At 52.3% G+C, this 138,751-nt stretch overlaps 1 protein-coding gene across 3 annotated transcripts; it reads left to right on the top strand.

Moving 5' to 3' along the window:
* Nucleotides 1-61,144: 61,144 nt before the first annotated feature.
* Nucleotides 61,145-126,344, top strand: TIAM1 (TIAM Rac1 associated GEF 1). 3 transcript variants are annotated; one of them, XM_062511075.1, is made up of 25 exons: nucleotides 61,145-62,119; nucleotides 73,703-74,150; nucleotides 76,051-76,223; nucleotides 79,060-79,284; nucleotides 80,625-80,810; nucleotides 83,100-83,246; nucleotides 85,635-85,709; nucleotides 86,185-86,355; nucleotides 91,223-91,327; nucleotides 93,362-93,443; nucleotides 97,599-97,685; nucleotides 100,110-100,334; nucleotides 107,190-107,293; nucleotides 115,267-115,371; nucleotides 115,742-115,810; nucleotides 116,096-116,221; nucleotides 118,088-118,196; nucleotides 120,125-120,304; nucleotides 120,427-120,545; nucleotides 121,289-121,397; nucleotides 122,073-122,131; nucleotides 122,954-123,056; nucleotides 123,193-123,280; nucleotides 124,101-124,273; nucleotides 125,902-126,344. In XM_062511075.1, exons 1-25 carry the CDS (start codon nucleotides 61,145-61,147, stop codon nucleotides 126,342-126,344), a joined length of 4,686 nt encoding a protein of 1,561 aa, XP_062367059.1. The 3 variants fall into 3 exon arrangements, with proteins under 3 accessions (XP_062367059.1, XP_062367043.1, XP_062367051.1); XM_062511059.1 differs by having other exon boundaries at nucleotides 115,192-115,371; XM_062511067.1 differs by lacking the exon at nucleotides 85,635-85,709 and having other exon boundaries at nucleotides 115,192-115,371.
* Nucleotides 126,345-138,751: the final 12,407 nt, after the last annotated feature.

The raw sequence follows: 138,751 nt of genomic DNA, 5'->3' as shown, positions 1-138,751 counted from the left end.
CAGAAAGGTGGGCTGGGCAATTTCTACCCTCACCTGACGAGTCCTGCCCAGTTCTTTTTAATCAGCAATCTCTGGAAGTGCCTGCCCTCCTGTCGGGGAGGGTGATGACATTCCCATTAGGAGCCTGGGTGGTTTCCCTGGGAGGTGTGGGAAGAGGGGAGGCTTGCAGAGGTCCCAAGGTGTCATCACGGGATGGTTTTTACACCACGGGCACAGGTGTGGGTGAGCCTCCTTCCCTTCAGACAGCATCTGTCCCCAGCAGTCTCAATCCCCACTCTGTTGACTTTTGGCCATTCCTTAACCAGCTTTAAGGAGTATATGGAGCAGGAACGGGTTGCTTAGCAACCGGGGCGGCCGGAGAATGGGTCAGTGATTAACAATTATGTATAATCAAGGTTAAAAATGCAGGGCAGTCTGCACCGTCAGCCGGAATGCTTCAGCACTCCGGCGGCGCTGGGATTGATGGCGGTGGGAAGGAAATTTATACCAGCTGCAGTTTTGACCTCATGAACACGGCAGTTCAAGACTTGAAACCGGACTGAAGTCTCTTTTCTTTACCCATATTTTGCGAAAAACAACAAAAAAGAAGGCAGCATTAAATAACCTTGGGATGAGTAATATAGGCATGGTCTGTGTTTGACGTGTGTTTTTTCCCAAGGCTCAGGGCCTTCCCCTGGCCATGTGATTTTGCAAAGAAACAGAAATAGATCTGCACGGGAGTGTGGAAAATCCGGAGTCTAGATGCAGAGCAGAGATCAGGAAGGACGCTGGGGTTCTGGTTCTGGTCACCTTTGTCGATGCTGATGCGCTGTTCCTGAAGCAGGCAAATGACAAATGTCACAACAGCAGCTCGATGAATACGTTTTCCTGAGTCTTATTTGGCAAAGTGCTTGGTTTCCCAAGTCCCTGGTGGTGCTTTGATTTCTGGATGAAGAGGTCCCTGGTGGCTTTTCCACCTCGCACAGAATAGGAAAGGCGGTGTCTGGGTTGTCATTTCTTTCACCCCAATAAATGTCCCAGCACTCCCCGTTGCTGGAGGAACATCCAGTGAGAATATCAGTTGCCAGAACAGCGGCTGCATCTGTTGGATGTGATACCAGGGTTGTTTTGCCAAGTCATTTACTTTCATTGTCTGATCAATTCCTCAAGTCTCTTGCCTGTTTGCCTCTTTGTTTAATTAACCCCTCTTTTCAGCCTTCACCCCCCCCCCCCCCCCCAAGTCCCTGTCCTGATCTGGAGAGGTGAGGATCAGCTGACAGTGAAGCAGTGCATTCCAGGAGCCCTGGCTGAAGGTGATTTATATTCCTGAGGTCTAGTCCTCCATCACTGTCCAAAGCTGACCATGTCATGGACAGGCAGCTCTCTTCCTTCGCTGCCCTGACCATCTCTCCCCCTGCCCTGCTTCCACTCAACAGACTTATTCCCTTCCAGCTAAAATAATGCGTGTTTTAAAGATCCCTTTCAAACTGGCGTTACTCATCACCTTCCTCACCTCCCACCACTGGTCCAGGAGAAAAATTGTCTTAATGCCCCTTTCCACAAGAGTCAGGTGATGTCTTAATGAATGCTTTCCTTGCTTGGTTTTGGTTATTAAACACACTCTGCCGCTGTTGGCTCTTTATGGCTTCAGCCTAAGTGGTGAAATCCATATGTGAGACTTTGCAGAGGCTTTTAGGTGTCATTAGGGGTCATTAATATGCAGAGCAATGCCAGGCAGCAGAGGCTGCTGGGGCAGGAAATATCCATCATCTGCTGCAGGATAACTTGAGGTCAGCAGGAATCGGCTACAGGGGCTGGATTTGGGCAGCCCTTCCATCCTCCTTCTGCAGTGTTGGTCTGGGGCATCTTTTGGATCCTGTAGCCCTTGCAGTCACTCCAATGACTCCCTCGCTGCAGAGAGGCTATGCCCAGACTTGATGGCTTGGACTGCATTTGTATAAATTGAATTAATACCCGGTTTCAGGCTATCCACTGCCTGCTTCCACAGGCCAAAGGGTTTTTTTCCTCCCTCCTGCCTTCTTGATTAGCATCTTCATTTCTGCCTTACGAGCCTTTCCTTGGTTTTGCTTGTTTGTTTGCCACCAGGGATGGATTTCTACACCCATCACCCAGGCAGGTGCTTGCAGGGCATCTTTGTGGTGGCACTTGGGTGACTTTGGTGCCTTTGTGGGTGTAGCGGGGGGTGCCTGTGATGGTGGTCTCCCTTTTACCTGTGGCTGTAGGATGTCTTCCTGGGATCCAGGGAGAGCTTTCTGTCCTGCTTTCCTTGCTCTGCGTGGCCTGGGAGTATCAGGGGTGTTTCCTGTGGTCTGTTGTGGCTCAGCAAGGAAGGGGGACCAGCTGAGCAAGGATTTGTGTACCTCCTCCTTATTTAAAGAAAGATTTTTTTCCACCTTGGAAAGTTCAAAAGATTATTCTGTCCATGCTGGTTTGTGATACCGGGCAGGCTGGAAATGTGAGTGGGTATGTTAATGTTGCTCGTGGCATTCACTTCTGAAAAACAGAAATGGTTTTAATGTGCTTGGCCTGGGAGTCCTGATTTGAAATGAACGCTGTCAGCCATGTGAAATAGATGATAGATTACACTGAAAAACGTGTCTTGGTTTCCAGCAGCAGCGCCGGGGTTATGCCACAACTGCAGGGGAAGCAGAGCCATTAGAAATGCAGGTGTTTGCCCCTCCTGGCTCCTGCCATGCCGTGCTGCACTGCTGAGGCTCCTGGGCTGCTGGGAGGTGTCCCTGCCCGTGGCAGGGGCTGGAACTGCCTGGACTTCGAGCTATCTTCCGTTCTGGGATTCCAGTCTGTGATTCCATGATTTTCCCGTGGCTGGTTTTGGTTCGAGGTGAAGCTGCCTGTGCAGTGGCTCCTGCTCCTGAGGGGCACCAGCATGGAGGTGGCAGGGGTTGCCACGTCATCCCGTGAGGTCTTTTCCCAGGTGGAATCACGGAATCATTAGAGCTAGAAAAGACCTCCCAGCCCATCCAGTCCAAGCTGTGCCCAATGCCTGCCTTGTCCCCAGCCCAGAGCACCGAATGCCACCTCCAGGAGTTCCTTGGACACCTCCAGGGATGGGGACTCCAAACCTCCCTGGAAGCCCCTGCCAATTCCTGACTCCCTTTCCATGGGGAAATTCCTGCTGGTGTCCAACCTGAGCCTGCCCTGTCCCAGCCCGAGGCCGTTCCCTCTCCTCCTGTCCCTGTTCCCTGGAGCAGATTCCAAATCTCCCCCAGCTGTCCCCTCCTGTCAGGGAGTTGTGCAGAGCCACAAGGTCCCCCCTGGGCCTCCTTTTCTCCAGGCTGAGCCCCTTTCCCAGCTCCCCCAGCCCATCCTGGTGCTCCAGCCCCTTCCCCAGCTCCGTTCCCTGCCCTGGACAGGCTCTGGTGCCTGCAGGTCTCTCTTGGAGTGAGAAGCCCAGAACTGGACGCAGCCCCGAGGTGCCCCAGCAGTTGCCAGCACGGGGGTCGGGGCTGCTGCTCCCCTCTCTGCCGTGGGGTTCCCAGGCACCCACGACACAGTCAGAATTGACATTCTGGATTCAGCTTTGCACTGTGGTGGTGAAAACCCTGCCTCGGGTGGAGGGATACTGGCTGCTCCCCTGGGCTCCTGCTTTCTGGGATGATTTTTCCTGTTGCTGGTTGCTTTATATGCTCATTAAAAGCGATGGGAATTTGTGGGTAAAAGGGAAGATAGCAAATGTAACCCAGTGTAAGCTCTAATGTGTTTGTAGATAAAAACCAACCTGACATGTTTCTGTGCTGGAGATTTATAATCTAATCATCCCTTCACTTGCTCAGCAGGGACTGGAGCAGCATGTAGTTATTTACATATAGGCAACATTAAACAGCCACCTCTTTAAACCATGTGTGAACATAAAACCCTACAACCACTGCTGAGTAATGGGTATCTGTGGAGGATGAGAAGGAAAGTAAAGCAGGAAGGAGCAGGATGAAAAGGTATCGCTGCAAGGAGCAGCTGTGCCAGGGCCATATTCTGTCCCTGTGCCAGAGTGGGAACGTTCCCCCGCGCATCCGTGTCCTCCTGGAGGAGCTCTGTGCGCAGGTTGGCTCTGTGCTGAGCTGCTGGGGGCTTTGCGTCCCTGCGAGGAGCTGGGGGGTGGCACCCCAGCACCCCTCATCGCTGCTTTGGGGCGCTTGTGATCCCTCAGACACTGTAACCCTGTTTTCACCTTCCCTCGGGTGGCTTTTGCCGTGTCCCTTTGTGTCCAGTGCAGGGGCTCACTCAGGTGATGGTGCTGTCTGGCACAGCCACCTCAGCTTTGCCCCGGCTCCTGTGGACACCTGGCAGCTCCCCTGCCTCCTGCAGCTCCAGGCTCTGTGCTTTGGATCTCTGACTTCGGAGGTTGGTGAAGGGATCGGGGAATGTTAGTGGCTCTCCCTTCCTTTGGCATGGGAAAGGCAGGCTCTGGAGAAATCGCTGCTCTCTGTACAAGCCCTCTTGAGTGTCGCACCTCTCTGATGCAGACCCTGAAATACCTCATTTCAACGTGTTGTTTCTCTTGGTAGCTTAGTTTCTTGAAATGGACCGTCCTGCACTTTGCCATTTCTTTTACTGATTATGAACGGGAGCTTAGGAACAATTGCCGAGTATAGGGGAGGCGTCCCCAGGTGGGTGCATGCATCCTGCAGGAGCCAGGTTTGGTGGGGGGTGTCGGCATGCAGGTGAGGGGCAGAGCTGTTAGCTGTGCCTCAGCCATGGGTTTATCCCTTCCTGGTGAATCTCCTCCTTGCTGGGCTCCTCTGGGGCTGTGCTGGTGAAGAGCAAGTTCTGGGGGGGGATTTAGGATAAAAGGGAAAGTCAGTTGCTGTGATACGGGGTGGGGGGGAATAAGACAGTGAGTTTCTATCACAGGAATAAATCTGTTCCCTACTTGTAACAGGAATTTTGACAAAACACTGTTCTCTGTATCTCTCATCTTTTAACCCTCTGCTTTCCAGGGCCCCGAGAGGAACGTGATAAAAAACGTGGAGAAGGGACGGGCTTAAGCGAGGTTTTGTTCTTAAATCCCCCACCATTTTTAAGTAGTATTTTAGAAATCTCTACCGTATTTTAAATTAGCTTGTCAGAGTATAATTACCACGAATGAAGTAAGGAACTCATTTAAACACGGCAACTGTAGTGGAGAATGCAATTTTCAGAAATCAGTGGAAATTGTAATTGGAGTCATTAAGTGCCGGCTTCGGTAATTAAGAGTCGGCTTTTGACATTTTGGGCTCTGTTGCTAATTGTCCACGGAGAGGGTACAAAAATGTTGTGTTTGCTGAGGATTTGGTGGCTCCCTGGGCCCGTGCAGGGGCGGGTAGCCTGGCAGAAGACACTTGACGGGTGCCTCCCTCCTCTTCATTTGTGTCACAGAGAAAAGGATCCCTTTGGGCAGCCCTGAGGAGAAGGAGTTTTCTGAGCAAGAGGCTGATGCCCAGTTCCTCAGCCTGTCATGCTTTCAAACCTGCATCTTGGATTGTAAATCCATCTTGGTGAAGCATCTGGATCTCCCTGTGGAGTGAAAGTGCTGATGAAGTTATTAATGAAAGGAATCCGTGGTGGAAGTGCGTCCTCGTCACTCCTTGTTTGCAGAATTATCTCTGGGAAGTCAGGATGTTCTGCATTTTTAACTCCTGCAGCTCAAGCAAGGCGCTTTTGTTGTAATAATGGAGAAACCATGAAACCCTTGACATGCTGATAGTTATCAACAGCTAGAACAAGCCTTATGTTTACTTCCCTGTTAAGAATTCTAATTTTCCAGAGCAATGGCATTTATATGGCTTTTCTCTTCAACGTTGTTGTTTTCCCAGCTCCCAGGTGATGCTGTCTGGGCTTCTAGCGTGGGAGCTGAGGTGGTGGTTTTGTGATTTTTGAGCTTTTGCACCCACGAACAAATCCATTGGTGGCTGTGGTCTGCTGCTCTGGGTCAGAGTCTGTCGTGACCTCCCGTCTCAGCAGAAGCCGGAGTCCAGCTGGAAAGTTTCCTAAAATGTGTTTTTGGCACTTTGGCCACACTCATTTCTTAGGCATCTCCGACTGAGATGTGGAGAACCACTGGCAGTTAAACACTTGTTTTACCCAGAAATCCCCTTTTTGCCGTGGTGGGGCTTTTCCCAGATTGCACTTTCCTCCTCTTACTGGAGGCTCTGACCTTTAAAGCTTGCCAGGTGCTTTCTCCCGGACTTGTTCATGTTTATGTTTGATGTGAGGCGTCCATGGGATGGGTGTTCTTTGGAGTGGGGCACCTGGTGGGATGGACAGAAGGGAGGGCTCCCAGGAGCAGCCTTGGCCAGCCAGCTGTGCTCAGAAGGAATGATGGCAGACCGTCTGGAATACCTGCAGTCGGGAGGGACTTGTGAGGATCATCATCCCCACGTCCCGTCGCAGCCGTGTGGTTTCTGGGTTTCGTGCGTTTCTCCTCAGAACACCTGGCAGTGGCTGAATGCTGCACGGCAGAAGCCAGGGAAGCAGCTGGAGCGGGCTGGGGTGGCCATTCCAAGCTTTCCTGAGCAGGCTGGTTGGGAAGGGCTGTCTCCTCGAGCCTGGGCTCTGTGCAGCTTCGGGGAGCACTTTCTCCCGGCTGAGCTCCTGCTCGAGCTGCGGGTTGGGGCAGTAAAAAGGATACATACCCTCTTCTTTGGGCAGATCTGTTTTCCCTTCCTTCTCCCTTCCTTTTAAATTGGATTGCTGTGTCGCTCTGCTCACCGTGGGCTCTGCAGGACCAGGACGGGTCCCGGGGGCTCTGCAGCTGATGTGGGCTGGCAGCCTGCTGAGCCTCCGTGGTGCCCTGGGGATCTCCCTCCAAACCCCACAGTGCTGGATGCCTTCCTTCGTTTCGCCTGGCTCTGGCTGCGGGGAGGGGGAACAGATCCAAATGTCTTCGTGTGGAAGCGTGCTGCAGCCTCTGGGTGGGACCGGGCTCTTCTGGGGGAGCACGTGGGGATGGAGAGCCTTGAGTGCAGCTCAGGGGTTTGCCTGAGAGCAGCTCTCCGTGCAGCGTGGGCTCCGTGCCTCAACCAAAGCAGCTCCTCGCAGTCCCCGTGGCGCGCTCTCCTTCCCAAACGAGCCCTGCCCAAGCCGTGTTTGCTCTCTGGGCATCCTCCTGTGTGTCCCCTCCTCTCCAGACCCTTCTGCCACCCGGCAGCCAAGTGTAGCAGTGGTGAGGGTCGAAGTCTCTTGTCAGCGGGACTGCCCAGAGGGGCAACTCGGCCCCTCTGCTCTCCAGAGATCTCTGCAGACAGCAGCATCGAGACTCCATCCCTCTGGAGCTGCTGTGTTCTCCTAGGAGCTGCTAGACCTCTGGGAAACAGAGATCTTGCCAAGGCAGGTACAAATGACGTGTCAGACCATGACTCCATTCTTCTGTTTTATGTTTTGCTTTCTTCAGTGGCTGAGGTGCTTTCAAGAAAGAAAAAAATTAAGGCTTTGCTACTTCTGGGATGAAACTTATGCGCTACCCTTCCTCTTATGTTTTTGTAGTTTAAATGCGTGGGTGTCTGTTGTGGCATCCTGTGTGTCCCACCACACATCCCTCCCTTTCCTCTGCTTTTTTAGTCGTGAGGATTCAAGTCTCACATGCTTAAAATTTGTTGTGTGGACCCAGTGGCAGTCAAAAAAGCCCCAACCCAGTGATAAAAAAAAAAAAAACAACCTCAGAAAACCCCAGGTGTGAAGCAGACCTCACGGTCGGGATGCCTGGAGCTCGGCCACACCATTATTTCCAAAGGTGATTTGCAAGGAGGGGTTTCTCCCGTGTGTCCCTGAGCCCTGGGCTGGTGCTGGGCTTACCCTGCCACGGAGGATTTGGGATTTTCCCGTGGCTGGCCCATTCAGCTGCGTGTCCTTGGGCCCGCTCACGTGCTTTTGTGGGGCAGAGGTGTCTCCTGACAGTGTGGCCCTGTAAAGGCTGCTGGTCCCTACCTGTGGCACCAGGGCTGTGCAGAGGGAGGGTAGAAGCAGGGCTGGAGGTGCTGCAATAGCCCCTGACCCTCCTGTTCAGGAGGGGAGGAGGATGGGTGGCACTGCCCATCCGTGCTGTGGCCGCGATGGTCTCTGCAGTGCTGTGTGACCCCAGGGCTGCCACTGCATCAGTCCCACCCGCAGCCTGTCCTGAGGATGTGGAGGCACCCCCTTCGTTTCTGCTGAAGCCCTACTGGGAAGGGAGCATCCTGAGGATTCATTCTCCTTGCCCTGCTGGCCGTGTCTGAGAGGAGCTTCTTTCTCCTGCCCCCGTTTCCCTGTTGCCTGTTTTTCCCCCGGGGTTTCCCCCACTAGCAAGCTGCCAGTGTAAAACTAAGACATGGAAATTCCATAGTGTAGCCATTAATCAGCCCTCCCTGAGAATTTCCAGCTGCAAATTGCCAGCACTGACAGATGTGGGCTGCTGAATCTGAGCAGTTGATCCTACCAGGAGGGCATGGTGGGTTATGTCTGGGTGCTTACCATGTTCTCTTAGGCTGCAGCACCCTGATTAGTCTAATTCAGAGCTTCCAGTCATCAGTTAAATGCCTTTTTTTTTTTTTTAAACTATTTCCTTCTCCCCCCTCCTGTACGTGAGTGAAACCGGACTAGGGAAGGGGTTCTGCTGTGGTGGGATAGCCAGGGTAGGTTTCCAGGCTTTGGAAAGGCTTTCTAGACACCTGCAGTGTCTGAGGAGGGTCAGTAAATTCCTGCCTGGTTTTGGTGGGCGTAGGATGATTTCTGCTGTGGGGCAAATGGACACACAGATCAGAGAATCAGAGTCACAGAATGTCTTGGGTGGGAAGGGGCCTTAAAGTTCATCCCATCCCGCCCCACCCCTGCCATGGGCAGGGACACTTCCCACTGCCCCAGGCTGCTCCAGTCCCCAGCGTCCAGCCTGGCCTTGGGCACTGCCAGGGATCCAGGGGCAGCCACAGCTGCTCTGGGCACCCTGTGCCAGGGCCTGCCCACCCTGACTGGGAGCAATTCCTGCCCAGTATCCCATCCATCCCTGCCTTCTGGCAGTGGGAATCCATTCCCCCTTCTCCTGTCGCTCCAGGCCCTTTTAAACAGTCTCTCTCCATTTTTCCTGCAGCCCCTTCAGGTCCTGGAGGGCTGCCATTAGGTCACCCCAAAGCCTTCTCTTCTGCAGGCTGAGCAATCCCAGTGCTGCCAGACTTGTAAAGGATGTAGGGGGAAGAAAAAAAAAAAAAGGAAAAGGAAAAAAAAAAGAGGAATTTTCCCTTTAACAATGCCTCGTTGCACAGAAGCAGGATTTCTTGCCCTCTGGCATCCTCGAGTCGTCAGGTCAGGATTTGGGGAGGGGGGATTGGTGCAGGCTGACCCTGTGGTGTGACCCGTGGAGCACTATCCCACAAAGCAGGGCTGTTCCCGGAGGGGAGCAGGCGGCCAAGCCTGACTGAAATGTTCCAGGGAGTGGGGGACGAGGAGGAGAACTGAGTGCATGGGCGAAGGCAGACTGCAAAAAGCACTCGGGGATCTTGTCTGGGGACTTCAGCCGTGCGGGCTGTGCTGTGAAAGCCAGGCTTTGCCCTCAGAAATGGCCGTAAAAGCCAACAAGCCCAGAGAGCCAGATGAATTTAGAAGCTGTGCAGCAGCTCAGGCTGACCTTCCCATCCACTCCAGAGCCCTTCCAGAGCACCTGAGCAGGGTGAGCCAGGCTCCTGGGACAGCTGTGCCTCCGCTTTCCTGGGCCTTCCTCCTCGCTCCCAGATGTGCAGGGCTCCAGGGCTGGCGTTCGGTCGTGCCGTCCCTCTGTCCCCTGTCCCCCTCCCTGGCAGTGGCAGCAGGACGTGTCCCCAGAGCCTTGGGCAGCTCCTGGCAGAGTGGAGCAGGTCCCGTGTGCAGCCTGGAGGAGCTGGGTCCCGGTCAGCTCTGCTGCAGAGGGATCTGTGCTCCTGGTGACCTGGAGCACGATGGAAACAGCCTGTTCGTGTCCAGCCGTGATGCTGAGCGTGGTCCCTTTGCTTGCCTCTTCCATCTCCTCCCTCCTCTGCAGCGCCAAGCTGATACCGGAATTCCTCTTTCCCAGGCTGCTGCAGGCAGCTGATTCTGTGAGCTTTGTTTATATAGGTCTGTGGCAGATTAAAGCACCTTTTAAATTCGGAGGCTTGTCAGGGGGTGGGGGTGAGCCCATGTGTGTATCACCCAAAATATCTCTGACCTCCCGGTCCCTTCCATCCTCCTTCCCTAGCTGTGAGTTCTGTGTCCTCCCCAGGAGCTTCCTGGTGCTCCAGGAAACCTCCAACCACTTCAGCATCCTAGTCATGCTGCAGGCGCCTTCCTTCCCAGTACTGATTACCCTGTATTTCCTCTAATGGGCAGCACAGAAGGGAATCATCACAGGATGGTCAGGGCTTGAAGAGACCTTCAAGGAGCTCTGTCAATAAGGCTGGGTCTCCTGACCGTGGGGGATTTCACTGAGGTTACAGCATGTCTTTCTCTTCAGTCTTTTCTCTGCAGGGGTGTTGTCCTGTGACCAAATCCTGTGCTGAAGTTATTTTAAAAAAAAGCCCTACCTTGTGGTAAGTGGATATGTTCCTGTGCAAGTATCACATGGACACACATACATATATATATATATAGAGTAATGGCATCTTAGCAGCTTAGGAAGTGGTTAGTTTACTGTTGTGCCAGTGTTTTTGCCTGTGTGGAGTGGGAGTTCTTGCTGACACGTGCTGGAGTCCTTCTCCTGCCCTTCAGCTGATGATGGTTTAAATAAAAAGCACTTTCTTTAGGAGTGTGTCAGAGGAGTTCTGTCTTGAAAAGCTGTTTGCTTTCTTTAGTCCACGTGCATGTATGTTTTTCTCCTTACAGTCTCAGGTTTCAGTGGTGTTTAAACCCCATTTTTCAAAACTCAGCTATTTAGAAGCCTAAGCGAGATTATTGAACGAGTCGTCCCTTCACTGCTTGTGGGAAAAAAGGGAACAGAGTTTATACCCCCCAACTTTGTCCTTTCTTTACCACCTTTGCCCTGTTAACCTTCTAAAGATGTTTTTTGAGCTGAAAGCACAAAGTAAGAGATAGAAATGGGTAGAAAACGGTCATGGTCTTGTGTGAACTCCGTAAGATCATCCAGAGGTATAAGAGGCTGGTGTAAACCAAGGCTCCAGTCGTTTTGCAAATGAGAAGATGTCCATGCATACAGCCCCTAGAAACCTGATCCATCAGTTATTTGTGGGGTTTAGAGCATCTGGAGCAATTTCCTAATTCTGCAGGAGGCTCGGTGTGCAGCTGAGGGCTAAGTGCTTCCTTTCTGTCTGCCTTGCTGATTCCCTGGTGCAAAGCACCAGGAGCGGCAGAGCTGTGTGAGCACATCCTGGCTCGGAGCTGGAGTTTGGACGGAGTCAGTCCTGCCTGGGGGGGGGCAGCAGGAGGGCTCCTGCAGCCTTTGGAAATGCCTTTCCAGCTGACCCGGGCTCTGCTGGCTCCGTCCGTCCAGGCTTGTTTCATGTAGGAATTCTGAGCGCCGATGGAAGCCACGACCGGGGTTTTTCTCCCCAGGCTGACATTTTGTTTGGTTTCTCACGTTCCCCTGCTTAGTCATCCCCCCTCTCAGTTCCTTCCCCCTCTCCTGACTGGCACGCCAGACCCTGCCTGGAGGATGCTGCTCATCGCTGGGAGCTTGCCCTAGCAGCAGGAGAGATCTCCAAAACCAGCTCCCGCCAGGCTCGGAGGCTCCGGGGTCTCTCGGAGGCTGCAGGTCCGTCTCTGCTGGTGGGACGGGACACAAGCAGCCAGGGCTGGATGCGCTTGGTGCAGCAGGATGCTGTTGGAGGCAGGGGAGGAATTCCCTCGGAGGGAAAATGCCCTTGCAGCCCGAGCGTTCCTCCCAGTGCGCCCATGTGTGTCTGTGCCTGTCGCCTGAGCCCTCACCTGCCTGAGCACACCTGGCTGTGCCAGGGCTGGAATTCCTGCTGGAGAGGCTCTCCTCTCTGGGAGCACGGGGCGCAGCTCGCTGCCGCTGTTTGTTTTTGGGAGAGTCAGCGCAGGGAATATTTGGAGGTTCTTTTGGAGTGCGGCCTTTTTCTTTTCCCTGGCTCTCCAGTCCTGGAAGATTCCTGTGTTTGGGGTACCCCTGCATTTCCATGGCACTGTGGGATTTGTAGAGAACTGTTCAGCCGTCATCCTCTGCTGTGGCAAAGCTTTTTTTTTTTTTCTTTTTTTTGCCAAGACTGTCTTTCCATTGCTTTTGGAGGGTGTTCTGCAGCTTGATGTGTTGCTCCATCCACCCTTCGTAGCTATCAGCTTCATTTTCCTCCAGACCCTTTCCTCTAGCCATCTCCATTTTTTTTTTTTTTGTTATATTTAAAACTACCCCTGGTAGCTCATATATTTTTAAAAAAATCTTTCCCTGAGTGTTTTTTTGCTCTTGATGCAAATGCACAATGAGGAATTTTAGATGGCTTGATTTCATTCCTACGTTTTGTGCATCACTTGCATCGTTGGCAGTTGCGCTGGAAGTGTGTGTAGATGGTCTCTTATAAAATATGAAATAATCCCAAATGTTCTGAGTGTGCTTTGCTTTCAAATAGCTTTTTTTTGGTGTCAGGAAGAATGATGAGTTTATGCTTGGTTTTGCCTTTGGTGGGATAGGTGTGGATCAGAAGAGCATCTGCAGGAAGGGAGATGTTCCCATGGTACCAAGGCTGCACCGTGTGAGCTTCTTACCCTCCTTGCAGCACTAAAACGTGCCTCTGACACCGTCTCCTTGTTTATCCACCTCCACTCCTCTGTAATAAATCTGTGACCCGGTTGAAAGAGAAATCCAGCCCAAAGCCCAGAAGGGGGTGAGAACAGTGGCAGGTAACTGAGTTTTAACGTGTGATGATGTGCAAGATGCGGGTTCTCAGGGGCCAGAAGTTAGGCAGATTGTTGGTATGAGGAGGCAGAGGACAGCCCAGATTAAGGTGGGGGGCACAGATATTTATTTGTGTGTGGGAGAGAAGAGCCCACCAGCTGTAATATTTACACTCAGTTACCCAGGGAGGGCTCGTAATTACTTGTGTTCTCTGGAGCGTTCTGTATTCCCCAGCATATTCCTGCCATGTGTGTTTGGCTGCCAGAAGTTTATATACATTTTCTGCCTTTCCTTCCAAACAATGTAATGTTTATTGCGAGTTTCACCAGTTGTTGTTTCAAGGAGTGTGAAAGAAAAGCCTGCACAGAGCTGTGCTCTGGCACTGTAGCTCAGCTGTGTGTGCACACAGGAGGGTAAAAAGTGCTGTGCTTGCAGCCCTAGGAATGAGGGGCAGGAAAACTCTGCTGGACACGGGGATGGACCCGTGGAGGGACCTCCGCAGTGCTCTGGCATTGCTTGCCACGCTCACCTCTTTATTTATTTATTTATTTATTTATTTATTTTTCTTCTTTCACTGGAATTACTTATGCTTGGTTGTTGCAATTGATTGCAATTGTGAGAGCTAATTTTAGTGCATAAATTTTTACACTGGAAGCCTGCCAAGTGTTTGTGTGGTGGAGGAGAACGGCTGCACAGGATTTGGTGTGGGGTGTGCTTGTCTTCCTTTCTCCAGCCAAGTACCAGCAAATATCAGTCCATGGGCTGATTTAGATTTATATACAGGGAGTATTTGTACATAGCCAGTTTTCTCCCAGAAGGAAGTTCAGCCTCCTGTGGCTACAGGAGAGCAATTTACAGAGCTGTGATGAGTTCTAGGGCCGAGCTGATTTTATTGCCAGTGATGAGGTGACCATTGCTGTAGTTTTGATAACTAAATAACCAACCTGAGCTCACTTTTGAACTTTGTGTGATGGAACTGAGAGCAAGTAGTGTTGTTCCAACCCTAAGAGACACATCTGGTGTGTTTAGCTGATGAAGCTGAAGAGCAGCACACGGGTGTATAGATCTGGGGCCCTTGGGAAATGTCACAGCCCAGTCCAATTCCCACGGAGTTCCAAGTCTGGACTGGCAAGGAGGGGAGGTTGAGTTGCCCCAGGATGAAAATGGAAGCTTTGTGTCTGAGTGAAATATTAACTCAGGGACAAATTTTTGCTTTCTACATCCACATTTTCATATATCCAGGATTCAGGGTAGAGTGGAGTTGAGCTGCTTTGTATGGTTTTCTTCCTTTCCCACCTGCATTTGGCCAGAGAGGAGCAAGGAATGCGAAGGGATGGAGAGGAGGTGAAGATGGCAGTGGTGGTGCCGAAGGCTTTCTGGGACAATTTTACATGGATTGAGAATTGATGCTAAAAAGGCAAGCTCATCTAATAGATAATTTTTGGTAGTGAAGTGATGGGCTCAGTTGTAAGATTAGATACCAGAACTCCGTGGAACTTGTGTTATCTTTCTCCCACGGGTTTTTGGTGTCTCCTCTCGCTTGGTTTTCTTCCTGTCATTCCAGTTGTGATTTATCTTACATGCTTGTTTCAAAACAAGCTGCACTGTCAAGCTGCCGTTATACAAACATTTGTCCTGGTTATCCTTCCAGAGTTATTCACAGATATATGTTCTGGCAATGTCAGGGACAAGAATGATGATAGGTGGAAGATGGGAAGATCCAACTTCTTGAAATATCAGTTCTTTTTTTTTTTTTTTTTTTTTTTTTTTTGTGTGTGTGTGCATGTGTGTTGTTTTGGGGCTTTTTTAGTTCAGCTTGGTGCCATATGGGTTTTAAGGACATGGTTTTGTCCCTGGAAAAGTGTCTTTAAAAAGGATGGAACAGTTTAAATATGTTCACGAGGATTAATTAAAATGTCTTTCAATGGAAATGGAAGGAGAGCTTTTTCTTCCCAAATTAAAGCTCCAGCCTGGTGAAACATTCTGTCTCGGTTACAAAAGGAGCTGCAGTACATTCCTCTGAAACAAGGGATGAGCCAACTGCATCTGTGAGGTGTGGGAGTGACATTTCAGAGCCCACTGACAGCCTCATTGTCAAATGGAGCATCATCTCTCCCTTGCTGGTGCTGACTGAGAGCTCCTCGCTTTCCAGGGGCAGAATCGCTCCTTGGGAAAATGGACACCTTTGGACTGGGAACAGGCTGCCAAGGGAAACGAAAGATTCAATTGAAATAGCCTGCCTCCAGAAATCAGCCCTCTTTTCCCTGTCAGAAAACACTGGAAAGGGAAAAGCGTGAAGTGTTTTTAGAGCGCTGGGGGACTTTGACTGGTGGTTTCTCTACCCAATTCTTCCAGGTGCTGCAATAATTGCAAGTTACACTGTGGTGATGCTCCTGAGCCTTAAGCAGGTGCAATTATCTCCTTCCTTACAGGAGGATTTCCAGAGGCAGAGCACAAGGAGGAGACCTTCGACGTCCTGTCTGGGTTGTGATTGATTTGAGGAGGCAAATGCCACAGCAGAGGGGACACAGAGCTGCGAGACCTCTGTGCTGTGCTGCCAAGTGAGCAGCCACTTCCAGCTCCAGCCTGGATCATTTTGTTTACAAGGAACTGACAGAATGGTGGGATTGTGTAGGTTAGAGGAGCTCTCTGGTCCCGCCTCCCTCTCAAAAAGCTCTTAGCAGCGTTTGTGTATAAACAGAGATCTGGTGCAGATTGCCACCTTGCTGCTGTGCCGCTGTGCCGTGCCCTGAGCGGGGCTTTGCACAGGGCATGTGCCCGGCCCAGGAACAGCTCCCATCTTGCAGCCCTGCCACAGAGAAAGCCATCACCTGGACTGCAGGGAAGTGTCTTGGGAGCAGCAGAGAGTGAGTCTGAGGGAAGAGGAGAGCGGGGCAGGCACTGATAGATTATTCCTGGTGATGGAGCCGACGGCATCGTCCAACACCAGAGCCGTGGACAGGACCGGGAGGCAAAAGGAGCAGTAATGACAGTGTAGCATTACTTCTCAGTAAGAAGTAATCACATCAGAGAGGCTGATTTGAAGGCAGAGCTGAGGTGACGGCAGAGGGGAGGTTTCCCTCTTTGATCTACTTGATCTGCACCTGCGGCGCTCAGTCTGGGACAGAGGGGCTCTTCCAGAGGGACCTGTGCCAGGTGAGGTGAGGAGTGTGCCCACAGTCAGTGGGGTCTGCAGTCAGGTGTGAGCTCTGCTGGAAGCAAAAACACTCAGCACACACTCAAGGGCTGTTTTGAAGACTTTTCCCGGCGGGAAGTCCGACACGTTCCTAAACTTTGCGGTGTTTGGCTGCCACAGTGGAGTGGGGAGAGGGCACAGGGATCAGAGCTGCCTGGAGGGCAGGACAAAGGCTGGGCTTGTTGGCTGGTGGGAAAGGGCCAGATGGAAAAGGCAGGAGGAGGAGGAGAAACGGATGCTGGAAGTGCTGGGTCAGGGGTGAGGGGCTGCAGCAGCAGCCACACCTCAGGGTCTGACCATGGGGGCAGAGCCAAGCAACACAGCCAGAGAAGTTCAGGGTGTTGCAAGGGTGGGGAGAAGATGCTTTCCAGAGGAAACAGCTGGGATCATTCCCAGGCATGTTGTAGAAAGCGTGGCTTTGTTTCTGGAAAAGGCTTCTTGGGGACTGGATGCTCTGCTCCCGAGGTGAGGTGGGCTGTTCCCCTTGGAAGCCAAAGCAGCAGCTGGCCTTACAGGGGGGAAAGAGGAGAAGCTCTTGTGAGCAGCTTTAGTGGTGCTGGGGCTGCCTGTGACCTGCTCTCTGCTTCCCTTGGCGTGTTTTCCAAGAAAGAAAAGGAGTATCGGGGTGATCTTTTTTTTTTTTTTTTTTTTTTCCCTTTAATTACTTTTCGGTGCTCCAGAACCGAGTTGCTGTGGGTTTGGGCAGTTTGATTTTTACTGACACATCCGCACAGCCATTTGTCTCCATCCTTCCTTTCCTCTCCAGGTCCATCCCAGCTGGTGCTCCTGCTGCAGGATGAGCCCGAAGCCTCTGGAGGTGCCGCTGCTGCCCTGGCAGTGTTTCTCGAGAGCGCTGCCCGCTCCGTGGGCTGTCCCAGAGTTTCTGGGAGCGGGGATCCGGGAAGCTGGGCTGATGTTCTCACGGAGATAGACGCGCCTTGCTGGCCAAGGCAGCTGGGGTTTGGGCTTGCTGACAGTGACTAAAGCATGAGCAGACGAGAATGTGTCGGGGGCGTGATGTGAGGAAAAGCGGGGTGAGGTAAGAGACAGGTGTTGGGCAAGAGCACAGGGGAGGCACCACAGGGAAGAGGGACCTGGCAGGTGGATGGGAGAACAGCCTTGGAACTGGGTGTCGCTGTTAGATGGAGGAGATGGTGATTCAGGAGCTGCACACGTATCTCATGGGCAGAAACCTGTGGGAACAGCGCTCCTGGAATAGATGAGGCAGAAGTGGTTTAGCTCTAATTTTTTTTTTTTTTTTTTTTTTTTTTTTATGCAAGAGGTGGGTGTGTTGCCGAGGCACGGGGATGGCTCGGTTTGCTGACAGGAGCAGAGAGATGGAGCAGGACACAGGAAGGGCCGGGGACACCTGGCCTGTGCGTTTTATCAGAGGCAGGAGAGAGCAGGATGGGATGAGTCCCCCTGCCAGCAGCGAGGCGATTTGGGGTGGATCTGCCCCCCCCACCCCAGCCACAGGCTTTAGGGCAAGCTGCTGAGATGGACAGATGGGCTGGGGTTTTCTATCCATGCCCATGCCGCTTGCTTTCTGATTTTTGTGTTTTGCCATCTCTGCTCTGGATGGGCTCTTTGCCCTGTGGCTGGTCAGAGCTGTCACCTCTGAAGCCACTGCCATCCTTGGGAGTGTGACAGGGCAGCGCCAAAATGTGGCGCGCTGGGGAGAGCGTGTCCCATATCTGGGGAGATGCGGGACTGCCAGCTCTTCCCGTGGCATTCCAGAGGGGCCTGGTGAGCACAGGGAGAGCTGGGCAGTGCGCAGCAGCCACGGGAGCTTTCCTCCCAGGTTTGCAGCAAAAACGGGAGAGGCATTTGGATACGACCCGTTTATAGCCCGAGATAATTCCTGCTCTGGCAAAGCCAGAAAGAGGTAAAACAATGGAGAGCTAAGAGTGCAATCTCTGCTGTAGGAAAGATGGGAGCCTGTGGAATAGGATTGTTGAATGGGAGTTAGATGTTTTCCAGGGTGAGTACTGGCTGATGATTCCGGGCTGCTGTAGCCCTGCTTAAATCAGGAAAAGAACTGGAACTGGGGATTCACAGCAGTTGTTGGGGATGCTGGGGTTTCCCTGCGAGCTTCCAGAACATCAGACTGAAAGTTAAGGCTTTTGTAGATAAGACAGAACAGATTCCCTGGGAAGGCTGGAGCTCGTGGAAGGGGGGAAAACATCAGTGCTCTGACCTGAGGCTAGTCGGGTATCACAGGTTTTTCTCACACTAAATAAAAAACTCTCTGTAGACCTTCTAGCTGAACTTCTGTTAGTTTACATGGGAAAATGGAGGGGTTTTAGCAGCACTCTGATTTGTTTTTCTGCTCTCCTTTCGAGAGATGCATTAAAAGCTCTGCACATCCCGAGCACTGCGTTAAACATGTTATTGAGGTACAGCTTTAAGCTAAGCTTAGGCGCTGTCAGGGCTGGGCTTGTCTGCTTAATCTGGGTTTGGTGTCTCTCCCCGTGAGGGCTCTGATGCAGTGTTAATGACAGGACAGGACAGCTCCTGCCTGGCCCCGCAGCAGGGTTGATTCCTGGCAGTCTGGTGGCGGTGGGCTGCCCTCGCCCTGGTTTTGTTCCAGGAGGGACTCGGGGATGGGGAAGGATGTTTGTTGCTCTCACTTCGGGGAGCCTGGGATCTGGTTCTCCTGGGGATGTACTCATGAGCCCTGTGTCCATCACTTGTGCTTTTCAGCCCCAGCCTGGCAAGGGAGGGAAATGCCTCATGTCCCAGGGAGCTGCCTGGGGGCGCGTGGGAAATAGCAAAGGTAGAAAGCTCTCCAAAAGCTGTGGGAAAGCAAAATCTCAGGATGGAAGAATGCAAGAATGCTGAAGGTGCAAGGACAAGAAACAATGAGGCTGTGAGCTGTGTAGAGACAGGCCTTAGGAAAATGTTAGGCAAGATAGTAGAAATATGTAAGCTTAATAATGAACCTTTATCCGTTGTTTTTAAACTGTTACAAGCAGGCATTGTTCAAAGCAAGATGTATGTGCAGCTTTATTAATTGGCCTGAGCAAACTCTTGTCAGCTTTTAATGTTATGCTATTGGCTAGAAAGTTGTTAAAAGGCTTTATAACAAAGAGAATTTCGGGTGTTGTCACGGTGAGAGCTTTCACCGTCTCCCCATGTCTCACTCTGTAAAATGAGGCTGATGATACTGGTGGAACAAAAGCTCTGAGACTGCCGTGCCAGCAGCCTCGTCCCGTTGTTGCTGTATATGTAATGGATATTATATCATAATGATGACAAGAAAATCCAACGGGGCAGACATCTGTGATGCGGCCGGGGTTGAGAGGAGGGGTTTTTGGGCTGGGAGGAGGAGGAGGAGGAGGAGGAGGATTTTCTGGCTGGGAGGAGGACTTGGGTGCCAGCGGCAGGCGCCGGTGCTGGGTGCGCGCGTCCTGGCAGAGCCCATCTGCGCTGGGCAGGAGGTGCTGGAGGCTCTGTGGAGCTCTGCATCCCGAGGCTCTGGGCCAGCACAGCCTCTTCATGGGGCTCCCCACACCCCTCTGGGGGCGGTGGGATTGGGAGAACGCCGGGTACCAGCGCAGATGTAATCACAGTTCACGTTTGCAGGCTGGGCTCAGTGTCCTTCGCAGGATCAAAGTTCCCAGAGGTGTTGCTGATGTGCTGCTGCCTGTCCCGAGTTCTCTGCGGACACCATCCCTCTTGTGCCAAGCCCTCCTGGCTCCACAAGGCGTGTGGGACACCCTGTGTTCAGCCGAGCCGCTGTTCTGTGTCCTTTCCTGAAAACCCAGCTCTGCTGAGGCAGAGCAGCAGCCAGCAGGAGAAAACAGAATGGGTAGGGTTGGGGAGGACCTTAAATCCCATCTCATTCCAAGCCCCTGCCACAGGCAGGGACGCCTTCCGTGCATTAGCACTGAGCCCTGTCCAACCTGGCTGCTGGGACAATCTCTTGCCCAGCCCACCTGTCTCTGCTTTCATCGTCTCTAGGGCTCCATTGTGTGTTTGAGTTTTTCCAGGAGCTCCTTGTTCGTCCACACGGGTCTCCTGAAGTTCTTACCTACCGTCCTGCTTGGAGGAGGTGATCCTTGAGTATTAACCAGGTTCCGTGGGCCCTTCTTCCATCCAGGGCTTTATCCTGTGGGGCTCCACCAAGAAGATCTCTGAGATAATGACAACATCCAATTGTTGTTACCTTTTTGATGAAAATCCCTTTTTAATTTTTTTTTTCCTCTGGCTGTGCCTCTTGTTCCCTGTGAGATACCAGAGCTGTACTTCACCTTCTGTAAAAACCTGGGAAGTGCTGCAGTTTCTGGGAGAGGGGAGGTGTAGCTGTGCATCTGTGACCCCAAATCCCTGCTGGGGTGTCCATCCAGGGGGGTGGGTGGGGGAGCTCGTGTGGGATTTGGGGGATCCTTGTGAAGCAGCACCAGCTTGGAGGTTTTTGTCTGAGAGCTGCTGCGTGGGGCAGAGCTGTGGGAGTGGGGCTGCTGGCTCCTGGCAGCCCCCCCTCCTCTCTTTCCCAGCTCTCTGGCCGTGGCTGCTGGATTGCCAACGAGCAGAAGACCATTCCCTTGGGATTATGGATGGATGAAACGGCGGCGGGCGTTCAGCCGGGCGGCTGTTCAGAGAGCAGGTGTTTCCTCCTGGGGTTTAAGTTACCAAATTCATCAGGACATTCCAACTTCTTGCATTTTGAATTCCCTGATCCCCAAGAACAAGGCCATTTTCTCAGCTTTGGAGGCTGACATCTGCTTACAAGGATTACGTGTGTTCCTGGAGAAGTGGGCACAGATTTCCTTTGTGGAAAGGGATGCATTGGAGAGAGTATTAAACCCCAGTACAAGTTCCTGCTCTGGAATGGAAATTGCTGTGCAGGTTTGGAGCGAGGCATGTTGGAGCTCGCTTATTTATTTGGCAGATGTCTGATGGTGTTAGATCATCCCCAGCCCTTGGAGCTGCGAGGGCCGTGGAGGGCTCAGTGTCTCGTGGTGGGTTGGCCATGGCATGCTCTCCTTTTCCCACTTGCCCGGTGTAGGAGAACAGCCGTTTTCCACAGGGAGCCGTCAGCGAGCTCTGCCTCCCATGAATCCACGTCCTGAGGCGATGGGAAGCGCTGGTCAGGGAGAGGAGCCATAGGAAATCTCTGCTGGATGGTGCTCCGGGGCTGTCAATCCGCTCGTGTTCCCCGTCTGAGCAGCGTGTGCGGATGATGTTTGCTGGGGATAAGTGACCTTTCGCTGCTTTTGTTGTGCAGGCATTCCAGAGATTGAGTTTTTAAATGCCTTCTGTTTTGCTGCCTGAAACCTCAGCCAGTGCTTCCAGGTTATTGTTCTGTGAGACCCACAGCGTATCCCGAGCATAATTTTGCTGAGAGCATTCAACTGGGAGCCGAGGCTCCTGTAAAACTCTGGATCAGTAGGAGTGGTACCATGAGCTGAACCCAAGGCTTGTGCCAAGGGCTGCTCTGGAGCAAGGAAATGCTGCCTGCAGCCCTCAGTGTCTGGAGCTGACCGACCACAGACCGAAGGAAAGCCTCCTTAATTGGCATTTTTTGGCTTTTGTGGCTCTGGCCGGACACAAACAGCAGGCAACGGTGAGAAGCAGTATTTGGATTTGTGTTATTTCTCCCCCCTGCACTCACAGGTCGAGGTGGTGTTAGCCATAAAAGTCTGGCTGCCAGAGTTTGGCCGAGGTGTGGTTCAGGGCTCAGGCAGCTGAACAGCAGCTCCGTGCATCTGGATTCTTCAAGCTGACCTTGCAATCTTCCTTTTCCATTCCAGGAGCTACGTGGGACAACCAATGATTCCCTCTGGTCCTGTTTGCTGCTGTGACACGCTCATGTGAGTAAGGACCGGGGTGGATCTGGAGAAGGAGGTGTGTGTGTGTGTGTGTGTGCAGCTCCTGCCCACCCTGCTGCTGCTCTGCTCCCCTCCCCTTCCCCTCTCTGTCCTGGGGCCGAGCCCCCCAGCCTGCAGAGCACAACCAGTGGTCTCCTGGCACTAAAAATGCTCGGGCTTGAAATGTTTACGTGAGAGACCATGTCAGCAGCTGCATGTTTTATCCAAGCAGCATGTCCAGGAATGTTTATGGAAACATGGCAGCCCTAAATCAGGACAGTTGGTCGCTAATCTTTGCAAAGACACAAAACTGATTAAACGAAAAGATTCCCTGAGGCAGCCTCTGAGTTGCAACATAAGGGTGACCCAGGCTTTTAGAGGCTCCTCTCTGGCCCCTGTTCCTCCCCACACTTCCTCTGTGTGGTCACTCCAAATTGCTGCCAGCTGGCCCGTTCGTGCTGTGTGGGGTTGTGCTGCTCCTCCGTCTTGACCTTTCAGAGAGACAGACAAAATCTGTGGCTTATGCAAATCTTTGAATTTGCAGCCAGCCTAACAGTGAGAGGGAGGAATACAGGGAGTCTGAACTGCAGCGAGAAGAGATTCTGTTCTTTCAGTACCTCACTATTGACCACAGACCCCACTGTGCCCGTAAATGAGTCGGAGTCTTCTTGCCTGTTGTGTTTGAGGTTTTCTTGCCTCTGTGTTTTGCCTTCTACCCTTGTTTCAGACATCAGGTTATGGTATGTTTCCAGCTAGACAAATATGAGCTGTTTTTTTTTGTTCCAGGGTAAGTTTGTGGGGTTTTTTTTTGTTTTTTTTTTTTTTTTTTTTTTTGCAGCTGAGTGGTTTTGTAGCGTGGTGCCTTCACAGAGACAAAAACAGAACAGAAAAAAACTATTTTAAAAAAAATATGTCGGCATCATAAAGAAAGAGGAATGAAACCAGAGGACTGCTATATCATCAAAGTTAGCGTGCCAGTGTGTGAACATGGGGCAGGGCAGTTAACAGAAAATGATACTGAAATTGGGTGATATTTCCAGTCTCCCCAGGGGGGAAGCGCATGTGGTTTACAATGGATAATGAAATGTTACGGTTTTTATGTCTAATACGTTAATTCTGCCAGGGCAGTAATCCCGAGGTTCCAATCCACATTTAAGTTGGAAAGATATGCACAGGCTTTTTATTGAGGACATAAACTACAGTGCATTTAAGGCAAAATAACAGAAACATGGGAGAGGCTTCCACTTCTCTTCCCTTCTCTCCCACTCTATTATATCCAACAGTGACTCGTGCCAGAGGGGCTGCTGCCCTGAAGCCTGGCCCTTCTTCCTTGGCAAGCGCAGAAGTTCATGCCTTTTTTCTTTCTTTTTTTTTTTGTTTTTTTTTTTTTTTTTTTTTTTTTTTGTTGTTGTTTTTTTCTTTTTTTTTTTTTGTTTTTTTTCCCCCAGTTTTGGGAGGCAGATGCCGTTTGTGATACTTTTTGTGCTCGTGTGGGTTTTGTAAGGGCAAGTCTTGAGCACTTCTAGCTTGAAACAGGGGCCGGTGGTTGTGGATCAGCCCGAGGTACCAATCCAGAGTGTCACCTGTGTGTTGTGCACCTGCTTTGCCCTAATCCAGCCCCCATTCCCTCCTGTGCTTCCCTGTCCAGTGCTGGAGACGTGGCTCTATGCTTTTCATCAGGGCCATGTGTTCCCTGTCCCCTCCGTGCAGCAGCACCAGGGCTTTGCTCAGTGCACGGCGAGAAAGTTCAGTGAGCCAAAATAGCCAGGAAAAATAAAACCGTGGTGTTTTGGGCAGCTGTGTTTAGGTAGCTGGAAGAGGTAGGCAGGATGTGGCAGCCCTGATGTGGTAATTTTTGGAGAGGTCTGAGGAGGAAGGAGGTGTCTTGGAGCCTGTTTGGCTCTCTTGTAGTCCCAGTAGTGTCATGAGAAGGCTTCGCTCCAAAGCCCAGTAATAGGTGGGCACCCTTGGTTTAACCTTTCCTTGCCAGCTGTGGGGTTGTGCTGCTTTGCTGTGGCTTTTAGAGCTCCTCCACTTGTGTCCTGCAAACTGATGTCCCAGGGGACACCTGCTGTAAGGACCAGGGTGGGGAGGGAGGGAGGGAGGGAGGAAGAGGAGGCCCCTGCCTGGAGAGGCTGTGCATCACCCATGCAGTGGGACCCCGTGACGGGGAGCGTGCAGGAGACCTGAGGTTTCCATTCTGCTTTCTCAGGGGTCTCTCCAGGGCTTTGATCCGTGGCTGGTGTAGGAAGCTCTGAGTTTGGTGTGTTACTGAGATGAGAGAGGAGATGGATGCTCACACCCTCTGTGTGGCCTGGCCTCAGCTGGAGGGAGCTCAGGTGGGTTCTGCAGATCCCCGAAATGCAGAACGTGGCTCTTGATGTTTGAGGAGCTCCCTCATCCACCACGAATGTGGCTGCAGCGGGCCACGGTGTACAAGTCACTTCTCCAAGTGACCAAGCCCAGCATTCTTGCAATGCTTCAGCACACGAGATCCCCCACTTCTGCTTTTGGGCAACCAGTGCAGCCCACGAAGCTGAGCTAGTCTGTTACTCTGCAGTGTGTTCTTGTTCTCCCTGCCTATTTATTGCAGCTTTCATACCTCCCCACCACTATCCATCCCGTGCCCCACTTATTGATCACGTCTGTGTGCATGTGTGGGGGAATAGAATAAAGGGAAAACGGCTTTGGCCACACAGACTTATGCAGAGCAGGATCTGCCCTGATATCTCTCCGAGCTTCTTAGAGCTGGAACGGTGACACCAGGCAGCATTGGAGTCCACCTCCCAAATGTTGTGTTTAATCCTAAATCAGGCTTTAGCGTTCAAGTAACGGACAAATACTGAAAAGCCTCATAAGAAGTAGGAGGAGGAGCAAGCGGGACTTAAAAAAAAAAAAGTCCAAATGAGGAAAAGTAATCAGCAGTTCTGGAACTGTTATGATTTTCAGAACATGAGGCTTTCGCCAGTAAAAGGGTCTAGGTCTCTGCCCTTGAGCTGTCTTAAGGAGTTAATCTGTGTGTGAACTCTCGGTCTTAGGGATCTCTCAGAGAAGCTATGGCTCTCAGAGCCTTCAGTCTCACACGTGTGCAAGTGCGAGGGCACGGTCCCCTAGCAGTGGCCCTGGAAGTGGGAGGCTCAGGTGGGACCCTGATGGTGCCTTGCAGAGGTGAAGGTGCTGTAGCTGTCGTCTGTCAGGGTCGCTGCTGCTGTGCAGACATTCAGGGACAGGCTCACAGGAGCAGGGCTGGGGTTGGGGTGCCACAAACCAGGTGTTCTTTGCCTGCTGTGCCCGGAATGGGCCTTGGCCTTCCTCCAAAAAGGAGCTTGCAACAAGGTTTAAGAGGCTCCTTATTTTTGCTTTACATGTGCCAGTACCAAAAGATAGCCAAAGGTTTCTGACTGCAGTCCAGAGAAGATGCTTCCAGTTGCTTCACGCTTTTCTTTTGGACTCGTTCTGCCTCTCCTCTCCTTGTCCTGCTGGCCATGGAAAAGAAGTCAGTGTTTAAAGGTGTTTCTCAGTTCCTGCCGTTCCATGGACTGTGAGGAGGCTTCAAGGCAGTGGCTCATCTCCCCTTGACGTGGAGATCACGTCCTCTCTGCTGGGCATGGGTGGTCCTGGGCATGTGGGAATTGTTCGGACACTTCCCCTGAGCTTGGGGGGGTCACTGTGTCAATCAGGTGGGGTCCTCCCAAAGCAGGTTCAGCTCTGGGACCAAACCAGGCTTGTCAGGGCTTGGAAGCCTCTCCTGAGAACCCGATCTCCCTTCCCTTTTTGCCATGAGCATCTTCATGGTGCGGATGTTGGCGTATCCCAGCTGCTCTGCCAGTGATTCCCTGTGTCCCAAGGAAACCTGGTGCACCTGGGCTTGGCAGGGCACCGCCAGCGTGGACGCCTGGCAGAGAGGCCACAGGTGGATACAAACGGTGCTTTGAAAGGAAAGGTTTGTTCCCCAGGGGCAGCACAGCCCCGGCAAACAGATACGTGGAGAGAGAGTTATATGGGATGTTGCCGCATGGCTTTGAGGAGGGGAGGACAAATAGGCAAAGTTGAAAATCAGCATTTGCTTTCATATAAGGCCGTGTTGCTCTTTCAATTAAATAACTTGATGTGAGTTTTAAAAGGGGGAAAAAGACCCCTGAAGGCAGCTTAGAACAATTAATAGGGAAGGAGGAGCAGGGAGGGCACTGAGAGACAGAGCAGAGACGTGTGGTCGGTCCAGTTGTGCCGGCCCTGTGTGCCAGCTGTGATGCTTATAACCCTGAGTCATCCTGTGACAGTCAGTGCTGCTGGCCCTCTGGGCAGGACCTGGGCTCTCCAGAGCTCTGCTCACCCTGGAGGGCTTTGGGTCAGGCTGTGAGTGGGGTCAGGGCCCCCTGGGAGCAGTCTTAGGAGTGTGGTCCCTGTGCTGTGCTCTGGGATGGGGAGGTTGAAACCAGGTCAGGGCCTTTTCGTTGAGGTGACATTTAGGGGAAATTTGGTTGGTTTTTTTTTTTTTTGTTTGTTTTTTTTTTTTAAACCATCTGGCTGTAATGGCAGAAATAAATTGGAGCCTGTTTTTCTAGAAACGAGAACATGTGCAGTCAACCAGCATCTTTTATTTTTGTGCAGCACATCTAAAATAGACACGAGTCTGCCTCTCCGGGAGCGTGCATCCAGCACGAAGTCACAGCAGTCTTGGTGCTCCTGCCCTCTTCCTTTGTGCTCTCCCTCCCTTCCCTGATCCCCCCGGCTGGCAGTGAGCTGCTGAGGCAGTGGCTTGGGTTGGGATGTGCCAGCCAGCCCCACGGACAGGGGGAAGGTGGCAGTGGCACCAGGAGGGAGCGGGCGGGTGGCCATGGTGCTGCTCTGCTCCCTTCTCCCTTAGGGACCTCTGTGTGGGAGAAGGAAGGAGCAGGGACACGTGTGGCAGCCCTCCTGCTCGGGTAGAAGGTGGGGTTGTATGGACGGGGAAGGTCTGGCAGGGGATGTTCCTGCCACGTCCCTGGAGCTGGCAGAGGCACGGTGATCCCTGCTTGGAGCCGTGGGCTCAGTGTGCTCAGCCTGCAAAGGAGCAGTTGCTCAGAGCTGTGTTTCCTTGGGGTCTGCTGCGAGTGGGGAGCGTCTCCCCTCTCAGCTCCTGCCTCCAGCGCGTGAGGAATCATGGAATCACAGAATCATTTCCGCTGGAAAAGGTCTCTGAGCCCATGGAGTCCCAGCTGTGCCCGATCCCCACCTTGTCCCCAGCCCACGGCGCTGAGTGCCACCTCCGGCAATTCCTTGGACACCTCCAGGGATGGGGACTCCAAACCTCCCTGGGCAGCCCCTGCCAATGTTTAACAACCCCTTTCCATGGGGAAATTCCTCCTGATGTGCAGCCTCTCACAGCCTGAGGCCGTTCCCTCTCCTCCTGTCCCTGTTCCCTGGGAGCAGATCCCAAATTCCCCCGGCTGTCCCCTCCTGTCAGGGAGTTGTGCAGAGCCACAAGGTCCTCCCTGAAGCTCCAGTTCCCCTTTCCTCTTTGATGTCCCTGTGCTGTGTTTGTGCAGCTCTGCAGTTGTCCAGAGCAGGGGAACAATCTGCCCAAAACCTTTTTTTTTTTTTTTTTTTTTTTCCTCCCCCCATCAGGGCCATGCAGGAGATGGGGATAATGCTTGCCTTGCAGGGGCATTGTGAAAGTTAATTTGCTAATTATTTACGAAGCACATCAGGGTGCTGCTTCAGTTATATACAGGGTTATGATAACATCTAATTAGTAATTCCCTCTGACGCTTCATTTTCTTTCTGCCATAAATATTGGCCTAGTGTAGGGACAGCCTTGCCTGTGCTTGTCATCCCAGTGCCTCAGAGGGAATAAAAAAAGCTGGATTTGGTTTGTAAATGGCGCCTCTTTATCCCCCTCCTCCTATTCCACCTGTTCCCACAAAACCACTGACCCCTTTGGCGAGCTGCTGCCTGCCTGATGTCCATCAGTGGGTCACTGCTTGGGGAGGAATCACCCCTTCCATGGAAATCTCATCCCTCTGGCAAAACCCCTTGCTTTTCCGTGCTTTCCCATCCTTCCCAGCCTCACAGCTCTGTGAGGGGCAGGGGCAGGTGAGGGATGACAGGCAGGAAAGAAGGAGCTGCTGTGGGGGAAGAGTCCTTTCCATGGGGTCTGGTCCAAGGGTAGCAGGGTACAAGATTTTCTCTCTAAGCTTTTCCTTTTCTTTCTCCCCGTCTTTGCCCGGGTTTGCATCCCGTGTTGTGCTGTTCTGTTTCATGGTGTGTGTGCAGCATCCTGTCTTTGCTTTGGCCAGCGTGGATATGAGAATTCATCCTGCTGTAGGGTGTTGTTTCTCTCTTCTCCGAATAAGTGAAACGCAGAGACCTTTGCTGTCCATCACGCGTTGCTGGTTTTACTCAGCTGTGAGTGGCTTTGGGTGCTTCTGAGGGTGTCAATATCCTGTGTGTTTAATACTTGAGTGCAGTGAGTCCAGAAGCTTGTGATACCTATTTTTGGTGTTGAAAAGTTTTGACAGCTGAAGTAAACCTACATTATCCATCACTTGACAGCATCGTCACCAGCGTGCAGCTTGTCACTCTCGCTCAGAGCTGAGTTTTCCAATGAAATTAAAACTATTGGCAGGGATGCGGTAGAAGTGTGTCAGAATGCAGCATGAAGATGACAGCAGCTACTGCCTAGCTTAAGAAAAAAAAGTAAAAATAGAGAGGAGTTGTTTGCATTAGAGGTCTTGAATAAAATATTCCTCCTTGAGCCTTCCCATGGAAAAAGGAAGCAGTCCCTGTTTTGTTAAGCCCTGGCTGATCCTTTGCCCGTGAGGCGAGGGGATGGCCTTTGGACGATGCTCCCAGGGATGCACAGGGTGGGATTGCTGGGGTGTCTGGGCAGGACCGGATGGTCCCTGTGAGTTGCTTCCAGCTCAGGAGGTTCTTTGGGTGTGTGCAAGCAGAGTGCCCGCGGTGGTGTCAGCTCAGGCTGCCAGCCACGAGCAGCGCCGTGAAATGCGAACCTTAAATTTTAGCTTGCGCTCCGGCCAGAGGTGGTTCCTGCCTCTTGTCACTCGTCTGGGTTCCACAGGCAAAGGTGCTGGCTTGCTGCCAGCATCCACTCTCTGGAGCTCATTGGGAGCCTTTTCCAGCTCCCCTTGTAGACAAACAACAGGGGTCAGCTTTTCCAGGAGCTGATGTATCTGCTGACCTCTCCAAAGGGAAAATAAAAAAAAAAACTCCTGTAATTCATTACCTGACTTGCGTAGATGCTGAAAGGGAGCGATTTGTGACTGAACAATACTTGCCTTTCACAATCCCAAATAGAAACACGAGGCTGAGAAAATCTTTCTGATAGCAGGGAATGTGGATACATTGAGCCCAGTATAATTTTTCATGGCATTAATGTCGTGTGATTGCCAGGTTTCGGTTTGGTTTGCGGGTTTTTATTGGGCGAAGCGAAGGCAGGCGGCGTCAGACATCAGTTTGAGGGGGTAGGAGCAGTTCTGGTGGTGGTGTGGTGGTTTTCCTTCAGTGCCCTCTTGTGAGGTGCTGCATTGAGGAGTTTGAAAGCTGAGGTTTAGACAAAAAAAAAATAATGCAAGCTAAGTCAGCTTTCTTCTTTGTTTTATGATTGAATAGGAGATGGCTGGAGGCAGTGTCCCCCGCTACACGGAGACAAGCCTTTGCTCCTGCCGGGCGCGTGAGGCTACACAGGTACCAAGAGCTGGATTCCAGGGTGAAAGCCAAGGCGTGGCTTGGCCACATCGTCCACGGGGAACCTTGAGGGCCAGGTTACGTGTGCGGGGCTGCAGGTTTTCCAGGATGCCGTGGAAAAGGGCACTGACGTCCCGGCGAGGCGTGCCCGGTGCCTGTGAGCACCATCTGTGCCTGTGGGACGTTTGGAGAAGCACCAAACCTGGCCCTGGACGTGAGCTCCTTGGCGTTCCCCTGGGGGTGTTCCTGATAGGTGATGGATGGGTGGCTGGCGGGTCGTGTCCTGGACCAGGCTTGGCCAGGGTGGGTGATGATCACCTCAGGAACTCCACCATGACTTGCTCGAGGACCCGAGTGGCTCCGCTTGTCTGGGTGGTGGAGACAGATCGCTCCTCCGAGGCCACCCGTGCGTGCAGGTGGAGAATAAGACAGATACAATCATGAATTTTTGAAGCACCTCGGCTTTGTAAAGTGAGCCTTAGTTAAGGAGATACCGTCTGCAGAGCCCTGTGTGAGCCAGGCAGATGCTGCTGGTATCTCACCTCCTTGCTGTTCTCTGTGCTCGGGGTGAGTCACCCTGCTGAAGTGACTCCCTTCTTTCTGCCCCAAGTGCTAATCCATTGTTAAAATGGTATTAACTCATGTGTGCTAATTAGCAGGTGTGCCAGGGTGTGAGAGGCCCAGGATGTTAATTTGGGTTGATAAACACACCTTCCTGCAGGATACAGACCTGGATTGCGTCTCCCTTCCTTTTGCCACAGGGAAGTGCTGTCTTGTGGGACTTTTCTCCTCTGGGCTCTGTGGTGGGATCTCCACGTCTCGGCTCGATATCTGGGAGAGTGCTGTGGGCTTCCCGGTAGGTTTGTGGAATCACAGAACGTCTTGAGCTGGAGGGGCTGCACAGGGATCATCCAGTCCAGCCCCAGACACAGTCCAGCACAGACACCCCAACGATCCCACCCCGTGCATCTCTGGCAGTGCTTTCCAAACGCTCCTGCAGTTCTGTGGGGCCGTGCCCATTTCCCTGGGGAACCTGAGCAGTGGAAGAACCTTTTCCTGATATCCAGCCTAACCCTCCCCTGACACAGCTCCAGCCATTCCCTGGGGCCTGTCCCCGTCACAGGGAGCAGAGATCAGAGCTGCCCCTCAGGAGAAGCTGCATCCTCCACTGAGGTGTGACCTTGGTCTTCTCCAGACTGGTGGGATCCATCCTGCCAGGAGCATGGAAGGAAAAGAGACTTTTCCCAGTGGTATCACTACTGGGCTGAGGAGGGGAGGCTCGTTTTGTGCCCAGCTGCAGGGCTGAGCTCACGGCTACTTCTCGAAGCTGCTGGAGGTGACGTTCCCTGCAGCCATCCCACCCTGGAGCTGGCCTGGCTATCTCGGTGCCGTTTTTGGGCAGGATGTGCCGGGCTGTCTCCAAACAGGTTCTGGTAGTTCCTCGCTGGCACAGGAGAGCACAGCTGTTTACACAAGCTGGCTCGCGCCCTCAGAGCAAGCCCACATCAAAAGGGTGTGTGCCAGTGGGGCCAGGCCTGGCAGTGCTGCTCTCAGAGCTCTGGGCTGGGGACAAGGGGGGCGCTGGGCGCAGCTGGGACTCCATGGCCTTGGAGGTCTTTCCCAACGAAATGGTTCTGTGATTTAAAACCTGCCGGTGGTTACACCCGTGTCTGATGCTTTCTGCCAGCTGCTCTTACGCCAGCTCATGCTTTCCTGGGAGTTCTAGCCATGCCAAGGGTTTGCTCTGGGTAGCAGGAAGAGATGCTCCACGCTGCTGTAGGAGGGTGTAGGTGGCCCTGGTGCTGGCGGCAGAAGGATGGTGCTGCCTGTTGAAGTCTGAATCTGAAAAATCGCTCCAGACCATCTGAAAAAATCCCAATCATCGCTGCTGATCTCTCACAGTAAGCACCTGTCCCTGCTTCGGAGTGTGGCAACGTGGTTGCTGTGTCTGCAGGAGCTGGCGTGTGCACACCTGTGTGCAGGTACATGCCGCTCCGATGGGAGCGATCCCATCGCAGTGGGAAGGATCCCGACCCCATGAAAGCGATCCCATCCCGGTGGGAGCGATCCCGGCCGGGCGGTGCGGGAGCCCTGAGCTGTCCCCACGGGCTGGAGGTGGCCGTGCCCGAGCGCACCCGAGGGCAGAGGCAGCAGCAGCAGCAGCCCCGGTCGCCCTGTGAGTCACCGGTGGCTCGCCAAACCTGCTGGTCCTCTCGGGCTTTGCAGGTTCCCGGTGCCAAGATCTGCTCTCCCGTTTTTTCGTCCCGCAGATGGGAGCTGTTGGTTGGCTCTTTCGGGGTTTAAATTCACCGTCGTGTTGAGGATTGTTCGGTGCTCCCCGGTGCAAACCTGATGCCATCCCTCCCTGAGCCCTTTGCCGCTGCCAGGGTGGATGGAGCACTCCTGTGTTCCTGGGGTGTGCCTGCGGGCACCGGGGAACTCGTGCCGAGCGTGGGTTGGGATCAGTCGGAAACATCTGAGGCTGCCAGCGCCAAGAGAAGTTAAACCCCAGGTGCTCAAACTCACTGCTCGCTCCTGTTCCTGCTCTCGGGGGCTGTGAGGATGGCTGTGTCAAGTCAGATTGCCTCTCTGATGTCTTGTCCCCGTCCCAAAACAGAGCCGTCTCCTCCCTTGCTCGGCAGCCGGGCGTGTGGAGCTCCACAGCCTCACTCCAGCTCTTAAATCCTTTCAGTCCCGCAGCAGCGTGTCCAGCCCTGGGTCAGAACTGGGTTCCTGCACGTACCTTTTGCTGTTTTATTTGGTTCTTTTCCTCAGGATTCTGTCCTTTTCCCCACTTGTGGTCACTGCTAGGTTGCAGAGGACGGGACTGCAAGGATACGGTTGTTGCTCAACACTCCAATACTCGGGATTTGTGAACTATCACAGAGTTGTAAATGTCAGTTTGTTAGTTAATTTGATCTCTGCTTGTAAATAATATTTACTGTGTTGTCTGCTTCCTTTCCAGAGCAGTTTCATACCTGTTTTTCATGTCTCACGTACGTGGTGCAGAGGCAAGGTGGGAAGAAGCCGGGCGATAAACACAGGCGGGTCGGGTTTTGTGTCGGTGTTTCTTATTTATAGCAAACATTAGCCAGCCCTGGTCTGGAGGACGCTGCTGCTCAAATCTTAATCCAGAGACAGTTACTGGAAGTGGGAATTAAATACAACTAGATTCTGTGCGTAATTCCTAATTCCCTGGAGTTACCCTGCCGCAGCTGGGTGGGAGCAGCTGCCCGGTGTGTTTTTAATGATCCTCCCCAGAAGGGGTACCCAGGAAACCCTCGGGGTCGTGGGGGAGTCCAGGGCAGAGGCAGGAGGCGCGGAGTAGGTCAGAATGTTTTATTTTTGGTGCCTCGCTGCCTGCAAACACGGCGGACCGGCGGTGCGCTTGGAGCGCAGGAGCTTTCCCTGGCTGGGAATCCAGTTCTGAATTCCGCGCTGGGGAGTTCAAGCCAGCCCGGAGGGATGTCCTTAGGAATTCACATTTCAGGAGCCGGCGGGGCTGAGTGGCAGCTCGTCTGAAGCCTGTGACGGGAGGAATTAATCAGGAGAGGGAGGGAGGAAGGGAGGGGAGGGATGGCAAAGCCCGAAACCTTCAAACACACCCAATTGACCCATCTCATCTTAGCGTGAAACTTGGCGAGTTCCACCCACTCCGGAGCAGAAGGGGAATGAAACGCTGGCGCTTCCTGCTTTGTGCTAGCGGCAGCAGTGTCTCGGGAGGCACAGGAGGGAGGCAGAGATGTTCGTGCTGCTGATGATGAGCGGTAAGGAAGGGCTGTGTGCTCTGAGAGAGCTCTGCGAGCCGGGCGGGGGCAGCCGGGGGGACGCCTCTGATTTGATCTGATGCTGGCTGTCCGGGAAGCCTTTCCTCTCCCAGTTCCCGGCTTTGCGCGGAGGTGTTGCTGTCTCCCGGTTGTGTTTAGTTGGGTTGTCAAGCGCTGTTTGGTTTTCCCAGGGTTTGCGCCGCTCACCCGGGCACCGGGGGCTGGAAGTGGTTGAACGGGAGCTGGGGACCTCGTAGCTGAATTCCCTAAGAGAGAAAATGTAGTATCGTGTTACTGACTAGAGATGTTCCCTTCTCCAGCTGTCTGCCTTTATTTTCCATAATTACAGGTTGCCGTGCTCTTTAATTGTTGAAAATGAGCCCCGTGCAAGGTTTCAACTTGACTCCGGCTCTGCGAGGTGGGGAGAGGGGGAAGGCTGTGAAGGGCACTGCTGCCCTGCCAGGGGGGGCAGGCTGGCTTGGGGGGGGCTCCCCCTTCCCAAAGATTTGGGGACACTGCAGAGCCGGGACTGGGGGAACCTCGTCGTTATGGAGCTGCTCCTTTTCTTCCTGGCTCCTTCAGCGATGGCTTATCGAGTTATTTAATGTCCCGGGTGCTATCTCTGAATCTAAATTGCCTAATTCTTGGGTTGGTGACAGGAAATGTGAGCGCAGAGCCCTGGCCCTGCAATTACTGTGACTAAGCATCAGGGCTGAGCACGGAGCTGTCTGCTGGCCCTGGGCTCCGGGGGATGTCCCCATCCTGTCCTGCTGTCCCCCCACGTTGCCTTGGCAGTGCAGGGGATGGCTCCCGCTCCCCGAGGGACACGGGCTCGCCTTCCCACGGGCAGGCTCCAGCCCTGACTCAGAGCTGTGCAACCCAGCAGCCGTGAGTAATCCTCCCGGGCAGAGGCAAAGGATAATGCATACCTTTTTCTGGGAGTTAAGTCACTCTGGAGCTGTTGGAAATGTGCTCTCGTGGTTTTGTTTCCTATGCTGGAGCCCCGTTGCTGAGCTGGCTGTTAGTTCCCTGCATGGTGTTTTAGTGTTGCACGAGGGATTTAGGTTTCCACACGTGATCAGTGCTGTGGAACGAAGCGAGCGGGTTTGGTGGGTGTCACTGGCTCGCCTGTTTCCCTCCCCCCCCCCCCCCCCCCCCCATCCTTTCGGGGTCCAAAGTGATCTGTGCATTATGGAAAGGGTGTGGAAAATTGCTGTGCTAAGCATGGCACGCGGAGCTGAGGGATTAGGTGCCCAAGTGTGGCAGGCCTGGTTTTGCTTCCTGGGGAACTTGCTCTTTAAAGGGTGCCTGTCTGGTTCCTAACTTGTTTTGAGGCAGAAACACTTGGTTTTTTCCAAAATGCCTGGCAGGAAAAAAAAACCTGCCAAACCACGAATTTGCATCGCTGGAGCGTTTGCTTGAGCTTTATGCTTTTTTGCTCTGGGAAATCGGTGGCAGGACTCCTGCTAGAATTGGTGTTCAGAAGGAGCATTGATTTTGCAGTGGCAGTGATTCTACTAGGCATCACTGTTTGGAGCAGGTTCGTTTGCCTCTAATGAAGTTACACACTGTGGTTTGAGTTGTAGGGAATGGTTGTTTGGAAACAAACCCCCGGGAAAACACAGCTAGTTCCCTGCAGGATCAGCGACCCAGACTGGCCCAGGGAATGCCTGGGAATCCTCCTGCCAGCAGCTGGGGCAGGAGGATGACGGGGCAGAAATGGGAGATCCCTGCTCAGGACAGCAGGTTGGCTTGGGTCTAAATTGTGGCCTCACTGTGTGCGTCAAGCAGCGAGACCTCGTTGCTTCCCTTTGGCTCTGGTGAGGTCCCCAGTGCTGGTGTCCTCCCAGTCGTGAGGGTTATCAGCTCAAAAAATTGAAAGGTCTTTGATGGGGGGCAAAAAAAGAGGCCACTAGAATAAAATACCAGCTTCTAAATAATGAGTTGTACAGAAAAATCCAGTGCAAAAGCAGCAGAGGCATCGAATTTTTGCAGGAATTCTTCAAGAGGGAGGATGGGTCTCTGCTGATGTGTTTTCCTGGGTATTATCTCATCAAGCTGGTGACTGTGTGGAGCGTTCCAGGGAGTTTGATGGCCCAGTTGCTGTGTAAGGGGAATGCATTATTTATAGATTGGAGTGTTTTAACATCCTCGCGTGGGGTTGTTTAAGGAGGTCAGGATGCAGAGCAGTGGGAATGGGATTAGCCCAGCTGTGCCACGAGCAGTACAGAAGCAGGGGGCGAAAGGGGAAGTCACCAGCAGACGTTTTATGTTTTTATTGTACCTCACGAGGCATGGGTCACAGAAGAGTTAGGGGTTTCTAGAGCCAGAATGTAGTTTTTATTGGTGGTGACATCTCAGATTCTAAGTGAACTGGAAGCAGACATCCTGGTTCAGCAGACTTGCTCCCAGCAGCGTGTTTGTGTTCCCGGTGGGATGGAGGCTGAGGACTTGAGGAAGGGGGATGTAGTGAGACCTGTCAGCCCCTCCTTCCTTCCTTCCTTCCTTGCAGGGGAGGCTGTTGTGTTGTTCCACGTGTGAAGCCCTCCTGCATGCCCGTGTCCCAGAGGCACAGCCCCGTGAGCCGGTGCTGGGGCTGCCAGACAGGTACTTGATTCACTGCAGAGTGCTTTTAGTGTAATTGCTTTTTGAGGCTTCCAATTAGGCTTTCCGTGAGAGCTGGGATGTGATGTTCTCTCTCAGGCAGCTTGAAAAGCTCTCGTAAAGCTGAGCCAAGGAGTGATCTGGGCAGGGGAAGGGGGTGCCCGTCGGGCAGGACCTGCGGGCTGAGCCCAGGGAGAGCTCTGGTCCTGGGTGGGGGGGCTCAGGAATCTCCGTGGTCTCGCAGCTTCCAGCACCCACAGCAGTTCCCACCCTGCTTTCTGCCCTTAGTCCTCCCAGCACTGGGCTCTGGGCTGGCAGGCTTGGAGATGGGGAACCAGCAGTTTCAGCTCTGGCTCTTTCTGGTGATATCTAGAAGAGATGTCCCATGGTGGGGCTCGATGGGCTTAGAGGTCTTTTCCAGCCATAACCACTGTGCGATTCCGTGGGGTAGTTGGGAGCTCAGACTCCTGGTGCTGTTAACAGAGCTTAACCAGGGCCCAGTTCTCTGGGCTGCGGGAGCTGTGTGCCTGTTGTCAGGAGGAGCATGGAAAATGTGCTGCGGTGCCGCTTCAGCAAGACTGGTATGGGATAAACTGTGTCACCTTGCGTCACCGGAGGTGCCCCTGAGTTCCACGGAATGAGCAGCACCTCTGGAAGCTGATTTGGGGCTGACCACAAATTGCCCTGCATACGTACGTCCTGCTGGAAGTGTCTGCAGGCAGGGACGTTACCCAAAAATGAGCCACGTGGACACAGGAAGGTGGAAGTCACAACGGGCGTGCTCTTCTGCGGGTGTAAGGGAAAGAGGGATGCCACTGGGCAGCCATGGGGTTGGGAGCAAGTTGTGTTCATTTCTGAAGAGGCAGAAACAGTTATGTTCCTCTGAAAGCTGCTCTGGATTTCCATCTCTGTTTTCCCTTCCGAGCAGTTTGGAAGCGATGGGCTCAGTTTCTCCTACGAGGTGCAGACGAATGAATCACTTGTTGAGGAGATGTGATACTGGATAATAAGTGCAGAACCAGCTCTGGAATAGCAGTGTCTCTGTGAAAGAGTTTTTTTTTTCTTTTCCCCTGTGAGCATAGAGAAGTGCCCTTTTCAGCTGATGCTGGAGCTGTTGGGCACCAGGGGTGACCCCTCCAAAGGTGAGGCTAACCTGGAGTTGGGCAGTGTAGGGCAGCAGCAAGGCAGACCTGCAGGAGCTGGGGAAGTCTTGGGGCCAGACCTTTCCTGTAGCATTTTGTCCAGAGCCAGAATGTGGTTTTGGGGTCTCTGGAATAGCAGAAGTTGGGCAGAAAATGGGAAGTGTGTAGGTTTTGCATGAATACCTTCTTCCTGTGTTTGTGGGAGATGCCAGGATGTCCCTCCACACCTCACACTGCCTTCACAGCAGCTTGGCTTCACTTCTCAGAGACTGCTGTAACACTCAGAAACCCTGGGTGTCCTGCTTTCCCAGGTTTCCCCCGACGGGGAGAACAAAGAACCTCCTGCTGTCTGCTTCCCAGCTGGGGATTGCTTTGGTGTTCATTTGCATTAACCTGGGTGGGGAAGGTGTGTTCAGAGTGTGCCCCAGGCCCTCCGACTCCTAAATGGAGACAAAGACTTCCCATTGCGCAAGGCCATCCCTGGGATGGGAGCAGGGATGGGAGCAGGGTGCAGCCACCTCACAGAAGCGCAGAATCTTTTAGACTGGAAAAGATGTTTGGGGTCCACAGGTCCAAGCTGTGGCCGATGCCCAGCTTATCACCAGCCCAGAGCACCGAGTGCCACATCCAGGTGTTTGTTCCCTTGGACACCTCCAGGGAATGGGCACTCCAGTAGTGCAGGAAGGTGGAAGCCCCATCCCAGAGGTTGTGCCTGCTCCTGGCACCTCTCCCCACAGCTCCTGAGCTGTGCACAGGCTGCTCCTTCCCTTTGCCAGTGGTTTCTGTCTTCTCCTGGTGGGGGGATCCCAGGAGAGATGCCCCAGGCAGGAGCTGGAGCCCCGAGTGCCCCAGGTTTGCGGGGGTGTGTGATGGTTCCGTGGTGGCTGCAGGTCTGTGCCGGGAATCGAAGCAGTGGCTGAGAGCCTTTGTCAGGCATCCCCTGCCTTTAGCTGCAGGTGATGTGTAACACGTGCCAAAGGTTGTTTTGGTGAAAAATAACCGTGAAAGGAGCCTTTTCTTTCTTCTTTCTTCGCAACAGTGAAAATCTGCTGGGTTTTTTTTTTTGTTTGTTTGGTTTTTTTTTCCCTCGGAAGTGGGAGGGAAATTGTGTTTTTGTTGACTCTCATGGCCCCCCGTGGTGGGTGCTGCTGTAAGAGGTGTGAGGCACCAGAAGCACACACAGCCAGTGAGACTTGAGGCACAATCCAGAATTCAGTTCCCTTGGAAGTTGCAGGATAAAATTTATGACAATAAAAAGCCGGTGGGAGTCAGTTCCTTGCTGTTTTGTTGTTTTTTGGTTTTTGGTTTTTTTTTTCAAATTAATCTTAATGCTGCAGTAACATCTGGATGATTGCTTGGTAATCTTTTTCTGGGAAGTGCTTTTGTGTGTGTGTGTACTTTGTTGTGGAGTGATAAATCACTGTAATTTACCAGCCTGGTTTTTAAAAATTTGGAAAGTCATACTGTGTGATGTGTTCCTAGGAGCTGTCATTCCTGGAGGCACCTGAATGAATCCATGACATTTCAGCTCCTGTTTACTGCTTCAAACAGGTCTTTATGCTTGACATGGTTACCTGAGTGTACCTTCAAGTTTGGAGTTGATAGAGAGTTGTTTAAAAGGGAAATTAAAAGGAATAAGAGATTTTTGAGGAAGTATAAGATGCAGTCACTTGTTTTAAACACATGGAGCTGGGAAATCTATAAAAATGTCCGGAGGTCCATGAAGATTGAGGACCTATTGGGAATATCCCTGGGAGCCCCTGGTCCCGGGCTGTCCATTCCCACCTGGCTGAGCCAGTGCCTCTCTCCTGAAATGTGCCCTCCCAGCCTTGGTGCAGCGTGGGGCTGAGGTAAGAGGAGGGCAGAGTTGCACATCCGTGTAGGTGCTCCAGCATCTGAGTCTGTATTTCCAGACATCATGAAGCAATGCAGGGAATGGGCAGGGATTGTCTTGGGCCGTGAGAGAATCGCCGTGCCCTTGGTTTGTGCTCCTGGGCAAGTGGAAAGAGAGAAACAAAGGTTTTTTTGGGGAGCACAGCTTTGAGAGGAGATCCATGTGCAGGGCTGGGGCTGCAGGAACTGCATCCTGGATTATTTGGAAATAGAGGCATTGCAGGGAGGGTGTGCTGGCAGCCTCATGGGGCTTCACAGCTAAGGGAGAAACCTCGTGTTTCCCGGTGCCCTACAGCCGTCCTCGCTGGGAGCTCTTTTTGCAGGCAGAGGTTTGGTTAGGGAGCACAGAGAGGCTGGCACTGAGCAGGGTAAAGGTTTGGGCAGGATGGAGGTCAGACAGAGGGCCTGGGGTCAGATTGGATATCAGGGAAAGGTTCTTCTCCCAGAGGATGGTGGGCACTGCCCAGGCTCCCCAGGGATTGGGCACAGCCCCGAGGCTGCCAGAGTTCCAGGAGCATTTGGACACCGCTCCAGGGATGGACAGGGCGGGGTTGTTGGGGGTGTCTGTGCAGGGCCTGGAGCTGGACTGGATGGTCCCTGCGAGTCCCTTCCAGCTCAGGATATTCCACGGTTCTACGATTCCATTAGGTGCTATGGGGAATGGGAGCTGGGGCTGTTGTGCTGCCTGAGGCAGGACAGTGATTCCCTCACCAGCACCAGATAGATGGAAACTAAAAAACTGCCAATCCCATGTCTGTGGTGACAGGAGAAACAGCTCCAGCTCTGTGTGAGCCCCTGGACCCAGGATCACATATCCTCACGTGGCTGTGGAGCTCTGGTTTCAGCCCACGCCAGAGCTCTCGGGTGCAACTGCAGCATAAATCCAGCAGGGCCCCTGAACAGCTCCCGAGGTGCTCGGGGTGGATGGTGTCCCACAAGGAAGACACCTGCAGGCAGCACAGCCGTCGTGTGTGTAAAGCACAGGTGCAGTGACTTGCCAGCCTACAGGAAGCGTGTCAGTGGAGCGTGCTCTTTCTGCATAATTCAGCAGCCCAGAGCACCGTGAGACGCGTCCTGTGGAGTGCTGCAGTCGGTGTTTGTTTGGTGCTGAGGACAAATGTGCAGGGCAAAAAAGGCTGAAGGCTTTGAAGGAACCCGCTAAGACCCACAGCTCCTGCACAGCACGTGGTTAGGCAGGCAAAACTGCACATCAATACGTTAAGAGAAAAAATCACCCCTGCAGACCAAAAGGTGCAGAGCTGTAGGGACAGCACGGGCAGTCTGGGATTCCAGGCTTTTCCTGTGGCTGCTTTTGGCTGGAGGTGAAGCTGGCTCCCTGCTCGTCTGGGCCACCAGCGTGGGAGGGCAGGAGCTGCCTTGTTATCCCATGGGCCCTTTCCTCAGGCTCAGGATCACAGAATCCCAGAATCATTGAGGCTGGGAAACAGCTCAGGGATCGTCAGGGTGAAGGTGTGCCCGATGCCCACCTTGTCACCAACCCAGAGCACTGAGTGCCACGTCCAGGTCATCCTTGGACACCTTCGGGGATGGGAATTCCAGAGCTCCCTGCCAGTTCCTTTCCACGAAGGAATTCCTGCTGATATCCTGCCTGAGCTTCCCCGAAAGCCTGCCCAGTGCATTTTGCCAAGAGCCGTTGTCTACAAGGGGAGCAAGAAGTCTGAGGGATTGCCTTTGGGGTGAGTTTGGGGTCCAGCCAGCCTCATTTCTAGGACGTAGAGACCTGCCATCCCTGTGACCACATTCTCCCTTGCACTGAGGTGTGGTCCCAGTCCGAGCCCCAGGGTTTCCCAGGTGGAGGGGCTCGCCCTGCTGGTCCCCAGAACCTGCTCAGGCTGTGCCATGCTTATCCCGAGGTTTGATCATCCTGTGTTTGAAATGGCTGCCCAGCCCGTGTTCCCTCAGCTCACCTGGCATTCGCACAAGATTGCAGATATTTAGCTCTTTCAGAGCAATCTTGAACCTGCTCATCAGAGTGTGCATCTCACTTGAAGCCACTCCAGCTGTGTAGAGCTATTTTTGTGCAGGAATCCTTTGAAATTTTAATGTACTTTTTGCTCGTTGAACCCCAAAATGAGTCACTTAAGGGAGCAGCAGCAGCAGTTTTTCAGAACCTCTGCCGACCTGTTGCTTCCACTGACTTTTCTGTAACCTGCTTTGGGCCTCGATTACTCACGGAAAAAGTAAAACACATCCAAGAGAGGCCAGGTGTTTCTCAGGAGTGTGATGGGTTTGTTGGGGTGTCCTGTGCAGGGTCAGGAGCGGGACTCGATCCTCGTGGGGCCTTTCCAATTCAGGATACTCTTGTGGACCCGTGGTTCGAGATTTTTGGCAGCGTATAATGCTTCCGAGAGGGAATCAAGGACCAGGACGTTGTCAGCAGGTATATAAAATTACCCTTTCACCAAATTCTCCTTAAGAAATAAAATCTAGTTTTGATTACAGGAAGATAGAGCCCCTTGTAGGGGCTGCAGAGCTCCTGATTCATTGTCTAAATGGCAATGAAATGTCTTGCCTGGCTCAGGCTGCAGAGAGATGTGAGTCACGTCCCCACGCTGCTCAGAGCTGGGCACAGAAGGGACAGACTTGACGCCTCCCTGGCAGCTCCTGCTTTTCACAGCCCCGCTGGCACCGGCCGGCGCCACGACGTGCTGCTGCCGTGAGGTTCAGAGCAGAACTCTCCCGAGGCCCCAGAAATTCAATCCGTTTGTGTGGAAGCCTCTCCAAGCCCTTTCTCAGCTCCCCACTCCGAGTTGGACTCCGAGGGCTTTCAAGCGCCCGGAGCTCTTAGGAATCTGGAAATGAAAATCTTTCTTTTTTTTATTGCTCAAGCTGGACCAAATTTCACATTTAGAGTCTCTGCTAGTGTAATTGACAGAGTAATAAGAGGATTATATTTGTCCAACCTCCCTTTTTAAACCTAGTAGAGGAATGCCAGAGGCCAGGGATTCACATTCACTATGCCCGAACTACAATTTATGACAACACTATCCCAAAGCAATTGAGTGGGTCCCACAAGTGTGCGTAGCAGCCAAATTCTGGAGGTGCGTGTGACTCCTTTCACTCGATTTGAGCCTTTTCCGTGGAGCTGAGTGAGTTTGAGCTTTGTGGTACTCTGAAGTTGCAGCGAGCTGAGCACAGCCCCTGCTGTCCAAGGAGGTATTTGTCACCACCACGTGCCCTGCACGGCCACCTCACCTGGATGAAGGGATGGTCTTGGACGTCCCTTCCAGCCCAAAACCGTTCTGTGATTTATTCTGTGGTTTTATTTACTTATTTCAGTGATACAGGAAAGGCACTTCTCCGTCTGTCCAAGGGGCTTTGGGTCACAGGGAGATTTCAGGTGCTTGCCTGTGAATCCCTGCAATTAGGTTGAAGAATGGAGCCCTTATCTAGCACCTTCTCTCTCAGACACAGCTTTTGCTTAAGCTCCACCACTGAATAACCCACTAAAGCTGTCAGGCAGCGTGCTGGAATTCTCGCCTTGCAATTTGAACAGAATCCTCTAGAATTTAAAAACCTGGGGGGTGGGGGAAAAGAAAAAGAGGCCCTCGGCATTAAATAGCCTTGCCTTTCTCGGATAAACATCCCCCCACGAGTTGATCTGAGGGTTCTCTGGGAACGTTGAATACGTGAAAACGTTCTCCCGTACATGGAGCATAGGAAAACACGGGGGGCACGAGCCCGCCCCATCTGAGCACCGCGGGTTATTCCATCAGAACAATGCCAGAAAATGGGCTTCCCCAGGGACTGCTCTGTGTAAGCCCGGGGTTATTCAGCAGTGCAGAGCAGGATCTAAAATGCCACCTGTTGGCACAGGCTGTTTCACTGGGAATGGGGATGGGAGCGCTGGGGCTTGCTGCTTCCTTCCCGGGCTGAGTGTGATTATCTCAATAGCTGCACTTGAAAGCTGTTATTTAATTTCCATTGTGACGCTGTAATAGTGCTCAGAGGATTACGTGGAAATGGATGTGAGGAGCTTGATCCCTGGGAGCGGGAGGCTTTCAAACTGTGTGCCTGGGCTGGGTTATTGGGAATTCTTTCAGAAATTGAGTGGGGGTTTGGACTAAATGGCCACTTGTGCCCCAGCTTCTCACAGCCTGCTTGCAGAGAACCGTGTTCTGTGCCTCTTCTGGTATCAGCACGTCGCCTGTGCTGCGTTTAGTAAGAGAGCGCTGAAAACATTTTTAAATGTAGCTCCTTTTGTTAGTCCAATGCAAGACCGTTTCGGTTTTACATCAGCAAATATTTCAGCTGGGTCTCCGTAGGGGTATTAGTTTTTAATTATTTCTGGCGTTTTCCATGATTAAGAACTGAATTTATTACTCTTCTAGCTCTAATTTTATTTACTGACTTGGCAGGTAGCATTGCTCCTGGTTTCTTTCGTGAAAGGTACTGTCATCTTGAAAAAACTAGGCGGCTCTTGCGTTGATGGGGTTTTCTTTTCACCTGAATGGATTTGGAAAATGTTAGTAGAATTTTGACATTTTAAGGCTGGTGGAGCTGAGAACTTATTAATTGTTGTTTCTTAAGCATCAGGTTAGCTTCGTGCGGTGTCGGTCAAAACCTGGATGTCAGTGTCTGGTATCCCTTACGCTAAATTAAAATTTCTAGTTAGCTGTCACGATAGTAAATGGGATTTATTTTGCTTTATTCTTCTCTGCGTGTGATTTCCAACCGGTCGTGGCGCATGCAACCCGTTGTGTGTCATCTTTTGCCCAGTGTGTCCCTAAAAATTGTCCCGGCGGAGGCATGCGGGGTCCTTACGAACGATACTCTTTCCGCGGGAATCGACCATCCTGTTACAGCTGGCACAGAGAAGGAACCATCAGAATTGCACGGCGTTTGGGTTTTTAGGTTTTTGCGTTGGTGCTAAGAGCCGCGTTCAGCGCAGTTGTTTATTACTTCTCCTGAAACGCGGGCCGAGTTAGGAAACGTGCACGGTGGGACACGGTGTCGTTCATCTGCTCGCAGCACGTGGCATCCTCCGGAGTATTCCCCCCAAAGTCCTTAATTAATTAATTGGGCAAAGCCACCCCCGACAGATAAATAATTATTTTGTGTTTCCTGTGGATGGATCGTGTGTGAGCAGAGGAAACCTCCAAGCGGCGTTCCCACGGGATTCCCAGTTGCCAGCTGAATTTGGGCTGAAGACACGCTGGCTGGCAGGTTGGACTGGGAGCTGTCCTGTCTCTGTTTATCTCCATCTGGAAGCTCTCTGGCAAAAGCGCAAGCCGGGGGATCTTCACTGGGAGCAGGTGAACCAGCAGCCCTCACTTCACCATGCATCCCTGCTCCAAGCTGGAGCCAGGGGCTCGTTCTGAAGGAATTCTGCAGGATTTGTACTCTCGGTTGCTCGAGAGCCATGAGCGCAACTCCAGGCACGGAAACATCCCCAGAGTCTGCTGGGAGCCAGTGCTCAGCTCTGCCCAGCTCTCACAGGATGGCACTTCTTCATTGTCTCCCTTCTGAGCCTCCAGCAGCACGTTCCTGGGGAAGAAAAGAAGGTGGACTCTGGAAATCCTGTGTAAACAAATGACTCTTGGCAGGCGGGATGCTCTTCCCTGCTCGGTAAGAGTTCCAGTAAAACGGGCTGTCTGATACAGAAATATCCCAGAAGAGAGGCTGGGCTGGGTCAGGAGAAACTGGAGCCAAAGCAGGGGGCTGGACCTTCTCCCTTTGAAGCACCATCCTGCCTGTGTTTGCATTCTCTGCAGTTTTCCTGATGTATTGGCAAAGAAACGTCAGGGTAAGTTTCCTGAAAACAAAGGAGTGAATGAATGAGGTCTTTTTCTCTTATTCCTGAAACTGGTTGTGGGCTTTTTTTTTTTTTTTTCCCCTAAGCCAGTTAGGTCGGGCTTTAAAGAACAAACCTCAAACCCCAAACAATGCAGCAAAGCCAAAAGCTTGGAGCAGGTGTTGCCCACTTGTTCAAACAAGTCTGGGACTTGTTTCCTTTTCAGGAGGCTGTTGGAAGCCAGGCCTTAAGGAGGAAAACTAAAATAGAGCTATTGAGGGTGAGCCCTGTTCCCCAGAATTGTGTATTTATGAGAGGAGAGGTTCCCCCAGAGCCTGGGATGCACTCAGACACCACTTGGGCAGCGTTTGCTGCATCTCCTGCACAAACAAACCCTTGTGCTTCTTCATCTCACCTCCGTGCCCGTGTCCTGTCGGGGCTCGTTTCCTTGTCAGGAGCCCTCAGCTGTTCTGTCAGTGGGGCTGGGAAGTTGTTCCCCTTGTGCAAAATGTTTCACAAGTCACCTTGGGGTGGGAAAAGAACGTGGTGGGGCAGAGCCTGCAAGCTGGAGCAGAGGTGCCCTGCCAGGTGATTATACATTCCTATTCATGGCTTGTTTGGGTTTTTTGTTGTTTTTTTTTTTTTTTTTTTTTTTTTTTTTTTTCTTTTAAGAGGCAGGGAATAAGTTGAGGCATGTTGAAACCTGCATGAGGAGCGATAATGCAGTGCTTCTCTCCTTTCCCACAGCTGGGTGTAGGGAGGACGTGCCAAACCTCGGTGCCTGGTTCCTTGTGCTCACAGCCCTGTCCCGTGGGGGCTGCTGGCACATGGAGAGGGCTGGGGTGGTCGTGGCACCCACATCCCTGCACTCTCCTCAGCACGGTGCTTGCTGTTGACCCCTTTCCCATCCCAGCACCCCGGATCCAGGGAGTGGGGTGTGTGCCGAGTGCCCTCCTGTCCTGCTGCCCAGTCAGGTCCTTCTGGCCTCTCAGGTAAAGCAGAGCTCACGAGGCATGGGGGTGGTGGAAATGAGCCTCAGACCACATTTCCAGCCCTCACTGTCGTAGTTTATTTGTCTCATTCCAGGGCCATTCCATGGCTGGTTTAAATTACTCCTCCCTCGTGAGCTGCTGTGCTGGTAAATGGTCGGGCTAAACAGTACACCGATATTAATTGGTGCAGAGGGATTTCGGGTGATGCTTGGAGGAGCTCTGCTCTGCAAATGTTTTTATTGTCTTTGAGTGGGGTTTACTGCCTGTTTACATAATTATTAATCTAATAATTACAGTGGAATTCAACCCTGAAAGTTGGTGGATCTTGGTGAAACGCTGAACAAAGGAAGCTCGCCTCTTATAATTTATATTTTATAAATATAAGCCTCTGGAAGAATCAAACCGACAGAAATCCCACAAAAACGTCCCAGTTAATGGATTTTCTGTTTGCTGCACTATATAGGGTTTCAGGAATGATGGTAGCTAATTGCAGCCTTACAGATGGCACCAGGAGGGACGGATTTCTCCAGCCTGTGCTGCCCTGCCTTTGGCACCCTGCAGTTCAGAGCAAGGAACACTTTTTGCAGAGGGAGGAGAGTGCCTGGCTGCTTTCTGGATGCTTTGCTGGGAGAATGTCAGGTACTTTACAAAAATTATACCCAAGTTGTTAACCAGGGTTCTTTTCAGAACTTCATGTGAGTTTCTTTTGAAGCGCACTCTTTTGTTTTACGGGGAGAATGAGATGGGGATTGTGAGCTGTGGTGGTGCTGGGAGAGGGTAGAGAGCTTTCTTTGCTTCCTCATCCTCCTCCTCCTTCTCCTCGTCCTCCTCCTCACTGGCACTGCTGGATCTCCTGGAGCAGAGCAGGGAGGAGGAAGAGGAGAAGGAGCCTTCCCTGCAGCCAGGGACAGCCCCTGAGAGGGGTGAGGGGGCTCTGAGGCCAAGAAAAGGTCCTAAAAATGACTCCTGAGGAAATGATTTGTGGAAAAGCCAGAGGAGTGACGTCTCGTTCTTCTGAGATTTCTCCCTGTGTTCTTTGCTCCCTTTGGCCTTTTCCTTCTCGCCGTGGACGTTTTGTGCACGAGGCAAAGCGAGATTTCCCGCTGCGCCCCAGGAGCTCGGCTGAGCTTTTTCCTTCCGCGTGGCACTCTTCAGACCCCATCACTTCTTCGGGGGCCCGATGCAGAGCCCGTGGAGTGAATTTGCTCCGGGTTGCAGCCTGGCTGGCGGGCAGGGTGTTGGAGAGCTCCGCGTGTGCCGGCTTGTTCCGAGCTGCCCGGTGTGCGAGGCTTGGCAGCTCCCTTTGGGAGAAAAGGCTGCAGTCAGCACTCTGCAGGGAAGGGAGGGAGGGAGGGAGACACTTGTGCTTCCCCTGGCAGAGCCCAGCGCCCTGCCCATCCCGGGTGCAGCCCTGCAGATGGGAAGCCATCAGGAGAACCGGGAGCGTTTGTGTTGCTGTGTCACGCCAGCAGAGCAGCGAGGACCTTTTCTTGAGCTTGGTTTTCTTTGGGGCGTAGAAAAAGATGTGTTACTGTAAGTCACAGCATCATTTCGCTCCTGTAACCGTGTTGCAGTGGCCTCTGCAGGCACAGCTGGAGGTCACGTCCCATCACAGCAGTGAATACAGCTGTGCTGGCGAATATTTGAAATGTGGGTCTGGCCACGGTGTCGTGGCTGTGCTTTGATCCCTGTGCTGCAGAGGGCTGTCCTTCCTCCTTTACTGTACAGGGAATAACATGTTGAGAAGGATGTTGTAGGAGTTGATGGAAAACTGTAAATAATAACGTGCAAAATAGTTGTTGTTTTTTTTTAATCCTGGTGGCTTTGGCTTAGGAGAGGAGAAACATCTTTCAAGAGGCAGTTCCTGGCCCCTTTTGGGTAAAAGTTACTTTAAGCAGTAACACTGTGTGCATGCGGACAAAAACAGTGCTGGGAAGCGACTGGGACAGGCTGGACATCCAGGCAGCTTGGAGGTGGCTCTCTTGGGGGACAGAAGGCATTCAGGTGAATTCAGGAGCTGTCGCGAGCCCGGGTGGGCTGAGTAATTCCCTTGTAGCACAGGCAGGGTGACTCTGGTCAGCGTGTGTCCACAGGTACACAGATAACGTGTGCATCTGCTGCAGGGTTTGTTTTCACTTGGCCTGGGAATGGTGCCACAGAACATACCAGTGGCTTTCGCAGCCACTAAAATCACCTACTGCTCTTTAAACGTAAAGGGGAAAGTGGTCATTTTCTTCCAGGGCTATTTTGGGCCAAATTGAAGCGCTGAAATGATGGAATGGCACTTGCTGCTGCTGCTGAAAGTATCAATCACAGGATCCCTGAGGCTGGAAAAGACCTCTAAGGTCATGGGGCCCAACCTGTGCCCAATGCCCACCTTGTCACCAGCCCAGAGCACCGAGTGCCACGTCCAGTCATTGAAGTGCTGTGCAGGTTTACTGTGCTTTTGTTTGATGGTGTGGCTGGTACCTCACCAACCTGGCGTTCGGAGGAGGCCTGGCTGCTGTTTTATGAGGAGTCTGCTTTTCTGAGACACATTTTAGAATGCCTAAAAAAAAAAAAAGAAAAAAATAAATTCCCACTTCTTCGTATTTTAGCTCAGTGTTTTGTTTCTGTGACTGCACGAAAAGGCAGCGAGAGACTGGTGCTGAAACATTCCCACTAGGATTTGGAACATCTCTCCTTGCTCCTTCTCTGGCACTACTTTTTGAGCCGTTTTCAAGGGAGAGCTAAACCAAAGCCAGTTTTGGCAGCGTGCTGTGCAGAATGTTGGGAGCTCACAGGTACAAGCCCCGCATGCAGCTGGTGACCTGGCACCGCTCACAGGCAGCTCCTGTGTGCCAGCAACAGCGTTCTCCTCTTATTGACCACAGATGGCAAAGCCAGAGGAGGACCTGGACCCTCTGTGGTGCTGCCAAACTGCGGAGGAGTTGTTGTTGTTTTCTCCCCGTTGCTCAGGAGCAGCCCGAGTTTGGGAAGGACGAGCTCTGTCCCTCTGTGCAGCTGTGATCCGCGGGTCTCACCGGGGCTGCTCAGGGCTCCGGGGCAGCGTTCAGCCCCTCCAGCTGGATGCACTGGGGCTGCTTGGCTGCCCCTCTGCTCGTGTTCCCTTTGACAGCAGCTTTGTCGTTCGGAGCTCCTCTCAGAGCGCAGCTTCCCTTTGGCCTTGCTCTCGCTGAAGGTGTCTGCTCTGTGCTGACCTTGGCCACGACCAGGACTGCTCGCAGCGTTCCAGGTGAGGTCAGTGTCTTCTGCAGCATCGCTCGCTGCTGTTTCTGCCAGGCAAGTCCTGCTTGGTGCATCCTGTGATTTACATTTGCTTTTCTTGGCATTTCTGTCGCACTGGGGGCTCGTGGCCCTCTGGGGTCAATACGAGACAAAAGGTCTGTTCTGAGCTGTGACTTTTTTGCCAGCTTTGTGTCCTCAGCACCAGTCACCGGCACATTTCATTTTTATGTGTCAGCACTGAAAACGCGAGAAGACTCGAGTGAGGCAATTCTCTCCTCAGCACAACCTCTGTGCAAAGTTTCTTATGCAGATCGTAATTCCCGTGCCAGTTTTTGTCATCTTCAGCTCCTCCAGCAGTTTCCTGGAAAGGTGTCTTCTGCCTTTCTTCCTCTGGAAAATGGGTCATCTTCATGCAGGGAGTGATCGAGAGTAGCAGGCAGAAATTAATTCGGTTTCCCGTTTCTTCCTGTGTCATTCCCAGTTCCATCTCTCAGCTGTGCTCTCCGGCCTTGCATTCCATTGACAGACAGATGGCTGCACCACTGCTGGGATCGCTTGTCCTGCAGTCCCAGGCAGGATCCCGATCTGCAGGTTTTAATACAAAAAAATTCTCGCCCATATCCCTGTGGTTGCTTCTCTGACAGTTTTGGGATGCAGATTGAAAGCTGCTGCTGACTGGCACATTTTAAACAAAGCCTTTATTTTAGTTGGAGGCCACACTCAGAGCTGATGCGTATCAGCTGCCTTAGCCTGGCTTTTGGTACTTCTGGCTTTTCCTCTCCCAGAGCATTTGCTGATCCATCCTTTTTCCAGCTCTGCTTCCTTCTCACCTCTCCCCAGGCTGGGGGCTCAGCCCCTGAGCCCCGAGGGTGTCTTCTCCTGGGCTTTCCATCCCTCGTGGGTTCTGTCCCCTGTTCATTAAAGAAGCAGCACCCAAACATGGGGAGGAGCTGTGCGTTCCTCCTCCCTCGGGGAAGAGCCTAGTCGGGAGATGCGATGGACGAGTCGTGACTGGAACCGGTCAGCCCAGGCAAGCTGAGGCCCTCGGGTCCTGTCAGGACGTGCAGGATGAAACCTGCAGGCTGGATGTCCCTTGAGCAGTGCCTGCCAGGCTGGCACCGACCTGCCACCACGCTTTACGTTTGTGGTTTGTGCATCTTTGCCTGCGTGTGACTCTAACAGCCTGGGAGCCTGCTCTGCTGGGGCTCCTAGAGGAGCTGAGCCCTGCAGCCCCCCTGGCCTCCTGCTCGCCCGCCTCCTCCCAGGCTCTGGTTAAACAGGGCTCACGGTTCCCAGTCGGGTTTTGGGGAGCTCGGGCTCTTTTCTGGTGCTGCTGTGGTGGCAGGAGCAGGCGTAGTGCTGGCTTTGGTCCTGGGTGAATGGCTGTCTCAGCATCTTCCCTCGTCCCTGCCTCACCAGAGAGCCGTGTCAGGCAGTGAACTCCTGGGTCAGGGGAGCTGGGGGTGTGCAGTCCAGCTTTCTGCCGGCTGCACGGACACCGCTTCCCTCCTTAGTCACCCTTTCCCCCTGGGATGTGGCTGCGTTGGGTCTCTGCAGCTGGCGAGGGAAGGGAGCTCTGGGGAGCCTGGCAGCAGGAATCCAGCTCTCCCTGCAGTGCTGCAGCTGCCAGCCCCTCTTTGCATCCCAGCCCAGTGCAGGACGAGTCCCGAGCCGTGCTGGTCTGAAAGCCCAAGCTCGCAGGGAGATCCCGCTGCCAAAACTCGTGCGAGGCGTGCTGTCATCTGCAAAGGACAGCCTTCGCTGCAGTCCTTTTTCTTACCGTGCTTCCCTTGTGGCCTCGGCATGGAAGCTGTTCCACGCTCCTTTCTCCTGCCTGTAAAGCAGTAATTGAGGAACCTTGCACAGCTTTGGTGCTCCCTCGGAGAGAGAGAGGGACCAGAAAGGGAAAGCTCTCCTGCCTTTGCCTCAGCTGTGTTTCGCACCGGTTTTTCCGCAGACCTCTGGAATCCCTCCCTAGTACTTAAGTCAGGGGAGTCTAAAATTAGACGCTTCGTATCTCAGGCACCATCTTAATGATCTGTGTGAGGTCTTTGGCATAGCTTGAAAATCAGATTACTTACCTCAGTGCTTAAATGAGGAGATACACTAAGCACTTCCTCTCCAATTCCCCCTACCACAATTATTGCCATTAATTTTTTTTTCCACGTGTTTTAATCCTTCACATCCTGTCTCGTTGGTCACTTGAGCCAAGGGTTTCAGTTTTTATTGCTGGAGCCCGTGGTGCTGGGTGGTTCTTCCGTGCAGGCAAGGTCCCACTCCTTGGCTGTGCAGTGAGAGCTCCCACAGATCCATTTGGGGCTCTGTCTCCCGGCCTGAACATTTTCTTGTTACTCCTCAGTCTCTTCTAACTTGTTTGGCACATCCCTCCCTTGCTGTGTATCAGCAGTTCTCTGCTCGTTTGGACCAAGCCCTTTTTCTTTTTTTTTTTTTCTTTTTTTTTTTTAAGCAAAGCGTTAATAACAATAACACAGAACCTAAAGGTAAATAAGCAAGCCATGCCTTGTGGTTTTTTTTTTTTTTTTTTTTTGTTATTTCAGCTGCATTTTGGGAATTATTTTCGTTTTTCAAGTGTGGTATAAACATACACGTGGTCCCCGCAGCCTCCACAGAGGCCAGGTGGGCTCCTCCTTCCCTGCAGTTCTCCCGTGGCTGGGGCTTGGTCTGCCCCACAGGCTCCAGGGAGTTGCCCTCGTGGCTTCCCATGGATTTGCTTATGTCTGATGATCTGAAATTAGAATGCTTCCCTTGCTCTGCCCTTTGCTGGAAACGTGTAAGACCTTGCAGATTCCCCCCAGGCTAGAAAAGGGGATTTTCCCACCATTAAAAATAAAAAGGAAGGGAAGGAGAAAGAGTTTGAAACACGCTCAGATAGTTGTAGAAATGATTGAAAAACAAACAAACCCACAACCGTTTCAATTACTCACATCCCCTCTATAAATAGAGAAACCCTGGAGAGGGGGCTTTTCCTTGGGCTATCTGCTCTGCTCTTCCATTAATTTATTGCCAAGGCCCCACGGTGCTTTCTCAGTGCTGTGCTCCTGGTTTTGTTTCCTTTAGCTGGGATTTGGGGACAGCTGACTGTTGGCTCTGTTTAAGGTCTCTTGACAAACCTTCCTCCCTCCCTCCCTCTCTCCCTCCCTCTCTCTCTTTGTGCCTTTTCTTCCCTCCCTTGGAAATTGTCCTAGGGGTGGTGCTGCAGCTGGAGGAGCAGGGCTTCCCACACCTTCCCCTTCAGGAGCTCTTCTCAAAGGGAATGTGGGTTTATTTTTTTCTTTGCCCTCCTCTTCATCTGGAGCATCCCCAGCATTGTTCTCCCAGCCGTGACAGACACGGAGGTTGTGTGTTAGCGAGAGGCTGGCGCTGAGGTTTTGCAATTGAAGCCCTATCAGCCCATTCCTGGGGATGGGATGGATGGATGGATGGATCCCCGACCCTTCTGCATGGTCACTATCATCAGACTCCAGTTGCAGGAGCAGCCATTCTCCTCAACAGGTAGTATAAGCCGTGCTCGGTTTGAAATTAATTTTTCTCACAAGCAGTGCTCGGTTTGAAATTAATTTTTCTCACAAACAAAAGGCTTCTATGACATTTTAAATGTCATGGAAAGAAAGCACCGAAAGGAGCACGTTTGTCATTTATTTTTGCTGCTTTAAAAGTCAACCAGTTTCCACAATCCTCTAAAATTGGTCTCGGGGCTCAGTGTCTGGATGGAGGGTGTGGAAGCTTGGAGCATTTCTGAATAGCGTTTCTGAGCAAAGATCTGGGCACAGAGTGGTCTCTTCTCCGTCCATCTGTCCGTCCATCCACGCATCCTTGGATACATTGCTGGTGCAGCCTCTCCTCGAGGTGTGGGGGCAGCTTTGGGCACCACAGGCTAAGAAGGCTCTCAAGGTGTCAAAGAGCATCCAAAGCAGGGGCACGAGGATGGTGCGGGGTCTGGAGGCTCGCTGGGCTGTCTGTGCAGGGCCAGGAGCTGGATTGCCATTCCTGTGGGTCCCTTCCAGCCCGGGATATTTTATTCTCCCTCTCCTGGTGGGGGTTTTATTTTGTGGAGGGCAGCCCAGGGATTTGGGATGGGGAGAGCCAGAGCTGTCAGGCCAGCAGAGCCCTGGAGCACAGGAGAGCATTTCCCTCGGTCTCAGGGCAGGGCACTGGCTGGACTGATTTCAGCAGCAATTCGTATTAGCTGACTAACCATTAACTAACAAAATGTGGCCTCTAGTCACAAATCAAGGGCCCGATTCTCCATTTCAGGAGATGAGATCGAACACTGGAGTTACAGTGGAACTGGGGCCGTGGGTGGGGAATACAGCCCAGAGCTGCTGCTGAATATTGAATGGTTTCTGTACGGAATGCCTACTGCTTCCCTGTCTCTGTATGCTCATCCTGCTTGCTGGTCGAGTTGCCGAGGGCTTCCTCCAAACTGGATGAAGACTTACTGAACAACCAACTGATTGCATTTGAGATCTGACAAAAATAATGCCTCATAAAATGCAAAAGTAAAAATCGAGTTGGAAGAGAGCTGTCGTCCTTCTCGCCAGCTCACTGGACGAGGGGATGCATTTGCATACTGATTGTTTTCATTCTGGAAAGGAAGGGTTGTGCTTTGAAAATGAGGCTTTTAGAAAGCTACAGCTTCCATATTTTTCATCCATTAATGTTCCTGTCAAGTGTCCACAAGCAAAAGGAAAACAGGCGTGCTGGATTTTTTTTCTCCAGACTCTGGCGTTGTGAACTGCTCCAGCATGTGGAAGTCACAGCTCTCTGCTGTACCTGGAATTGCAGGTAGCAGATGTGAAGAGTAACAAGGTGCTCCTGTAATCCATCCTGCTTCCTTGCTCTGCGTTGGATCCGTCCCTGGAGGTTTCCAGCCAGGGCTGGCAGCACGATGAGCCCCGTGGGAGCTCCTTGGCCTGGTTGTTGGAGCCAGTTTTGATTTTTGGCTGTGCAATAAATACAGCTGTGCTGCCTGCAGACCTTCAGAGGATGTGGGGAGCTGCACTGACGTGCACCAGGGATGGGCCCGAGTGAGTGCTGACAGGGGATGTTTTGTCTCGAGTGCAGAAGTCTGAAAAATCTTTATTTGTTTGAGGGTTTGGGGTTTTTTTTACCATGAGATCAGGTGTTCCATGTGTCAATGTCTGCAACTGTGTCCGTCTCCCCTGAGATGCAGGCTGGGGGGTCACTGGTGAGCTTCCCCCTTGGCCAGTCTCCACAGGAGCATCCATGTGTCCGAAAAGGGCTCTGTGCTGGCAAGGAAGTGATGGGGCTGTGCTCCTGTTGGCTTCAGCCCTTCCTCCTCAATGAGGAGCATGGGCATCACTTTTTGGACTTTCCAAGACCATGCTGGAAGGAAGGCTTTGCTGAAGCCTGCTTCAGAGCTCCAGGAATTCTGCTGTGGCAGAGTCTGGGCTGTTGGAATGAGCCAGGACGCTGAGGACTGTTCCAGCGCATAGTAACGTCATTCAAAGTATGGAAAACCTGTGTTCTTCATGGAAGGTATGAACGGGTTTAATTTGGGAAAGCCTGTCCGAGCTGTAGGAGTTAATGGGAGCCGAACTTGTCAGGAAAGAGTGGATGGATAGTGATAAATCCTCGTGTCCTGGAGGAGCTGTGCGTGCCCAGTGTTGTGCCCAGTTCTCATCCATTCATAGCAAAGGATGTTGCCAGTCCTTCAGATGTACCGGAGCAGTGTGAGGATTTGGATAGTGCAGCGTCCAGGTGTCAGCGTCCCCTTTTTAACCAGGGACTGCCAGGAGAGAAGGGGTTTTGCTGGAGGAGCACAGGTGCTGTGTGGAACCTTGGAGCTGGTTTCTCAGGGGAGTGACCAGAGTTTGTGTCACCCTGGAGCAGATTTTACTGAGTTACAAACTTCTCAAAAGCTGTGGCAGGGTGGAAAATCTGATAAAATGCTGGTCTGCCTTTGCTTTTCCTTCTTTTGGTCTGGTTTTCTGGGGGGAGTAGCAGGTGGATCTGAGCAGGGATGGTCACAGTTCCTTTTCCTGGGAGGTGAGGAGTGCTCGTGGCAGGGTTGCTCCTCGTGCGGTGGGTGCAGGTGGCGAGTCTCTTGCCTGTAGGACCTTTTTTGTCAGAAAGATTCCCCTCTTGGAAATTATTGGCAGCTGGCATGATAATGAGTCCATTTCAATATAAACGAGCTTCATTTTATTAATTTCTGCCAGCTCCTGAGCAATTCATGAACTGCTTTTCAGATCTCAACCAACAGCTTGGGGGAAGAGGGGGAGGTGGGGAGCAAAGAAGGGAACACGAAGGAAGAGAAAGAAAACAAGAATGTTTTTAATTTTAAAAAGAGCCAGCGTCTCTATTCTCTTTTGCGAATCCAGCCAAGCGTGAGGATCACACTTTCCCCAGCAAGCAGCTCTTAAGGACATGAAGGGCAGCAGTAATCTCTCCCCAGGCTGTTGTTCCTCGGGACCTGTGGAGAAGTTTGTAACTCTGAGTCTGCGTGCAGTGTTGAGGTGGCGTTTCAGTGCTGGTGCTTGGCTGGGAGAAGGGGCAGTCGGGTGAGAGCTGGATTGGGAACGCATTCAGCCTCCGCCAGGCCTGGACTAGAGCTGGGCTCCTTGCGAGGGAGCTCTCCAGTGGTACCAGGCCTGGAAAGGGCTGGGGTTCGGTACCCGTGTGAGCTCAGTGTGTGACCTGAGGGCTGTCCTAAGGACTTGTCTCAGGTCTAGCTGAGCGCAGACTGGTCTCTTGTACCTGCGCCTTGGTGAGCGCCGTTAACCCGAGCGTCCTTTCCTCGCTCGCAAAACCAGGTGTAACCGCTCTGCCCCAGTGTCCGATTCCCCCCTTGGAAAATGGGAATGAACCCCCTGCCTGGAAAACCACCCTTTCCATAAATGAGACAGTCTGCGGAAGAATCTCCTCTGAGTCCTTCCAGCATCTCCTGGGCTGTTGGGCCCCTCTTGCCGCCAGGAATTCAGCCCTGCTTTGTTGGAAGGTGCCTCTCTCGGTGGTCGTCCTTCGGATGCAGGTGTGGTTTTGGCCCTGAGCTGGGCCAGACCGGCCTCAGCAGGGGCATGTTGAAGTCTGGGGGTGTTTTGATTGTGCAGAGCTGTGGGAAGAGGAGCTCTCCACATCCTGCGGTTGGGGCTGGCGGTGCTTGCCTGGGTTTTTCATTTATTCTGCCGCCATCGGATCTCGTCATCCGAATTGGAGCGCAGCGTTCCGTGCCGTACTGCCCAGGGCTCCTTAGGTAAGAAGATGCTCCCGTACAGCCCTCCCTGCTAATGCTTTGTCTGATTTGTTTTTCTCCCCTTTCTCCCCAGGTTTTTGGCATGTAGTCATAGACTCTGACGCGGGAGTAATGGAGTCGCTGAGTGGCAGGTGCTGACAGCTTCTGCAGTCCCAGTAACTGCTCCTTTTGGGGTCATTGGCAGCTGTGTACCTCTAAATGCCACAGCTCTCTGGGGCAAGGTTGCGCTGGATACCGGGACTGCCTCGGAAGGTACTTGTCTGGAAGGGTCCCTGTGTGTGTCTGCAGGGCTTTGCTGCGCTCGGGGGTGCTCGGGGAGGGCAAGGGCGTGAGCTGCATGTGCTGGGTACCCGGGCTGGTCACCACAGGGGCTTCTCAGTGGCTGTCAGGCAGGTCCCGGTGCCATCCCTCCCTCCTTCCCCCCCTCTTCTTACTTGGATTGCCTGCAGGGCCTTTCTGGAGTCCGTCCCCTGCTTTAGCACATGTGAGAGCGGCTCACAAAAAAGAAGTGGCTGGTTAAGAGGTTCCAAAGAAGTGGCTGGTTAAGAGGTTCCGATGTGAAAACAATGAAACGGCGCAGGGCTTGAGTTTCTGAGAAACTCAAAAGGCTTTCTGTAGAATTTCAGCCTCTCTGTTGCCCTTTTGAAAAAGCGCATTTTAATTATGATAAAATGTGTGTGTTCACACTTGGTTATTAGTCTTGTACGTTCTTCTATGTGGTTCTGGTGAGCTCAGTAAAAATCTTTGTTGTTGGCTGGCAGATTTTAGCAGGAGTTTATTTCTGTAGGCTCGCTGCCTGCTGTGGATCTGATCATTGTTCTGGTTCTCACAGCCTTCGAGCTACGCTCCAGGAGAAAAATACAGATTTGTCACCAGGGCCTCCCACTAGAATCTAATTTTAAATTTCCAATCTGTTGTCTTGTGAGGTGCTTCAAATTTGGTTGGAAATTTAGCGTTTTTCAGATATGCTTCTGGAATCTAGTGGTCCAGCCTTTTGCAGGCTTAAGAGTTGGCAATGTAGGTTTAATTGAAACGAGTATTCTGGTTTTGTAATTATTTTAAGAAATAATTTAATATCGGGATAGGGGAAGAGGAAGGAAAATTACTGTTTTTAAAGGAAATTATGTTCTCTGAGTGGGCCGTCATCAGCGGTCATCTAGAATGTGATATAATTTATGTGCGACTGTTTCATGGAAGAGTCATCCAGCAAAACCTCAGCAGTTCAGCTGGAGGTCAGTCTGCTTTTCCAGTATACCCAGTGTAGGGAGCACTGTTTTTCCCAAGCTTTCCTGCAAAATTCGTGTTTTTCCTGCTGGCAGCCCGATCTTGATGTCAATCCGAGGCTGGAGCATTCAAAGAATGTACCTCAGCCCCGTGTCCTGTCTCTTGATGTGCAGGCTGCCTTAACAGTGACTTCATTGAAGTAACCACAGTGCTGGTGTTATCCCTGCCCTGGACTGGGAAGGAGTTTTTCTGGGAGAGGGAGCCCTTTCCCAGCATGGATGGTCAGGCCATCTCTTCGAGGACATGGAGGCAGAGGTTGCCACCCCTCCTTTGCTTGGCTCGGGCTGCAGATACGGGTCTGGATCTTCCGCGTCTTGGGCGAGCGCCTGAGTCAGGGCGCTGGTGCCTCTTCCAGGAGACGTGCCTGTCTCCCTGCTTTGCTTTTCAAACCTCTCCCACCCCCCCCCCCCCCCCCCCTCCAAAGAGAGAGAGAGAGATTTCGTCAGAGGCCCTCTATTCCCACAAAAAGTTTGGGTTCCGATGAATCGACATTTTCTGCTGAAAAGTGTCCAGCCAGTCGTGCTGGTGCTGATCTCTGCGAGGTCCAGGGTAATTCACAGTAGGCTCCAGGCACCACCACAGACCTGCCTAAAGCCATGGGGATGTGTCACACTCGATCTGTGTAGTGTCCTGGTGGCACCTTGATGGGTCTTTAATGGTGGCCTTCGTGTTTGGCAGCCCGAGCTAACAAGGGGAGCCTTTGTCCTACCAGCGTTTGCGTGCAGCTCCCATTAACATTACTCATTTTCTTAATTTGATACAGATTTTTTTTTTTCATTGGGTGTGCTAAATGCAGTTAAGCCACAGACAGGCAGCATCTGGCAGTCGTAGCTGAGCACTTTGAGACGGTGTTGCCCCAGGGTGTCTGCTGTGGCCCGTGGGATGGGGAGGCTGGGGCTCCCCTCCCCTGCCCAGCTCTGGCTCCTGAGCATGCTGGCCTCTATAGCAGTGCCAATTCCCCTCTCAGGGCTGCCTTTCCACATCTGCCTGAGCTCACCTCACGGCTCCCTGCTGCCAAAAAATACAAGGAGGTGTCACTCACCGTCCCTCCTCCTGGCTGCTGTGCCGCCCTCCGGACACTTTGTCCCATCCTGTCCTGCTGTGTCCCCAGACAGGCACCCACCCTTGTGCTGCCTCTGGCACGTGCCAGGCCAACCCACTAGCTCAGCAATAACCAGCTAATAAGCTCTTCTTTCTGATGTTTTTTTCTTCCCCCCTCCCCCTGGATTTCTCTTCTGCTGTTTTAGTGGGCTCTGCCGCCCGAGCGCACATGATTTGGTTCAGGGTAACTGGTGGGAATGCTCAGCCTGCGATGCAGAAGGGAGGCAGAAATGGGGCTGAGAAGGTAGGATGGATGGGGGGTCCCTTCCAGAGGACCCCCCCTTGACCTGGTGGGGTCAGGTGTCCCGCCCAAGCTGTGTCCCACGTCTCCCAGGGGAGAAGGGGCTCTGGCGGGGAATGGTGACAAACCTGGGGGATGGCACTGTCCTGCATGGCTGCAGCTGGATCGGCTGCGCTGCCTGCAGCCCTCTTGCACCCGCTGGGCGGTGTTCCTGCAGCCAGGAATTCAGTGGGATCAGCCTTTCCAGGGCTCAGGGGTGAGCTACGGGCTCACTGATAGCCATTTGTGGATTAGCCAACATTGTCACCCAAAGCGCCAGCCCACGGAATCAAAGAAGGTCAGCTCTTTACTTGGAAGTCTGACACTTCTTCTGCCAGTCTCTAGCAGATACTTCATGGTGTGAAATCACTCCCTGAATATTCCTTCTGTGGAGAGAAGACTTCCCTCCTTCCAGGAGTGTGTTCTTCCTCGTGGGATGCAGCCTGAGCTGTTGCTCCTTTCCTCACCAAGCCCGTTTGTGGTCCTGTTGCTTTTCTGACTTGGGGAGATCTAGCCTGGTACAGTCGGAAGGTAGAGAAGGTAAATTCCCGGTTTCAAGAGGACTTTTAAAACTGCACACTCTCCTTAGGGATGAGAAGGGATGGCTGGAGACTGAGATGTGGAGCATCTAGCTAAAATGTTCTATAGGCAAAAGCTGGCCGATTGTTTTGCGGTCTGTATCAAAGAGCTGTAGCTCTTAGGGGATAATAAACCCTTGCCTAGGGATTGATAAAGCTGTCTCTTTTTGTTTTAAGGTTTAAACCTGCCCTTTCTTCAGTGCGTTTATTTTTTCTCAACAAGTCATGGCAGCCAAAGGGAGTTCTGCCATTCGTTTCAGCAGACGTAGGGCATTTCCTGCTGTAGTTTACTTCACGTGCAATTATACTTATGTTCAGTACAGAAAAGCCCAGGTGCTTACGGTGTTGCCTGTTGCTCCAGCACTGAACAGGCTTCTAGCCTCAGCCACGAGCAGCTTTGCTGGTTAGAGGGGCAGAGGCACAGCCCTCCTGCTGTGGCCCCAAGTGTCAGTGCAGAGTTCAGTTCTGCCGTGCTGTCCCATTGTTCAGTGCCATCGGTTCCTCACTTCCCCTGTGTTTGTGGAGGGCTAACTCAGTTCTGTGCAGCAGCAGATGTGTGTGTATAGACAGTGAGGGAAAACACGTGGTTGCGTTCCTTCTGCCAGTGTCTGGTTCAGTACCCATCAGCATCCTGGCAAATGACAGGGAATCTCCCCAAGAAATTAAAAGCTCTATTTTACTGTCAGGGCAGCTTTTTTATTTTCAACCAAAACTAATGGAAATACCTCGAAACAAAGGAGTTTTGTCTCAGAATTTCTTTTTGAGACTGATGGACTCTTTTTCTCTATGTAATTGTCTTGTGTATAATTCAGGATCTCCTGTTTGATTTTGAACTTTGGCATTTACTTTTCTTATTCTTCTTCTTGCCGTCAGGCCAGAGGGAAGGACCCAGTACTACTGATAAAATATTTCTGACATTTGTTGAGTGAGATCACAGACCTCAAAGTGCTTTCCAAGGTTGAATCGGATCATCACTCCCACCTCCTGGATGGGAAACCTGTTCCACGGCGGGACGTGCGCAGCTGAATAATGCAGGAGGCTGGGGCTGGGGCTGGGGACACAAACCCCGTCCCTTCGTTCCAGCTCAGATCAAAGAGCTCAGATCTGCTTATCTGCTTCAGAGGGAGTGGGAAGGAGAGGTTATTTCTGTATAGTCTGACTCACTCATGCTAATTTATTTTTCATAATACAGCTTTCTTGTGCGGGGCTCTCCGTACCTGCTTAACGTTGCGCAGTTTTTTTGTTCCAGAAATCAAACCTGTCATTAGCTCGCTGCCGAACGGGTGGATTTGTACTTTGCTGTTTGGTGCTTCACTTTGCAGTTCCTAGCCAAAAAAAAAAGAAAAAGTGAAACCTCAGCTAAAGGTGTGCATCCCTCTGCTTTTCAACATCTGCTACCTGCAGATAAGCAGGAGCTGTTGATTTTTTGAGTTTGTTGGCTGCGATGCTGATGCATCGAGAGTCAGATGGATGTGCGCAGAGCTGGGGCGGCACCGAGGAGAGCTAAACTGGTTCCAGTTCGCACCGAGCTCTGGGGCTCAGTTCCTTCCCTCTTCTGGGAAGCTCTCGGTTTTTGCCAGCAGAGCTGTCTGGCTGGGTGCTACATTCTGATTCGACTGCGTTTCCCAGCACGCCGGTACCGTAATTAATTCGGTGGGGTTCTCGCCGCGGAATCTGCGGCGCGGGTTTGGGGCCCGGCTCGGTAAGGGATGGAGTAAAGGCGCGGGTGTCGGTGTATGGGGGTGTTCTGTCCGTGTGCCCCTCTGCCCTGACGGTGCCCACTGTGTCCCTCGCAGACAGTGACGCCATGGGGAACGCGGAGAGCCAGAGCGTGGAGCACGCCGCCTTCTACGGGGACAAGCAGCCGGGGCTGGGCCGCAAGCACACGTCGCGCTCGCTGCGCCTCTCCGGCAAGGCCTCGCGCCGCGCCCGCCACGCCTCCTCGGGCAAGATCATCCACCGCAACTCCGAGGTGAGCACGCGCTCCTCCAGCACCCCCAGCATCCCGCAGTCGCTGGCCGAGAACGGCCTGGAGCCCTTCGCCGCCGAGGCCAACCTGGAGGACTTCGGCAGCGCCATGTGGGTGGAGCGCGTGGACGTGGGCCTGCGGCCCGTGTCCTACCACACGGACTCGTCGGTGACGCCCAGCGTGGACAGCAGCACGGCGCTGACGGCCGCCTCCGTGCACAGCATGCCCGACTCGGAGGAGAGCCGGCTCTACGGGGACGAGCTGCCCTTCCTGGCCGAGGGCGACGGGCGCGCGCCGCGCTACGCGGCCAACGGCGCCGCCTTCGCCGACGCCGCCGGCTTCAAGAAGAAGCGCTCCAAGTCGGCCGACATCTGGCGCGAGGACAGCCTGGAGTTCTCGCTGTCCGACCTCAGCCAGGAGCACCTGACCAGCAACGAGGAGATCCTGGGCCTGGCCGAGGAGAAGGACGGCGAGGCCGCGCGGGGCCCGCAGGCCGGCGGCAGCCCCCAGCCCCTGGCCGCCGGCCAGCGGGCCAACTCCATGAGCGACTTGTACTCCCCCAAGAGCCCCGGCGCCGCCGTCGGCGGGGGCCCCCGGAACGCCTTCGGAGGGTACTGCCGCAACCTGGCGTCCGACGTGCCGGAGCTCGGCGGCCATAAGATGGCAGCGGCCAGCGCCGAGGACGCGCCCTCCTCTTACAGCAACTACAACACGCTGCCCTGCAGGAAGTCCCACTGCCTGTCCGAAGGGGCCACCAACCCCCAGATGAGCCACAGCAGCAGCATGCAAGGCAGGAGGGCCAAAACCACCCAGGTAAGGCGGCTTTCTTCCGTGACTCGGCGTTTGCCGGGCTGGGTCTTCAGGCGAAGGTTTTCTGGGGTTTTCTCCTGGGCTGTGTTTTCCTTCAACGCCTCCTTTCGAGGCAGAGAGGTGAACGAGCCGGTCTCCAGAGCTGGCTCGGTTCCGTCCCTGTCCCTTCTTTATCCACAGCTCTCCTCGGACCTTCTTCACTCTTTGGCAAGTCTGCGTTCGCCAGCAGAAGATTCCCCTGTGTGTTTTGCGGTGCTGACGGTTCCTTTTTTTTTCCAGGGCAGCTGCCAAAACTGATCACTCCTCTGCAGAGCTGTGTCCCCACTTCTGCCCCTCCCCTCCTTGTCACCCTTCCTGCCTGCACTCGTGGTTGGAGCTTTCCCTCCTCTCCCAGCCCAGTGTGTGACTGGCACATACTCTGTGGGCCAGACTGTGCTCTGTGTGAGTTCACTTGGATCTTCTGAGAGCAGAGGTCCAGCTGCCTGGTGCAAGAGCTGGCACTGGCGTGTTTTACCTGCACGGTTCTCCAGAAAGGGCTCAGAAATGTGGCCTGGGGACACAGAGCAGGGATGGGGCAGGGCTGCTCCCCTGGCACCATTGCCTGGCTTGCCCTGCATGCTGTGCAGCATCTGCCTGCCCCAAGAAAAGGAGAGAGCTGCACATTGGTGAGGACCAGAGGCCAGCCAGCACAAGTCCTGCTGCTCCCTGAGCTGCTGGAAGGACTGCAGTGTCCGATAGCTGAGAGTGGGCAGAGTCCTGTGCCCCCCCATCCACTGGCACGGACCTGTGGGAGCTGCTGGGATGGGGCTGCTCAGGGACTCCCTGCCTGTGCTTGATCTGTGGAGATGGGCTGCTGCTAAATATAAAAGTGACACGCTGAAACAGATGCTGCAGCGTCCCACGGCAGCAGCAGCTTTGTTCTTCCACATCAGCTCTTCGCTCTTGGAGGTGAAAAGCCTTTGGTGCACCAGTGCAGGATAAAAACCTAGAGAACAGCAAGAAGCAAAAAAAAAAAAAAACCAAAAAAGATGCATTTTGGCAGCCTTGGACCTAACAGCTTTCCTGGAGATTGTTGGGTGCAACTGCTGCCTGCAGCCTGCTTTTGAGCGTTTTTAAGGAAAAAGAGAATAGAGTCAGTGATGAACAGCCAAGCGTTTGTTTTTCTTCTTGGTGCCTATCCTGGCATTCAGAAGATTCCTCTGAGGCACGTAGTGAAAGTCTGGAATTTAAGTAGTGTTTTGTGAGGCCTCAGCCATGCCCAGGGAAATTATTTTGTGGGGCTGGTTTCACTGGATGTATCTCCCGAGACTGGAGATGATGGCTGTAAGGAGTCTTAGCAGTGATTATTACCGTGGATAAATTCAACAAAATTAAAGCTTTGCAAAGGTCAGAATTCCTCCTCCCAAGTCTTTAATCCCAGCAGCATCCTCTAAGTATAAGATGGTTGTCAGAAATGAAGTCATGTCAGCCCTGGCCTAGCCTGAGCAAGCTTAGGGAAATGGCTGTCATTATGTGTTTTAAAAAGGCAGAAATGAAGCCCAGATTTGCACACAAAGTGAAAGGAGTTCCTTGGTGAGCCCGCTGAGGTGGCTTTGGATGGGGTGAGGGGAAGGAAGTGACCAACCTGTGTCTGCACCAGCTCGCAGTCAGCAGTGTCTCCCACTCCGCTCCTCGTTCCTCGACACTGCTGGTGTGGAGCGTGCTGGGAGCTGAGGTGTGGAGCCCAGGCTGTGTCACTGCCCTGCTCTTCTGTGCTTCTTGGGTACCTTTTGGGCACTTTTGCTTCCCTCTGCCCTCCCAGTCTTTCAGCACTTTTATCTTTATGTTCTTCATGACCCCCTCGCCCCTGAGCCTGCCATGTGTGTCCTCATGCTGGAGAACACTTCCTGCTGTAAATTTAGGTTTTGACCAGCCTTTTAAACTGCTTCCCCCATCCCTGACCCCACAAAGTAGCTGTTGCATCCTAGGGCCATGAGGGCACTGCACAGAGGTGAGTGACTCAGGGCCGAGTTTGATGGGTTGTTGGATGCAGTTTTCCCTCTTGGCCTCAGGGCCAGTGAGGTGTCACTGCTTCGTGGAGTCACCTGATGCTTTCTCCTGGCCAGGAGTGAAGTTTCTGCCCAGACCCCTGTTGGCAGTCGTCGCAAGACTTTGGGGCTGTGTTTACCACTGGTGTGGGGTTTTTTTCCACTCTTTGGAAAGCTGTAGCTGGGCTATCTGTCTGGTTTTTTTTTTTTAGTCTCAGCTGCCCCCTGGAAGGGCCCGGTGATTGCTGGTGGGTGACTTTTGACTAGTTTAGTTCCTCAGAGGTCGCTGCCAGAAGGGTGAGTCTGAGACCACGGCGATGACCTTGTGCCCTGGTGTTTGGTTCCCAAATCCAGCCATCATTCCATTGCGTGCTCTGCTGCATTCATGAGCACCCTCGTGGTTTCTGCAAGTTAGATTTACTGCAGGTTGTCACTAGCTGTACTTTCTGGGCTATGCTGCCCAGTGCTCCTGGCAACACGCATCCCAGAGAGAAGGTGCCAGAATCATGGCTGAACGTGTTTTGTTCTAATGCCTTATCCCCGGGTTCTTTGTGAGCGCGTGGTTTACGTTACAGGGAAAAACACCAACACACCAAAAGCAGGGAAGAAAAATCTCTCCCTGTCCAAATTTAAACCTTAAATTGAACGGTGGGAGTCACTCTCCACTAATTGAAGGGAGCTTTTTTCCATGGAGAGACAATTATATTCAATATGCACAAGTGATTAGTGCTCACACGGTGGCTCTGGGGCACCCACGCAGCAGCTCTGCTTTTCCCAACGTTGTGCCATTAAGGGGTTCAGCTCTGCCAGGCGAGACTTCCCGGAGAGCTCCGCTGGGATTGCGTTTGACTTTGGGAGCTGCCGTGGTGTAGGTGGAAAGGGCTTAATTGGCTGACATTTGCACCCGTTTTTCCTGGAAGGGAGAAAGCACTGATTGGATACAGCTTGTTCTGGCTGTGGGTTGTGAGATCCCCAGGATCCTGCAGCCCGTTTTGTGAGATCCAGATTTTGTTTAGCAGCCCTGTGGTGTCCTCTGGCAGCTAAACATCTGCCTGCAGGAGATTCCCTCCTCCTCCTTCTCCTCCTGCTGGTAGGTGTTCAGGGACAAATGCACCCCATGCTCGTGCCTGCTGTTATGAGCCCTGATTGACATTGCAAGGAGGGAATTTGCCAGAGAAGCCGTGGCCGCCCCTGGATTCCTGGAGATATCCAAGGCCAGGTTGGATGGGGCTTGCAGCAGCCTGGGACACCAGGGGGTGGGACAAGATGGGATTTAAGGTCCCTCCCAACCCCACCCAACCCTTCTGTGATTCTATGAATTAAGGGATGAAAGCCTTGAGGTGTGGTTTTGCGCCCCTTCCAAGCCTGTCTTGCCACCTCCTTATTCAATATTCCCTGTGGAGCTGAGTGAGTGGGGGGAAAGGAACAAACTTCCTGCCTGACTCACTTGGAAGCTGCCTTGGCTTCAGCGCCAGCCCCAGGCCATGTCCTTGGCGTGGTAAATCCCCTTTTGTCCAATTTTCAAATCTGTTACTATTTTTAGGCCTCTCTAGGTAGCCTGCAGGAATTTGGGATCTCGAACCTTAAAAAAAAACCCCAAAAAACCTACGTAAAAATTTTTGCAGAATATGCAGGAGGTGAAACTAAAGGGGTTTTGTGGGAATTAGATTAGGATGTACAGAGAAACCAGTCTAAAATGAGACAGTCTTTCCAGTTGATATTATTTTTTTTTTAACTATCTCAGGGAATTTTGTAACTGGTTATAGTGTTCCATTATGTTCTGTAGGATGGCTAAACTCCAGAGAGCTTATCCTTGGTTTTAAGTTGTGTAAAACTTTTTCACAAAATCGTTTTGTGGCTTAGAGGATATAACCCCAAAAGGGAAAAGGGCTACGCTGGGTCAGTCCCATGGAAGCACCATCCAGCCCAGTACCTTGTTCCCCAGATGCCTGCTGTACAGGAGAAGAAAGTGTGGGGTGAATTTCCCTTCAGGACGTTTTTCCCAAAGCCAGCAGTTAAGAGATCGGAGTCTTCCTGTGCGGGGAATGCATCCAAGGCTCTCGGGTTGACCTGTCCTTCATGGATTCTCTTCTCTGAAATCATTTTCTGCTTCTGGCTTCCGCTGCATCCTGTTCACTCTCTGCAGAGCACTTGTGGCCGTCCAGCCTGCTCTTTCAGCCCTCCTCAGCCGTGGCTTTTCCAGGCAGAGCATCTTCAGCAGCTGATGCTCTGCTCCTCTAAAGGAACTCTGGAAAACGTGACTATTTCCCAATCCCCAAAAGCTGTTTGAGTGTTTGGCTCAGTTGGCTCCTGAGGCTGGATCCCAGTGAGGAGCAGTGGTCAGCTGGTCACCCTGCTGAGCCTCCAGGCAAGCCACCCCCAAATATCTCTGCCTTCAGCCCCAGCCACGGGGCAAGAAAGGGCTGGGAAACGGGCCGGGGGAAACAGAACCCACTCGTTTTTGTGGCAGCCCGAGCTTGCACCAGGGCAGACTGCTTGGGAATCCACATCTTGGGTCCTGGTGTGGCAGCTCAGAATGACCTGGACCCCTTGAATGTCTGGACTAAATGAGCTGTTTATAGCCTGGCTGACTGGAAGTGGATTGAGTGAGGAAGGCTGGAACAGAGAGCTTCAGAGCCAGACTCAGAGGTCTTTCCTGCCCTGTCACCCAGATGGAGGAGATTAGATCAGGTATTTTCTAGTCGGGATGGTTTAAAGCAAATAGTCACTCCCTTCAGAGCACACAGCTCTGCCCCAGTATTGTCAGGGAAAGGAGCATGTGAAAATTGGTGTTTTGGTCTTCACTGGCAAATATTTTGATACTGTTTCAAAGGTCTTAATTTGTTTTTCTTCCTTAGCTCTCAGCGGGAGGCCAAGTGAAAGCAAATCGCCAGTCCTGATATTTGATCTAGCTCCACTCAGGCGTGTCTTTTTAAACAGTAGGACTTTGTCATTTATACATCTGAAGTGCCTATAACAACATTGGCAATGGTTGCATTCTCTGTAAAGCTATACACACTGCGTGGTTTTAGTTCCAGCTATTCTGCACTTAAAACTCACGGACAGGTTGCCCCAGCTGCTTGTTTGCTGGGCCGTGCTTACTTCCACGGATGCAGTTTTCAGGAGTGCTCCTTTCCGGCGAAGTGCTCCATTGAAACTTCCCTTGCAGAGAGCTTCAGCGTGCCATGCTGTGCCTGGCTGTCATCCCTGATGACAGGCATTTCCCTGCTTCCTTCAGCTGGGTGGTTGTTCAGGTGAACTCCTCCCAGATGATGTGTTTGGATTTCAAGCTGCTTGTTCTAGCAGCTGTCCCCCATTTCCACCCTCTCTGTTTCATTTCTTAGGAAGAATTGCCTCTTCTTGGCTTCGGAGAACAAAAAGTAACCCAACCCCGTTTTTTAATTTAACTGGGAGGATTTTGATGGCACGCTGCCTTTGGTTTAACTTGAGCACAGTTCAGCTGCTTTTATTAGTTTATGGTTAACTCAGCTCCTCTAGAAACTCCCTTCAGCTGGGTGGTCCACTGGGATGAAAGCAGGGTGCGTTTGGGGGTTCCTCAGTGTATCCTTTGGGAACAGAGGCATTAAACACCGAAGAACCCAAGAACTGAGAGGATGGAAAGCGGGAACTCGCCCCGGGTCTGTGCAGGTGTCGGGAGCTGCGGGCAGGGACCACACTGGAGGAGGCTCGGCTGGATTAGGGCTGGATTCTCCTCGATGCAATTATGGACCTCAGCACCCCTCAAAAGTCAGCGCTAGAGCCAGGGAGGAGTTGGTGGGGACGATTTCATTATCAGCATTTTTTGTTTCACAGCTCCAGGGCTGTGCTTTCCCTGACGGCTGCAGGAGTCCCTGTGTGCCCATGGTTTCCCTTTAGGGCATCTAAGGTAAGAGAGCCAGGTTCCTTGGGGAAGCACAGGAAGGATCTTTGTGCAAAGGCCCAGAAACATCTGGCTGGAAGACATCTGGGGAATCAGTGAAGCAGAAATGCTGGCAAGCCTCCGTGGCTAGAGCCGAGGTGACAGCTTAGCATGGAGCGAAGGAGCCGAGGGCGGTACCGAGGCAGCTGAGCTGCCTGCAGATCTGGGGCATTGCACACCCCTGGCACAGTGGTGTTTGCTGCCTGCTGTCCCACGGGAGCACAGTGCACGCACACAGCTCCTTCCCACGTCCCAGCGTCTCCTGGGTGCCTCTCTGTCTTTCCAGGGTGCCGAATTACGCTGCGAGCAAGGGAATCCTGGGTCCAGAGCCTCTGAAATCCATGCCCTAAGACCTTCCTGGGGATTGTTGCCCAGACACGTGTGAGTGGGATTCATCCTTTCATAATGAGACCAGAGTTTATTGCCAGGAGAAGTGTCTGGAGGTCTGGGCTAGTCCCTTTTTGGTGGGGCAAATCTGATTTCAGAGAACCATGACCCAAACCTGCTTGCTTATTAAGCTACCCCGAGCATCTTTAATGGCACATGCAAGGGTTCATTTATTTAGTTTTTTTTTCTAAACTCAGTTTTTAAAAAATGTTGACTCTTTCAGCCATCTCTAGAGCTGCTGCCCCAGTGCAGTGAGTGCACAGAAGCAGGACTCGAACTGTTTGTCCCACTCAGGTTTCAGCTGCAGTTTATGATTTATCTTTGCTTCTTGATGTGACTGTGGAGAAAGGATTTGGTTTGGATTTGCACCAAGCCATACCTTGACCATCAAATGATGGCAGAGTCACTACTGAAAAGAAAGGAAAAACACTTATCAGGCCAATCTTTTTCCACACAGGAGCTTCAAAGGGACACCGGTCAGGTAAAAGCATGCAAACCATCAGGCTGCTGGCCCATTTGAAGTGTATTCCGTGGTGCTTGCCTCAGGAGCGGGCCAGACAGGTTGTGTGCAATCACTCTTGCTGAGTGTGAGCATCTGACTGCTCTGTTGCTCAACAGGACAGGGAACAAAGGATATGAGTTGGCTTGGAAGGAGCCCCTTCCTAGGAAAACCCCCACTCAGCTGTACTTTTAATTTAAAGGTTCCTTTAGAAAGGAGTTTTAACCATGAGGAGCTGTTTATATTTATGGAAGTAAGTTTTTTTTTTTTCCTACTAAACCGGCCCCCAAGTGCCCATGAATCAGTACTGTCGGTGGGGCAGGAGAAAGTGATTCACCGAGGGCTGTCACAGTGTCTGGTGGTGGGAAGTGTGGGAAATGCAGCTCTTGCAGGCGCTCTGAATGTGCCCAGTCATGAGCCAGAGTTGGGCAAGGCTTCTCCCATCCTGTGGTTTCTTCCAGCAGAGGCCAGTACCAGGTATGTTCAACATGGGGACACTTGGAACCTGTCCCAAGACTCCTCCCCTGATTTTTGCTAGCTGAATGTAGACATTTTTCCTAAAGCAGACATTTTTTTTTCTTTTTTTTTTTCCCTGTTTACCTTTTAAATTTAGCAGACATTAGTTAACAGATGTGGCTGCAGCAGACATGCAGAGGTATGAGTACCACGTGAGCATGTGCAGAAAGCTACAGCGCCAGGTACGTTAGCCTGATGGAGCTTTTGCTCCATTGCAGTTTTATTCCCCGCTGCTTTGTTTTGCTTGTTTTGTCTGAAACCCAGTGCTCATGTGAAGAAAAAACCCTGCATTTAAGTGGGTAGTTAATGCTTCCAGTAGCACTTTACCCAGTTGCTCCAGCAGGTAGATTGCTCCCTGCACTTGATGGAGCTGTGGTAACTCACTGCACTTCATTGGACTGGGATGCTCCTAGGGCTGCCCTGGCACGTGTCCTTGGTGGTGACAATGGCACCGTTCAGCCCCTCTGTGTCCTCATTCCAGACAGATCTCTGGCACTGGCCATTCCGCCTCTCCTTCCCTCCTCATTCCCTGCAGGACTGTCTGATGAGCCTCCTTTCATAACCCAGGGATCCCAGTGAGTGTAGGGAATGGTGCTGTCCCTCCAGCCCTTCAGCAGTGCCAGGGATCCCAGATCCCAGTGAGTGTAGGGAATGGTGCTGTTTTCCTCCAGCCCTTCAGCAGTGCCAGGGATCCCAGATCCCAGTGACTGTAGGGAATGGTGCTGTTTTCCTCCAGCCCTTCAGCAGTGCCAGGGATCCCAGATCCTGGTGGAAGCTGTGGTGCTGCTTCCCCCATCCCAGCCCAATCCCAGAGCCCTTTTAGCTCCCTTCCTTAGCCCGTGGTCTCCATGTGCCGTTCTCCCTGCTTTCCGCAGTCATCCTCAGTTGGTTAGTGAAACCCCTGTGTTCACCAAACCCTGCTCTGATTTGTTCCTGCCCTGGGACTATTTCCCAGATTTCTGTGGGATCACAGCACTAAAGCTCTGTGCTTTGTGCAGAGCCCTCAGCTGAGCGTGTTCAGCGCAGCACTGGCTCCCCGAGCTTTCCCTGCCCTCGGATGGGAAGGAGCTGACATTGCAGCAGGACCCTGGAAGCAGAGAGCTGTGCAGTGAATGCCCTGAACCCTCCTGGCCCTGGCACTGATCTCCTCACCGGACAGGCTCGGGGCACACCAGGCTCCCCGAGTTCTGTGTTTCACAGATCAGGAGCAGAGCCATTCTGGGCATGAACTGCTCAGACCCTCCTCCTGCCAAAGGCCTTGAATGGGCTGCCCACAAGTCTCTGATAAGGGGTGTTGAGGAGTGGAAAAGGGAGTGCAGGGAGCAGAGGGAGATCAGGAGCAGGGCTGTGGCATTACGCTGGGAAGATCTTTTGACCAGTCCTGTCTGTCACTTGAGTTGTGGTTAAGTTTGTAGAGATCTTTGCAAAACGTGCTACAGTTTAACCTTGTGAGCAAGTGTAACCAATATATTTACTCTGTGTTCTCCATCCCTGAGGTTTTTTTATAGATATATATATTTTAATAAACTGGTATGCTCATATATTAGTTGCAGAGTATAAGCCCCATTTATTGGCAGGGAAACTGAGGCAATTAAAACAATGTCTCACCAAGGTCACCTGAAAAGGCTGTAGCCTTGCAAATCCTCTCTCCCCCAAGTTGGTGGCCTGTTAGCAGTTCTTTGTTTTCTTAATCAACTCATTTTAGCTTGAGCATGAGATATGCTTCCTAAAAGTTACATTTGCTAAGATTTTGGAGCTAACTGTATACTTTGTGAAGAGCACAGAATCATGGAATCAAAGAATTGTTTTGGTGGAAGGGCCCTCAAAGTTCATCCAGTGCCAACCCCTGCCATGGCCAGGGATATCTTCCACTATCCCAGGTGGCTCCAGCCTGGCCTTAGACACTTCCAGGGATCCAGGGGCAACCACAGCTGTGCCAGGGCCTGCCCACCCTCCCAGGAAACAATTCCTTCCTGATACCCAGTGTAAACTGATTGTCTGTCAGTGTGAAGGTAGGGATGAAGGGGGTCCCAGGAAACAGTGATTCCATGGGAATGATGGTCCCAGTGCTGGCAGGGGTTCAGGGGTTCAGTCCCACTTGCAGGTGTCTGTGCAGGGCCCTGGGCGTGAGCGTGGAGCAGCCCTGGTACACGAGGCAGGGCTGGTAGAGGAGGCTGCACCACCCAGTGCAAAGCCTTGCTTGTGGCAGTGTTTTGTAAATCACAGCTCTCTGAGCAGCGTCACTTTCCCTCGCCAGATACTCCTCCTTTGCACAGAGTGAGAAGGTGACTGCCTTCCCAAAAACAAGTGTATTGGAAGGACAGGGTCCACGCGTGGCTCTGAGAGCTGCTCCGGGTGGGGACAGGGCTGTACTTCCAGGGAAGCCTGCTTTAGCTCATCCACACAGGGCTGTACTTCCAGGGAAGCCTGCTTTAGCTCATCCACACAGGGCTGTACTTCCAGGAAAGCCTGCTTTAGCTCATCCACACAGGGCTGTACTTCCAGGAAAGCCTGCTTTAGCTCCTCCACACAGGGCTGTACTTCCAGGAAAGCCTGCTTTAGCTCCTCCACACAGGGCTGTACTTCCAGGAAAGCCTGCTTTAGCTCTTCCACACAGGGCTGTACTTCCAGGGAAGCCTGCTTTAGCTCATCCACACGTGGAGGAGCAGAGCAGGGCTGTCCCAGCCAGAGCAGCCTGCCTGTGTCACTGTGTGCAGCATCCAGTAACCAGATGGAGCAGCAGAACTGTGCTCATGGAGCAGGGAAGGAAGTGCTTATTCTTCCAGCTGGACTCCAGGCGTCCCTGGGGAAGTGGTGTTTATAAAGAGCAGACCCATCCATTGCGAATTAATGCCTTAAAAGTTAGTCAGCCCTTCCCCTGCCCCTAAGCTCTGCCGGTCCAGCCCTTGCTCAGCAGGAGGAGGGTTTCACGTGGAGCTGGTGGAGGGTTTCTTTGTTTCCACAGAGCTCTTCTTGGATACAAAGAAAACTGGTGCTTGAACCAACATCTGGAAGCTTGTTTTCTCTCAAAATAAATACTCCATTCTGCTACCTCTTCTCAGAAACTCTTCTTTTTTTTTTTTTTTTTTTTTTCCTTTTAAACTTGTGAATCAAGAGCTAGCCGCTCTTGCAGGAGAGGTAGAGGTTGAAATTCCTGTTGGTTTTGGCCATATTTCTTGCTTCTTTGCATCCTCTTCACTCAAGTACCTAAAACGTTTGTTTCCATTTACAGAGTTTGGCCTTCTTTTGTCCTCCAAAATCTGCCACGGATGACTGTAGATACAGAGGTGTTGGTGGGGGGATTGGCCCTGTAGCAGGGGGCAAGCTGAGTCGCAGCCTTCAAAGCCCAAATCCAGTGGGGTTTTCTTCTGATTGGCCGTATTCTTTTGTCTTCTGATCCTTGCGCTGCAAGTTCTTGGGGAGCAGGAAGGGTCTGTGGGGTTTGGTGGGGAATATCACGTGGGCCATCATTACAGTTTGTGATGAGAGCAGGAACAATCTCAGCCACATTAACCTGTCAGGAGGAAAAAAAAAAATAGGAACCTTTTTGGTTACATAATTTTCAAAGGTTGGCCTTGGGGTGTCTGAAATGTATCTTCAGCTGTAGGTGTGAATGCACAATATCAATGTTTTCTCCTCAAAATGTGTAGGTTGGGCGCTGCTTTTCTCTACACTGCCAGTTTTTGCTACCAAATGTTCCCCTTCTGCAAAACCTTTAGCGCTGTTAACTTGTTGTAATGTAAACAGATGATGCTGCATCTTAAATTCCAAATTGCCAGGGCCACGGATGCACCACCTGGAGCGGTGTGCGTGTGTGACCGGTCTTTCCTATCCTGGGCTGGAAGCTCTGCCTCAACCCCACCTTTTCCTCCAGTTGTTTGTCTCCAGTAGGAAGGAATCTTTGCCCCAAAGGCAAAGCGTGGATCCACAGGGACTCCTGCAGCAGTCCGGAAAGTACAGCCCTGGAGCCGTGAGATGGTAAATGTTGAAAGCGCGGCTGTCCCCGTGAAGCTGCGGGGGAACACGCGGGACAGCTTCACCCTTCTCTCCGAGGTGGAGAGCTCTTCACTGCCTCAGGACGACCCCACTTTTTCTTCCAGCTGTTTCTCGTAGGGAGGAGAAGAGGCGAGGAGGAGTTTCCATCCTGGAAGAGGTGGAGGCGCGAAGAACCGCGGCGCCCTCGGGCGCGCGGGTCTCGGCCGAGCTCTCCCCTCACGCCGCGTGTCTCTCCCAAGCAGGACGTCAACGCGGGCGAGGGCAGCGAGTTCACGGACAGCGGCATCGAGGGCGCAGCCACGGACACGGAGCTGCTGTCGCGGCGCTCCAACGCCACCACGGCCAGCTACTCGCCGCCGGCCGGCCGCGCCTTCGCGGGCAGCGACAGCGGCAGCAGCTCGGCGGGCGACGGGCTGCGCCAAGGCGTCTACGAGAACTTCCGCCGCGAGCTGGAGATGAGCACGGCCAACAGCGAGCACCTGGAGGAGGCGGGCTCGGCCCTGAGCGACGAGCAGAGCAGCGGCACCCTCAGCTCCCCCGGGCAGTCCGACATCCTGCTGACCGCCGCGCAGGGCACCGTGCGCAAGGCCGGCGCCCTGGCCGTCAAAAACTTCCTGGTGCACAAGAAGAACAAGAAGGTGGAGTCGGCCACGCGCAGGAAGTGGAAGCACTACTGGGTGTCCCTGAAAGGTACAGGGAAAGCGGGCAGGGGATGTGTCCAGGTGGGCACACTGGATGTCCCTGAAAGGCGGGCAGGGGTGTGTCCAGGTGGGCACCCACAGCGTGTCCTGTGGGGTGGCCAAACCAGGGGCCTGGACTCGTAACAGAAGGTGCTGTGAACTTCAGTGTCGTGCACATGAGGTGTGGGGAAGTGGCCCTGCTGTTTTCCAGAGGTTTTGTGTGGTGGTTGCTGATGTGCTCGGTGATGACACAGGTGTAGTCCAAGGCACAGCAGTGCGGTTCCTACCTTGCTTGGAGTCCTGCTGGCACCACCCTGGGCCCTGGGTGTTCCCTTGCAGAAGCGTGTCCGTGGCTTGCTGGCAGCTGAATCAATACCCTGTGCCACTGCAGGCACACCATGGTGGGAGTAGTGCCGTTCACACAGGGGCTCTGCCGTGCTCTGCATCCCACCCATAGCTCTCTTTGCCTGAGAGGTGCTCCATGAGTATAATTACTCATGGCTGCAGCACATCTGCAGGGTGGACAGGAAGCTGTGGTTGCTCGTCAAGGCTGACACGTGGCTCTGGCTGTGTCACCCACGCCGTGGTGGGCAGCCCTTGGCACCCAGCTGCCCTGCTCACTCCTCGGCTGCCCGGGCCACCGACCTGCCCGGGCCACTGACCCTCTTCTCTCTGGGTTGCTGCAGTTGCTGCTAGGCACGTGCTCATAAACTCATCTTCAGGTGCTTCATCACCCGGGAAACAGGCAGGCACGGTTTTGGGACTGGCCTTCCTGTCCTCTGCTGTGGAGCCAGCAGAGGCAGAGCCCTGTCTCCCAAAGGGCTCAGTGTGGTCAAACCCCGTCCTCCCCACAGAGAGCTCTTCCCAGAGCACTTGTTTATTTTTAATTCGCAGCGCTGTTTTAAAACCAACAGCAAAGTGTGGAGGCAGCTCTTCCTTGGGGTGGCTGGAGAGCTGGGGAATTGGGAGAGGAGACAGGGAGGTGAGGGGCAGCCCTGCTCTGCTGGGAGGGGGCAGGAAGGTCTTGCTGTGAGGAGCTGGCAAACAAAGGGCCATCTGGGAGAAGAAAGGGGAAGGATGAGCAGGGGAGTGATGTTGTTTTGAAGTGCCTTGGCTCAAGTGGAGTGTTAACTCCTTGGATTGCTGTGCCTGGATACTGACAGTGTTTAACCGGGGCTTTGAAGTGAACAGCTGCCATTGTTTGGCTGCAGATTGTTTTCTGAGAGGCTGGGTACCAGAGCATCTCTTTCTAGTGACACAGCAACTATGTGCCAGCCTGTAAACAGCTGGAGATGGTGTGGGAAGGTGGGAGAGGAGGAAATCCTTTTCTTTTTGGAATCTCCCGAATTGCGCCCTTGCCCTACACTTTGTTTTCCTTTCCTGGCAGGATTGTAAAGATTATTTTGTGACACGGACCAGGTTGTTTTGGTGTCTCCAGCTAAGTTTTTTTTAGTTCATCAGTCTTTCGGCAAGCACAGCTCATCCCAGTCCCATTTTAATTCCAGTTACTGTCTGCATCCAGCAATTAGATGGCTTGATCTTTGCCTTGCAGGGACTGTAGCAGCAGCTGCAGAGGCTGAGGCTGGGCCATGCCCAGGGGCCGTCTGCTCCCGGGGCTGGCTCACAGCTGGTTGTCACCTCAGGGGACCAGGATGTCACACCTGTGTCTTCCCTGCCACGGGTCGGCCGTGGCAACCCCAAATTTGTGATTTCTTACAATGTTTCTCATCTGGGAATGTATTTTACCGCCCTCCCGTGACTTTCTGTTTTGGCAGTTCTAGGGAGAACAAAACCCAGGGTGAGCAAAATAGCCATGGGTCAGGGCTCAGTGTGCCCTACAGCTGGTGGTGTGCCTGCTTGGCATTAAAACCAGCAGAGCCCTTGCATGTGCTGCTTGCTGTGTCTTGCAGGCTGCACGTTGTTCTTCTACGAGACCGATGGCAGGTCTGGCATTGACCACAACAGCATCCCCAAGCACGCTGTCTGGGTGGAGAACAGCATCGTGCAAGCCGTGCCTGAGCACCCCAAGAAGGACTTTGTCTTCTGCCTCAGCAACTCCCTTGGGGACGCTTTCCTCTTCCAGGTTGGTATTTGCCAAGTTTTTTTTTTTTTTTCTGTCTCCCAGCAAGGAGGACATCCTAGCTCAGCTTGAGATCAGTGGAAAATCCTGCTGACCCCAATAGGTTTGGGGTTTTCCTTTAATGGCACTGGAGGAAGGATGTGATCTGAACAAGATCAGTGTCAAATCTGCTTTTGTTAATAACTGGCTGCACCCTCTTTGCGTAGATGGCTGGAGCAAAGGATGAAGAAATGCTCTTGCATCACTGTAAGGACTGGTTGGGCAGCATGCTTAGAACACACAGACCAAGCCAGTCACCACACAGGACATCCAGCTGGGCATTAAATGTGCTGTGCCACTCTCTGTGACTTGCAAAAGACCTTTGGCAGAGGAGGGCCTTGCAGAGAGGCTCGGGGGGCTGACAGGACCAGGAGCAGTTGGAAGTGCAAGGGGATGTCTGGATCTGCAGGTGCTCTCCCAGAGGGGCTGCAGAATCCAGCTGCCCCTTGTTCACACGTCTTGCTGCTGCCCAAGAGGAGACTGGAAGTGTAGGGTTTGGTTCTTTCATCAGGATGTAGATCAGGGCTGAGTGTCTGACTGCATACTGAGAAAGAAACATCTTTTTTTTTGTGGACTGACTTGTCTACCACCTTAGTGGGATTTTTCCTCAGTTCCTTCTGTAGTACTGCCCTACCCCTCTCTCTTCTTGTCTTCCCTGGGAGGTGAGAGGGAATCATAGAGCCACAGAATGGCCCGGGTTGGCAGGGATTGTGTCCTGTCCCTCCATGTCCTTACAAAGAATCCCTCACTACCTTTCTTGTGGGCTCCCGGGTCCCAGTGAGGTCACCCCAAAGCTTACTCACTAAGAGCCCCATGTCGTTATGCCACGGGCAGGTTTTTGTGTCGGGAAGAAGCAGAACGGGTCCTTTTCAAGCAAAACCCAGTCCTTTCCATTGCCAGGAACGTTCTGTGATGTGTCCTTCTGCCGTGGAAGCAGAGGAGAAGGAGGGGATGCCCTCAGAGCAGTGCCCCTGGCTGCCCGTGCCCCACAGCCAGCACAGAGCTGTGGGTCTGGCAAGCAGAAACCCAGCCCTGCAGAGGCCATTTCTGTGCTGTGGCAGAGAAAGTAGGGCTGGGCATGATCCCACACATCCCGGACACCTTGTGAGGAGCCTGCCCACTGTGCTGCACCCAGAGGCATCCCATCCCCTTTTTTCCCTCCTTCTCCCCAGGAAACAAACAAACAAAAAAACTCACGGTATGCAGATGATACTTTGAAATTTAATAAGATAACAAACATTGTTAGGATTTTGATAGGGATTAACAAGCACACCATCTCATTCTAAGTCCGGTGCTGATCTCTTCCCTGCTGAGGATGAGGTTTCACCACCTGACTGTGGGCAGAGTGTCTCCTGTTCTGGCAAATAGTTCCTGTATTTCCAGCAGATATTCCTCAGCAAGGGGGACTCACAGTGTCTTCAGCAGTGGAATGAGAGCTTGCTCGTGGGCAGAGAGCCTGACCAGCTTCACCAGTGTCCCGTGTACAGTGCCAGCTGAAGGCAAGGACATTGGGAAGGAGTAGATCCTGTTTCTGCTTGGGGCTTCCTGGGACACGTGTGCTTCAGTGCCACGAAAGTCTGGGGTGCATCGGTCTGAAGCCCAGCTGGGCTTCTCTGGGAAGCTCTCCTCAGCTTCATCCTTGGCTGCTGGTTGTGACCTCAGCGAGGATGACCTTCCTCGTCTTCTCCAGAAAATGGAGAAGTCATGCTGGGCTCTCTATTAATAGAGCAGGCATCATCAGGAAGTTTAATTAGGACAAGGTGGTTTGGCACCTTGCTACTTTTCCAGCCAGGAGCCAAATACCAGTGTGATTATTGCCACAGGCTGACACTCACAGAGTCCTCTGCAGTCCTGAACTGCCTTGTAAAGTTTGTTTCATGACCTACTGTCAAAAGGAAGGGAATTTAGTAAAAAGCCTAAGGAGATTGACTTTTTATTTTGAAAATCTGGAAAGAGGAATCTGGAAAGATTCTTCTTTGTGTGTCAAAATCCTCTAATCAGAGTAGTTCTCTTCTAGAAAAAAAGTACTGTGTCCCATGCTCCAGCCTGGTGTCTCATGGACTGACTTGGGCTGGAAGGGACATTCAAGATTATCCAGTTTCACGCCCTGCCACGTGCCTTCCACTATTCCAGGTTTCTCCAAGGCCTGTCCAGCCTGGCCTTGGATGCTTCCAGCAAGGAGAAATGTTTCCTTTTCTCAAACTGCCATGTCCATGCTTGGGAAGGGACAGTGGCAGAGCTGTGAAAACGGGGATGAGCCTGCCTTTAATGGTAACAGGGGTGTCTCCAGGGTGCTTTGGAACCTTCAGAAACAGAAAGCTTGTTTGTCTGCGCACCATAATAAAGCTATTCATACTTACCATGGTCATGTTTTATGCCATTAATTCCATGTTAACTGCTGCATGCCAGAAAAGCTCTCCATCCTGGGAGGAGCACAGCAATGGTGCATTCCCTGCCTTAAGGAAGTGAAGTTCAGCAATCCTCGTTAAATGCTGAGCTAGAAATGATGGCAGCACTGCACGGAGCCAGGGAGGTAATTCCTGAGGCCTTGCTGGGAAGCCCCCACAGCTGCAAAGCACAGATAGAGGTGTAATTCCACGTGCTGAGCGCCTGGTGCCGTGTTAAAAATGGCCTGCTTAGGGATGGTGGGGGGGGTTATTACTTCGACAGGAGTAAGTGGATTTAAGGCTTTGAATCTTGAGATCAAAGGCAGAGGAAACTCCTTGGAATTGCATTTGTTAATCTGCAGTCAGTTTCAGGGAGGATCCTGACTCCTTGTCCCCACTTTCCCTGTGTGCAGACGTGCAGCCAGACGGAGCTGGAGAACTGGATCACGGCCATCCACTCAGCCTGTGCCACCGCCGTGGCACGGCAGCACCACAAGGAGGACACGGTCAAACTGCTCAAAACGGAGATCAAAAAGCTGGAGCAGAAGATCGACATGGATGAGAAGATGAAGAAAATGGGGGAAATGCAGCTGTCCTCTGTCACAGACTCCAAGAAGAAGAAGACCATACTGGATCAGGTAAGCTCCTGCTCATGTGGATGAAGTCCCTAGTGAGGGTTTAAGGCTTTTTAGAGGCTGATGGGAGCTCCCTGGAGCAGGAGAGCTGTGCTGGCTGCCTTGGCTGCACCATTTCTCCACTAAGGTCTAGCATGAGCTGTGTTCTTCTGGCCTCCAGGAGATTTGGACAGCAGGAGGTTGATGAGGAGGCTGCCAGGCCATGGCTGGAGGATGCTTTGGGGAACAGCTGTTCACACACTGACAAACACTGCTGCTGCTGCTGCTTTAAGTGTGCCAGAGGCTGCTGCTTCTCCTGGCAGCTGGGCTGAGGAAGCCATGCCTGGCTTCTGCTCATCACAGGGGCTTGCCTTGACCTTGCGGCTGCATCCCTGGCTCCCCCTGGGCCTGCTCCTCCTGCCTTCAAGTGGACAGCGTAGCTGGCTTTCAGAAGCCAGAGAGCCTCGAGCAGATGTCTCTCCCACTGCTGCAGCATCACCTTATTTTGGGAAACTTAACATATGGCTCCTGCTTCCCTCATTTGGAGCTCTCGCACCACGGCTGCCAAGTGTGCCTGTAATGCAAAGCATGGGAAGTGGCTGGGGCTGAGCTGAAGAGATTTGTACCCCCTGGAAGCCTGTGAGAAGGGGAAATGGGGGAGAAAGGGGAGGAAGATGCTAAAGAGCTCCACTCAAAGCTGTCGGTCACAGTGAGAGGGCAGAGCAATCTCTCTCTTTACGTAACTGCGTTTGTCCGGATGCTTTAAAAACTATTTCCTATAAGATATTTGAATTATTTAAATAAGTCCTTCCACAGGCTGATTACAGCACTCTTCCACTGATCAGATTAATTATCCCCAGTGCACGGCGCTTTTTCAAGCGCTGTTGTTGCTCACAGCAAAGCTGCTGCTGCTGTGGCTGCTGATTTGGGATGCCCTGTGCCTGGAGTTTGGTGGGGTTTGCTCTTCTGGTTCCTCAGATGCTCTTGATGCATGAAAGAAGCTTCCTGAGGGACTGCTGAGCACAGAATCCTGGAAATGCAAAGAAAATTAAAAACGAAATTTTAATCCTGTTAATTAGCATTGTATCAAAGGAGCTGTCGTCCCAGGAGGAGACTTCTGCCGTAAATGTAGAAAAAATAGTTTTCCATCTAAGGAAAACTCTTATTTACCATTTGCATTCTTTTGCGGGGGGTTGGGAGGAAGATCAGGAATCCTTTGCATCCTTCTGGGGAACGTGGGAAGATGGGGAGTCGGGGTTTGTCGAGTGAGATCAGCGTTGGTGAAAAGGGTGCGTTACTGGCAGTTTTTCCCAAGGCATTGACCAGCCTCTTCTCTCCCCTCTCTCCCTGCTCGGCGGGCGCAGATCTTCGTGTGGGAGCAGAACCTGGAGCAGTTCCAGATGGATCTGTTCCGGTACCGCTGTTACCTGGCCAGCCTGCAGGGCGGGGAGCTGCCCAACCCCAAGCGCCTGCTGGCCTTCGCCAGCCGCCCCACCAAGGTGGCCATGGGCCGCCTGGGCATCTTCTCCGTCTCGTCCTTCCACGCTCTGGTGAGTGGGCACGGCCGGGGCTGGGCGCAGCAGGCACCAGAGCCGTCTTTTCCACCAGGAGCTCGCTGTCCTGTTGCAAGAGCGGGGTCGTCTCCAGTGTCCACGAGCTTGGGCTCGATCCGCCCGTCCCGTGAAGTCAGCAGGAGCCCTCGGTCAGCTCAGCGTGTGCTGGCTGAGACCTTCCTGGGCATGTCGTTGTCCCATATGTGTGAAACTACTGACCAGTCATTCCAGGGTCGGGTCTCTGGTCACGGGCGCCTGATGCTTCACAAGGGAGGAGAAACGTTCTTCTCTGCTCCCTGTGGTGCGGCAAAGAATGGTTGTTTGCATTTGACTGCTGCAACCACCCAGCTCTTAAAAGTAAAAGGGAGATGTTCTGCAAAGCGGTGGGGTTTTCATCAATTTCAGTCGAGTTCTTGTCGTTTCGGCTGGGACTCCTGGAGGTTCACAGAAACAGCTGAGCTCCACTGTTGTCTTGTAGATGTCAGCTGTACCCTTCAGTTGAATGCAGAGCTGCAGTTCAGTCAGGGGCGTTTTTATTCTTTCCTATATGAAAAGATTAGCGTCATCATCCTGCCAGTTGCTGCTGGATTTGTTATATTTTTTAAGTGGCGGGCTGTAATTTGCATTTATGCTTTTTTTTTTTTTTTTCTCATCAAGCAAAGCACTGAGCGTTAGCCTGAAAAACAGTCTGCTTCTTCATGCTGGTGTCTCTGGAGAGCCAAGGGAAAAAAATATGTTTCAAAAATGTTGTGTTGGAAGAGACACGTGTTTTCTTCTTCTCTCAGCAAACTCTCATGTCCTCCTTTGCCCCCAGGAATGCAGGGAAATGCAGCCTCATGTTAGGAGCCCTAACTCAGGTTTCAGGAAGGGCATTTACCCAGAGCAGCTGTGGCTGCCCCTGGATCTCTGGAAGTGTCCAAGGCCAGGCTGGACACTGGGGATTGGAGCAGTCTGGGATAGTGGGAGGTGTCCCTGCCCATAGCAGGCATGGAATGGGATGGGCTTTCGGGTCTCCTCCATCCCAAATCGTTCCACGATTCCATGACCCAAGTTTCCTGAAGATGTTCCTCACTGCATTCATCCAAGGATGTGCTAAGTTATCCCAGGTGGCCCTGCATAATTGTCCCAGGTACAGCTGTGGAACTTCTCTCAGTCTGGGCTGTGGCAACGGAGATGCCGCTGTGGTGGTCAAGTTCTCCTTTTCCTTGATTTCCCCGTGTTTCCCAGGGAGAGCCCCCGTTCCTCACACAGTTCCCTGGGTGCAGCAGCCAGCCCTCTGTCCATCCCAGCTGCAATTTTGGGTGTGCTGCGCCCAGCCAGCCAGTTCCTCAGCTCAGTAGCCAGGGCATCACTCAGGGGTGTGGGTGTTCCCACTGGCCCTGCCAGACGAGTGGCCTGGGCTGTGGGAGTGCTGCAGTGAGGTGTTCCAGGAGGTGCAGTCAGCAGGGTGGGTCTGTCTGTCTGTCTGTCTGTGCCTTGCCTCCCGTTCATACCTGCCTTTCCCTACCACTCCCTTTTTGGCAGGAGAGGAGCTCCTCTCCTCAGGCCACCTCCACGTGGGAAATCTGCTTCGACATCGGGCTTGAACACTTCAGCTTTGAGTAATGCCCCCCGAGCTGCTCCAGAGCTTCCTCTGATAGCAGGGCTCAGCAAAGGCAGATGTTTCTTGATGGGAAGGGTCATTTCAGCTCGCTCTTCCCCTTCCTGTGCCTTGCTCAGTCCTTCACGTGTCGCTTATCTTGAAGGAAGTGCAGGTTTAAGTGCCGTGAGCTCCCTTGGAGCCTTTATCTGGCCTTCTGCACTTATGAGTCAGCACCAGAATGGTCAGAGTGTTTCCACAGGAAAGAGCCAAGAGGAAGACCGAGTGTTTGGGAAGCGACAGATAAGTTTGGAAATCTCAGATTTCACATGTCCAGTTTTGAAACCTTGCTAGGAGAAAAAAAAGTGAAAAAAGAAGGGGGGTGGGGGAAGAAAAAACCCAAACCCTCCACTGGTGCTCAGGTTTTTCTCCACGATGATTAGGCTGCTTTAAAATATCTCACATTAAGTGCCAAAAGAGGATGGAGGTGGCGTGTGCTGTCCATTTCAATATTTGCTGTTGGGAGGAGCGAGTTAATTTGCAGTGAGAAGACAGCAGCCTGGCAGCATCCCCACTTGTCCCAGCAGTGAGAACCCCTCGTTCCCATAGGATTTGCCTTTTTCTCCTCGGCCAGACCCCCCAGTTTGGTGGGGGGTGTGTGCTGGGGCTGCTGCAGCTCTGAGGCTGAAGCCGTGTGGCATTGACAGGTGGCAGCTCGCACGGGGGAGTCGGGAGTGAGGAGAAGGACTCAGGCCATGTCCAGGTCTGCCAGCAAGCGCAGGAGCAGGTTTTCTTCTCTTTGGGGGCTGGACACTACCTCGAAGAAGAAGCAAGGGAGGCCCAGCATTAACCAGGTAAGCAGGTGGAAGTCTGGGGTGGTGGTGTTTGCAAGGTTGGTGTGTTAGACTCGCACAAACAGTCACTGGCACAGTCACCACGTTCCTCATCCCCTTCAAAAATCAGGGACTGGAGCTGCAGAGCAGTGCACAGAAGCTCCTAGCAAAGCTTTGGAGTTTGCCCTTTCTTTAGCTGAATCCTGTTGTTGCATGTCTGCTGCTTCTGCTTTTCCTGGAGGTGCCTTCCCTGATCTCAGGAGCAGCAAAGCAGCAGTGTAAAACAGGATACAGCTCTGAAGAGAAAAAGCCCCAAAACAATCCCGACTTGTTTGGTTATTTTGCGTTTAAAATGGTGAGTTTGTTCGATGCTTTAAATGTAGCCGAGTTTGGTGAAAACTTCCTAAAGTGACAAGAAGCCTTGCGTTTAGCCAGGGCACTCCCTGTTTTGCTTCAGATTTATAAAAAAGCAGAAGTTGTGCTGCTCCCACCCAGTCACCACCCAGATCTTCCTCCAGAAAACGTGTTCCAGTGTGGTAGGAAGGTGCTTCCCTGTTATTCTTTCCAAACATCCCTAATTGCAGCTTTCACTTTTTGAAAGCCATACCTCATCTAATTGCAGGAAATGTAGGCTTCTGCCTTTCTTTCTCTTCTCTCACTTCTTGTGGGGAGAAGTGCTGGGGACGCACGTCGTTCCGTGCCCTGTGATTTCTTGTGCTGTCTGTTGAAGCAGCTGTGGGTGTTTGTTTTGTTCAGCAGAGGATGAGTGCTGTGGAATTGTTCAGCTTGTTTGGAGCGAGACCCTAAAAGCTCACCTGGTATTTAGAGGCTGAGCAAAAAGCGCCGGGCTCGGCTGGAATGTGGCTCCATGAGCACATTCCCAATCCCTTGTGCCCATGCTGCAGCATCCCTGTTGCTTTGCATTTACATGCCCCAAATCCCTTGTCCTGAGCTGGGATCCTGCCCATGCTGTGTTTTCAATCCTGGTTTTTTTTTTTTCCCCTGAGCTCCTCCTTTTGTTTTTCCTTTCAGAGGAGATAATGGCATTCTTCACGCGGCCCCCCCTGCTCCTACCAACCCTCACTCCTCCACAGCACAGGCACGGAGAGGGATTGAAGGAAGCTCATTGTGGAGAGAGTTGTAAAAAGTGTGAAGTTTTGAGAAAGTAGCAGAGTGTCTAAATGCAGTGCCTGAACACATTTCCCTTGCTTGTGCAAAGTGTTGCCTGTTGGAAGCAATCAACAGTAAATTCCTAAAAGGCAGAGACCCTTTCCCATACTGCCTGGTCCCTGCTTCATTTCAGCCAGGGAATAATTGACCGGCCAGCCCAGCAACTTGATCCTAGAGTGGTGCTGATGTGGGGCTATAAAACAGAACTTTTCAGTTTCCATTATTGGATTCTGCTGCAGCACCAGCCCTGCCTGCCCATCTGATTCAGTCCTGTGCCAGTTTGGGGTGGATGCTGCATTTATTCTTTTTGATCATTCCTCCTGCACGGGATCCTGTTGATTTTGGCTCTCTGGCTCGTGCTGGGTTACCAGCTCCTGTTTCATTAGAGAAGGGTTACACTGACTTGTGCCCAGTTGTTTGCTGAGTACGTTTTGGCAGCTGAGTCATTACAAAGCGAGCCAGAGGCAGAGCCCCTCTGAGTTCTCAGCGTTGGCAGGGGTGGGGAAGTGTTCATTTCCCACTTTTCCTGGTGGGGAAACCCAGCACAAACAGAGATATAATTAGTGCAGCTCCAGCTCCACCAAGGAAGTCAGGACAGACCTCCAAGCAGAAGTGGCCTCTAATCTTCCTGTCCCAGCCCACCCCCAGCTTGTTTTTCACCTTCTCTTCCGTCAAGCTGCCATTTTCCTTTCCTCCAGTGCATCTGCAGCAGAGAGGCAGGGAATGTTGGAGGGGTCCCCCAGTTCAGTGCCCTGCAGACCTTGGTGGAGGGCCAGGTCTGGACAGAGGCTGGTGCAAAGTTGTGCCTGTGTCAGCAAAGCCACACCTGTGCTCAGGAGCGGTCCTAGCGAGGAACTGGGCATGGGGGACACAGGGACAACTCTTCCCTGGATTTAAGGAAGGGCGCTTGGAGTGAGCTGACCTGGTGTTCGGGATCCCTTCTGTGCTGAAAACATCTCCTTGTTGTTGGGCTGTTTCCTTTTGGATGGCAGGCTCAAGCAGAAAGAGGTTAAGAGGGGCTGCTGGATATGACTTACCCACTCTGAAGAAGGTTTTCCCCATCCCAGATTTGTACAACAGTGAAAAATTTCTGCAAGCAGTGTGTTTGGAGATGGCTGTTTGCATTTCTCAGTTTGAATTCCGTGCTGGATGTTAGACAGACTGCTCTGCCCATGGCATGTGCTGTGCACAGGAAGTCACATTTGTGTTCTAGAGCAGATTCCCTCTGTTGTTCCTCAGGTGTTTGGAGAAGGAGTCGATTCAGTGAAGAAATCTCTCGAAGGGATCTTTGACGACACAGTCCCGGATGGCAAGGTAAAACCCCAGCTCTCCAGCCGCCTACTTCCCCCACGTTTGCAGCCAGTCACTTCAGAATAAATACCAGGATTTGCAGTTTGGCCATTCTTAAGCGTTGGAGCTGCGGTACCCGCAGCAGTCGTGCTGGCATTAGTTTGCCCAGAAATGCCGCTCATTTCGGTTTGAAATTTAAATCTGCTTTCATCCCCACTACTTTTTGTTGCATTCCTAGCGTTCCCAGTAGCCATAGGGTGAAATCCCAGGAGAAGCACACTGCAGCTTCACCCTAGCTGTGTGGGTGGCACAGAGGAAGCATACTCTACCCTGCTCAGGAAAATCTGCAGGTTCCTGTCCAGACAAGCCTTCAGCCTGGGCTTAGGAGCAAAATATCTGCTCTCTGAGAGGGCTCTGATACAGCCCCTAATGCACTAGATATTGATGAAGAGGGAGCTGTGCCGGGCTGGCACAGTCACGATGGATTTTGTCTGTTTAGAGGGAGAAGGAAGTGTCCCTGAGCAGCGTCCACCAGCACAACCCCGACTGTGACATTTGGGTGCACGAGTACTTCACACCCTCGTGGTTCTGCCTGCCCAACAACCAGCCTGCCCTGACAGTCATCCGGCCTGGGGACACCTCCCGGGACGTGCTGGAAATGATCTGCAAGGTAAAGGCGTCCTGGGGCGGGTGAGACACCAGCGCAGCCTCCGTGCCAGGGCTCGGGCTGGCGCTCAGCGCTGGAGCAGCCGTCCCGTGCTCGGTGCAGAACACGGGTGGCACTGCAGCGTTGAGGCCGGGAGCGCAGCGGAGCGTTCCCCGCGGCTGGAGCTGCCTCGGCGCGGGTGCGGGGACGGGCAGCAGGCTCGGGTGGGTTTGCCTTCTCCGCTCTGGCTGCTCTGCACGAGCCTGGAAGTGCCTTCAAAGGCTGGCTCTGCCTCTGCTGCTGCCCTTCCCACAGCCGGCCATCCTCTGTCCCTCCAGTGGGACCGGGCTGAGTGTGGGACCCCCCTCCCAGCCCCTGGGTGTCACCACGCTGTGGTGGTGCGGCCACCCTGGTGTCCCTCCCACAGCCCCTTCCCTCTCTCTGCCAAGCAGCTGAGGTGATCTCACCCCCTTCCCCTTCCCAGGACCTGTTTGCAGGTGGCATCCCTCCCTCCCTCCCTCCCTCCCTCCTTTCCCTCGGGCTGGAACTGGGGAGAGCAGCAGCACCAGCAGTGGGAGAAGGTGCCCGTGCTTGTGTTTGCTGCCTGCTCTGCAGAATCGGAGCCAACCTCGTGTGGGTGGCAGGAGGGGACAGGGGAAAGCTTTAATCTGCATTGGAGTGGGGGTGGCAGAAAAGCCACCTGGATTTCTTTGCCAGATGAAGTATCAGAGACGTTGGGCCATTAAAATGAGTTACATCTCTAAAGAGTTGGAAACTTTGACAAATTAAACACAGGCTTTCAGCTCTGGCAGCTACATAATGTGTGTTTTCTGAGCGAGCGAGACCCAACTCCTGTCACGTGCTGCTCTGAAAAGTGAGTCTGCTTTGTACAACAACAACAGCAGGAGGAAAGAAAACATTTATTACTTTTGAGAGCTTAACTTTGGGGGCTTTCAGAACGTGTTGCATGTGCTTCTAAAGAGAGGGAAGGTGAGAGAAAGGCGTTTGTTCCCAGTAATTGTACGGTGCGCTCGTCTCTCTGCCAGGTGCGCTGCAGCTTGTGAAAGCTCTGCTTTGTGTTCAGCAAAAGGATGACATTTTTGGAGAGGGGCATAACAGGGAAGCTGGGTGATGCGTTATTTAGCGGTGATTTGTTTTTGGGATTTATGTTTTCCTCTGGGCGAGGATGGTTAACTCGGTGGACTGAATCCTTGGCTGGAGTAAGCTGGTGTAGCTCCGTGGTTCCAGCAGGTGCCTGCTGAGGGTCTGGCCTCTCACCGTGCTTTTGCTGTGCTGGGTGGGGATGTTTAAGGGGGAGGGGAGGTCGGTGGGTGGTTTTTCAAGAGCTGTTATCTGTTTCTTTCCTTTCTGTAAGAGTTTTCAGCCTGAAAAACACTGTCGAGATGCCTTCTTTTCTGTAGCATTTAATAATCAATCTCTTTCTTCTGTCTCCTGCATTCAGCTCTTTTTTTCCCCCTTTAATATCCGATCCACATCATTTCACATCAGTTTGCCATCTGCCATCTGAGAGCCAGTCAAGTTCTGGTACAGTAAACATTTCAAGCTCTTCATTTCATATAAACCTCCTCGTGTTTGTAGATGTGGTTAAATCTGTGTGCTGCTAAGCTGAGTTTGATCCTTCTACTGGAGAACATGAAATGCACTGAAGTCATTGTGGAAAACGTGTTCTTACTCTAGCACTGCTGCTTGTTATTGTACAGCAAGCTAGGCTTTGGGTGATGCTTTGTGACACTTTTATGATTCAAGATGGGTGGGAGGAGTGTTTAAAGCATTTTTAAAGCGGTTTCTCAAAGATTTCTCCTAAGATGTAACTAGCAGCGTCACTTGCAAGGCAGGAAGACTCGGTGCATATGCATTAAATTGCTTTCTGTGGCTGATAGGAAATAGTTGGTCCCTTCCAATCTTAACCATCCTGTGATTCCGTGGTGACGCTGCTCGGTGTGAATGAATGTATATGCATTACTAACATTTGCATAATGGTATGTCTTAAAATGGAGGAGGAAATGGGACTCTGTGTATGGATTTAGGCAGAGGCGGCGTGGAGAGGTAATAACACCAAAGCCCAATATGGAGATAACAGCAGTAAAAAACAAGCCTGGATGACTACGTGGCATTTTGTCTTCAGGCAGCATAAGAAGCGAGGCAAGAAAGGTTTGGGTGTTTTTTATCCCCGTCACAATGCACGTTCTTCCAAGGGACCCACGTGAGGGGCAAGGAGCAGATACCCCAAGTATTGTTTGGTTTGGGTTTGAGCTCAAAGCCTCTGAGAAGGCAAAGCACAAGCCTGGTGCTCTTGGGGGCTTACTTTGCCTCTGGGCTGGTGTTGCTCTCCTGCTGGGAGAGCTGGGGCCACACAGGAGCCGTGTGGTGGCAGCTGCGTTCCTGTGGGAATGTTCCAGGCCCTCTCCTTGGCCAGCAAGGAGCCAGGCTGGGTGAAGAGCTGGGGTTGTGTGCCAGCCCGCTGTGGCACTTGGAGCCTCTCGAATGGGATCACACCCTGGCTGCAAATTCTTCTTCTCGAGCGCCACGGTGAAGCTGTCGGGCTGTGCTTGAAACGGGCTCGGCCTCTTAATTCAGTCCAGACGGAGCCAGAGTTATTAGGAGAGAAATAAACAAACCAAGAAGCTGATTTGGATGGCTGAAAGGTGGTCTTTTGGGTGGTCTTGAAAGGATACTCATATTATTCAAGCTGCCCTGTTTCTGCTCCCACCTCCCCACATGTGGATGCGGCTCGCAGCAACAAGAAGTGGGTTAATGGTTTGGCCTTTGGGGCAGCCCGGCTGGGTCCACATTCAAGGGCCCTTTTCCTTCCACTCCAGTGGAACATGGTGGCCCTGTTTGAAGCACTTGAACTGGTGTCAGATTTTGAGGCAGGCGCAGCCTTGGGGCGACTGTAGCATGCTAATGAACTAAGTGGGGTGGCTCATGGGCTGCCCCGTGGTGGGGACTCTCCTTCCTGACCTGGATGGGATTGCAGTGTGCTGGATTGATGGCATCCACCTGGGCTGATGGGGTTTGTTGGAAGCCATGAATGGAAGAATGCATTTGTTGGAAGAAATCCTCTCATCCTGCTCCCTGGGAGCAGAGCCCAGCCCCAACCTGGCTGTCCCCTCCTGTCAGGGAGTTGTACAGAGCCACAGGGTCCCCCCTGAGCTCCTTTTCTCCAGGCTGAGCCCCTTTCCCAGCTCTCCCAGCCCCTCCTGCTGCTCCAGCCCTTTCCCCAGCTCCCTTCCCTTCCCTGAACATCCCCAGACACAGGAGTGGGGGGGATGCACTCAATGGGTTTAGATCTCCTCTCTGTATTTCTGTTTAAGATGCTTTTGTGTCTAGGGACAGTAAACTGAGCTGACCAGCCAGTAATCCAGAAGTCTTCCATGTCATTTCTGAGACTTTAATGCCAATTCTGCTTCCCTTTACTTTGTGAGGTGTTCATGCGTGTGTGTCTGTAAAGAGAAAACTACTGGAAGCAGCAGTAACCAGTGAGAAAAGCAAGCAAGAAGCTTTCAAAAGAAAAAAAAAGAATATTTAAAAAAGTGAGGGAGCAAGGATATCTCCTAGATTCAGCCGGGGTTTTTTCGGCCCTTGATTGATTTCAGTCGTTATTTAATTAACTGGGAATTTGCCTGGATTATGGAGGTTATTCCATTTCAGGTGCTCCACTTCATCCAAGAATAATTTGGTCTTTGGGCTGGACATATTTGAACAGAGCACTGTGCAGAGTGCAGCAGTAGTTCTGTTTTGGTTTTCCTCCTTCTTATTATTGGTAGCTTTTTTTACTCCTGTGCTAATCCAGACTTTCCAGAGCATCCATTCCCTGTTCTCTCTGTGTGTTTGCTGGAGGGTCAGGGTGGGATTGTTTTCCACAGGTCCTTCAGTGAGCATCAGCTCAGCGCTGCTGCACCACAGCTATAACTGGAAAAGCCAGGCTTTAAAAAACAGGACAAGCTGGCAACAGTGATGCTTCTGCATGAATTTGCAGATAAGCCATTGTTTTCAGCACGGCCTGAGAAGCCTTGGTAATTTGCTGGTGTGAAATGAAAAGGCTGAGGTATAAAAGCCTTTAATAGTGGGATTTCAGAAGTGACAGTGAGGAGAATTTGCCTCCTGTATCTGTGAATCGCTCTGGGGTTTCTCATGAGACTTAGTTTAGGAATTTTGGAAGTAACTTCTGGATGATACCCTTTGTGTTTATCATGCTTGTAATGTGTTTTGACTACACACTGCATTAACCTCTGCTTAAATCAACCTTATTAATCATGCTGAGAAAAGGTCGTTAGCATCTCCCAGACCAAATGCCGTATCCTCAGCTAATTATGACTAATTCATTAAAACGGTGTGACCTGTTCCCACTGGGATGCAATCCAGGATGCAACTCTTGGCTTCTTCTAGCCTCATAAAGCCCGTGTATCCCGAACTGCTTTGAATTTAGAGGACAGAGAGACTTTTTGTCTTTATTAACCTTGCTTGAAGTCTGCCACATCGTATTTACGTGCAAAATCAGGAAGATGCTGAAAAACCCCGAACCAAATGGAGAACACCTCTCCCGCTCTATTTTGCTCTGCTATCAGAACATATAGTTAAATACCCTTTTGTCCAAAGGCATGATGCTCTGAGGTTTGTGTTGCAGCACGGGCTTGTTTCTGGAGCGCCTTGGGAGGGAGCACAAAGTCGGGTCAGCAGAGCTCGGGAGGCTGCTCCCAAGCGGGCACAGGGATGTTGTTCCCGGGGGAGAGCATCAAGGCCAGCTCTTGGTCGGGTTTGGGGGCAGGGGATTGCGGTGGAAGGTGCCGCTGGGTCGCTTCTGCTCCCGGGAGGGTCAGAGGTGAGGGGAAGGATGCTTTCCTGGCTAAAGGCTCTCTGTCTCTCGCAGACACACCAGCTGGACTGTTCTGCCCACTACCTGCGCCTGAAGTTCCTCGTTGAGAACCAGATCCAGTTCTACGTGCCAAAGCCGGAGGAGGAGATCTATGAGCTGGTAATGCTGCCCGCTGGGCCACTGGAATGACTCTGGGTAGCACGCTGGCACTTCGTGTTTATCCGGCACAGATATTTTATCCGGTTTATTCTGCAGCTCGCAGAGTTATGCTTTTCGAAAGTTTGCAATTTGCAGACCCTAGCGAATTGGATCCTTCAACAAAAGGATCGATCCAAACGTTTCATCCCCTGTCATCGTCCGTGTTTAGCTCCTGTTTGGTGTTTGGATGTGTCCGGGGAGAGAGGAGGGACAGCCACAGGCAATGTGTGAAAGTCACTCTGAGGTGCATTTAAGCTTAACTTCCCTCCAAGTTGTCTTTTCCTGTTGTTGGTGTTGTCCATGGAGGTTTTAAAGACACGAAGAGCACTTCTTGTTACAGTCCCTGTCTGAGTTTTAAAGAGGGGGGAAATACACAAAAAGCACCCAAAAGTTGTTGGCTTTTGTTGTTGTTGTTGTTGTTGTTTTTCACCCCCCCAGTGGTAAAGTAAAGATTGAGGTCAAGAAGGTCTGGAGTTATGTGTGAGAATATACTTCCTTAATTGCCTCAGTTGGCTGTTTTCATCTCATTCATCTTGAAAGCAGACTTCAAAGGAATTTTGCCATGAGAGATTTAAAAAAAAATAAAGACCAAACAGGATTAGTGTCATGCTTTAACTCTGTGATTTTACAGAGGCACGCTGTAAACCTTTAAAAACCTTTTCAGTGGTGGCTGGTTTACTTATGAAAAGTAAAACTTTGCTCATTTAGCAAGGGACTTCTGGGATTTGCCATTAATGCTGTCGACAACAGCAACAACAGCACCAAAAATCCTGAGGAAGTGCTGGAGGAGTGCTAGGACCGGGAAGTGTGATGTAGTTGGGGAAAATGAAAACTTGGAGGATACAGCTTTTAGCTGTCCTTGTCTAGAAGGACTCTGGGGGCTTGTGTTGGGAGGGTGTAGGATTGCCAGAGTCATCCCTTTTTGTTTGTTCTGAAAAGCTGTAATGAACCCAACGCTCTGGCTCTGTCCGTGGGACTGTGCAGATGCCGGAGGGAATGGTGGAGATGGGTGCTGCAGGGTGATGTCTGGCGTGTGGATATGAAACCTTTGTGTGTTTGCTTGTCCGTGTGGGCTCCTTTGGGGAGAGCACCGGGGTCTCTTCCCTGGGGCTCTAACTTTCTGTAATACTGACTTTCGCAGTGCCGATAGAACCGGAAAGTAAAGTTATATTTTTATTAGGGCAACTTTTTGCAAAAAAGGGCTCCTCTTCTTTTCTAAAGGAATAGTTTATGTACTGCAGTCCAAACACCGAGTTTCAAAATGCTAATTACTGCGAATTGCATTTTGACACGCTCAGGGCAGCATGTAAACAGAATTAATATTCACCTGTGGGTTCTCCTTCACCTGGGGCTATGATTTTTTCCGCTGGTTTGTTACTTCAGTGCTCAAAGGCAGAGGGATTTGCAGCTGGGTGGAGACTTCTGGGCTATTGCCTAGGTGTGAATTTGTGCTGGTCTCCCAGGAAGGATGTTAATGACCATTTCAAAGACTTGGAGGCTTTCCTTGGTGCAGACAAACATCGAGGTGTCAAAGGTGAAATGTCCTGAGTGCTAAGGCACAGCGAATCTGATAGTCTCATAACGAAGAAACGATTGAATAATTGAATTCCTGCAATGTCTGCATTAAAATAATATAAAAACATTCCAGGTAGCTTTTGCTACCTGTAAATTTGGAAAACGGGAGCAGAAGCTGTTTCTCAAGCACTCACAATGGTACTGGCTGAGTGAAGTAGATGGGTGCTGTGTTCTGCCATGGGGGTGGGAAAACACTGCGTCGTCCTCCTCTCTAGCTGTGTTCTGACAGCAGAGCTGAGTGACACTGCTAGTGCCTCTCACACAGGTGGAGAGAAACTGTTTGATAAACAGTGACCGCAGTCCCTTTCTTCTGCCTGTAACTAAAAACCAAAAAATCTGTTCCAAACGATTGCAATCGATGTGTCCTCCCACAGTAACATATGTTTGTGTTTGTGTTCCCCCCCCACCACCTCTATTCAGCTGTACAAGGAAATCGAAATCTGCCAGAAGATCACCCAGCACATTCAGATGGAGAAGTCTGATGCATCCTCTGATATTTACGGTGAGTTACTCCCTGCCTTGTTTTGCCATTTCTCCCCAGTCGGTTCTAACACGAGCAGGTCCTTGTGTGCTCTTTACCGATGGACCTGAGAGGTCTCTTGAGCACAATGAGAAAATCCTGAGCCACCCACGGCACCGTTCACCTGCCCTGGAGGAGGGGAGCTTTGTTTGGAGTGGCTTTCCTGGAGCTGCAGGATGCGCAGGGAGGACGAATGTTTGCTGGAGTTCCTCCCAGCGCCACCCACGGAGGCCGTGGGTGGGAGCAGCGTCCTTTGCCAGCTGTCACATCTCACAGGGAGCCTTCATGGGACCTGCTGGGGGCTGTGCTGGGGCTGCCACACTGCCCACAGGGCTCTGCAGCTCCGCCGCTTCCTCCTCGCCCTCCTCCTCGGGAGCATCGCTGGGGTTATGAGGCACCTCGGGTTCTGTGGCCAGGCAGCTCCAGAGAGGTTGTTGGGCTTCTTCTCACCTGCCAGAGGCACCCAGAGTGGGTTCCTGCCTGGCCCTGACATTGCTGAGGCTGGGGATGCCCGGCTCAAGGGTGTCCCATGGATGCTGCAGCCCTCGAGGATGTCCCACGGACTCCTGGGGCCGGGATGTGACACATGGCAGGTCTGTGTGAAATATAAAGCAGGGCAAGGCTTTAATTCCAGCAGAACCTCTTCTCTCTGGGTAGTTAATACTTGTCAGCTTTCAGGTATTTCAGGTTACCGCCCTCCAGCCGGGCAATTGCAGTTCTGGGCTGTATTTTGGACCAATCTGCATACTTTTGCTGTGAATCTAAATATTCTGTTTTAACGGCTAGAGTAATTCATAATCCCCAAGCTGCTCATTGTGCAGCTGCAGGGCATTGGAATACCTAGCTCTGCTACAAAGCAGTGGGACTGACTGGGGCTTGGATATTGAAGGCCTAAGAAAGAAATATTCTCCAGCCCAGTGATGGTTCAGGGTTTGTATTTACACAGTGCCTGGAAGCACTGCAAGAATTGGGGCTGTCTTAGCATTTCCTGTTTATTTCTTTTTCTTCTTTTTTTTTTTTTTCTAAGTGATAAATGGGGAAAAAAAATGCACTGGTTGTGTCCTGTGAGATGAGATCAGCTGAGTGAGGTGTGGCATGTAGCTGTGCAGTGCTCTGACCCTGCAAGGGAGGGAATGCAAAAAGCACCCCCAAAAAGCTGACTTTTCTCTCATTGAGGGGAAAATAGCCAAATGTGGTTTGCCTCTAATTGGCAGAAGGATTTCTGTGGTCTGTCGTGTGTCTCCTCGTGTGTTCGTCCGGTGCCAAGTGTGTGCTGAAATCACAGTGCTGGAGCAGTTTGGGCTGGACGGGGCCTTGAAGATCACTTCATTCCAACACCACATCTCTGGGAGAGCTCATCTGGGAACACTCCCGGGCTGTTTCTTCTCCCACCAGGGTGTCTGTGGTAGTAGGAGGCACTGCTGGAGGGTCTGGCCAGTGTTGGGTCTCTCAGCGGGATGCTCTGCTGATGCCTGAGCACAGGCATTCTCACCTCTTTGGCTGGTACTCTTTCCCTCTTTGCCGGGGCTGTGAGGGCAGAAATGGTTGAGATTCCTTGGATTATGTATCCGGGATGGGATGTGGTGCTGGCAGGTTCACCAGCAGCTGATTGTGCCAGGGGGCTGAGGGGATTGTCTGGAGGTGGATTTGTTCAGCTGCTTTGGTGAGGCCACGTGCGCTCAGAGATGCAGATTTTTGTTCTCCTGTCAGCAGAACTTTGCAGTGAGGAGAAGGCTCTGCCTGGGTCACCACCCATCTCTTCCCACCTGTGTTTCAGAGTCCGCGCACAGTTTGATGGTAATGTTCTTGGCAGGAGTGCCAGCTTATGCAATCACTGTGGCTTCCACCCACTCCTGCCCTTCCTCTCCTGCAATGCTTGTGTGGAGCCCCTGTGGAACCCAGCCAGATGGGAACCGTGCATTCCTGCTGGCCACAAACTGCACACACAGTGACTGGGGTGAGGTGTTTCTCACCTGAGTGCATGGCAGTGAGAGCACTGCGCTCCTGCTGCAGGTGGTGTGAGATCCAGACGTGGAAATACGACAGGGCAGCGCCACGTTCCCTGCCTGTGGAGGGAAGGGTTAACCGTGTGTGTGAGAGAACCATTTCCAGACTGTTGCCAGCTGCCCATCTTTTATCTCCTAAAGCTCATGACAACCTGTGTAATTGCTCCTTGTGCCCTTTCTGCCAGGAATAACTGCAGGATTTATGGGTACGGCTGAAAGATGAATTAAGAAGCAGCTACGTGTGCATTTAGGCCTGATGGATTGAAGGAGACAAAGGTCTTCTCCTGGAGGAATCACAGAAACCCAGAATTCTGTGGGTTGGGTTGGAAGGGGCCTTAAAGCTCATCCCATTCCATCCCCTGCCATGGGGCAGGGACACCTTCCCCTGTCCCAGGTTGCTCCAAACCCCGGTGTCCATCCTGGCCTTGGGCACTGCCAGGGATTCAGGGGCGGCCACAGCTGCTCTGGGCACCCTGTGCCAGGGCCTGCCCACCCTCCCAGGGAACAATTCCAGCCCAATATCCCATCTAGCCCTACTCTCTTTCAGTCTGAAGCCATTCCCTCTCATCCTGTCACTCCAGGCCCTTGTAAAGAGTCTCTCTCCATCCTTCCTGTGGTTTCCCTTCAGGAAAGCTGCAATGAGGTCACCCCAAAGCTTGTCTTCCCCAGGCTGAACAATCCCAGTTTTTTCCTAGCAGGAGAGATGGAGCTTGGGGCTGCTTGGACGCACTGGTCTCCTCCCGGTGGGAGCCTGAGCTGCCCCTCAGCCTGGTTTCAATGTGGTGTTTGGCCCCAAACAGCATTTCACTTGAGAAGAGTGATGCTCTTAGGAACTGATGCTTTGTGCTAACTCAAACTGCAGCCTTGGGCACGCTCTGCTGTTTTTCCACATGAGGGTTTTCCAGGTAGGCTCTGTGGTGATGACAACCAATAACTACTATATTTTACAGCTGCTCTTTTAGTCGAGGCTTCTTCTCTCTGCCAGAGCTGGTGTGTTGAGTGAGCTTTACAAATTTCCTTTGATTCAGCTCGCATGCAGGTTCCAAGTAGCTCAGTAAGTCATGAAAGGCCATATGCTTCTCACTTCTGAGCTGCCACATTCTTCCCCCTCTTTTCTTTCTTTCTTTTTTTTTTTTCTTTTTTAAATCATGGACGAAAAAAATAACTCTCAGCCATAAGGATCAGCTTGAAGGGAGTCCTAAAGTCAGGATAGGCTCCCAGCACATCTGCACTGCTTGGCTGGTGGCTGATTCCATGTCAAAACAAACTACTCCCCCCAGAGGTTTGTAAATGTTTTTCTAGTCCGCAGAAAAAGAGAGAGCAAATGGTTGCCTGCACTCATTTAGGGAGTAATGAAGTTTCAGAAAGGCAAATGTTCTGCTTTAGATGACTCTCCACAGTAAATAAACAACATGCCTTTAACTTGGCACCTTGTATTTCCTTTACACGTGGTTATCTTACTGTGTCACCCACAAATGGCAGGAAGATCCCCCAGCCCAAAGCCCCCAGTGCCATTTGCACTGTTTAAAATGAGGCTGTGTCAGCACTTGCACTCCAGGGCTGCTCTGCAGGTCTCTGGTGAGCACGAAACGTGTGCCGAGCTGAGCCTTGGCAAACGACAGGAGCTAAGGGAAAGGGACATTTTTACAAACGTGTCCAGCCCAGGAAACTCAAAAAGCAGAGGTCAGCACTCTGTTCTAGTAGGAGGTGTTGTGCCTTGCCTGAGTTTGGGGTGGCACATCAGCCGTGCCCCTTGGATTCCCAGCTTTTGTCCCAAACCACGGCTCTGTGCAGCTTTGGTCTGCAAACAGCAAAACCTCCTGGAGCGATCTCAGATGGCAAGAGAATTGGGAGTCTGTTCCGAGGCTTTGCAGCTGTGACATCCTCAAACATGCCTGTCTGTAGATAATTGGTAAATGCACTCAGAAATTCGGGTTTTCGTTAGGGCCGCTTCGATTGTTGAACTTGCCTGCTGTGTTTGCAAAGGTTTGAGGGAAGGAGGGAAGGGAGAGGGGAGGGATTCCCTGCCTTGGCTGCTGGCCCTGGTGGCTGGGACACCCTGGAAGGGGCTGGGACACCCTGGAAGGAGGGGGCTGGCTTCCTCTGACCATCTCACTGGGTGTCTCCCCAGGTTTCTCTCTGTCCTCCGTGGAAGAGGAGGGGATCCGCCGGCTCTACGTGAACGGTGTCAAGGAGACAGGCCTGGCTTTCAAGAAAGGTAAAACACTCCCCAGAGCCCTTCCAGCTCACTCACTGCTACATAAACACAGTGGAAGCGTTTCGGGGCTCCCTGTGCCTAGGATTAGTGCCTCTGGTTCTGCTCCCAGCCTTTGCAGGAAGCGTGGCAGCGCTTGGAGCAGAAGCCAGCAGGGACACCCAGGCTGCCGGCTCATCCCAAGGCAGAGCAGGGGCTGCTTTAATGCTTCTTAGCCAAGCTGAGGCCAGCCATGCCACTGCATTTCCCATTCACTGCCTCCCTGCTGCACACACAGGCCGGCCAGGGAGCTGGGCAGCTGGAACCCACCCACATTTTGAACTAGAACACGGGGACCACGAGGGGCAGGAAGATTCTTACCTCTTCATAACCCATTGGTGTACGCAGAGTCCTCAAAAACACCTTCAGAGTTCTCTTGGCAAGGGATTACGTGGCCTTTGCAGAGCTTATTCAGCAGCTGGCCCTTGCCAAAAGCTGTTTCAAAGGCTGCTCTCCCCCTGGCTGCTGCATCCCCTGGCCTGGTGCTGGCTCTGGCACTCTGCTGAGCCAGTCCAGCTGATGGAAAACTGCCCTGGCAGGGCTGGCTGCTGTTGTCGGGAATGAGTGGCCAAAGGGGCACAGTGGAGGCAGGAACAGGAAGGAAGGAAGGAATAGTGCTCAGGGAATGGGGGACAGCCTGGAGTTGCACCCCAGGTTGAGAAACCCCCGTTAGGTGTGTGTTAAACACAAAAAGAGCGTCTTGCTCTTCGCTGTCCCTCAGTCCCGCAGCATTCCCTGGTTAACAGGATAGATATCCTGCCAAAAGCCCTGGGCAGAGGCTGGGGCAGGGGGGCTCCCTGCCAGGCTGCCACAAGGAAATGAAACCCCGTGGGTTCCTGTGTGGAGCAGAGGGAGTGTCAGGCGAGGGTGGATGGGGTTTCATCAGTGCTCCCCTGCTTTGCTTTTGGTCACTGCTGGAAGAACAGTTCCCATGGATGTGTGAGCACAGAGTGCCTCCCGTGGGGCTGCAGTGCAAGGACAGGCACCGATAAAAGCTCACAGATCCGGAGCTGCTCAGAGCTGACCTGAAAAGGCACTTGTGTCTAAACAGGAGTCAGCAGGATATCGGGACAAGATGCCCTGGGGTGGCAGCGGCAAGGGGGGAAAGCTCTCTGTGCCTCCCGTTATTTACGTGCACTGTCTGCATTTGACTGCGCTCCATCAGATGAGATGCTGCATTTCATTTTCAGTATCTCTCTTCCAATTAGAAGACTTTTATTTTCTCCTGGTAATTTTTGCGATTTATCCCCTTGTTTCCTCGGTTGGTCTGCCTTAGCGAGGCAGGCGTTCCTTACTGGAATGGGAGCTCCTCCACTGCACTGAGATAGACACGATGCTTTATCCCAAACCATCCCAAACTAAGACTACAGAGAGTAAATGAAGCCCCAGATCCGATGTTTGTGGTTGCAGGCCTATTAGCGTGCTGCTCTTATGCCACGGAATCACTAAGTAGAATAAATCAAATAATTGCGAGATGCTTGACTTGCCTTGTTTTGTCCTCCTTTCAGATATGATTTTATAGTCCATTTACTTTGTAGCTACTCTCTCCAGTTCATTTTATTCACCCTGAAACTGCACACCACACCGGAATTTCTGGGCACAATGGTGTGCATTTAGGGATGTCTCCATTTCCCTAAGGAAGCTCTTTAGCCCTCTCCCCTCCACATTTCTTCCTGGAACATGGGTCAGTGCTCTGCCTCCTGGAGGGTTCATGCAGGCTTTCAGGGTGCCAGGACATGGCAGGGACAGTCACCCCAGTTCTCTGGCTGCTGTGAATCCCAGCTCCCACGGCTGTAAATGCAAAGATGGAGACGGGGATGCTCCAGCAGCCAGGGCTCTGGGCACTGCTGTCCCCTGGGGTGCTGCTGCCTGCCTGGCCCCGGGGATAATTTGGGATTAAACCCGGCTCCAGCTCACTGCTGCTGGTCAGGGCTGGCCGTGGGGAAGGTCAGCAGCCCCGTGGAACCTCTCAGGGCTGCACGCTGTCCCTCAGCATCCCTCAGCAGGGCTCAGCTGCTGCTCCCTTCTCCCTGGAGCACTGCTGCTCTAAGTAACTCCTGCAGTCGGGCTGGAGAAAAAGCCGTGACTGACTCAGACGTGCGTTCTGAGGATCCCTGTGCCGCTGTGGGATCCGGGAAGGGTCACAGGGGAGCCCTGTGTGGTGCGGGGTGCAGGAAAAAGGGGATGAGTTGTGGCTGGCACATGGTGAGGGATTTCCTGGGCACTCCGCTCTTAGGGGGGCACTGAGGGAGCGGGTGTCCCGAAAGTCACACAAACACCCGTCAGAGCTCCTCGATGTTAGGGTGTGGGTTGGACTTGCTGATCTCGGAGGTCTCAATCAATCCAGCGATGCTGTGATAAAATCTGAGCCCTTCCTCTGTGCCACAGGCCTGAAAGCCGGGGATGAAGTGCTGGAGATCAACCAGAGAGCTGCCGAGGAGCTGGACTCAGCGCTGCTCAAGGACGCCCTGGTGCAGCCCTCGCTGTGCCTCGCCGTGCGCACCCACCCCGAGCCAGAGGAGGGACAGAGGCTGGCACAGCCACCCCCACGGCGCCCCGAGAACCCCCCAGAGCCCGGGGACAGCGCCCTGCCCTTCCCCGGGGGCACCCAAGGTACTGCTTTGCCTTTGCTCCTTGGCAGTCTTCGTGGTTCGCTCCTTTTTCTTTTTTTTTTTTTTTTTTTTTTTTTTTTTGGTAAGATAAAGTTAGGAGGAAGGCAAAGCAGGCTTAATTTTAAGTGGTATGAAGTGAAACCTTATCATTAGAAACTAAAAACTTTGCTATTAGAAACTGTAAGATAAAAACCAGAATGAAACAGAACAAAATTTTTAGAGTACTTCTTGCCCAGAGAATCCCCCAGAACCTGGGGACAGCACCCTGGCATTTGCTTGGGGCAGCCAAGGTAGTGCTTTTGGTTTGTTCCTTTGGAATTCTTTTGGTTTGTTCCTTTGGAATTCTTTTGGTTTGTTCCTTTGGAATTTTGTTGTTGTTGTGAGATGAGGTTAGGAAGAAGGTAAAACAGGCTTAATTTTAAATGGTACAAAGTGAAACTTTATCGTTAGAAACTAAAAACTTTACTGTTAGAAACTATAAGGAAGAAAAAAGTAATAAAACTTAGAATAAAATTTTTAGATCCATTCTCTCCCAGAGAACCCCCCAGAGCCCGGGGACAGTGCCCTGGCATTTGCTTGGAGCAGCCAAGGTAGTGCTTTTGGTTTGCTCCTTTGGAATTCTTGAATTTTTTGGGTTGTGAGATAGGGTTAGGAGGAAGGTAAAACAGGCTTAATTTTACATGGTGCAAAGAGAAACTTTGTTATTAGAAACTATAAGGAAAAAAAGAATAAAGCGTAGAATAAAATTTTAGAATACTTCTCTTCCCTCCACATTTTTTTTTTCACTGAGAATGTACAGAAACCTAATCAGTTACTTTACTGTCTTTTTAAAAAAAGTCTTTCACTAATTTACTTGGGAGAGGAGACTTTTTTTTTTTTTTTTTAGTTTATGGAGTTTTTTTTATAAGACACAGTTTTTTTGTGGCCTTGATGTTACAGTGATTAGCCACTTGGGAGTATGGAATTCTGATTACTGTGTAAAACTTCCTTTTTCTGATTATCAGTTTTTTTATAACTGTTCTTGAGGACTATATTACCTTACGGGGCACACTTTAAGGATTATAAGAGTTTAAATAAAGGGGGGTTTTTTAACTTTGAAAAAGGTGGGGAGGGTGGGTTTCTTCTTTTCCCTTGAGGAGCAGCAGGGTTTTTTTTTTTTATTATTATTTAAACTTGGGGGATTGCAATTATTTTAATATTTACTTACTCTAACACTAATGTTTTTGTTTTAGAGTATTTGATTTACTCTATAATGTGTTTCTATGTGTCATAGGGAAACAAGAATTTCTTTTCTGTAATATCAAAAAGAGAAATTTTAGTCTACAACTTTTTTCTTTTTTTTTTTTTTTTAATTTGGGACCTGACTTTTGGTTTTGTTTGATTTTGCTGTGGGGACAGACTGGTTGTACCTTTTGCTTCACTTTTTTGGAATCATTTAAAATACAGGAAAGATCAGTGGAATTGCCAGAATGAAGTAATTTCTAGGTAATCGAAACTGTTCTGAGCTGAGACTACCTTTGGGGGAGCGTGATATTCCTAGCAAGTGGAAAAGAGGGAGCAAGGAAAGCTTCCACGCAGCTCATTGCAAATCCACCTGAGGGGACTGCTAAAAGCAGCCTCGTGTAAGATGTGGACTAAACCTACAGAGGCAGCTGAAATACAGCATACTCAGGAAATCTTCCCCTTTTAATTTTCGTGGAAGTTTTCCCAGTTAGGCTTTTGTGCCGGAAAATCGAGGTAGTCTTGTGCACTTTCCCAGCTGGCCACAAGATGCCCCCAGTTTGCTGCTCAGCGCCAGCTTTTCACAAGGGATTTGTCACTGAAACCCTGAGTGCTGGGTCCTCCTCACTCAGCTTTTCCCCGAGGTCAGCGTCAGCCTTGGGAGCTGGGATTTCTGTACAGAAACCCGGAGCTCCCCCGGCATTCCCATTGCTTCTAAGCGCAGGGAATGTTGGGCTGGGATGCCCCCACCCCAGAAGGAGAGGAATATTTCTTCAGCCAGCAGGAGGGGAGTGCAGCCTCTGGAAGCGCCTGTAGTTGCCACATGGAATAATTCAGGATGGCTTAGTGAAATCGAGGCTCTGCACCCAGGTGTGTGACTGGGAGGCAGGTGATGCCCCCCACCCCCCTATTTCCCTCTAGTCAGGGGTTTGTGGAGCACAGGGTTGTACCGAAACCTTCCTCCTTCTGCTCCTGTGCTTTGTCAGGGATCCATCACCCAGAGCGGGATCCACGTGGCGTCTTGAAAAGGGGTCTGAGCTTGTATTTGGGGTGTCGTGATTGTGTCTCAGGTTTTTGTTCCTGGCTCCACAGCTTCTTGCAGAGAGCAGTCAAGTGTGGGATACCCACCGACCTATTTATTTGTGTCCTTGTTGATTCCAGGCAGTGTATCAGCTCCGAGGTTTCCGCTCAATGCTTTGTTTATAGGACTCAGATTCTGTCGGTGCCCCCTCTCAGCAGGGTCACAGTGCCAGCACGTGTGGGCACATCCCTTCTCCAGGAGCCCAGCATGTCTGGCTCTAGGATCGTGCTGGTGTCTTAGCATTGTCTTCTTCCCCAGCAATTCTTCATCAGCTGTGAAGGCACCAAAGGGGAGGTTTTATTTTCTTGTACGAGGCAAATGATACTGTGTATTTTCAAAACAGGAAAGATGCGTGTTGCATTTTTTAAGGAAGCTGTCCTGGTGCCCTGCTGCTCGAGGGGAGGTCTAGAGGAGCCAAGCAGGACTGTGTTTCTGGGAGTTGAGCCCCTGGGAGTGTCTGCCAGAGCTCCTGTTAAATCTGACATCTCTCACGGCTCTTTCATCATCTGGATGCGCGTTTCTGAGCTTGGGGCTGGAGCTGCACATCAGCTCCGTGGCCGTGGTTACTTCACTGTGTTTGCTTAACGGGTTATTCTGGAGGTGACCTTGGGTTTTAAATCTCTGACTGATGTGAGAACTGCCATCCTGGGCACGATGGATGCTTTCCCCGTGGAACTGCGCTGCCTTTGCAGAGCCACAGGTTCCCTTCCTTTCATCTCTTGCTGCTTTTCCTGGCTCTGGTTCCTCTCCTGCTAAAAAAATTACGCATAAATTTGGCTGAGGAGGGTTAGCTCTGGTTCTGCCTGGAGCCCCGCAGCGGGTTTTCCTCATTGCCTAAAAGGATCAGTGGGGTCTGTGTCCCCTCCCCACCAGGAGAGTTGTGGGAGCTGGGAACACAGCCTTGGATGTCCCCAGGTCATCACTGTGCTGCCAGAAGGGGATCTGGGAACGGGAGCAGTCCCCGGATTTGTTTGCGGTCTCCCCACAGTTCGCTCCCTTCTTTCAGAGTGGGGCAGAGGTTTAGGCTTTGCCTGCCCCTGTCCTTTGGAGACCTTTAGCGTGGGAGATAAGGCGAAGCACATCGATCACCGTGCAGAGTGGATGAGGACTGAGAAAGAGAAGTGTCCCCCTGCTCGCAGTGGGTGTATCAGTCTCCTGGGTAGGGAGCACGTGGCTGTTTTAGGGAGTTTGTTCTTTTGTCCCCCGGAGAGCAGCCAGAGGCAGGAGTTATGAACACATGGGCTAAACCTGTGCTCCGGACCTCAAACAAGCTTCCGTGGCACTGTAAGAACGGCCCCGGTTTTATATTCCACCCTCGTCCATCACAGGCCCCCTTGGGCTGAGCAATTTGGACTTCAGGCCACCAGTGACCCTGAATTCTTCAGGGCTGTTTTCATGGGGCTGACAGCTGATTTCAGGTCTTCTGTAGCGTTCTTCTCATTTCAGTGCTCGATGTAGCAATTCCGGGCCACTTCCAGCAGAGGGGTTTGCTGTAAGATTTCATTTTTCATCCCCAAATTGCTGCGGTGCTGCCTCTCCCTCTGGCGGCCGCGCCGGACCTGCAGGAGGTAAGGCTGGTGTTCCCGATTTCCCCATGGAAATCTCTCATTCCCGGCATCCCAGGGCACACGCTCCTCTCATGGTGTTCCAGAGCTCACCAGAATTCTTCTGCAGGGAAGAAAAAAAAGTACACGCTCAACTGTTTTACGGCGGATTTGTAGAGGAAACGTCATCTTTAATAAAATAAATAAGTAAAATAAAAATTTAATCCATTCCCTAACAGCTCCTGTCAAAAATGATGCATTTAATGACAGAGCATCCCTGGTGAGGTATTCTATTGTCACAGCAGGGCCGTTCCCTGGCAGCTTTTGGATTAAGGGAGCTGCTGTGAAGCTGCCCAAACAGATTAGATTGGGGTGATTTTGAAGCTTAGGCACTGAAATGCAGGATTCTTGGTTTGTATTTTGTTTTAGCAGGGTGCACGCTTGGAGCTTCGTGCTGCAGCTGGCAGAGCTTGGCTCGGGATGTTTATTATTCCCATCTCCCTGAAATAAATACATAAATAGTAATAAATGAATACATAGCAGCCTGGCAGCAGGAAGGAGGCTTTAGGAGAGGGTCCGCACATTGTGGAAATCTCATTAAAACCTTGAGTTACACCAGCCCTGCAAACTGGAAGCAGCAGTCGTTGGAAGATTCTAGCCAAGTGCTGGGCTGGTGCTGAAGCTTTCCGTGGTTCTCCAGGCCCTTTGAGGCCCCAGCACCCTCAGAAGACTTCCTTCTGTTGTGCTGGTTTGTAGCCACAAGTGGAGTTACTTACTGAATGGGCACTGGTCACGCTGCATGTCACAAGTATGGCACTGCTGAGGCAGCCCAGGGCTCCTGTGACCTCCCTCTGTGCTGGGGCCACAGGCATCCGACCCCCTTTTCCTGCTGCTCTTTTGGATTCCCCCTTCTGATTCCTTAATGTCCCATGGAGGCAGCAAATGGCAGTGGTCAGGGAGAAGGAGAGCAGCACGTTCTCCTGGCAGAGCTAAATAAGGATTCCCAGGGCAAAAAGCAGGTGATGGAACGATCCTGACAGAAGTGGGACGGTAACTGGGAGGTATTAGGGGGCAGGAACGTGCAGCTTTATTGCTCTGATTGCGTTTAACAAGCAGCAGATAAACCTGCTCAGCTCCCTGGTGGCCAAAGACATGGGGAGCAGCGTGGGCACACGTGCTGCGTGTCTGCTCCAGTGAGAGATTCCTGTCTGCTGCCTACAAGTGCAGGAGATGGGTTAAATGGGGCTTTGACAGGAAAATAAAAAGGTGTGGCTTAGAAGGAATGTGAACAAACATTATCATCTTGGTTTGGGGTGAGAAACAGCTGCCAGGTGCATTTCATACAGCTGGAGAAGGGAAATGAATTGCGAGGGTAAAAACACAGACTGCCCCACACAAATTAAGGCACGTAGCACTCATTGTCTCTGGTTTGTTTTTTGGGGTTTTTTTTTGTTTTGTTTTGTTTTTGTTTTTTTGGGGTTTTTTTTGAATGGACACCCTAAGAATTCTGTTTCACACCTTAATATGGAGAGCAGAAGGCCGATAGTGAGACTTGATAAAATGTGGGCAAGGCTCAGAAAACCAGGCTTATTAGAGAAAAAGAACTTCTTCAAATGGATTCTGTGTTGCCAAACAGCCCCTCCAGGCACATCTTTTCCCAGGATAAACCCTCCCTTTTCTAAAGAGGAGCCTGGGCTCTGAGCTACCTTTTATGTCCTTTCCATTTCATCAGTGCCCATCTTGGCTCCATCCCAGCATATGTTCCAAAGTTCTTCCCAGATTTCTGAATTCTGGCTTTTCCAGATGATCTCTGGACAATAACAAAGTGGGAAACCTTGCACAGTCATGCAAATTATTTTTAATAACGGGGTCTAAAAGCTTGCCTGAACAGCAGCTGAACATTGGGTCCCGACTCCTAAAAATGTCCAGAACTGGGTTTGTTTCCTCATCAAGTGTGTCAGGCCAGAAATGCCTGCAGTGGAATCACCGTGTCCCACGTGAGCCAAGGCTGGCTGGCCAGCACCAAGAGCTGCATGCCACAGTTTCCACGTGAAACCGCTGGGGTAGAAAGGTCCTTGGCACTGCTCACCAGCCAAGCAATGGATGCTGGATGTCAGAATTTCAGTGTCACATTTTAGCCTTATCTCTGAATCTGTACTTGCCTGTGAAATGATGTCTGGTCATGACCTGTTTGTTTTTACATCCGTCCTTAAAGCTGTGCTGCCAACCCTCCTCGGAGGTCGTTGGGTGCCTCTGGCACAACCTCTTGTTGGAATGTGTTCGTGTTCCGTGGCGTCTGCTAAAAAAGGCAGGAGCCTCTCTTGAAATGGAAAGTGTAAAACCCCTCTCTCCAAATTATTATAATTTTGAAACTAAGGAATTCTCAGGCAAAGATATGGGAATAGTAATAACAGTTCTTTACTTGGAAAATTAAAATAGAAATACAGTATTACAAAGAGCAAACCCAGAACGCTGTCGGAGCCAGAATCCAAGCTGACCCCCCGTCAGTCACCCAGGGTGTTGGTAGCAGTCCCATGATGAAATGGTGGCTGCATCCTCCTGCAGTGACAGATACGGCTCTGATGGAGCAGTGCTCTTGTAGAAGGTGCAGTTCTCCTCTGAAGGTGAAGTGATGATGTGGAAGGGTCTGTTTTTCCTCTGGAATCCAGTGGGAAAAGGCTGCTCTGGTGTTCCAAATCACAGATTTTATCCAGGTAGGAAATATTTGGCTCCTCCCTCTGGGTGGAGCATCTCCCAATGGGATGATGGAATTTTCTCAGCCATGCAGTGGCACTCAATGGCTCATTAGCAGGAGATATCTCCTGGAGGAAGGATGGGTTGTGGGAAAGATAAAGAACGCTGCCTCACCTGGTTTTCAACAGATGGTGATAGAATACAGACTTTTGGTCACATCCTGCATTGCAAGCCAAGACACGTGGCGGCTCTGTGGTGGCAGCCGGGTGTTTTGGGGGTTGTGGCCATGCTTTCACAGCCGTGTCACTCTTGGCAGGCCTCTCCCTCTGCAGCGACCCCGACAGCTCAGCTGACACAGCCCCGGAGGAGGCGGAAGCGCAGGACCTGGAGTCGTCGGACGAGGCCGAGAAGATGAGCAAGGTGAGGAGCTTCAACTTTCCCCTGGCAGGCAGAGCAGCCAGACCAGAGCACTTTTCCTGGGAAAACGCTGGGTTTGCTTTGGAGATGTTTAGGGATGATCCTGAATGGAACAAGCCACGGCTTTGGCTGTGGCACGTCACCCGCTGCCCCTCTGGCAAGATTTGTGCCCCTTTTCCAGGGTGGGTTCACATCTTCAGTGCCCTGTGATAATGTCCCACACAGCTTGTAAATGGGCTGGTTTATCAGCTCCATCCTCAGAGCAGACCCACTAAACCACGTGGATTTATTAGGATTTCTCATTCTTTCTTGATTGCTAGGCTTAGTGAGTTAAACTGAGTTTCATTAAAGCAGTAGCATCGATCACATGCAGGTTTCTAACTGCAAACTAATCACGGCCAATCTACCTCAGACTGAAGGGAAACTCTCCAGTATAGCTAAGAGCTGAGGCTTTGCAGCTAATGAGAGTTAGATCTCAGTCTGTTGGTGTTTTCCCTCCGTGCTTGTTTTGTCTCCTGTTGTAACCAAGCTGTGATGCAGTGAGCTCTGGGCTGGTCCCTTGCTGCAGAGGAAGGAAGGAAGGAAGGAAGGAAAATACCTTGGCCCCTTGTTTCCTGATCCCTTGTGTCGCTCCAGCCTGGAGTTTTGGCCGTGATGGCCAGACAGTGGAAGTCAGATACGGGAAAACTTTAAATGCTCCCAGAGAAGGTGATTGCACGTACGGTTTGTTTCCAGCTTTTATTGAGGAACTTTTTCTTGTAAGTACAAATAGTCTCTCCTCCAGTAAGCGGAGATGTTTGTTGGTAGCTTGGGATTTTTAACTGCAAATTTCTTTTCCAGTAAGCGGAGGTGTTTGTTGATATTTTGGGATTTCTAACCGTAAATACGTGGGATTGTCATATGCTCTGAGCAGAGTCTGTTCTGTCAAAGGAAGCTGTGGCAGAGCAGCGAGCACAGCACGTAGCTGCTGGGGAATCAGTGCTCTCCATGGGTTTTTCAGGGCTTTTGTTGCTGAGCTGTGCCACAGGCTGGGGGGGGTTTTGCCCCTTGTCTCCTGGATGCTCAGAGCTGTAATTGCCTGCACAAGGCATAAGGATTACCCAATTAGCTCTGCAGCTCAGCAGATTTAGTCAAACTGAGAAATGGGTGTTAGCAGCTTTAATGCTTAATATTCCCTCCTGGGGGAGTCGCTCCCAACTGTAAGGAGCCCTGGTTTCCAACGGGAGGAGCTTCTGCCTGTCTGGCAATGAAATGTTGACATCACTGAGTGTTGCCTTTTTGGGATACAGAAATATGTCTCTGCATTAGTGTGGGGTGAACGGTAGTGAGGCTTTTTTTTTTTTCCCTGTTTCAAACTGCTTGAAATGTTCTCCCACAGATAAATGGAATATGTCTAACCTACTCGGTTTGGAAGTCTCAGGGATGCCACTGTCCCTGCTCTGTGTTCAGTGCCTTCCTGGCTGAATGTAGAAACCCCCAAACTATTCTGCAGCGCCTGTAGAAAATTCTGGTATATTGTAGTGGGGAAGAAAAAAAGCTCAGCTGAGGGTTTTCCTAATCCCTTGGCTTTTCTGTGTGCTTGGGAAGGAAGGATTCTTGAAATGTGTGTCTTCCCATGGGAAGTCACAGGTGGCGAGGAGAAAAACCAAAGGTGTTTTCCTGTCCATGCACTCCCACACCTTTCCATGCTCCTGGGATTATGGCACAGAAGATTAAGGTGGTGTCCTCAAGGCTGTTCCACAGGGGTTAGTTATTTTTGTCTGTGGCAAGGGGAAGGGTCTGCCCTCGTGCCACGTTCCCCTTTATCCCATCGCTGCCCCAGCTCCCAGCCATGGATGGTGGAGCTCAGGGGAGACTTCCATTGTTTTTCTGCCCTTCTTGGCTGCAGCAGGGCAGGAGCACACCCATCCATTCACCTCTGGTCAGCAGGGGAACATTCCCATTTTACCAGCATCAGAGCTCCCCTCCTTGCAGCACAGAGGCAGTGTTAGGAGCAGGAGATCCCAAAATAGCCTTTGGGGTGTCCTGTGCCGGTGCTGGGGCAGGGCTCCATCCATGTCCAGGGATCACTGCAGACAGGGATATCTCCCAGCTTCCCCAGGAAGCAGAGAGATCCTAGGGCAGCATTAATGATTGATGGGAAGAAGAGAGGAGCGAGGTGCTCACAGCCCGTGTTGTGTTCGTCTGCTCTGCCGGCACAGGCTTTGTGTGAAGGTAAGTGGGGGGAAATCCCACCACAAGCTGGGCTAGGTTGGTCCCTTCTGCCTTTGCCAGGCAGGTGGAAGGGGGCTATGTGACATGGGAGGCACTGGAATGTGTCCTTCCTCCCTCCTCCTCCTCCTCCGGGTGGCTGCAGCTGCCTCTGCCCCTTCCCCCAGCCCAGCATGTGTGCACGTGGGTGTGTGTTTCCTTAGGAGTGGTGCTTTTGCTTCTTAATCTGCAAAAACCTCCAAGCTGTGGGGGTGCTGAAGGATTTGGAGGTGCAGCAGGAGCTCTGAGGATTCCTTCCTTTTGTGAGAAGCTTGTCTTCTGTATGTCCTAAAGGCTTAATAATGCAGAGCTTTCTTCTGCATCACTGTCGTGCAAGTAATGATTGAATTATATGGACTAAGGGAAGATGAGGTGCCTGTGTCTGTTCTGGTGAAATACTGGAAACCCTTCTCCAAGGTGGGCTCCGGGGTGTCAGTGGTGTGGGATAGCTGCTGTTCTCTGGACTCACTCCCTATCTAATTTCACCCTCTTATCTCTTGGGATGACATCTGTGCTGAGGGTGGCAAGCAAGGCGCTTTCCAGGTGCAACCCTTTTCCTTCAGCCCTGCAACTGGCCCTGGCCTGAGGTTTTCTAGGAGTTGTTTTTGCTCTGGGGTGGGCTTGTGGCTTTCCTTTCTGTCCCCGTTTCATGTAGGAGCCGGGGGGAGGAGAGAGCTGGGAGGGAGAAGAGGGGGGAAAGCAAAGCCTGCTCTCTGCCACCTTTTCATCTAGCGCCAAATTTCAGGCTGTTTGTGAACCGGGGGACGTGTCCCTCTGCCAGCCTCTATTCAGCTCAACATTCAGAAACGTTTCACACCGCAGTAACTTCTTCAGTGGTTGCTTGTCCCTGTGGTGACCTGATTATTTTGGCCTTTTCAACACTGAGGTTCCAGTGGGGTACACAGAGACCTGAGTGTATGGGTTCCTGATGTTGCAGGTTTCCAAAGGCTGGAAATAGGTGCTGTAGTGAGTCTCAAAATCAGTCTCTTGTGTAATTTTCTTTTCCTGTCGTGGTCCTTGGAATTCAGCTGGGGGTGTGTTGTAGGAAGTGTCCCCAGTTACAATTACTGGTTTCTCCCTGCTTGTAATTGCAGACACGTGCCTGTGGCGGTAAAATGCCAATTACCTGCGGGAGCGTGGCTGATGGGCTCTGTGTGTGCACGCCTGTGCCACTTGGGGGGATTTTTCCCAAGAAAAGTAGGTCTGCTGCTCTCTGCAGCATTACTCGAGACCAGCGTAAGTCTCCGAACCCTCGGCGTGCTGCAGTAGACGTGAAAGGATTAAAGGGGGGATTGGCGGGGTCGGTTTCCCAGCGGCAGAACCGGCTCTTTTAAGTTCCTTTCACTCGGTGCCCTGTGCCTTCCCCCTGCTTGGTATTCCCGAGCAGCGCCGCTCGCTGCCTGCTCAGCACACCGGTGATATTCCCAGGCTGCATTCCTTCGCTCCGCCGCATTCCAGCCCCTCTGCCGGAGCTGCCTCCCGCCTCGGCCGGCTCGGGATCCCGCGGATGCGGTGAGCAGATGGCCCGGGAGGGCAGGGAGGTGGGCGCTGCCCTGCCCTGCTCACACCCGGAGCGGGGGAGCATCCCGGGGTACCGAGGGGAGCAGTCTGGGAGGAGGCGGAGAGCATCCCGGGGTACCTGGGAGGAGCAGGGAGCAGCTCAGGGTACCCGGGAGGAGTGGGGAGCAGCCTGGGAGGAGCAGGGAGCAACTCAGGGTACCCTGGAGGAGCGGGGGGGAGCAGCCTGGGAGGAGGCGGAGAGCATCCCGGGGTACCCGGGAGGAGCCGGGAGCCTCCCGGAGCAGCCGGGGATGTGCAGCCCCGGGTCCGGCTCGCTGACAGCCCCGCAGCGCTGCCGCTCCGGCCATGTCCGCGCTCTGGAGGGGGAGCCGAAAGGTGCGGAGCGAGAGCGCCGGCAGGGACGGGGACTCCCTGTTCCGAATGCTGTACCTGGTGAGCAGAGCCGAGGGGATGGGCTGGGGAACCGGCGCTGAGGGGGTTGTCGTGCCGGTGAGCTGGCAGGTTCCGAATTGCGGGATGAGCCCTGCAGAGGCTCCTGGGTGCCGGCAGTGCGGGAAGGATGCGGATTGCCGTGCTGTGTTCGGAGTGTGCCTGATGCCCAGGCACCTGGATGGCTTTGTGTGGCAAACACAACGGGAAATGGCTTTCGAGGCTGCCGGGCAGCCAGAGCTCCCCGCTGTGGTGTGAATGTCCTTCATCCTCCTCCGTGGGAAGGATGTGATCCCGGCTCCTCTGCTGAGCACTGCCCGAGGAAGGGTTAATGTTCGTGAACTCCCGCTTTCCAGCCCGGTTGTGGCTGCCCTCAGTCTCATTTTCAGCCTGCTTGAAGGGATTGCCTGCGGGATTGTGCCTCAAGTGTGCTGCTTTAATTCTCCCAGAGAAATCCTGGTTTAGTGCTGTCATTGTCACCGCTGGCAGAGCTGGTGCAGGGAGATAAAAGGATCTGTTTCTCTTCCAGACCTTCCCTACTCTGTCCACTTTCTCTGGGAAAATGGGGACAGAGAGGTTTTTGTGAAATCTGCTTGAGTGTTTTCACCGAAATAGCTGTGCCCTGCAGCTCCCCGTGCGCAGCGTGTGTCTGCTTTGTGTCTGGGAATAGATTTTTTTAAAGGGAGTGCTGGGTAGACAGGGTTGTGTTCAGGGATGAAGCACAGCAGTTGTTGCAGGTGGAGTCGTGCGTTTCAGTTCTAGGAGAGAAACGACAACATTTTTATTGGTTCGGACTGTTAAAGGCATCCAGGTTTGCTGGTCGGTATGGTTTAACAGTGTGGTTTGACAAGGCTTGATGGTGGAACTTGGTTGGTTACTGCAACCTCCCGTTGAGGGATGAGGGGCAGAAAGGACCCTCTGAGTTGCTAAATTCAGTAGGGTTTAGGTGCAGCTGGATCTGCTCCAGTCCCAGACTTGGTCAGTGCTTTGTGTCTGAAGGATTATATACGCACAGCCAATGCTTTATATCCCTTGGCTACGAGTACAAAGTTCAGCAAGTCCTGATCACTCACCAGGGCTCTGTGGTGGCCAGGAGCCCCCAGCCTTGAGGAGACACCTTGGGAGACCTTCCCACACCGCAGCTGTTTGTTCAGTGGACCAGCAGGAGACCGGGACTGTGAGCGGGGCTGTGCTGGGGGCTCTGTCCCAGGAGTGTGGGGTGTGTGATGCAGGGGCAGTTCCCAGGAGATGTGCCCTGATTCCCAGGGCAGTGGGAAGGCAGCGCTGGAGCCCTCGGGCGGTTTATTGAGCTCACGCCAGTGGAGATAAGGCTTTGGGAAGTCTTCCACACTTCCTTCCTGCCATATGGGTGTAGCTGCTCCTGCTGGGGCACACCACATGCCTCCCTGAGTTATTTCAACTTCAGTGCTGAGCTGGTGTTTCACGCCCAGAGCAGATTTTTCTCTCTCTTTCTGGGTGACCCATCTTTTCCTTGCAGGAGCATGCACAGGATGGGAGGGTCTGCAGGGTGGCAGCAGGAGCTGCTTAAAACACTTGGTTTATTTTGGGGCTTGAGTCCAGACTGTGCTTTTATGCATTAGAACTGGTTTTATTTGTACATTTGGATCTTAAAGCAAAACACCACTGGGCACGTCTGCCTCAAGTAGTGCTGGCAAAGCCAAACATTTCCGAGCGAACCTGGTCTGCCCTGGGTTTCTGCAGGCTCAGATGATCATTTCTGAGCTGCCAGCTCTCCATGCCTTCCCAGCAGAGCAGGGGATTTGGGAAGGTGTTTTAACCTGTGCCGAAGCCAGGCTTTCACCTGCTGCCCGTGGTGGATTTGTTGAGATCAAGGTCACGCCTGCAGAAAACTAATAGAGACCTAATCTAAAAGTTTGGGTGTGCTTTATACCTAAAAGCACAGTGAGTATGGGTGGAACCTTGCTGAGAAATCCCAGGAGTTAGTGAATAATTAAGACTAATAAATCTCAACTCTCAGTGCCACGTTCCAGGAGCAGAGTGGGTTGGAGAGGGGCTGGTCCAACTCACTACTGCCTCCTAATCTCAACTTGCAATATTTTTCCTTTCTTCCACATCTGAATTAAACCTCTGAAACCGAAGGTGGATGTTTTTCCTGTAATGAAGCGTGTCCAAAAGGCATTTTTGTATAGACAGCCACATCCAGCGAGCTCCTGGCTTACACTTTGTTGGGGTACCCTGAAGAGAGTGATCCTGTGTATGATGAGCATCTGCGCTCATGTGCTGTGCAGTGTGACCTCAGGGGAGCATTTGCAGCCCCAAGAGACCTCTAAGGAAAGGAGGTGGAAATCCTTCCTTGTCCGAACATGGATTGTAGGTGCACGGGGAGGAAAGAACTCTGTGTGAGCAGACTGCATGGCTTAAAAAACGTGGAGATCACAACTGCCAGTGGGTGGGAGTGAAGTGATGTCCCAGGGGCACAGCTTTGTCTCCAAACTGCAAGGTGGGGATGTGCTTTATTTTCTCTCTCTAGTATTTTTTTTTTCTTTTTAATCTCCTCTGCTCTCTTTGCATTTCTCTGGTTGAACAGGCTGATTTTGGGTCCGTTGTTTCACAGAATTACCCATGCTGGAGAAGGCCTCTGAGACTATGGAGTCCAAGCTGTGCCAAATCCCCACCTTGTCACCCAGCCCAGAGGCACTGAGTGCCATGTCCAGGAATTCCTTGGACACCTCCAGGGATGGGCACTCCAAACCTCCTTGGGCAGCCCCTGCCGATGCCTGACCACCCTTTCCATGGGGAAATTCCTGAACTGGGGGGTGTGGGGGGGGGGGGGTGTGTAGAGGCAGTGCTGGGAAATCACTGGACCTGGACAGAGCTCCTCTGGCAGGATTATCAGGTGTTGTGGTCATTGGAGCAGCTTCTTCTCCCTCCAGGTCTCTGGGAGGGATGGAGACAGCCCACGGCTGCCTTGGCAATCCTGGAAGCTTGGGGCTGTCGTCACTGACACCAGAGACTATTCCTGCTCCAGACTCTTGAGTGTAATGAAAGATGTGAGGAAATGATCTAACACGAGGGGGTGAAGTGAGGATAACTGGGTTTTTTCTTTTTTATATAGGCAGCTGATTAAATGTTAAAGAAAGCAACTCTGGGAAACGGCACTTAGGGGGAAGAAGTTCACCCCGCGAGGCACGTTTCCAGACACAGCTCAGGGATACAGCAGCTTTCCCAAGGCGCTTGTGCTTGGAGCCTGGAGGGGCTGTAGCTGGGAGCCTCTGCTTCCCCAAAGCCCAGCGTGAGAGGTTCCTGCCCGTGTGTCAGCAGAGCTGTTCACAGGACTGCTGCAGCCCCGGCTGGGGAACTGCCAGGGGGCTGGGGTGCGTGTGTTTTGTTTGCACAGGCGTTTTTAGTTCCCGATTCTTGGGCCTCTCTGTGAGTTTGTCAGTCTTTAAGTGCTGGATGAGCCTGTTTTGTTTAAAATTCACGTGTGTCTGAAACAGGCATGGAGTTGAACAGCACTTCAATTAATTTGAATTCTGCAACTCCTTTTTTTTTTTTTTTCTCCTTTATCCCCAGTCACAGAGAGACAGGATAGATGCTTGTTCCTGTTGAAAAGTCCCCAAGCTGCAGCTGCTCAGCTGCAAACCCTCCCCATCCCCATGGTTCCTCTGGCTCTTATTCCCAGTATTACCACTGCTCTTTCCTCTCCCTTCTCTCCAAAGAGCACAGAGCAGGTGGCAGCTTTCTGTCGCAGTCTGCATGAAATGAACCCCTCTGACTGCAGTGCTCCCCCCCAGGACTGTGCAGGGCCCCAGCTGAGCACCATGAGGCAGCTCACGGATGCAGACAAGCTGAGGAAAGTCATCTGTGAGCTCCTGGAGACCGAGCGCACCTACGTCAAGGTGAGGGGCTTCAGCCTCTTGGCAGCTTTCCTACTGAACTCCCACGGCTTTTTCTCTTCGGGCCGTGTTTTGTGTCCACATCTCTTGGTGAGCTTGCGTTCAGTTCTGCAGTCTGTGCCTCAAATGGAGCTTGCCCCGTTCTCATTTTGAAATGCCTTAGCTGGGGTGCAGTTACTGCCCGCTGAGATCCGGTATTGGTTTTGTGACTGCAGACGTGTCAGTGTTCCTTTTCCTGTCCTCAAGTTGTGTGAAATCCAGCTATTTCGTGCTGTGTGTGAAAAGGAAAAATTCTCAGATTGGGTAAGCGTCGCTCGCCACCTCGGTGGCTATTCAGAGGCACCGACATGGGACTCTCTTTCTGAATTTTTAGGACTTAAATTGTCTGATGGAGAGATACCTGAAACCTCTACAGAAAGAAACCTTCCTCACACCAGATGAGGTACGTTGACCTTTGCTTGCCTTCTTGCCTGCCTGCCCCTTCACTCTGCCCACCCAGCTGGGCTTGTTTGTGTGAAATTAATTTCACTGGATTCCATTTCTTTTGAATAATGGATTAAGTAGAGCGTCAGGGTGCTGCTCGGTAATGTCTGCAGCTTGCCTTTTTTCCCTGACATCACACTGATTGTACAACTGGGCTGAGAATGGCTGCAGCTCTAGAAAACACAATTTAGCCTCAGACTGATATTTTCAGCATTCTGCTTTTTTTTATTTTCCCTTTTGTTAGCTGGATGTTCTCTTTGGGAATCTGACTGAAATGGTAGCATTCCAGGTAGAGTTCTTGAAAACTCTGGAAGATGGAGTAAGGCTGGTTCCAGACCTGGAGAAGCTTGAAAAAGTTGAGCAATTTAAGGTAATAATTGTTTACTTTTATATATTTAAGAGCACATCATTTGCATTGTCTCATTGTTTAAATTTTGAGGAGACCTTCGACGTTCTCCATCATATAATTGCCACTGTTGGTGCAAAAACCTGCATCTGCTTCCATTTAAGATGAATTTTCAGCTGATGCTGGTGCTGCTGAAAAATTACCCTGCTGCAGTTGTAGTTTATGCTACATTTAGCCATATAGAGCACTAGAAACCATGTGCTTTTTGGTTCTATTCTTGCCCTTCTGCCAGATTTCATGCCTTGAGCTGTCAGGAAATGCTAGAAATGGAAAGTTACATAAAATCTTTGTCCTGACAAGTCTCAGGTTCAGAAGCCTTCCGGGGCTACGGATCAGAGCAATACATGGAATTTTGTATTTCTACTCTCAGTCCTTGGTGGCAGGTACCTCTGGCTTTTGGCAAGTGTGCATCTGCACAGGTAGAAATGCAAACTGCAGCTCTGTAAACTTCATTTAAAACCCAGGGAAATGTGGAAACAAATTTCATTTTGTGTCTAATGCAGTGCTAGTGGTAGTGGAGGCATGGCAAGGGGCTGGTAGGATGTTTTTCCTTTGGGGGAATTCCACTCTGCCTCTGAGCAGCACTCACCTCGGTAAAGGGCAGGATGAGAAATAATAGTGGTAATAATAGTAATAATAATAACAATGATAATAATAATAATTTCTTGGGCCCCTGTGTGCTCTGAGCTGTAAGAGGGGAGTGCCAGTGAAGGGTCCTTCCAGAGAAGACTCCATCTCCTGAGTGCTGCTGCTTCCAGCCCTTCCCATGAAAACTGCACCGAGCTCGCTTTCAGTTCTGCCCCTGGGCCCTGTGTGGAGGCAGGGTGTGAAGTGTGGGGTTCTGTGCTTTCAGTTCTCACTTTGCTTCCCCCTCTCCCACTCACTGTCCCCAAGCTGCCCACGTGTGGTCCCAGCCTCTCACCGGGTGCTCTCTGCTTCCCAAGACATTCTGGGATTGTGTTTGACCCTGGGCACCAGCTCATTTCCAAGCAGGTGAAGCCCTTGGTGTGCTTGTGAGGGATGAGCGTGCCCTGATCCACTGCAGGGTCAGACACATCCAGTCCTCTCTGTGCCCTCTGGCCACTGCTGAGGTCAGTGAGGCTTTTAAATGCAGCTCTGGAGCTGGGAGCCCAGTTCCTGTGGAGTTAGTGCTGCCTCCAGGAAGGGACCTGGCTGACGATGCTGATGACAGATGACATTGAATCCACACACCAGGGCTGGGCCTGTTTCGTGGTGGATGAATCATGGAGTCACAGGATGGTTTGGGTGGAAGGAGCCTGAAGGATCTCCCCGTTCCACCCCTTCCACCATTCCAGGCTGCTCCAAGCCCCAGTGTCCAGCCTGGCCTTGGATACTGCCAGGGATCCAGGGGTGGCTACAGCTGCTCTGGGCACCCTGTGCCAGGGCCTGCCCACCCTGACTGGGAACAATTCCAGCCCAATATCCCATCTAGCCCTGCTCTCTTTCAGTTTGAAGCCATTCCCTCTTGTCCTGTCTGTCCAGGCCCTTGTAAAGTCTCTCTCCATCTTTCCCATAGGTCCCCTTCAGGCGCTGGAAAGCCACAGTTTGGTCACCCCAAAGCTTTTCCAGGCTGAACAATCCCATCTCTTCCAGCCTTTCCTCCCAGCAGAGCTGCTCCATCGCTCTCATTGTCCTGGTGCCTCCTCTGGGCTCACTCCAGCAGTGATTTTGGTGTGCAAACACTGAAACTGCATTGTCCTGTCCTCCTAAAGCTGGATGAAAGCTTCAGATGACCTGGCTGAAGGCAGAGTAACTAAATGCCTTTTTACTGATGCTTTTTTATTTTTCTCCCCCCCCTTTCAATCCCAGAAAGTGTTGTTCTCCCTGGGTGGATCCTTCCTGTACTACGCTGACAGGTTCAAGCTGTACAGTGCCTTCTGTGCCAGCCACACAAAAGTCCCCAAAGTCCTGGTGAAAGGTAAGAGCCCCTTTCAGAGCTGTCACAGCCACGTGTTGCTCGTGGCCACTGCACCCCAAACCTCTTAGGGCAGGAATGGGGGCACACAGGTGCCTGGCTGCCACTAGAAGAGGATCAGCCTAGGAGAATGCTTTATGGAAGCTGTCGAAATATTTTAGCCCTCTCTCCGTCCTCTTGCCTTCATTTCAGCTTGCCTGAGAAGTTGCCATGTCAGAATTGCAAGCAGAGCTTGGCTTGCTGAGTTGGAGATAAAAGCCCTGTGGTCTGGCTCCTTGAGAGGGCAGCTTGCCTCTCAGGGATGTTTTCTCCTGGGGTTACCAGGGCTTCGTGCAATTCCCTGTTGGACAAGACAGTAAACAAACAAATGGTTCCAGTTGTAGCAGCAGTGCTATTGAGGGAGGAACTCTCGTTTTTCAAACAACATCTGGGTGTCTGACAGTCAGAAATATTGAGGTTTTTTGTTCCTCTGTTGGTTCGGGGGTGTTTTTTTGGGGTTTTTTTTAGTATGTTTTTTTTTTTTTTTTCTGTGCACTTCACCTTTTTTCATTTCTGCTTGTAAACTTTTATTCCCCGTGCTGCAAAGGATACTTGGCACCTCCGTGGAATACATAAAATAAATGATTTGCTGCTAGTCACATCCACTCTTTCTTTTGGCATTATTTTACTGGACCCTAATGTTTAAGCTGTAGACCAGGTAGATCTGGTTATTTTCCTTTTCTTTTCCATTGCTGACTGTATTTGTAAATGAGAAAGTGTTGTGCTTGAATTACGGCATAAGCAGAACTTAAAATTCTATTCCAGAGGTAAATCTCTTCAGAAGCCTGGGAGCGTATTTCAGGTGTCACTTGGTGTCCTCAGCTGAGCTGCAGGTGGCTTTTGCATTTGAAACTCAAGCTGCTTTATGGGGATTTTGCAGGTGACTGCCTGCTAAAAAGCCCCGACCCCGTTAGGGGACATGACTCCAATAAAAGCAATTGTGTGGAATTGCTCCTGCACTGAATAATTTGTGTGTCTATAAATACCACCTCCTCCTTCCTTCCCTCCTTATGCTCCAGTGGAGGCAGCAACAGAGAAAATGGCAAATTTATCAATTTCTAGCAGTCAGGTGGAAAAGATGATGGCAGTCAGGTGTCCAGTCTGCCTGTGCTCCCAAAATCTGGTGCATTAGCCTCGATTTACTGCTCCTGCTTCTCACCAGCTCCCGATGGCTGTTGTGGCTCAGTGCTGCATTTCAAGGTTTAATGAGGTGACAAGAACCAGACTTGCCAATACTGTGGGTGCACCATGGCTTAGAAGCAGTGACTTCTCAGAGATGTCCAATTTGAGACTTTGCTTAGAGGGAACAGATGATTAAAATAGTTTTTAAAACAGTTGCCAGGCCAGAAGTACCTAGTGCAGCTCTGGTCTCTCTGCTCCCTGGGACAGGGACAGGAGCCAGGGAAGGGCTGGAGCTGTGTCTGGAAGGGTTTGTGTTGGATACCAGGAAAAGGTTCCTCCCCCAGAGGGTGCTGGGCACTGCCCGGGCTCCCCAGGGAACGGGCACAGCCCCGCAGAGCTCCAGGAGCGTTTGGGCAGCGCTGCCGGGGGTGCCCAGGCTGGGATTGTCGAGGTGTCTGTGCAGGGCCAGGGGCTGGATTCAATGATCCTCTGGGTCCCTTCCCACTCAGGAAATTCTGTCATGGATAGCGAAATTAAAAATTGCACATGTTGGAGGTGGATGCCTGCTGTGAAATCCTAAATAGCACATCCGGGAAGAGCGTCAGCGACTCAAATCCTGCAGGGCGTAAATCTAATTCTGCAGGCCCAGTAACTCTGCACCTCCTCACAAAATGTCTCCAGATAAACCAGTTTGAACCTGGAAAAGTTGCTTTCTCGGGGCAGCAGTTATGAGTTTTCATTGACCCAGTGGCTTCCTGTGAACCTTGCAGCCAAGACTGACACTGCTTTCAAGGCGTTCCTGGATGCCCAGAACCCACGCCGGCAGCACTCCTCCACCCTGGAGTCTTACCTCATCAAACCCATCCAGAGGATCCTCAAATACCCCCTCCTGCTCAAGGAGCTCTTTGCTCTCACCGATGTGGACAGTGAAGAACATTATCACCTTGATGGTGAGGACTTAACCCCACTTTTCTCTGGTTCGCCTCTGCTCTTGAACCTCCTCCCTCCCTCCCTCCCTCCCTCTCAGAGGGTTAAAATTCCCTCTTTTGCTCATCCCCTGTCTCTCTTCCAGTGGCCATCAAAACAATGAACAAAGTTGCCAGCCACATCAATGAAATGCAGAAAATCCATGAAGAATATGGGGCAGTGTTTGACCAACTCATAGCTGAACAAACAGGGGAGAAAAAAGAGGTAAAAATCAGATTTGGAGAGGAAAGGGCTGTCACGGTGATGCCTGTTAAACTGGATCTAGTATTTGCCTTTCCTGCTGTGCCATTGAAGTAGTTCCTGGGGCAAACAGTTAAATCCCAGCTCAGTTCAAGACTCGAACTGAGTTGAATTCATACGTCACTGAGTGGAGGGTGGAAGGATGGGATAACATCCCCCTGAACTGGGGATGGCCCTCAGTTTGTCACTCTGGGGGACCATGTGGACGAAGACCTGCATCTCCCAGCAGCTGGGATCTCCTTTCATCAGTCTGTTCCCAGCAGTGTGGTGTCCACAGAGAGGAGCCTTCGGGCAAAATCAAGAGCCACAGCAGCTGTGGAGAGGGGGGTGCTTTGGCCACTACACCTGATGCAGTCTCTAAACCTTACCCCAAACTGAATATGTGCTTGAATATTCCAACACAAAACAAAGAAACTGGTAGGGAGAAAAATGGACAAAGGGGAGCAAAAGGCAAATAAAACATCTGGTTTTGACCCTGAGTTCCAAGAGCTGGACTCTCCCGAGTTTAACTTACCCTAATTTATGCTCGTTAATTAAGGGTTTGCATGCGTCTGTTTGCAGTCAGCTGATGAAATACTCCAGAGGTTTGCTGGGGGGCATTTTGTTCAGGACTAGACCTCATGCAAGTTTTCTTGAGCTGAAAAGCCACATCAGAGTCCTCGAGCTGATTAAAACCCTCAGCTTTGTGCGTGTGTTGGCGTTGGCAGGTCGCCGACCTTTCCATGGGGGACTTGCTCCTGCATAACACAGTGATATGGCTGAACCCTCCTGCTTCCCTGGGCAAGTGGAAGAAGGAACCTGAGCTGGCAGCATTCGGTTTGTATCCCAGGACTTTCATTTCAGATGCATTAAGGACTGTCAGCTGCGCCTTAGTAGATATTGAAAGTAGCTGAGCATCGCCTTCCCCACCCAGGGTTGGCTGGAGTTTAAATGTGGGCTTGTCTCTTTGCTGCAATGCTCAGTTCTGCTCTCTGGGAGTTTCCCTGAGCTTTCAGTTCTCAGGTGAAAGGTTTGTGTGCTTGGGAATAGAGGAGACCCATGCCAAGCCTTACGGATGCTCTTGAGGAGAGGCTGTGGGAGCTGGGCCTGGCCACTCCGGGCAAGGGAAGGCTGAGAGGGGAGCCACCAATCCACACAAATATCCCCAAAGGCCGTCAGAGGATGGTGCCAGACTCTGCTCAGTGGTGCCAGTGACAGGATGAGAAGCAGTGGCCAGGAACTGAGACACAGCAAGTTCCACCTCAGCCTGAGGAAGAACTTCTGTCCGTGGAGGGGGCAGAGCCCTGGAACAGTTGCCCAGGGAGAGTGTGGAGTCTCCGTCTCTGGGAACATCCCAAAATCCCAAATTCCTGTGTCAGCTGCTCCAGGTGACCCTGCCTTGGCAGAGGAGATGGGACTGGGTGATCTCCAGAGGTCCCTTCCAACCCCAACCATCCTGAGATTCTGAGATTCTGTGACTCCATAGCTTTTGTCTCTAACTTTCTCCTCCAGTGTTCAAAACTGCCGTGGTCCTTGTGTACAAGGATGGTTCCAAACAGAAGAAGAAACTCGTAAGTGTGCAGGGGACTGTTTGGGTGATGCAGTGGGCATTTCTGGGGCTGTGATGAAGTTTGGCTTTCCACGAAGCCGTGGAGCTGGAATGTACTCTGGCGTGTGCGGTCCCTGGTGTCCGAGCAGCCGGGCGGGCACGGAAATCCTTTGTCCTTTGTTGCCATGCCTGCCACGTCCATTCCCTGCTGGGGGGTGGGTTGTCCTGGATGAGGCTGTCACTGTGAGCGTGTCTCTTGGCTTAGACTCTTCAGTCAGCGTGTGTGAGTGTCTGACAGCTAATTAAAGTCTGTCACCTCGCACACTGCCCTGGGTGTTGTGTGCCACCAAGCAAGTGCTGGCTGCTCTCAGCTACGTCAGGAGCAGCTCAGGTGTCCCACTGGGGTTTGGGATTCCAAGTTAAAGCTGAGCCTGGCAGTGCTGCAGTGGGGGCACAACCTGTAGTGATATAGGGAAATCGGTGATCCCTGCCCATGGCATAAACCAGAGGGGGAGTTGAGGTGCCTGCATGGGGAAAGGCAGCTGGCACGTGGTGACTTCAGAGTGACAGGCAAATCTGTGATGTATTCCCGAGTGTGTGTGCCCCCAGGGCTGGGCTGGGGGACTTTGGAGGGCGCTGCTAAGAGCTGAGGGGCCTCAGGGCTGCTTTAGTCCCGGATTTCAGCAAGGTCTCCGCAGAGGGACCCCTCAGGGGGAGGTGTTGGGGTGGGAAAACCAGGGCTGCCGCAGGTCTGTAGCTGGGAGCCCTGAGCACAGAGCGCAGGGCTGACTGTCTGCCTGCCCCAGGGTGTCTCGTTTCCTGACAGTGTCTGAAATCCTTCCAGGGAGGATCACATAGAGCCTCCATTTATGAAGACTGGGATCCGTTCCGGTTTCGCCACATGATCCCTTTGGAAGCGCTGCAGGTGCGGGCCCTGGCCAGTGCAGGTAATGTTCCCACAGCTGGAATCTGCCTGGGTTTGGGGCTGTGTGGCCTGGGGGCCTTCCCTGACCACGGAGTAAGTCCTTTGGGCTTAAACAGGAAGGCAGACATCAAGTTCTGCTTCATTTTCCCTTTATGAAGATGCAGAGACCAATTCCGTGTGTGAGATTGTCCACGTCAAATCCGAGTCTGAGGGCAGGCCAGAAAGGACGTTTCACCTCTGCTGCAGGTAAGTGGGTTTCCCTGATTTCTGTGGCAGCTGCATCCCTGCTTGCATGTGTCTTTCCTTTGAGGCAATCGGGGAGCAAGCCAGTTAGGGAGAGTGGGGAGAAGGTGTTAAAACCTTACTTCTGGAAGGCAGAATTCTGTACAGTCTCTGAAAATAAAGGCACATAACTTGTTCAGCTTTGCACCTTTATGGGAAAAGCCTCATTGCAATTTTCCAGTTATACTGTGGCATTGGATCTTTATGGCAGGCGTTGTGTCCGGCTGGTTCCTTCCACGGTGCCGGGTCCCAGCCTCTGCCCTTGGGACACTGCCTTTCCTTCAACACACATCCATTGTTGTGGTGGTGGGTGCCCTAGAATGTTCATAGGGTTCAAGTAAGAACTTGGAACACGAGTTCATCGGGATCCAAGAGATCCGATGCCGAGCCCATTTCTGCTTCTAGGAAGAGCTGCGGGAGCGGTGCGGCTTTGGGGTGTGTGTGCAGGGACAGATTGCCTGAGCGCCACAGGCCACTGGGTGTGTGTGGGACACAGCCAGGTGTGGTGGCACTGCAGGGGAAGGGAACCTCCAGAGGGCTGAAAGGCTGAATGTTCTGTTAATGACCCGGGTGCTGGTTTCCTTGGATGCCTGCTGCGGTGACCATGGATTTAGCTTTGCTTTGAAAACACTGAGTTCAGCAGAGTCTTCTCTGGGGAAGCGCCTGCCAGTCCATGTGCACTGTCTGAAGCCACGGAACTGGCCATTATTTAACTCATTAGCAGCGAGCTTTTAGTAGTTCCCAAGGGGTAACCATGCCTTTTGTGTTCCCACCTCTCTTCCAGCTCTCCAGAGCACAGGAAGGACTTTCTGAAGGCAGTGCACTCCATCCTGCGGGACAAGCACAGAAGACAGCTCCTTAAAACCGAAAGTTTGCCCTCATCCCAGCAATATGTTCCTTTTGGTGGAAAAAGATTGTGTGCTCTAAAGGGTGCAAGGCCAGCCATGAACAGGGCAGGTACTGTAGGACTACAGACTTTCAAGATCCCAGTAACCCCAGCACCATTGTAGGACGTGCGGTGGTGTCCGTCACTTGTGTATTAGGATTAGCATTGTCTCCTGTACTTGTAAAAACTGCTGGTTTTCTGTGCTTCACTTCCTTGAGTGCCTTAAATTGCCTCTATTTACCTTGCTTTGCGCTCGAGGCTCAGCTTCAGAGCAGTGCCTCTGGCACGGAAGGGAAACGGGATTCCTGGCAGTAACAGATCGGCCGTGCGCTTTAATCTGAACTGGGGTTCAGCTGCACAGGGCGGAAGCCGCGTGACTCTCAAAAGCGTGTACGGAATTTTGAGGTAACCTGGGCGCTTTTGAACTAAAAGGCACAAGGGGAAACAGGTCCCCTGAGCTTGGTTTGAGGGGGCAGCTGTGGGTGTCCTCCACCTGAGCCTTTGCGGCTCAATTGCTAGGGGGCATGTGCTCCTCCTTCCCACCTTTGGAGAAGCGTGCACTTGGTACTCTGATTTTTGTAATGGCCCATCCTAAACCATGAATTTTTCCTCTTCGGTTGACTTCAGGCCAAAGCAGTGAGAAAATAATCCCAGGGAAAAGCAGGTTTTCATTTTCAGAGCTCTAGATGCTGGAGGGAAGAAACGTTTGCTTCCAGCTGCAGAGCGCGCGGCACCGCCGCGTGTTCTCTTCATTTCTTGTTCTGCTCACTCCATCCAGCGCTGCAGACAGCCAGGCTTTCTGCTCCTCCTCTGACCAGGGCAGGCCAGACCAGCACCGGCCGAGCCCAGCTTCTCACTCGGGGTGCTGGAGACGCCGCACCTCCTTTCAGTTGGGGCATTTGTGCGATGAGTTCCGCAGGGATGAAAATCCCACCTTGGACTCCGGCCTCTCCCTACAGATGGAATTGGCAGCTGCTGAGCCGTTGTGCTTACTGCTCCTCGTGAGGCTCGGGGGCCTTGAAATGTGACCTCGGCCCCAAGGCAGAGCTGGATAAATTTATCCTGTTCAGTGCAGAGGAGCGAGCTCCAACCTCAGAGCTCTGCCTGTGCCCCTGCAGCACTGCGGTGCCTGCGGGGTCTGTCCCCGCTCGGGAAGAGGCTCTGGCACCAAGGATGGGAATTTGCTAATTGGGCCAGTTGTTGAGCAGATGCTGAAAAGAATTTCTCATGGCTCTTTTGGGTCGGAGGATTGTTTTTTCCCTCACCCCAAAGGGAGGAGGTGAGGAAAGGGAGTAGCAGAGCCCGGACAGGGAACATAATTCCCTGTGAACAGCACATCCTCAGCACTGAGGTAGCTGCTGGGAAAGCTGCTCCGAGCCCAGACAGATCCCCCTCTCCGAGGTGTGAAGCTGTTGGATTTTGAGGCGTGCTGGCAGCGGGGGCTGCGAGTGGGAAGCTGAGCTGAGCCGGTGCCCTCGGTGCCGGCCGGGTGCCCGGAGGAGCAGCAGACCAGGGCCGTTGTCTGTCACCGAGGATCTGAGCGGCGGGAAGGGAAGCCCTCGTGCCGAGGGGACGTGGGAGTGCCCGGGCCACCCGTGGGGCCGGCCCCGTAGGGTGCCCGGCAGCGCTTAGCTTTTGCCCGGGGTTGTGGCGCGTGCCAAACAAACACCTGTGGGGTTTTATCTTTGTGTGTGCGCAGTGTCAGCCCCCAGCAAGTCTCTGGGGAGGAGGCGGCGGCGGCTGGCCCGAAACAGGTTTACCATTGACTCGGAGGCCGTCCACGGCAGCAGCCCCGAGAAGGAGCCGGCGCAGGGAGGGGACACCGACCGCTGGGTCGAGGAGCAGTTCGACCTGGCGCAGTACGAGGAACAGGAGGACGTCAAGGAGACCGACATCCTGAGCGACGACGACGACTTCTGCGAGGCGGCACGCGGGGCGCAGCGGGAGCTCCGGGAGAGGCTGCAGGCCACCACCCTGGCGGGCCACGGCCACGCCGCCAGGATGGCCCAGCTGAGGAAGCAGGCGGCCCTGCCCGCCATCAACGGCGCCGCCGAGGGCCACGGCGACGATGACGACGACGAGGTCGTCTGGGTCAGGCGCCAGGACTTTGTGCCCGCCAGGAAGCTCAACACCGAGCTCTGAGGCGGCCCCGGTGTCCCCCCGGAGGCGTCCCTCCCGATGACCCCGTGGATTGCATACTTGCACACACCATCGCGGCAGCTCAGCTGGTCCGAAGCCGTGCGGCAATGCTCCGAAATCAAAACAAACAAACAAAAAGAAGAACCGGCAAGGAAATGAGCTTGAGGTCCCGTCTTGGGTTCGCCAAGGGCTTTCACACTGTTTTATTTATTCTGAAACAATCAGGGGCTGAAATTGAGTGTGGGGAGAAGGTGATCGCCGGAAAGCAAATTGCTCTGAGCCGAGCTCCGGCGGGAGCACGAGGACGGAGGGGTTGGTGGCCATGAAAGCCGTCGGTCGCAGGCTCGTGTCCTTCCCGAGGAAACTGCCTTTTTAACCTGTACAGTCACAGCGTTCCGACTCCCTTTCCCCTCCCTAAATGTAAGAGAATGTTCGTGTATTTTTGGGAACGTGCGAGGAAAGGTTTGGGATTTACGTCGTGTCCGGTCCTCTTGGTCTGTGGCTGGTCTAATTTAACGTCAACCTTGGAAGCTCTAGTTTTACATACTCTTGTAAAGATGCCAAACTACTCTCTTGAAAGAGATCCAAATTTAACACTTGAAGAAATATTTTTTTGTATTATGCCTGAGATGCAGGGGCACAAAGGGGTAAAAAAAAAAAAAAAAAAGAGAGTTTTAGGTAGGGTAGCTCCACGTCTAGGATACGAGGCTAGCTTTTTGCAGAGGGTTAGGAATGGTGCTTTTATATTTAAAAAAATATGAACTGGAAACTCTTATTTAGGTATAACTTTCTTCAGGAAAAGGTTTATTGTATACGTTTGAGACTGGAGTTTTCGTTAGCTAACAAGAAGGATAATAAATAAAACGACGTGACTGAATTGCGGTGGAGCAAAGGGATCTGTGCTGTGCCCTTGCTGGAGAGCCACAGATCCCTTTGCTCCGCTCTCTCTGGCAGAGTTTGGGCTTAGGGGACAGGGAATTCATGGCCAAAAAAAACCCCTGACCTCACCCGCTCTCCTACCGTGGGTGAAACTAGTGTATTTTAATTCCTTTATAAAAGCTTTTCCACCACAACAGAGGATGAAAAAAGTTCTACACAAGTAAACGTCTTTAACATTTTAGATCTTTTATTTAAACACCTGAAACAGGGTAAAACGTGACTCAGATCTCGTGGTTTTTTTAAATAGACTTCCAAATACGAAACACGGAATAGCACTTTTTTTTTTTTTTTAGGGTTTAGATATAGCTTTTCCCATTGCAGTCTCACCTATAGTGAAAAAAAAAAAAGGAAGATTATATGAAGTTTTGTTTCGTTTTGTTGGTATCTATTGATGTTTGACACACCAGTAGGTACTTTGAGAACCTGAAATTTTATAATAGCCTTCAGGATTATATTTTATAAAATCCACCCTGACTATATTTTAAAACATAACAAAAATTATTCCCCCCTTCCCCCCCAGACATCCATCACTGTCTGTGTGTCCCAGCTGGCATCCTCCCCTTGCCCCGCCTCCCTCCCCTGGTTTCTGGTGCACTATACTTGACTTACGAAAGCTTTCTCTAGTAACTTTTTTGCTATCTCCCAGTTTCTTTTCATAAGAGCTTTAGAGGAGTTTCTACCCCCTTTGTATGATCACATGGTTGTTTTCGTACCATCCATCACCTGTCGGTCGTGTCCCACGTGCTGGAGGGTTTGGCTATCCTGAGCTGCTCCCAGAGGATGCGGCCAGCACTCGAATACTGGAAGGCTGGTACTGGGAAGGTACCGTGGCTGTTGTACATAACGTCATGACATGTGTATGTCAAAGGTTCTTATATATTTCTTTTATAAGCTGAAAGAAGGTCTATTTTTATGTTTTTAGTTCTATGAATGGAACGTTGTAAATGCCTGTCAGAAATAAAACACTGGGGAAAAAACAAAAAACAAAAAAACAAACAAAACCCAGCGAAGCTGTGGAGAGTGGTGTGTGAAGGTCACGTGGAGGGTGTCCCAGCAGGGCTGTGAGGTGGGAAGGGGGGTGCCAGGGAGGAGGTCCTGTGTTCCCAGCTGGCGTAGCTCAGCAGGGAGCCCTCAGGTAAGGCTCTTCTCGTGTTTTGGTGAGGGGATGGTTCCCGTTTCCCTTAAGGCATCCATACCCAGCCGCTCCTGCTGCTCTTCCGGGCTGCTCACGAGGAACCTCCAGGTGGGTGTTTTAAAAATCGGGATGAAAAGCAGCACATTCTGGTGGCATTGGAGGAGCTCCCCAGTCTCTCCTTCAGTCAGTCCCTTTGGGGTGCTGGCTTTAGCCCAGATTCCAGGAGTGTGCTGGGGATGGAGCTGGGCCGGCGCTCCCTGGGGGATGATGAAAATGGCACGGGAGGGAAACGGCATTCAGGTGGGGGTGGGACGCGTGTGCAGCACTTCCTACAGCGTCCCTTGCAGCAACGCGACCTTGGCTGCTTCAGGCAGGGTTATTTTTGGTTTGTAAGGCTAGCAGGCTAATGCAGACTCCTCAGGAAGTCGGGGAAGCGGTGAACAGAAGGCAGAGCGAGGGCCCCGAGAAGGCGCGAGCGGCGACAAGCGACACGCGTGTGCCCAGCTCCGCAGCTGGAACGCCTTGGCTTTAAAACTCCGTGCTGAGGACGACGGAGAGAAAGTTTCCTCCTGCAGTTGGCTGTGCAGTTTGGGGAGGTGAGCCTTGTTGTTGTGCCAGGACACACTGCGGTGTCCCCTGCGCCGGAGAGCTGTGCCAGGTGCAAGGCTCACAGGGTGGGTGCAGTTAATGAGCCCCTCTGCCATCGTGCCTTGGTCCGACAGCCAAGGGACCTCCCTCTGGGGAGAACGCTGCTTGGGACAGAACGGGGAACTCGAGGAAACGATTAGAAATACCGTGTTGGGGGGAAAAAAAAAAAAACAAAAAAAACCAAAGAGGGCTCGACATTAATTAGTGTCGCAGGAAACGGATCTAAGGCAGAAACTCGGGTGCATCGAGCTGCAGAGAGGCGTGAATGGAGTATTAGTAGATATAGTAAATACAATAGAAACGTGTCCTAGGCTGTCCCTGGATGGAGGGCAGGCTCTGAATCAGTGCCTGGGGTGCTCCGAGTGTGGCAGGAGGGAACATCTTGCCCATGGCCACAATGCTGGGGTGAAGGAGGGAACCCCAGAGAAGGACACAGGCCCATTCTGGATCAGCTGTTCCAGGACCAGAGGAGCCCCTGGCGCTGCATTTTAAACCAAATTGCTCAGCCGTGGTTCCAGCAGCTTCTCCTTCAATTCCTGGAGAAGAACCTGCTGTCTTCTGGGTTGGTCCAGCAGAAATTTTTGCTCCTTGAGTTTCCTCCATGGGAGCCCGGAGGCTCCTCTGGCTGCACGGGGTTGGGGTTGGAATTAGGATAAAAGGGTTTGGGTTAGGGTTAGTGTAAATATCGGTGTAAGGGTTACGGTCGGGCTGCCCTGTGTGCTTTCCCCAGACGTGCTGAAGGTTTCTCCTGCCTCATCAGAGCTGACACCCGCAGCACAGCACCCGGGAACGCAGCACTCCCTGTGTTCCTGAGCGTTCCCGGTGATCCCTGCTGGGCTGGCACGGTCCATGAGTGCAGTGACCCCGGCCAGGACTGGAGTGACCTCTGGAGTGACCAGTGCCAGGACAGGAGTGACCTCTGCCAGGACAGGAGTGACTACTCCCGCCTGGTGCCGATGCTCTCCCTCTCTCCCACGTAATTCGGGATGCTCCTCTCCCTCTCTTTCTCTCCCAGGTAATTCGGGATGCTCCTCTCCCTCACTCTCTCCCCTCCCGGTAATTCGGGATGCTCCTCTTTCCCTCTCCCCGGTAATTCGGGATGCTCCTCTCCCTCTTTCTCTCTCCCCGGTAATTCGGGATGCTCCTCTCCCTCTTTCTCTCTCCCCGGTAATTCGGGATGCACCTCTCCCTCTTTCTCTCTCCCAGGTAATTCGGGATGCTCCTCTCCCTCTCTCTCTCCCCCCCCCCCCGGTAATTCGGGATGCTCCTTTCCCTCACTTTCTCTCTCCCCGGTAATTCGGGATGCTCCTCTCCCTCTCCATCTCTCCCCAGTAATTCGGGAGGCTCCTCTCCCTCTCTCTCTCTCCCCCCGGTTATTCGGGAAGCTCCTCTCCCTCTCCCCCCGGTAATTCGGGATGCGCCTCTCCCTCTCTCCCCGGTAATTCGGGATGCTCCTCTCCCTCTCTCCCAGGTAATTCGGGATGCTCCTTTCCCTCTCTTTCTCTCTCCCCGGTAATTCGGGATGCTCCTCTTCCTCTCTCTCTCACCCCGGAAATTCGGGATGCTCCTCTCCCTCTTTTTCTCTCCCAGGTAATTCGGGATGCTCCTCTCCATCTTCCTCTCTCCCCGGTAATTCGGGATTCTCCTCTCCCTCTCTCTCTCTCCCCGATAATTCGGGATGCTCCTCTCGCTCTCGTTCTCCCTCCCAGGTAATTCGGGATGCTCCTGGCCCTCTCTCTCTCTCTCCCGGGTAATTCGGGATGCTCCTGTCCCTCTCCTTCTCTTTCCCAGTTAATTCCGGATGCTCCTCTCCATCTCTCCCAGGTAACTCGGGATGCTCCTCTCCCTCTCTTCCCGGTAATTCGGGATGCACCTCCCCCTCTCTCTCTCTTTCCCAGGTAATTCGGGATGCTCCTCTCCCTCTCTCCCCGGTAATTAGGGATGCTCCTCTCCCTCTTTTTCTCTTTCCCCGGTAATTCGGGATGCTCCTCTCCCTCTCTTCCTCTCCCCCCGATAATTCGGGATGCTCCTCACCTCCTCTTTCTCTCTCCCCGGTAATTCGTGATGCTCCTCTCCCTCTCTTTCTCTCCCCGGAAATTCGGGATGCTCCTCTCCCTCTCTTTCTCTCTCCCAGGTAATTCGGGATTCTCCTCTCCCTCTCTTTCTCTCCCCCCGGTAATTCGGGATGCTCCTCTCCCTCTCCCCCCGGTAATTCGGGATGCTCCTCTCCCTCTCTCCCCGGTAATTCGGGATCCTCCTCTCCCTCTCCCTCTCTCCCAGGTAATTAGGGATGCTCCTATCCCTCTTTCCCAGTTAATTCGAGATGCTCGCCTCCCTCTCTTTCTCTCTCCCCCTGTAATTCGGGATGCTCCTCTCCCTCTCTCCCCGGTAATTCGGGATGCTCCTCTCCCTATCTTTCTCCCTCCCCGGTAATTCGGGATGCTCCTCTCCCTCTTTCTCTCTCCCAGCTAATTCGGGATGCTCCTCTCCCTCTCTCTCTCTCCCCGGAAAATCGGGAAGCTCCTGTCCCTTTCTTTCTCTCTCCCAGGTATTTCGGGATACTCCTCTCCCATTTGTCTATCCCCGGTAATTCGGGATGCTCCTCTCCCTCTCTCTCTCCCCTGTAATTCGGGATGCTCCTCTCCCTCTCTCTCTCCCCTGTAATTCGGGATGCTCCTCTCCCTCTCTCTCTCTCTCCCCAGTAATTCGGGATGCTCCTCTCCCTCTCTTTATCTCCCCGGTAATTCGGGATGCTCCTCTCCTTCTCTCTTTCTCTCCCAGTTAATTCGGGATGCTCCTCTCCCTCTCTCTCTCTATCCCAGGTAATTCGGGATGCTCCTCTCCCGCTCTTTCTCTCACCCCGGTAATTCGGGATGCTCCTCACCTGCTCTTTCTCTCATCCCGGAAATTCGGGATGCTCCTCTGCCTCTCTCTCTCTATCCCAGGTAATTCGGGATGCTCCTCTCCCTCTCTCTCTCTCCCCGGTAATTCGGGATGCTCCTCTCCCTGTCTTTCTCTCCCCCCGTAATTCGGGATGCTCCTCTCCCACTCTTTCTCTCTCCCCGCTAATTCGGGATGCTCCTCTCCCTCTCTTTGTCTCCCCGGTAATTCGGGATGCTCCTCTCCCTCTCTCCCCGCTAATTCGGGATGCTCCTCTCCCTTTTTCTCTCTCCCAGCTAATTCCGGATGCTCCTCTCCCTCTCTCTCTCTCTCTCCCAAGTAATTCGGGATGCTCCTCTCCCTTTCTTTCTCTCTCCCAGTTATTTCGGGATACTCCGGTCCCTCTTTGTCTCTCCCCGGTAATTCGCGATGCTCCTCTCCCTCGCTCTCTCCCCGGTAATTCGGGATTCTCCTCTCCCTCTCTTTCTCTCTCCCAGGTAATTCGGGATGCTGCTGTCGCAATATTTCCCTCTCCCAGGTAATTCGGGATGCTCCTCTCCCTCTCTCTCCCCCGGTAATTCGGGATGCTCCTCTCCCTTTCCCTCTCTCCCCGGTAATTCCGGATGCTCCTCTCCATCTTTCCCAGTTAATTCGGGATGCTCCTCTCCCTCTCTTTATCTCCCCGGTAATTCGGGATGCTCCTCTCCTTCTCTCTTTCTCTCCCCGGAAATTCGGGATGCTCCTCTCCCTCTCTTTCTCTCCCCGGTCATTCGGGATGCTCCTCTTCCTCTATCCCAGCTAATTTGGGATGATCCTCTCTCTCTCTATCCCAGGTAATTCGGGATGCTCCTCTCCCTCTCTTTCTCTCCCCCCGGTAATTCGGGATGCTCCTCTCCCTCTCTTTGGCTCTCCGCCCGGTAATTCGGGATGCTCCTCTCCCTCTCTCTCTCCCCGGTAATTCGGGATGCTCCTCTCCCTCTCTCTCTCTCTGCCTGGTAATTCGGGATGCTCCTCTCCTACTCTTTTTCTCTCCCCGGTAATTCGGGATGCTCCTCCCCGCTTTCTCTCTCCCAGGTAATTCGGGATTCACCTCTCCCTCTCTCTCTCTTTCCCAGGTAATTGGGGATGCTCCTCTCCCTCTCTCCCCGTTAATTCGGGATGATCCTCTCCCGCTCTTTCTCTCTCCCCCGGTAATTCGGGATGCTCCTCTCCCTCTCTCCCCGTTAATTCGGGATCCTCCTCTCCCTCTCTTTTTCTCTCCCAGTTAATTCGCGATGCTCCTCTCCCTCTCTCTCTCTCGGCCCGGTAATTCGGGATGCTCCTCTCCCTCTCTCTCTCTATCCCAGGTAATTCGGGATGCTCCTCTGCCTCTCTTTCTCTCTCCCAGGTTTTTCGGGATACTCCTGTCCCTCTTTGTCTCTCCCCGGCAATTCGGGATGCTCCTCTCCCTCTCTCTCTCTCCCCGGTAATTCGGGATGCTCCTCTCCCTCTCTTTGTCTCCCCGGTAATTCGGGATGCTCCTCTCCTTCTCTCTCTCTCTACCAGGTAATTCGGGATGCTCCTCTCCCTCTCTTTCTCTCCCCGGAAATTCGGGATGCTCCTCTCCCTCTCTTGATCTCTCCCAGGTAATTCGGGATGCTCCTCTCCCTCTCTTCCTCTCTCCCCGGTAATTCGGGATGCACCTCTCCCTCTCTCTCTCTTTCCCAGGTAATTCGGGATGCTCCTCTCCCTCTCTCCCAGGTAATTCGGGATGCTCCTCTCCCTTTCTTTCTCTCTCCCAGGTCATTCGGGATGCTCCTCTCCCTCTCTCTCTCCCCGGTAATTCGGGATGCTCCTCACCCTCTCCCTCTCACTCTCCCTTTCCCTCTCCCTCTCTCCCCAGTAATTCCGGAAGCTCCTCTCCCTGTCTCCCAGATAATTCGGGATGCCCCTCTCCCTGTCTTTCTTACTCCCCGGTAATTCGGGATGCTCCTCTCCCTCTCTCCCCGGTAATTCGGGATGCTCCTCTCCCTCTCTCTCTCTCCCAGGTATTTCGGGACACTCCTCTCCCTCTTTCTCTCTCCCCTCTAATTCGTGATGCTCCTCTCCCTCTCTCCCCGGTAATTCGGGATGCTCCTCTCCCTCTCTTTCTCTCTCCCAGGTAATTCGGGATGCTCCTCTCCCTCTCTTTCTCTCTCCCAGGTAATTCGGGATGCTCCTCTCCCTCTCTCTCTCTTTCCCAGGTAATTCGGGATACTCCTCTCCCTCTCTCTCTCCCCGGTAATTCGGGATGCTCCTCTCCCTCTTTTTCTCTTTTCCAGGTAATTCGGGATGCTCCTCTTCCTCTCTCTCTCACCCCGGAAATTCGGGATGCTCCTCTCCCTGTCTTCCTCTCCTCCCGGTAATTCGGGATGCTCCTCACCTTATCTTTCTCTCTCCCCGGTAATTCGGGATGCTCCTTTCTCCCTATCTCCCCTGTAATTCGGGATGCTCCTCTGCCACTCTTTCTCTCCCAGCTAATTCGGGATGCTCCTCTCCCCCTTTCTCTCTCCCCCCGGTAATTCGGAATGCTCCTCTCCCTCTATCCCAGCTAATTTGAGATGATCCTCTATCTCTTTCTCTCTCCCCGGTAAATCGGGATGCTCCTCTCCCTCTCTTTCTCTTTCCCAGTTAATTCGGGACGCTCCTCTCCCTCTCTTTCTCTCTCCCAGAAAATTCGGGATGCTCCTCTCCCTCTCTTTCTCTCTCCCAGGTAATTCGGGATGCTCCTCTCCCTCTGTCTCTCCCCGGTAATTCGGGATGCTCCTCTCCCTCTCCCTCTCTCTCCCAGGTAATTCGGGATGCTCCTCTCCCTCTCTCTCTCTCTGCCTGGTAATTCGGGATGCTCCTCTCCTACTCTTTTTCTCTCCCCGGTAATTCGGGATGCTCCTCCCCGCTTTCTCTCTCCCAGGTAATTCGGGATTCACCTCTCCCTCTCTCTCTCTTTCCCAGGTAATTCGGGATGCTTCTCCCTCTCTCCCCGTTAATTCGGGATGCTCCTCTCCCTCTCTCCCCATTAATTCGGGATCCTCCTCTCCCTCTCTTTTTCTCTCCCAGTTAATTCGGGATGCTCCTCTGCCTCTCTTTCTCTCTCCCAGGTATTTCGGGAAACTCCTGTCCCTCTTTGTCTCTCCCCGGTAATTCGGGATGCTCCTCTCCCTCTCTTTCTCCCTCCCCGGTAATTCGGGATGCTCTGCGCCCTTTCTTTATCTCTCCCATGTAATTCGGGATGCTCCTCTCCTTCTCTTTTTCTCTCCCAGTTAATTCGGGATGCTCCTCTCCCTCTTTCTCTCTCCCATGTAATTCGTGAAGCTCTACTCCCTCTTTCTCTCTCCCCGGAAATTCGAGATGATCTTCTCCCTCATTCTCCCTCCCAGGTAATTCGGGATGCTCCTCTCCCTCTCTTTCCTCACCCCGGTAATTCGGGATGCTCCTCACCTTCTCTTTCTCTCATCCCGGAAATTCGGGATGCTCCTCTCACTCTCTCTCTCTATCCCAGGTAATTCGGGATGCTCCTCTCCCTCTCTTTGTCTCCCCGGTAATTCGGGATGCTCCTCTCCCTCTCTCCCCGCTAATTCGGGATGCTCCTCTCCCTCTCTCTCTCTCTCTCCCAAGTAATTCGGGATGCTCCTGTCCCTTTCTTTCTCTCTCCCAGGTATTTCGGGATACTCCTGTCCCTCTTTGTCTCTCCCAGGTAATTCGGGATGCTCCTCTCCCTCTCCCTCTCTCCCCGGTAATTCCGGATGCTCCTCTCCATCTTTCCCAGTTAATTCGGGATGCTCCTCTCCCTCTCTTTATCTCTCCCAGGCAATTCGGGATGCTCCTCTCCCTCTCTTTCTCTCTCCCCGTTAATTCGGGATGCTCCTCTCCCTCTCTTTGTCTCCCCGGTAATTCGGGATGCTCCTCTCCTTCTCTCTCTCTCTACCAGGTAATTCGGGATGCTCCTCTCCCTCTCTTTCTCTCCCCGGAAATTCGGGATGCTCCTCTCCCTCTCTTGATCTCTCCCAGGTAATTCGGGATGCTCCTCTCCCTCTCTCCCAGGTAATTCGGGATGCTCCTCTCCCTTTCTTTCTCTCTTCCAGATCATTCGGGATGCTCCTCTCCCTCTCTCTCTCCCCGGTAATTCGGGATGCTCCTCTCCCTCTCCCTCTCACTCTCCCTTTCCCTCTCTCCCCAGTAATTCCGGAAGCTCCTCTCCCTCTCTCCCAGATAATTCGGGATGCTCCTCTCCCTGTCTTTCTTTCTCCCCGGTAATTCGGGATGCTCCTCTCCCTCTCTCCCCGGTAATTCGGGATGCTCCTCTCCCTCTCTCTCTCTCCCAGGTATTTCGGGATACTCCTCGCCCTCTTTCTCTCTCCCCTCTAATTCGTGATGCTCCTCTCCCTCTCTCCCCGGTAATTCGGGATGCTCTTCTCCCTCTCTCTCTCTCTCCCAGCTAATTCCGAATGCTCCTCTCCCTCTCTTTCTCTCCCCGGAAATTCGGTATGCTCCTCTCCCTCTCTTTCTGTCTCCCAGGTAATTCGGGATGCTCCTCTCCCTCTCTTTCTCTCTCCCAGGTTATTCGGGATGCTCCTCTCCCTCTCTTTGTCTCCCAGGTAATTCGGGATGCACCTCTCCCTCTCTCTCTCTTTCCCAGGTAATTCGGGATGCTCCTCTCCCTCTCTCCCCGGTAATTCGGCATGATCGTCTCCCTCTCTTTCTCTCATCCCGGAAATTCGGGATGCTCCTCTCCCTCTCTCTCTCTATCCCAGGTAATTCGGGATGCTCCTCTCCCTCTCTCCCAGGTAATTCGGGATGCTCCTCTCTCTCTCCCTCTCCCTCTCTCCCCAGTAATTCGGGATGCTCCTCTCCCTCTTTCTCTCTCCCCTCTAATTCGTGATGCTCCTCTCCCTCTCTTTCTCTTTCCCAGTTAATTCGGGACGCTCCTCTCCCTCTCTTTTTCTCTCCCAGGTAATTTGGGATGCTCCTCACCCTCTCTCTCTCTCTCCCCCCCCCCCGGTAATTCGGGATGCTCCTATTTCTCTCTCCCCGGTAATTCGGGATGCTCCTCTCCCTCTTTCTCTCTCCCCGGTAATTCGGGATGCTCCTTTCCCTCACTTTCTCTCTCCCCGGTAATTCGGGATGCTCCTCTCCCTCTCCATCTCTCCCCAGTAATTCGGGATGCTCCTCTCCCTCTCTCCCTCTCCCCCCGGTAATTCGGGATGCGCCTCTCCCTCTCTCCCCGATAATTCGGGATGCTCCTCTCCCTCTCTCCCAGGTAATTCGGGATGCTCCTCTCCCTCTCTTTCTCTCTCCCCGGTAATTCGGGATGCTCCTCTTCCTCTCTCTCTAACCCCGGAAATTCGGGATGCTCCTCTCCCTCTTTTTCTCTCCCAGGTAATTCGGGATGCTCCTCTCCATCTTCCTCTCTCCCCGGTAATTCGGGATTCTCCTCTCCCACTCTCTCTCTCCCCGATAATTCGGGATGCTCCTCTCGCTCTCGTTCTCCCTCCCAGGTAATTCGGGATGCTCCTGGCCCTCTCTCTCTCTCTCCCGGGTAATTCGGGATGCTCCTCTCCCTCTCCTTCTCTTTCCCAGTTAATTCCGGATGCTCCTCTCCATCTCTCCCAGGTAACTCGGGATGCTCCTCTCCCTCTTTTTCTCTTTCCCAGGTAATTCGGGATGCTCCTCTCCCTCTCTTCCTCTCCCCCAGATAATTCGGGATGCTCCTCACCTTCTCTTTCTCTCTCCCCGGTAATTCGGGATGCTCCTCTCCCTCTCTTTCTCTCCCCGGTAATTCGTGATGCTCCTCTCCCTCCCTTTCTCTCTCCCAGGTAACTCGGGATTCTCCTCTCCCTCTCTTTCTCTCCCCCCGGTAATTCGGGATGCTCCTCTCCCTCTCTCCCCGGTAATTCGGGATCCTCCTCTCCCTCTCCCTCTCTCCCAGGTAATTAGGGATGGTCCTATCCCTCTTTCCCAGTTAATTCGAGATGCTCCCCTCCCTCTCTTTCTCTCTCCCCCGGTAATTCGGGATGCTCCTCTCCCTCTCTCCCCGGTAATTCGGGATGCTCCTCTCCCTCTCTCCCAGGTAATTCGGGATGCTCCTTTCCCTCTCTTTCTCTCTCCCCGGTAATTCGGGATGCTCCTCTTCCTCTCTCTCTCACCCCGGAAATTCGGGATGCTCCTCTCCCTCTTTTTCTCTCCCAGGTAATTCGGGATGCTCCTCTCCATCTTCCTCTCTCCCCGGTAATTCGGGATTCTCCTCTCCCTCTCTCTCTCTCCCCGATAATTCGGGATGCTCCTCTCGCTCTCGTTCTCCCTCCCAGGTAATTCGGGATGCTCCTGGCCCTCTCTCTCTCTCTCCCGGGTAATTCGGGATGCTCCTGTCCCTCTCCTTCTCTTTCCCAGTTAATTCCGGATGCTCCTCTCCATCTCTCCCAGGTAACTCGGGATGCTCCTCTCCCTCTCTTCCCGGTAATTCGGGATGCACCTCCCCCTCTCTCTCTCTTTCCCAGGTAATTCGGGATGCTCCTCTCCCTCTCTCCCCGGTAATTAGGGATGCTCCTCTCCCTCTTTTTCTCTTTCCCCGGTAATTCGGGATGCTCCTCTCCCTCTCTTCCTCTCCCCCCGATAATTCGGGATGCTCCTCACCTCCTCTTTCTCTCTCCCCGGTAATTCGTGATGCTCCTCTCCCTCTCTTTCTCTCCCCGGAAATTCGGGATGCTCCTCTCCCTCTCTTTCTCTCTCCCAGGTAATTCGGGATTCTCCTCTCCCTCTCTTTCTCTCCCCCCGGTAATTCGGGATGCTCCTC

Source organism: Cinclus cinclus, chromosome 2, assembly GCF_963662255.1.
Source record: "Cinclus cinclus chromosome 2, bCinCin1.1, whole genome shotgun sequence".
In the NCBI taxonomy this organism is placed as follows: Eukaryota; Metazoa; Chordata; class Aves; order Passeriformes; family Cinclidae; genus Cinclus; species Cinclus cinclus.
The sequence above is the reverse complement of the archived record's forward strand: the minus strand, read 5'-3'. Positions and strand labels throughout refer to the sequence as shown.

Excerpts from the sequence above, each read along its gene's own strand:
- TIAM1 (XM_062511059.1), top strand. The coding sequence starts at position 61,145 with ATGGGGAACGCGGAGAGCCAGAGCGTGGAGCACGCCGCCTTCTACGGG. Across the intron at positions 74,151-76,050 it reads CTACTGGGTGTCCCTGAAAG|GCTGCACGTTGTTCTTCTAC; the intron begins GTACAGGGAAAG and ends TGTGTCTTGCAG. Across the intron at positions 85,710-86,184 it reads ACACAGTCCCGGATGGCAAG|AGGGAGAAGGAAGTGTCCCT; the intron begins GTAAAACCCCAG and ends TTGTCTGTTTAG.